Source organism: Brachyistius frenatus, unplaced genomic scaffold, assembly GCF_029030835.1.
Source record: "Brachyistius frenatus isolate BFR_SWC_R1_liver_20210118 unplaced genomic scaffold, ASM2903083v1 Contig_52, whole genome shotgun sequence".
In the NCBI taxonomy this organism is placed as follows: Eukaryota; Metazoa; Chordata; class Actinopteri; family Embiotocidae; genus Brachyistius; species Brachyistius frenatus.
The window spans coordinates 703,581-847,759 of record NW_027210651.1 but is presented as its reverse complement, the minus strand read 5'-3'; the positions used below and the strand labels follow the sequence as shown (position 1 = coordinate 847,759).

General features: G+C 39.8%; 5 protein-coding genes across 5 annotated transcripts in view; 4 read left to right on the top strand and 1 right to left on the bottom strand.

Moving 5' to 3' along the window:
- The window catches only part of meltf (melanotransferrin), a 14,992-nt gene extending 6,756 nt beyond the window's left edge, over window positions 1-8,236 (top strand). The window contains exons 6-16 of the mRNA XM_069704754.1: window positions 686-753; window positions 890-1,074; window positions 1,536-1,701; window positions 1,943-2,094; window positions 3,131-3,227; window positions 3,334-3,528; window positions 3,789-3,942; window positions 4,768-4,835; window positions 4,929-5,116; window positions 5,897-6,089; window positions 6,225-8,236. Of these exons, the coding sequence (XP_069560855.1) occupies window positions 686-753; window positions 890-1,074; window positions 1,536-1,701; window positions 1,943-2,094; window positions 3,131-3,227; window positions 3,334-3,528; window positions 3,789-3,942; window positions 4,768-4,835; window positions 4,929-5,116; window positions 5,897-6,089; window positions 6,225-6,292 (1,534 nt within the window). The 3' untranslated portion in view covers window positions 6,293-8,236. The remainder of the gene's footprint in view (window positions 1-685; window positions 754-889; window positions 1,075-1,535; window positions 1,702-1,942; window positions 2,095-3,130; window positions 3,228-3,333; window positions 3,529-3,788; window positions 3,943-4,767; window positions 4,836-4,928; window positions 5,117-5,896; window positions 6,090-6,224) is intronic.
- A 640-nt stretch (window positions 8,237-8,876) lies between these two features.
- LOC138624552 (protein NCBP2AS2-like) lies at window positions 8,877-10,154 on the bottom strand. The gene is made up of 2 exons (XM_069704857.1): window positions 10,071-10,154; window positions 8,877-9,913 (listed from the first exon to the last, which is right to left on the bottom strand). Exons 1-2 carry the CDS (start codon window positions 10,110-10,112, stop codon window positions 9,581-9,583), a joined length of 375 nt encoding a protein of 124 aa, XP_069560958.1. The 5' UTR covers window positions 10,113-10,154; the 3' UTR covers window positions 8,877-9,580.
- Window positions 10,155-10,919: 765 nt separating this feature from the next.
- Window positions 10,920-13,153, top strand: fkbp2 (FKBP prolyl isomerase 2). The gene is made up of 2 exons (XM_069704727.1): window positions 10,920-11,538; window positions 12,702-13,153. Exon 1 carries the CDS (start codon window positions 11,077-11,079, stop codon window positions 11,494-11,496), a length of 420 nt encoding a protein of 139 aa, XP_069560828.1. The 5' UTR covers window positions 10,920-11,076; the 3' UTR covers window positions 11,497-11,538; window positions 12,702-13,153.
- Window positions 13,154-13,966: 813 nt separating this feature from the next.
- On the top strand, window positions 13,967-18,322 carry ncbp2 (nuclear cap binding protein subunit 2). The gene is made up of 5 exons (XM_069704759.1): window positions 13,967-14,105; window positions 14,264-14,350; window positions 15,094-15,188; window positions 15,296-15,434; window positions 17,863-18,322. The coding sequence occupies exons 1-5, from the start codon at window positions 14,031-14,033 to the stop codon at window positions 17,959-17,961; spliced, it is 495 nt and encodes a 164-aa protein (XP_069560860.1). The 5' UTR covers window positions 13,967-14,030; the 3' UTR covers window positions 17,962-18,322.
- Window positions 18,323-36,376: 18,054 nt separating this feature from the next.
- Window positions 36,377-133,690, top strand: LOC138624494 (contactin-associated protein-like 4). Its single transcript, XM_069704745.1, has 24 exons — window positions 36,377-36,713; window positions 51,511-51,621; window positions 68,625-68,818; window positions 73,719-73,866; window positions 76,023-76,226; window positions 83,764-83,939; window positions 84,854-85,000; window positions 87,577-87,844; window positions 88,645-88,794; window positions 92,402-92,573; window positions 99,903-100,009; window positions 103,696-103,815; window positions 103,958-104,158; window positions 105,248-105,410; window positions 108,023-108,150; window positions 108,794-108,964; window positions 113,799-114,017; window positions 118,372-118,611; window positions 122,051-122,275; window positions 123,862-123,995; window positions 125,108-125,195; window positions 130,302-130,517; window positions 131,865-131,936; window positions 132,773-133,690. Exons 1-24 carry the CDS (start codon window positions 36,629-36,631, stop codon window positions 132,967-132,969), a joined length of 3,936 nt encoding a protein of 1,311 aa, XP_069560846.1. The 5' UTR covers window positions 36,377-36,628; the 3' UTR covers window positions 132,970-133,690.
- The last annotated feature ends 10,489 nt before the right edge of the window (window positions 133,691-144,179 follow it).

Sequence of the window (144,179 nt, the reverse complement as noted above, 5' to 3'; positions counted from 1 at the left end):
AACATGGTCAGGATTAGTAAGCAGAACTACCCGATTCGTGTCAGCAAAAGAAGGTCAGCAAATAGTTTAAACAAATCCATGTTCCTTTTTTGTGGTCTCGAACCCTTTTTTTCATTTCATCAAATTAATCTTTCACATAACTTTTGTCATTGAAACACTGTCCTCTGGTGGACTGGAGAGTGTATTACATGCTATGGCTTGATACAAGGATGGCTAAACTAAGCTGTGTTACTGCAGGTGGTAGCTTTATACATATTTCTATAGACAGTGGTGTTGAAGTACTAATCTTACTTTCTCTCTTTTATTATTCTGATACGAAATGCAAGAGTTAACAAGTGAAACGCATGTACACAGAGCTGCAAAAATAGTCTCACGTTTCTGAATGTTCGGACGAACAGTGGAAACTTCTTAGCTGATAAAACAGAAAATAAAGAAAGAGACACAATGATTTGTGTCTTTTGTGTTGATATTATCGACATTAGATTTATGAAAAGAAAAAAAAAAAACCACATGAGGGGCCACTGCCAGAGAGAGAGAGGCACGGGTCAGCTTAAATCAGCTGGTGTTAGCAACATCTTAAAAGAAAAATCTGAGGAACAAAAACCCTTTAGCTGGCGTGAAATTCTGCAAATATCTTTCCTTTTTAAATCTCACCATGTCCTGTTTTTGTGTTTGCTTTCTGTAGGTGTTTGGTTGAAGATGCAGGAGAGGTGGCCTTCATCAAACACACAACCGTGGGGGACAACTCTGATGGTAACGTCTTAGTTAAGGATAGACAGAAATGAGTTGGTCATTACAGCAACTAGTGAACCGTTCAGCCACGTTGTAGTCGCCCTTTAGCTTGTCTGCGTATCTGTTGTTGTTGTCTGACCAGTTATTTCTTTACCAGGAAGTGGCCCAGATTGGGCACAACCTCTGCACTCAGCGGATTATCAGCTGTTGTGTCGTGATGGCACCAGAGCGCCTGTCTCTGACTGGAAAAGATGCCACCTGGTCCGCGTCCCATCTCGTGGCATCGTGATCAGCAGTGACGTCACTCCCTCGGTGGTGTTTAACCTGCTGAAGGACGGTCTGGTAAGTTTAAACACGCTCTACGTAGGAACACCGACAGACAGGAGCACAGGGGAGATGCAATAATTGTTTACATATAGAAGAGAAAAAAAAAATCACAGCACATGTTCAAATGATTTTCTTTAAAGGATTCATCGTGTTGCAGTCCATTGTTTACATGAAAAGTAACACAAAATTGTTGTGTGAATGACAAAGAAGAGCTCATAAGAGAAGCTAAATCTACTTTTTCACCTCCACGTATGCATCTGATTGCCGTGGGAAGTGGGCTTGAAAGATGCAAAAACACGTGACTCATCATCCTACCCCGTTATCAAGCTGTTGAGTTGAGCTTCAGGTGCAAAAATACCTAAGACACCGCGATGCGCTCAGAGATTTAACCACTTTACCTTCTAGGTGTGGTCATTTATTCCCACTGTGAGATTCTATGTCGAGGACAGATTTTAATTGTAACCTTCTGTTTGCAGGAGAGGTCAAGATTCGACATGTTCTCGTCTTCGGCTTACGGAGGAGGAACTGTGCTTTTCTCTGAGTCGGCCACCATGTTTCAGGGGGTCGAGACAGAAGACTCCAAGAAGTGGATGGGTGAAATCTATTATAACGCTCTGAGAGCCATGGACTGTAACCCTGAAGGTGAAGCATGTCGCCTATGTACCGCTTTTAAAAAAAAATGATCATGACAAAAAAGGGCACTACCAAATTACAATAACAAATTATTTTCTGAATATTAGACTATTTTTGTTTGGAGCAATCATGGCTTTCTTAGCTTCTGTATGAAATGAATTCATGCATCTCTATTCCTGACAGTCTGGTGTACCTGTCAACCCATTCATTTGGTCTTCACCACCCACCCGTCTGTCTGTTTATATAATAGATATCCCACGCGTCTTCCGGTGGTGTGTGTTGTCCAGCAGCGAGCAGCAGAAGTGCGCTGACATGGGCGTGGCCTTTAAAAATAAAGGTCTGACTCCGATCATCAACTGTGTCTACGGGGACTCAGTGACCGACTGCATGAACAGAATCAAGGTAACAGATGTTTGTTGCCGCGGTTCAGCTGCAGCGGTATTCGCTCACTTCAAATTAAAACACAAGTGGAAATGCCACAGAAAATGTTCCGTCTGCCGTTCTTCTCGTCCAACATAAACATTTTGAATACTGATTGTTTCAGTTTGTGTTATTATAGATTCCAAGACAGGTACTAAACTGGATTTATTTACAGTCTTTGAAACGGTGTTAACTCAGATGATCACATTCAGTTGTAAATTATTTTTTTTTAAAAAGCAACTTAAAAATATTCAGCAGAGAAATGACAAAATATGCAAGTCACACCTGATTACTTTGATTTTAAGTCTCGTATTAGTTATTGTAAAGCAATTGATAAATATTTTTAATGAGACCATATCCATGCTGGCAGGGTATATACTTAGGCATCGTAGTACTTTCAGCTATATGCTAACAAAACTATACCAACACGGTTCAACATTTTGTTTTAGCTTTGTAGCATACTAACACTTGCTAATTAACATTAAGGCTAATGGAAAAGTCACAAACCAAAATGTTGGACAGATTAATATTCAAACTTTATAATAGCACCAAACTAATTACTCTGAAGGGGATTGTAAAAGTGTGCTCAGAATTTCATTATGATTAACTGTCAATCTGCCGGTGAGGGAGAAGTCAAGTAGGATTAATCCTCTTGGGACAATGAATATGTGCTCTGAAGTTCATTGCAGGTTGTGCTGTAGTTGTTGAGATATTTAGACCAAACAATCGCAGACTTTGCCATCCACATACACAAGAATCTGTCTGTATCTTCACTGTCGTTACTTCCTGTGACAGTTGCGTAATGTAAAGTGGCGTTACAGATAGTTGAGGGGACATAATGAGTTGTTTAGAACTCGAAACACAAAGTTTAAGACTTGGACTTCATGACGAGTACTCCTGAAAATGATTTCCCCCCCTTGTGACAAACACATCTTTTGCAAATGAACCAAATTGTTCCTTTTTTTTTCTGGCAGTTCTGGCATCTTGACCTCAGTTCTTCCTTTAAATGTTTGTGTAGAACAACGAGGCCGACGCCATCACTCTGGACGGAGGTTACATCTACACAGCGGGCAAAGACTACGGCTTGGTCCCTGCGGCTGCCGAGAGCTACACAGGTAAACACACAAACAAAGATACGGTCATGCATTCTGGTTTCCAAGACGACAAGCTCTCACACAGATGTGATTTTTGTTGTTGTTGTTGTTGTTGTTTTCTCTCCAGATGACCGCGATGGCTCCACGTACTACGCGGTTGCAGTGGTGAAAAAGAGTAGCCTCGACATTCGTAACCTTGACGACCTGCGTGGCCGTCGCTCCTGTCACACCGGATACGGTCGCACGGCTGGCTGGAACATTCCCGTTTCAACGCTGATGGAGAAAGGCCTGATCAACCTTCAGCGCTGTGAGATACCCCAGGGTCAGTATGAGTGCGTGTTCGTGTTGGGCGTGTGAGCTGGTCTGTTGAACTCCCTCTTTTTGTAGAAATCCACCGGACAAATACTCAAAACTGTGAGCATTTCTAGGAACCGCACATTTTCATTTAGTGAGTTTGTACAATCTACAAAAATTGCAGAACATGTACAACGTCTCTTCAAAATGTTTGTTTTGTATGACTGCTGGTTCTCTAACTGTTGTTGTTTATGTGTATTGTTTTTTGTTTATTTTTATGATGCGTAGCGGTGGGCGGGTTCTTCAAGCAGAGCTGTGTACCAGGTGCCAATCAGCCCGGTTTCCCCAGCAACCTGTGTGGTCTGTGTGTGGGAGACAGCTCAGGACAGAACAAATGCGAGAAGGGCAAAGACTTGTACGATGGGTACAACGGTGCCTTCAGGTACTGAAAACATCCCGAACCCCTGCACGTCATCAGGGTGGCATGTTTTACTGGAGTTGTGAACTGAGAGAAGCTAGTTGTTGTTGTTTTTTTTTAAACAGTGCGCACAGTAATACTTAAAGCCAATGTGAAAATATAGTGATGATGTGAGAGGCATCGCTTGCAGTGATGAACCTACAGAGAATTATCTCCTCAATGCCATCAGCTTTACGTATCTGTATAACGCGTCGGCTGGCCCTTAACTTTGCTGCTTTGGTTCACACTCGCTGCTCTCATAATGTTTCCAGTCGCTGCAGGCAGCTGTTTTCAACCTCTTTACGCTTCCATTCACAGCTGGCAGACACGGTCAGATACAAGCTGGTGAACATAGTGGAGCATTTTGCACCTAAAGACCCAGGGGTTGGTAGAGATCACAAACAGAGCGGGAAAAAAAGAGTGAATGTGTTGTACTTATTCACCAGGTGCTGCAATTCATGGCCAGAAAAGCCTTTTTTCTAATAGTTCATGTCTGTAAAAATGTTAACCAGACACTTCCACTAGGATACTTACATAACAATTTTTTTTTTTTTTTGGTATAATGTACTTTCAATCCACAAAGGTTTTATATTTGAAAAAACTGAGCCAAGAAAACCTATTTTTATTTGCCTAAAGAAACACTAATATAATTGTGCAGTCAACTGCACAATGTGGAAATGAATCCAGAAGCGAAGATGCTCTTTTTTGCTCACGCAATCGACATGTAAAGTCAGTGAGTGGCCACCATCTTTGAATCTGCTATCCAGTTTGTATAGTAGTTTAAATGGGTCTGTGTATCTGTTTATTCAGGTGTTTGGCAGAGGGAAAAGGAGATGTGGCTTTTGTCAAGCACTCTACTGTCTTCCAAAACACCGATCGTGAGTAACTCAATGGTGCAAAATGTTCTCCTCTTTAACAGCTCATCATTTTTAAGGGAGTAAGTAACGACCTCTCTTTGTGTGTTCAATCAGGTCATTTGTCTGATTCCTGGGCTCAAGATCTCCGGTCTACAAATTTCCAGCTGCTCTGTTCTCAGGGAACTAAAGCCGAAGTCTCACAGTACAAATACTGTAACCTGGCCAGAGTCCCTTCCCACGCTGTGATGGTACGACCCGACACCAACATCCACGCTGTGTATGGACTTCTGGACCGCGCACAGGTAACAGTGTTCGTGTGTATGAACTGTATAGTAATTCTAAACAGTGAGAGATTTGGGATTCTTGGTGATGCATTCAAGAACCCTCTGACATCTCAGAATTCATATTCGGCTGCCAAAAAGCATCTCAGGGATTGTTGAACAATCAAATCCAAAAGACATGATGAGAACGTGTTCTTTGGAGTGGTGGGTCTAATTCTTTATTGTATTATATAATTGATTAAAATATATATATATATATATACTTTCTTGTACTGTCTTTTAGAAAGCATGTGCTTTCTGTTTTGGAGAAAATTCCAGAACAAAGCAGATATAAAGCAAACCTACAGCATTTCCGTCTATGTGAAATTGAATGCAGTTTACAACGGATCATATGATATGTCCTCCCATAAAAATATATGTATCACTTAAACAAGCATATGGAAGACATATAACAGGAAGAGTATAATATATAAACATATAAATATATGATAGTTTCTTATGTTAGCAAAATTGCTGTCTCGGGACCATGTATCACTGAACGCACTATCAATGAGTTTTTGAAGATTACATACCTTTGACCTTTAACCTTTGACCAATAAAAAAGAAAGAAAATAAGGTGGCAAAATGTTCACTGTGATCCATAACAATAGTTTTTTTTTTTTGTTTTTTTTTAAAAGCTAGATTGAATTTTACATGAGTGGGCATTAATGGCTAACTGTAATGTAAGAAATCAGTTTTGTAGCTCATTGTGGGGTGTTTCTTAATTTTTTTGTCCATTTATCTCTCTCTGTCTCTCCGTAGACATATTTTGGCAGTGACACGAGTCCTGAGTTCAGGATGTTTGACTCGATGGGCTACGAAGGCACAGATCTGGTTTTCAAAGACTCCACCGTTCGCCTGGTGGGCGTCGGTGACATGAAGACCTACCAGCAGTGGCTGGGTCAGGGCTACATGGACTCGCTGGTCGACATGGAGTGCAGCTCATCGAGTGCAGGTAAAAAAAAATTTTAAAAAAAAGTATTAACGGTTCTGCCGCGACAAATTTGTATGACATAAAATGGGCACCGTGTCTCAGAGGCCGGTGTCAGAGTGGTTCTCTAATATTTTCTGATTTCACTCTGTATTGCAGTGATGTCGTCTGCCTGGCTGCTGCTGATGGCCCTGTTCAGCTTCATGCTGACCAACCCCTGGATGTAAACACATGACTTCATCTCCTCTCCACTTTTTCTCTAGTTCCTTTCCCTTTTTCTTTTTTGACATTTCCTGCATCCTTCCCCTTTTATCTCTCATATTGCAGACACTCCATGTCTGCCTTTTTTTTTTTCTTCCCCCTCTTTCTTTCAACACTTTTCTAACATGAATGCTCTAAGGTTTGAACCTTCCTGGTTGCTGTCCAATCAAATCGCCCGTCACAACTTCAGCCCAGTCCGGTTTAGCGCTGCTGTTCTGGGAGACATTTCTACCTGATCGTATGATAATTAGAAGACAGCACGTAGGAGCTGCCTTTTGGTTTAAACGGAGCTCGTCTTGAAGCAAATGAGCCACAACGTCTCTCGTCTTTGTGGCGGAGATGTGAGTTAGGAACCGAACGTCTTTCAGCCAGTCGTGAATTAGATGAAGGTGTTGCTGCCACGTTGTTTACTAAAGGTGAGCTGCCATATCAGTGCGTATGCTGTCACCTGTTACATTGCTCTAGTGGGTAGTGCAACCCTGTCTCTTCAAAGTTTGTTTAAAAAAAAAAAAGAAGAAGCAATTGGATTTTAAACCTCATAAGAGTTGTTGAAAATGTTTTAAGTTCTGGTTGAGCAAGTAACAACAAGAGAGAAAATATCATGTTTGTCATTTGTTGTGAACTGAACCGTTTAAAGCCCCAACAACCTGGTTCTTGCTGAAAGAAAACATTTTCCCATGACACCTTTAAAACTGCATTGATTTCGCCAGTTGTAACTGACTCTAAATCGGCTCTCCTGTTTTCAAAGGCTTCATGTGAACGTAGAAGTCGGATTGTTGCTCCGCTCTGTGAATTCAGCTTTTCCTGGCTGTGTTTCTACTATAAGCTATTGCCATATCAGTGAATATGCACTAGTGTTACCTCCACGCGGAGCTGTGCTGGGGATTGTGTGATGATGAGTGACTGAGTGTCCGTCCACGGGCTGTCTGCTTCATGTATTCTCCTCAAACCGAGAAGAACCAATCGGGAGGCTAAATAATCCGATCAGGCCTGCAGCTGCACATTAAACATCTTTTGCTGTGTAGATTTTTTTTTTTTTTAATTATTGTTACTAGTCTGGTGCTTTTGGGTTGGAAATAATTTATCAGCAGATAGTCAACATACTTCCCGGCATTCAGCCATTTTTCACACCGTTTGCATTACTTTATACATTAATGAAGTGAGTGAAACGGACGGTGGTCGGGTTCCATCAGATTTGGGGAGAACGTGAAGAAAACATCCTGTGATTTGTGATGGAGAGTGAATGAGTTTTTTGTTTGTCCGGATGGCTTAGGTCAAAGAGAACTTTGCGTTAACCTAAGAAATAAAACAAGCTTTATTTTGCTGGTGTGATTTCAAATTTTCAATGTAAAAGACAAATGAGTTTTATTTGCAGTTTGTTTGACTTGCATTTAAGAAATTAACAAAATTTGAGTTGAAGGGTTTTGGCTCGATTTCCTGTGCAACAGTATTAAAGGAATAAAGTGAAATTAAAAGACAACAATTATTTATACTTGACTGTTCTGAGCTAAACAAAACAGATCACGTCTTCGAACCCAAACAACTCTCTTCACGAACACCTCTTTCTAGCGCAGACTAACCTTCTTGTCCTATCTGCTGTAGTTCCTGCTGCTCGATGCCGTTTCTCGTTTTAAAATGTTTGATTGGATGTTTATTTTCCTATGTTAAGAGATTTATTTTTATATGAAGTTCAGGTGCCATATCAGTGTATATGTACTGACTCATGCTGTCAGAAACTAATGCCTTCTCTTCCTCCTGATAGAGATTTATTTCGATGTGCAATGCCATAACATGTAACTAATATTTAGTTGCCAGGCCAGTGCGTCTGCATAAGTATTGCTACATACAGCTGCTGACTTCAGCTGTTTTCTGTGCTTTTCAAATGAAATAAAGCTATGCCCTGCAGAACACATCGTGTTTACTGATTCTTAATTATTCAAAGTGTCGTTCATGTTAGTTTTCTGCACGTTTTAAAGTGTTTCTCTTCACGAGGATCTTTGTCGCGTGGCAGTTCTGTAATAGGTCTTTAACTCGAGCTACAACTCCTACGAACACGTCGTCTCCATTTCCAAGCACACTGAATTGCCCCCGTGCACGAAACGTACAACGTGAAATTCCTCGAACAATAACAGCCTAGTCAATTCATCATAAAGTAATTGGGTCAAGCTGTTGTCAAGGCCGCAGCGCACTATTACGCACAGATCCAGGACAAACAGGCCACTCGAGTACAGATGATGCAGGTGTTTGACATTAATACCACTCTTATCGATATACAAATTGGGTGTTAAAAGTCTTCAACATCTCTTATCAACGCCCTGCTGTCGTTGTGAAAGCAAATGTACAAAGAACTCGAAGGCAGTCGTCTGCGGACTTCACCCCGTCTTACTCTGCACTCGGTCCCTGAAGTCAGATTTGCTCTGACACACACAAATGACGTGTTGTTTTTTTTTTTTTATAAAACTAAACTTGAATAAATTGGCTTTCATTTTTTCTGGCAAACACAATAACTCCTTAAAAATCGACACGTTAATTGCAAATCACAAATGCCGCTTTAAATTATAATCTTTATTTACACACTTATTATTCCGGTGAATTCATTGTTTATACAGACCACATCTCTCTCCATAAGTACACTTCTAACCAAGTACGGAGCCCAAAAAGCTCTTTGGCAGGATCAGTGTCATAAGTGGATGATTGCACATCATTGGAGGTAAATGGGGAAAAAAATACAACAGTAGTATTTTGCTTTGTACAGATTCCTGCGAAGTGGTCGCCAATATAAGGCAGATCCAGGAGGCGAGTTCTCCTATTAAAGGCTTTATTATAATAATAACCCTTATTTGCCAGCTTAATTTGAAAAGGTGCACTTAATCTATCCAGAAACCCACCTCTTCAAAAAAAATGATGACAGTTCCAGTTTTTTTTTTCCACAGGAGGTTTTATGATAGATTAAAGACGCATTTCAAAAATGTCCATGTGTTGTCAGAAATGTGTAACTAGGGTTTTTATTTTTAATTTTTAAATGTATTTCTCTGATTACAGGTTTGCAGGTGAGTGTAGACCTCTCTATTAATCATTTAACGACCACCTGCAGCCACTTTGAGGATGACAGTTCACCATCACGCTGCTGCTGTTGTGCATTTACTGGTGCAGATTGTTCACACGTGACTTCCCCTGCAGTTCAAAACAGTCCGGTGAGGCTAAAAAAATAAATTTAAAAAAAAAAACAACCCCACATGTTGTCCATCATCTGTTTACTTCTTGATCTGCCCGGAGCCGTCTTTCCATCCCTCCTTCACCTCGCTCACAAACGCGTCTCGGACTCTCCTGAGGCGGCCGCTCAGCTCGCCCATGTCGCCGGGGACTCCGCCGGCCTCCCGCCGGGCCTGCCGCAGCGTCCGGGACTTCAGGACCCGCTCCGACGCGTCTCGCCCGGCTATCTGAGCCCTGGTGATGGCGTAGGCCGTGATCTGAGCCGCCCTGCGAATGGGTCGGGACTCGGCCAGCTTCTCCACGACGTGCAGTTTGTTGATGAGGGAGAATAACATGCGAGAGAGCATGTTGATCGCTGTCCCGTGTTTCAAGCCCTGAAATGAGACCCAGTGTTCAAGTTAGTTTACCGGAAATAAAAAAAATAAATAAAAAAAATTTAAAAAAAAAAGCTGACTGGCAGCTCTTATAGTGACATGTAAATAATAATAATAATAATATATATATATGTATATATATAAAAAGTTGACTTACTTCAGGAGAACGAAGTGACCGCTGAGTGGCAGCGGATGACATACACGACTGTTGAGGGAGGCTGAAGTTGGTTTCACATTTGTTTCAGGACTCCTTAAAGCTAAATTGGCCCTTGAGCTTCAACCTGGACTGAAAGCTGGGACACTACCATTTGTTTTCCTTTTCACAAAACGGAAAAGTGATGTAAACATAGTTTTTAATCAAGATTAAATATATGTATGTTTGTCACTGTTTTTTTTTTTTTTAATTTGTATTTAAATTAAATCTCCCAAAACCCCTTTTTTTCCCCCTCAAATATTTCCTTTTGAAATGGAGTAAATAGTCTGAAATGAAAAGTGCTACTGAAAACAGCAAGGTAGCCCACTAGTACATTCACAGAAACTTTATTTAAAAAAAAAAGAGAGACCACATATTTATTGTCTACAGTCTGACAATATTTTCATACTGTTCATTAAGTTTATAGAAGAAAAATGTATGCAGTATCTAAGCTGCCCCAGGTAGAGATGGTGTGGTACAATAAATATTTTAATAAACCTGACAAGTCACTCTGATCTGTAGTTCTCCATTTACATTACATTTCATTTCATTTAGCTGACGCTTTTATCCAAAGCGACTTACAATAAGTGCATTTCAACCATGAGGGTACAAAACCCAGAACAACAAGAATCAAGAAAATACAATTTCTTCAAGAAAGCCAAACTACATTACATTTACCCTTTTAAGCGGAGTAACTATAAAAATAAAAAATAGGTTGAGAAATATTAATTTCCACAATCTGCCAAGCAGAAACTACGAATCTGAAACCAACTTCGGGTGTTGTCCGGACGTTATTTCTGGTGACACCATCCTGCGCAACGTATATCCGCTTTCGGAAACACATTTCCTGCACACGCTCTTTATAAATCGCCCTGATTGTTTTTTTTCTTTTGAGTACTGACAGTTGACTTTAGGCCTCCTGCAAACTTCCAACACTTCCGAACCTGGAAACCGAGCAAGGACCGCAGCCATGCGTGTGTTCGTGCTGTTCGCGGTGGCCGCGGTGTCTCTGATCCCGTTGGCGGCGGCGAGCGGAGCCGAGAAGAAGAAGCTGCAGATCGGCATCAAGAAGCGGGTGGACAATTGTCCCGTCAAGTCTCGCAAAGGAGACGTGCTGAGCATGCACTACACGGGCAAGCTGGAGGACGGCACCGAGTTTGACAGCAGCGTCCCCCGCGACAGGCCCTTCACCTTCACCCTGGGCACCGGCCAGGTGATCAAAGGCTGGGACCAGGGCCTGCTGGGCATGTGCGAGGGCGAAAAGAGGAAGCTCGTCATCCCCTCCGAGCTCGGCTACGGAGACCGGGGGGCCCCTCCGAAGATCCCCGGAGGAGCGACGCTCATTTTCGAAGTGGAGCTTCTGACCATCGAGAGGAGATCCGACCTTTGACGACGAGGAGAAGAAGGGGGAAGGAAGGCAGCTTTTGAAAACGTGAGTTGCAGCAAGCATATACAGGCACAAGGCAAAGCAATAATAATAATTAAAAATATAGAGGTAGTAAGGGGGGGGGTTTGCTACCCCCCCCCTTCCTGATTTCTTATTTTTTTGCATGTTTGTCGCACTTAAATGTTTCAGAGCATCAAACAAATTTAAATATTGGTCAAAGATAACAAGTAAACACAAAATGCAGTTTTTAAATGAAGGTTTTTTTTTATTATTAAGGGAGAAAAAGTGTTTGCCCCCCCTCCCCCCCTCCTGTTAAAACATCATTTAACTGATTTTTCCCACCTGAGTTCAATTTCTCGAGCCACACCCAGGCCTGATTACTGCCACACCTGTTCTCAATCAAGAAATCACTTCAATAGGACCTGCCTGACGAAGTGAAGTAGACCAAAAGATCCTCAAAAGCCGGACGTCATGCCGAGATCCAAAGAAATTCAGGAACAAATGAGAAAAGTAATTGAGATCGATCAGTCTGGAAAAGGTTCTAAAGCTTTGGGACTCCAGAGAACCACAGTGAGAACCATTATCCACAAATGGAGAAAACATGGAACAGCGGTGAACCTTCCCAGGAGCGGCAAAAAGAACATTTTAAGGCTCGTCTCGTTTTTGCCAGAAAACATCTTGATGATCCCCGAGACTTTTGGGAAAATAGTCTGTGGACTGATGAGACAAAAGTTGAACTTTTTGGAAGGTGTGTGTCCCGTTACATCTGGCGTAAAAGTAACACCGCATTTCAGAAGAAGAAGAACATCATACCAACAGTAAAATATGGTGGTGGTAGTGTGATGGTCTGGGGCTGTTTTACTGCTTCAGGACCTGGAAGACTTGCTGTGATAAATGGAACCATGAATTCTACCGTTTACCAACAAATCCTGAAGGAGAATGTCCGGCCGTCTGTTCGTGACCTCGAGCTGAAGCCAACTTGGGTTCTGCAGCAGGACGATGATCCAAAACACACCAGCAAGTCCACCTCTGAATGGATGAAGAGAAACAAAATGAAGACTTTGGAGCGGCCTCGTCAAAGTCCTGACCTGAATCCTATTGAGATGCTGTGGCGTGACCTTAAAACCAAACCTTCCTCACACATTACACTGAGATACACGTGTGTTTTTTTTTTTAATGATGTAAATATTGATTTAATTTTCTTTCAGGTTCCAGGAGGTGCTGCAGCGAAAAGTGGAGAACGTTTGACATCTGGCGAAGATCACACTGCAAATCTGAGAGTGGAGTTGGCATCTTCCGGCGGAGCTGCTGTTCTCCTTTTTACTGGCTGTGTTCATTCTGCTCCGATTTATTGGACTGATGTTATTGTGATACAGGATCTGTTTGTACATGTCTGATAAACATAAGGAGAATTGACAGTCTAGCAGTCCAGGGTTTGCCCGGGGGCCGACGATAACGTTGTGTACTGCCATTACGTCTCATTTTTGTTATTGAATTTTCTGTGATTTCTAAGCGGGGGTCATTCCTATCTGTCCGTACTGTTTTTCATCAAATAATTTAGGTTGATAAATGTAGTCTGAAGCGTGGGCAGATTAGAATTCATGATTTTGTTCACTTTTCATATTTGAATTATGATAATAAAATGTGGACTTTATGGAAACCCTTTGAAGTGTTTGTTTTTTCTCTCGCAGTATTTTGCACAAAACGAAGACCATGTGACTGGAACAAAATACTACATTAATTTTCTTTTTTTTTTTAATTGGCAATAAGAATAATAGTTTTTTTTGGGTATCCTGTTTATAAGACCATATATAAAGAGCTATGTTAAAACTATTAAGTATTCTTGGGAGTGTGATTTATGGACTGAAACAGTCTTGAGAATCAGCACAAGATTGTCCTGAAGTTTTATGGCAAATCTTGTGATTTATCTAAATATATATATTTTAATATGATGCATAAATATCTGACAAACATGTAATGAACTATTAAAACACGAGTATAATGCAGTAAAAGTCCGTCAGGAACCAGCGAAGGTGAAACGACAACAGCCAATAGCGTGACACCACATCTCGTTCCGGGGGCTGAAATGATCACGTGACTATGAGAAAAATAAAATAAAAAAAAAAAACATGAATATAATCTTTCAAGCACTGGTGTAAAATAAATCAATATTTCTCTTTGGTTTAAAACTCAAATGCGCTACTTCTGTGTTTATTTCCTTACCGATTGTAACGGATTGCCTTTTTTTTTTTTTTATTACGGATTGAATATAAATAATTTGAAACGGGATCGGTCAAGAATTTCACAATTTGCGTTTCGACTTCCTGTTTTAAAAATAATCAACATCATTCAGATTAACAGTCCGCGTGCGTCACGAGGACCCGACGGGCGCGGTTGCAATTTCAAGTCGTTTCGCACGGAGTCTTTTAAAGGAACGGACGTATTACACCGGAAGCGACGTAATTGTTTTCCCCCCCCCACCTCCTCACAAGCTCGAGTCGATGCGGCGCTTCTTCCCTCGCTGAGAAACCTTCACGATGTCGGCCAAATTAAACGCGTTGACGAGCGACTCTTACATCGACGTGAGTCAATACCGAGACCAACATTTTAAGGTGAGTGAGGAAAAAAATAAAATAAACGTCGAGGACGTCCGGCGGTGTTTAACGCCAACGGCTGGCTGACGGGTCGGCGTCGCTGCTCGCGTTTGTGATGATTTCGATATTTAATCGCTGTAATAAATAATAAATTAATATAATAACGGTGTCATCAGGGGAACCGATACGACCAGGAGAAGCTGCTGAAGCAGAGCAACACGTTGTACGTGGGGAACCTCTCCTTCTACACCACCGAGGAGCAGGTAGGACCCCGAGTCCATCATTCATAATCCCATAATCCATCATTCATAATCCATCATTCATAATCCATCATTCATAATCCATCATTCATAATCCATCATTAATAATCCACATTCATAATCCATCATTCATAATCCATCATTAATAATCCACATTAATAATCCACATTCATAATCCATCATTCATAATCCATCATTCATAATCCATTCATAATCCATCATTCATAATCCATCATTCATAATTCACATTAATAATCCACATTCATAATCCATCATTAATAATCCATCATTCATAATCCACATTCATAATCCATCATTCATAATCCACATTCATAATCCATCATTCATAATCCACATTCATAATCCATCATTCATAATCCATCATTCACAATCCACATTAATAATCCACATTCATAATCCATCATTCATAATCCATCATTAATAATCCACATTCATAATCCACATTCATAATCCATCATTAATAATCCATCATTAATAATCCATCATTAATAATCCATCATTAATAATCCACATTAATAAAGTTTTACATATTTTTTTGATGTGTTTTACCTTTTTTTTTTTTTTTATCATGCATTTAAAGCCGGACACTGATTTTTCTCATGGAATATAATACATAAACATAATTTCTAAAAATGTGTATTCAAATTTCTGAACTGATGTTTCTTATGATATCTTACACAGTTGTTTTAACTATTTTTTTTTTTTTTTTTGTAACTGATGAACAGGTATACGAGCTGTTTGCTAAAAGTGGAGACGTCAAGCGCATCATCATCGGCCTGGACAAAGTCAAGAAGACCGCCTGTGGGTTCTGCTTCGTCGAGTATCCTTCTCCGTACGAGACCAAGTCAATAAGTACAAATAAAAACGGGTAAATGACCTCCGTCGCTGTGACGGCGCGCGCGTTGCACCTTGACTCCTGCTCTGCAGATACTACACGAGGGGAGATGCGGAAAACGCCATGCGCTTCATTAACGGCACGCGGCTGGACGACCGCATCATCAGGACGGACTGGGACGCCGGCTTCAAAGAGGGACGGCAGTACGGCCGCGGCAAGTCCGGAGGACAGGTGAGGGTTACGACCAGCCCGGCTCCGCCCACCTTTTGCTCACCGCTTTCTTGTGTTGTTTTTGTTTGTTTGTTTGTTTGTTTGTTTGTTTGTTTGTTTTTACTGTGATTACAGCCACAAAAAGCCACTCAGCGGTCGAGTGGCTCAGAGTGATGACGTCGAAGCGGTCGTTTCTAAATGTAGTTTCCGCAATGGCGGCGGTGCTCGAGCGAGATGAAGCAAAACAAACAATTAGTAGCAGCTCTCATAAATTTATATTTATTTATATATATATATATATATATATATATATATATATATATATATCCAGGGCATGCAATAATATTTTAGCTTCAATCCTAACTTTGAATTAAGCCACCGCCTTCTTTGCATTTTATTGTGTACATGAAAATGAATTCGCAGATACTTGAGCTTTGCTCGAGATTGGTAACCTGTTCATTTTATATACAGCACAAAAAAAACAACAACAAAAAAAATATATATATATTTATATTTATAGATTTATTTTTTATGTATAAAATTCGGTGAGTTTCGGTTGACAACACGCGTCATGCGGTGGGTAATGACGGTTGCTTAAAGGCTTCTCCGGTAGGTTTGAACTAAACTCGAGGTCCGCGCCCAGCCGGCTGCAAACATGGCCGCGCTGCATCCAGTCTCACACGTTGAATTTCAGCCCGGTACCACCGGGCGCGGTTGCGACACCCCTTCGACAGATTGCGCGTCGGTCGTAGCCCGGCTGCGCTGACGGTCGCTCACAGCTTCAGCTTCCTCCGCTGCGATAACAGTCTCGTAAATCGGCTCGTATTAGCGTTCGCACAGCCGCTCCGACGGGAGGACCGTTTAGCGACAAGTGTCGGCGGTTAACTTACGTTTTTTTTTTTTTTTCTCTCCCCCGCCCCTCCTTCGCTGTGATTGGATAGCTGGTGACAGCGAAGGGGCGCAGCGTTAAATCGCAGAATGTCTGAGCTCAGCGCCTCGTCAAGGTGCCTGGTATTCATTTAAACGATTAAAAAAAAAAAAAAAAAAAAGTCCCGTAATCAGGTAAAAGCTGTTTGGTGCACAAGGACCGCAGGTCGTTGCAACAGTGGCAAAGTATCGGCCGGTTTTCGGCTCATGCTGATTGGTCAAAAAGAACCCGAGGGGTTTACCTGGTAGGCAGGAACGACGGCTAACGATTCCCCGCGGACTCTGGCCAGACATATCTTCACACTGTGAAATTGAGTTTAGTTCGCACCATGTCAGCAGCTGAATTTCAAAAAAATGCTCGCGTGTGCTTTTCAAATCCATATCAGTTCAGTTAAACTCGTAATGAAGCTACATGAATGCGTTTGAAAGTGAAGCTCGAAGCCAGCAGGAGTCTTAAGATCTTCACCAAAATCAGGTTCATTTGTTCTGTGTTGTAGTTTTAACTGTCGACGGTTAAGTTTAGAGCCTCGTACATTAATTGTTGCGTCATCATTAGGTTCAGGGTCTCCTTTCTACCGCCTCTTGTCTTTTCTTCATGGTGAAAAAGTTCAGGGTTTTTCTGCACGGCAGAATTTTGTAAAACAACATTAAACACAGCACTTTGACATTTGAAAAATGACACGTGCTGAAATGGCATTCAAACAAATCAATAAACGACATCACGACATTTTAATACAGCAGTATGATATTTAGAACTTACAAAATACATTATGCACGATTATCCATGGCCTTTGAAAAGACCGCATTGCTGTGGTAACACATTAGAATAATAAAAGTGTATATTATGCTTCTAACAAACACAAGATGCAGAATCAAGTTTAATTTTGTCGATGCTTTCTTGGATTGTAAACATGGAAACGTAGATACTGGACGGAGGGCTGGATCATTGCTTTAAAAAAATAAAATAAAATAAAAAAACACCCTGCGGTCTGTAACATTAGAATAAGAACCCTCCACTAAAATGATGAAAGGTGTGTTAACTCAAGGATATGCTTAATCTGAATTTACGGTGGACATAATAATAAGATCTAAGTGCCAATGTTCCCTTAAGATGCCGGAGCGGTCTGAAGTGCTTCTCCGATGGTCGGACAGCGTCTCTCCCCCTCAGCGGGGAAGTTGCTTGACGCCCTCCCATATATTCATATTCTTGATATAGTCGTACTCTTTAATTTTGTCACCTTGTTTGTCACACAGTTAAAGTTAGTTTTACGATACTCGTACACGACAGCTTATTATCTAAAAATGGATAAGCGGTTGTTCTTTTTGATTTTGATTAGATTTGATTTATGCAGCACCTTTTGTATAAAAGCTGCTACTCAACGTGCTACACAAAAGATCAAATGTAAATAACAGCTAAATGGGTTTTTATTTGTTATTTTTTATTCCCCCTCATGGTGTACATCTGTGTGTAATATTTTGTAATCATCTCCCGGTGCCCTCCGGCTGTGTTTCTGTTGTGCAGGTGAGAGATGAGTACAGGCAGGACTACGACCCAGCCAGAGGCGGCTACGGTAAACTGGCTCAGCAGCATCGACCCACAGAGGCACGCAATAGTTTTTAAAACTGAACCCCACCGCAGCGGTCTGCCTGGACCACACAGAGCCCCACCCTCAGTCCCGGACTGGATTCGTTCTTCGACAATGCCACAACAGATCTTCTGACTTTTATCATGGCCTCCATGACACCCTGCTGTCTGTCTACGTGGTAACGCAGGCCGAACTTACTGTCTAATAACTGCTCACGTTTTCATTGTTCTGTGGATAGAAATATACATTTTCCTTCAGGCTGGAAAGACTCCGATCAAATATTGAAAACGATCTTCTTGAGTTTCCATTTCAGGCTCGAGTTATGTGCTGAAGTAATAGAACTTTGGTTTCCAAATTGTGTTTACTTTTTTTAAATAAAGTGTTTTTTGGACAATTTTACACGTGAAATTTGCTTTACTTAACCACAGAATCGGAAGGTTTTTTTTGGCGATCTACGAACTCGGCAATCAAGAAAGAAAACTGCAGCAATACTTTTTTTTTTTTTTTTTTTTTTTTTTTAATACTGTATATAATGTGTTGCAAGAATAGTGTGTAATATAGGAGCTTAAACCTGCATGAAGAGATTGTTTCCTTTGCCATACGTGGGCAGTGGAAACAAACTGCGAACTCGACACTCTCAGATCTTGGTGTGAATATGTTTACAAATAGTAACACGTCCGACAGATGCCGAGTAAGCACGGACGGATGAAGAGACAACAATCCCCTTGGCACAGATGTGGAGGACTGAGGGGATAAACACTTGATATGATGGGTTCTTTCTTGTGACGTCTTCTAAGTGAATGTTCCGGCTAGTCCTTGAGTTTTTCAGTAGGACTTTCGGTCTCTGTTTGTTGTCGCGAACGAATAAAGTGACAAAAATTCCAAAGCTAAAAACGGTGCCTTCATGCAGAGGCATATGCAGTTATGTTTGTTCCATGATGATAACTGCTTTCTCTGTAAACGGTCATTTTTCCTGTGAAGCCGATGATGCGACCAATAAAGCCAGCTTGGACGCTTGAATTTATTGTCGCTGTAAGGTAAGATCTCCAGAGCTGCCATCGACTGAGGCTGATTGTTTGCTGGTTTTAAACACCTTTTGTAAACTCTACATGTTTGTGTTTAAGGTCAAAGCCCAAGAAGCTGCATGTTAATGCCACAAAAGCTCAGTGAGCCTTCCAAAAGTCGCCCGTGAGCATCTCCGATCGTCAAAAGGTATGTGAAAAAGTGAAAAGCCTCACCGTCACCCTACACCTTAAATATGGAAATCGACGAAACAAACAAAAATCTCTTAATGAAAACAAGAAATAGAAATTGTCAGCTTCCTTTTCTATCACGGTCTCCTCCGGGTAATGTGATCTCCTATAGGTAGATGGAGCTCTTGGTTTTTATCGATATATGCGTTTCCTTTTGGAAGCTTTAGGATCAAGGTTCAGTGAGGTCAACGCTCCTGTTTTTCCTCAGGTGTGGTTTCCTCGCTCTTCACAGCGTTTGCTGTTGATCTTCCTGCTCAGCTGTAAGTCAGTGCTGTGTTCTTACACAATCCCCATTCTGCCTGTAATAAAGAACGAGGTATGTTGGCTGTTTACGAGCCGTGAGCTGGTCTTTTATCTCTAAATGAGACGTGGAAGTGACGTGAGGAGCGAAGCAGAAAAACAGCGAAACTGGCTCGAGTTCAGATGCGTATTGCATTTCGTCCTCGCGACTGTTCCCTGGCATCAGCTGATAAACGGTATTCTTAGTCACATCCTCTGAAGCAGATATTGAAAATGCCACAAGATGGCAGAAGAGGAAATGGAGTTCCTTTGAATAATTGGGCAGAGAGACAGCGGACCACCAGTAAATACCCTGTCCATTAGAGAGCAGCGTTCCCTTTCTGATGACAACAAGGCATCTACGTCCTTTTGAAGCCTTGTTTAAGAGAAAGGAGTCAGCCAGGATTTGAACCAAGTGCTTGAAGCAATTATTCCTTTCAACCAACAAGCCCTCTCAGCTCAGTAGTGATTCCAAACCGGAGGTACTCTGTTCACAATTTCCAAAACACATGAAAAGATTGAAAAGCATCTCAACTAATTAAAACAAATATTTATTTATTTATTTTTTAAAAAAGATGTTTTAATATTGATCGTCAGTACAACAAAGGTTTCCAGCTTCAGGTTTGTAAGCCCTCGGTCCAACAAGTGAGCAGAGAAGTCAAAATAGTTCGCGAAAAGTAAGAGCTGGTTTACACCGCCAGTTAAAGAAGTGAATAAACAGATGAATTGATAGGTGAATAATTTGTGTGAGGTAAGGAATGATTAGTCAAACAAGTTAGTTAAAAGTACGCTATCTGATTAACAAATCAAATAAAAAGCTTAAAACAATAGGGAAACAATTTGCTCAAAGCAAAAAAAATAGACTGTTGAAATGATTAACTGAAACCTAATTACTTAAATATTTGAGCCGGTTACCTTAAATTACCACATAAAAAGTTGAAGTGAAAAAAAAAACTGTTGAAATGATTAAATGTAGGCTAATAGTTAAAGCAATGGATAAACAGCTGGAATTAAAGAGTTGAAATTATTAGTCAAAAGCATTTGAAATAACTACCAATAGTATTGAGGTGAAATGTATATCTAATCAAAATAGATTAACAGTTTGAATAACTAACTAAAAGTGACAGATAGATCAAATCAATAGTTGAAATAATTAGCTAAAATAATGTTGAAACGATGAACGGAAACAGATAAACAGTTGAAATAAGCAGATCAACGTAATGTGTCAACAGTTTGAATAGCTACCGTAGCTCAAAGTAACAGATAGGTGACATAAATAAGCTAAAAGACATCTTTAAGTTATTCATTTAAACGGCTGAAATGTTTTAACTAAACGTTGAGGACAAATGAACGAGTGAAAGGTTGAGCAGCTTCTGGCGCTCCACGTGTCCGTTGTGCTGGTAAAAGGTTGACACAACCAGCCCAAATGTTTAAAACACCTGCACACTCTCAAAATCGATTGAAATGAATGTATTTTAAGCACAAAGAGAGTCCGTGATGACTAAAACGTTAGTGAACCCCTCCTGTCGAGAACATACAGGATGCAGAGATTTAAAGATGAAATCGGACCGCTGCTCGCCTCCGTTGCTCATCTGCATCCTCTAATCTCCGTTTCATTACACTGCAGGTGGGTCTTAAAGTTGAAGGAGTTCTGGTCTCAGCTGCTGACTGGATTGGAGAAGGATTTCATTCTGTCCTCGATCCCATAGAGAGCCTGTTCATGATCCACAAGTGCTCTATGCATTCAAATGATGTGTGTTTGCCTTTCCGTGTGAGCCTGGGGATTTATCCATTTTCCATGCTTCTGCGGTAAAAGAGGTAAAGCTCATTGAGGGGCCAAATGTGCCCCAGATGATACGGCTCTCGCAGATTTACGACATTAAACTGTTATCGGTCAAGTTCAAAAAGTCAAGTTCAAACGGGGTCAAGTGAGAATTAGACGGCACCGAGGCCAGACCCAGAATTAATGAGACATTATGCTAATGAGAGAGCTGTTTGGAAATATGGGAAGAAATACATCAAAATCCCTTGCTTTGTCTCTGAGAAATGCATTACTAAGATGGGCTGTCGTTGGTTGGTTACAGATGAATGCAATTGGATCATGATCCACCATTACAATGTAGAGTAACGCCAGACTTTGGAGTGGGAGATGACGTGGTTATTAATTCGCGATGAAGGGAGCCTGGTGGATAAGAAGACTAACACACCATCGTGAGCTCATGTCAAAACGTTCAGTCTTCTCTCAGTCCTGTGTTTTATCGAAGGAAAATCTTGAGGGTGACAATTCCCCCGGTGCACTTTTTTTTTTGAGGGGGGGGGGGGGGGGTGTAGGAGATCTTGACCCGTACCGAGCCCTGACCTCAGCCCGATCCAACATCTTCGGGATGAACTAGACGGCGGGCTGTGAGCCAATATTTATGCTCCACCTCACTAATGCTCATGAAGATGAAAAAGAGCAAATCCCCAAAGCCACCCGGGGTCCTCAGAGAATGAAGGAGGCTGTTATTTGCTATTTGTAGCATCATATGCCGGCGGTTTTAGGACAGAAGAGCTGGATGTGATGTTAATGTGTCCTCAGGACTGCTTGTCATTGCCTATTTAGTGATTTTTCTTCTTTTGACATTCAATCCTTCAGTTGATAAATCCGTTTTTCCAAATACCACGACACAAAATTAGAGAGGATGCTTTGCTATTCATTCTTTAAAAATATTGCTTCCATTGTTGTGCGCTGTCTTTAGTTATACTTCCCCTCATGAACACCCACCTGCTTGTGTCTTAAGTGTTTCACCCGGGAAGGAGACAATACGGTGATTGTGCGAGACGTTTCCCAGCCAAGTCAGCTAATAAATTAATTCCACAATTAGAAAAGAATATTGAATTCATAATTAGCCATTGGGGGGAGGGGTGGGATATAAATTAGCAGGAAGGAGGGCAGTATTGAAAGCATTTTGCTCAAGTATGTAAATCAGGTGAGAAGTGCTGCAGAGAGAGATGACTGGACTCGGCTTGTAAGTGTGGAATGGCATTTCTACCAGGAAAAGAGAGAAATTAAAGTGTGGAGACATATCCAGGTTGAATCAAATGTAGATTACACTTAAGTTATGAGCTACTCTTAAATGCTTGCCTCACTATTCCACAGTTTAAGGAGAGACATTTAACCTCCTCCACATTGTATTTGCTTCGGGAGAATATCAGCTGCAGGCATACACAGTCCAGCGACTAAACATGCAGATTTCCTGTTATTGAGGGGGATCTCATTACAACCAAAGTAATCCACTGCTCTATGGCTCGTTTGGAAACACATCTGCAGTGAAGAGCTGCAGCGCGCCCATAAAGAAGCTAAATTAGCACATGGTAGCTTGACATTTTTGTGGCCATAGAGGAACTATTTGTGGGAAATGAGGTGCTTTATCAGGTTACATGCTTTACATTCAGCCTGAATGTGAGCATTAGTGTCGGTCGTGGCTCAGACTGAGCAGTGTTGTGTGATAAGGCTGAAGAGGAATCACTGAAAACGATTTGACAGGTAGGTGCTCTGTGTCAAGCCCTAAAAAAGCCTTTTGTCCTTCCACACAGATGCCGTTGTGTAGTGTTTCATCATCTGAGGTTTCATTAAATCTGTTTCATCTGTCATCCGATACAACACGAAGGGGAGACGGAGGGAACATAAAAACACAAGTTTTATGTCACTGAAAATAATGGCAAGACTGATACGTTGACAATGTAAAATCAGAATCAGGGAGGAGAAAAAAAAAAAGAAGAAAAGAGTTATGACCTTTGATATATCTCCCTCAAACAGCGTTGATTCGGTTTTCAGGGGAAATTTGAGACATTTGACCTCTGAATGGTCAAGTGTCCTGCTGCAGTTCCACTTTCAGGTCATATTTATTCTCGCTGTCTCTCAGTAGGCCCGCGTGCTGGATCAGCCCTCCATCTGTCAGCAGGTGATTGACTAAGATGAGATGATGTATCCGCTGTAGCAGACTGATGCTGTGTGGAGAAAATAGCACAGATGGAAGCGTGAGGAGGAAAAGGGAATTCAATTTCTGAGGGGGGAACGTAGCCTCGGGCTGTATTTAATGCGTTAAGAGCAACCAGTTATGTTATTACTGAGAGTTACAGGGAAACAACTTTATAGGAAATTACTAATTTTCAAAAATGTGCACAGTTTATTTGATTTTATAGGTCTAGATCCTCAAACTAATGAAGCAGGCCACATTACAGCACTAGTTTGTCTTTGTAGCCTGCTGCCATTAATTGCTGGGCCTGTCAAGGTTTATGTTGTCACACCTCATATAAGCAATTTACATCAAAATTGGTGGCAGATTCATTTCTTAAAATGTATATAAATGTGTGGAGCCATAGGTCCTTAATATAAGAAGGATGCAGACGGAAGCAGGCTGATCATTTCTGGCCAACAAGCATCTATTTTACCAGATTTTTTTTTAGCAGATTTTATCCGCAGTATAAGAGATGGGAATTTAAATCTAAAATATGATTCAATATTCGTCGGAACTATTCGACGATAATTTGATATTTGAAAATCGGGAGTCATTCCTAATAGCTATTGTGCTAACGTGAGCTGTTTGAAAACCCGAGACACCGACGTTTGCATTTCCATTTAAGAGACTGTGGTGCTACAATGCAATACATTGTTCGATATGGTGTTCTCGAAGTTTCATCCATACTACAAGATATCTCAGCCTCTGCTGGATCAATTCGGAACTAATGTCTTTAAAGCTACGTCTGGGGATTTTGGGCCGTCACTAAAACTCCTACTTAAGTACCGTGGTTATGGTTAATTAGGAGCTACGTGAGAATGAAAAGGAATCTGCAGACGACTTCATGTTCAAAAGGCCCAATAAAGAAGAAAGAAAAAAACCTCGGTTTGAGGCACCTCGGTTTGACTGTTGCTCTGCTCCCCGGAGAAGAAACTATAATGTAGTGCTTGATTGGAACGAACACACCTGGTGATCATTAGTGACAGGCATGAGGTACATCCGGTCTAAAATGGCAACAGACTGCAGAGGTATGACCTTGCAATTGGAAAGACCAGCGTTGACACACTTTACTTTTCCTTCATTTAAAACTGAATTTTGACAGCCGAGTGTAAAATCCCTGAAGCAGAATTGCTTAATACGAACATAATTCACAGTAAAAGAGGTTGTCTGGACAGCAGGTCAGACTCCTCACAAACCTTTTCGACGTCTTGTTCCAGCTGACAGACCCTGTCAGTGATATCTGCTGGCCTGGTGATGCTCACAGCGTGCTACGGCTCAGAGGTCTCGGTGAGAAACGCTGGTCCTAATATCACGCTCCACAACACTCTCAATACGCCGCAGCCATCTGAAGAGCTTCACCCCGTCCTCGGTGCTGAAACAGTGCTGCAATACACGTGTTCCTCGTGCTTACTCACTAAAGATCAGTGTCAGCTCGGTGAAAGCACTTACCGGAGTGAAATTTGAGCACCCTCGTACCTCTGAAGCCTGTGATTTCCGAAGGTACAATTCCAGGTTTTCTGGTGACAGGCTAGCTGTCCAGCTCGAAGCAAAACATTTTCGGCCCCGCGGTCTTTTCTCTGATACCTAAGTGTCTTCAAACATGCTGTTTTAAATGTAATCTATGTGCAGAAACAACTGTCACGCTCGAGCTCCTTTTGCTTGAACCGCGGAGCACCCGGTCCCTTTAGTAATCATGTTAAGGCTAATTGAACACAGCGATAATTACGGGAGAATTTTTCAGTCGGTTTCAATTTTGCACAGTCCATTTCCTGCCTCTGATCGATCCACTTTCTTCCTCCCGGCGGTACCGGCGACTGTCTTTGAAAACCAAAAGCATACAGTAGCTCACGGGTACAAGAAGCAGGTAAATACTGCTCATGACACTCCCCCCATCCCCTTCTTCTCCATCTGAGTAAACACCAGCAAACCATACGATTTTACAGTCAATCTCAAATGGGATTTCTAGGAAAGAAGGTATTGTCAATAACTGGTATTGAAGCCAAAGTGTCAGTGCCCAGAATGATACCCGGCCTTAGGTGTGCGTACAAAAAACAAATTTCCTTCGTGTTCATTATATTGCAGTAGAAGCTTTGGTCATCATGTTCGTAGTTTTTTGACAAGCAACTTGTTGTTGGTGGTAAGATGAAAACACTCCGTTTTTTTTTTTTTTTTTTTTTTTTCAATTTCTCTTGTTTATCCATTGACTAGATCAGATATAATTGGAGCTGTTGGTGGTATGCTGCCTCTCAGCAGGCTGGGGTCCTTCCCGTCGTCCCCTCCGGGTTAGCCGGTGATGTCCAGGCCGAGCTGCAGCTGACAAATGAGCAGAAACCTGCAGAGCCAGTTTCGTCTACAGGTTCATGTCAAACCTTGTCAGACTCCCCCTGCTCAGGATGTAAGACCTATATTTATCCTACCTTGAACCGCTTGACTGGGCATCTGTATTTCTGTCAGCTTGTGTAGGTGTGTTTGTGTGTCCGCCTGAATTATAGAGTTTGTTTTCTTGGCTTCCTTGCTAAATAATTGCTTGCTAAATAGGTAAATTCCTAAATTAAACTCGTGCTTTGAGGAGTGAGAGCCGGCTTCCTATTACAAATTGTACTTCAAGAAACACCACAATATTTTCTGAATTACAATTGTTTGAGTTTAATTGACACCACTTTCATGTCACTAAAATATGAATTTGTCAACAGTAGCTGGTCAGCTTGATTTAGCATAAAGACTGGAAACTTAATCAGGTATCCTGTTTATAAAAATCCCTTTAAAAGTGAAAACCTGTGTTGCTCACGCAATACTTTAACAAGTAAGTGGTCAATTTCTGTACATTTTATGTATGCATCTTTTTTATTCTTTCTCCTTAGGCTTTATGTTTATAAAATGAACTGCTGTACTTCCACGGTTTCTGTTAGTTTCAGACCGATCCAGCGTTCATTTTCCTATCCTGCAGAACACTGTCACTCATAAACATCATGATAACAACAGTTAATTACTGATGTGTGAGAAGTACAATTGCTTCTGTCCATCATGTTCATTCAGACTCTAGTAGAATACAGGTTGGACTATTTGTAGACATCATGCTATGATCCATTTGTATAATTAATGCATACAGTTTAAAAAAAAAAACATATTTTGAGCCAGAGCGAAAACCAGAAATTCACCAGTTACTGTGAAGTCCTGATCATCTTCCTGCAGTTGAATGGATGTTAACCATCTCTGATTACACAGAAACGATCAGCATACAGTGTCAGGCCGACACCTAATACCAACATGAACAGAAATATGTATTCTAATATCACTTTTATAGAGTGTTGTTTTCTTTTCTTTTGTCTGACCTTGCTTTAAAAACCCAGCCTCATAAGTAACACCTTGAGGCTGTGTTTGTTTTCATTACAAGGGTGACTGGGCAGAGACGCGAAGCAGCTCTCAGCCTACTGACAAAACCCTCACAGGGCAGAATATTTGTATAATGGCCCGGTGCCATCTTAAACTTAAATTATTGGACTTCAATAACATAATAATCATTAATGACTGCTTGGCATGAGGTGTGAAAGCGAGCCTTGGTGTTGGACCGGGTAACTGCATATCAGCAGTGTAACTCTTCTTCCACCCGCTGCATATTGGGATAGGCCTTTGGCTCCGTGTGACCCTGAACAAGAGTAAGTAGGTTTGGAAAATGAATGAATAATAAAACTCAGGCTATGTTGAGCTTCTTTCAGGAGCTCACAGCAATGGAGACACGCAGTATTTTTCCAGCCACATGACCTGCCAAAAGAATCCAAACAGATGCTGGGAATATAAAGTTAGAAGAAGAGTGCATTGATCACTTGGCTGGCTCCATTTGGTTTGCAAAATATATAGGAGCATGTGGAAAAAAAAACCCAAAAAATGGGGACACGAGATTGTGGAGTGGCTCAGGGACAGCTGCAAAGCAAAATGATTCATTTAATTTAGCAGCACATTAAAGCATATCAGCAGGAGTAGGTGCATCGGCTTTATCACCTGAAACTGCGAAATCATTTGCTGGAGTACAACATGTACAGGCTGGAGAAATTGAAAAATGTATATTATTTGATGCTATCTTCCTATTAAGATAATTGTTATTTGTACAGGGAAGCTTTCCTGAGCACACGTGCTCTTTTCCAGCAAATGTTACCTACAGTTACACCTGGGAGTAGTCCAGCACAAACACACACTCTCACTGTTTGCCCCCGAGCAAGTCCAATTATGATGACAGGCACGGTCGCCATTATAAGCTTGGATATGAAATTTCATCATCTCATATCAACTGAACTCGACCATAAAGGACACTGAGGGGAAATAACCTCCATTTCCTATCAATATTCAGACGGTGAATCAGCGGACACTTAGCTGGGGAAAATCCTCGAGTTAAATGTTCTGTGTTCAAATGTTCAGCCGTCAATATTCCGTCCTCACAAATTCCATATCAAAGATGTTAAATGTAAATGAGCCATCACGCACTCCCACGTAATGGCGCTGATTAAACTTGATGAAAATGATGTGCATCGGAAAAGAGTCCGACGTATCTGGATCTTCAGACTCAAACCTGCATGAATGTGCAAATAACCGTCACCGACCCCCAAACCACATTCCAATCGGTTAGCAAACTTTACTGCAGAACAAATCGCTTTTTGTTAAAAAAAAATAAATAAATACAACAATTTATCTACAATTCTTTTTTGATTAATTTTAAACAGTCATCTCTCCATTAATTAGGCTAGCTACGTCAGCCATTTGATTTTTTTTTTTATTTTTAGCTATATATCACAGCAGTTTACTTTTATCTTTCTCTGCCATGCAATACTTTTAACTTCTTCGTTTTTTTTCAACTCAAGCAAACTATCCAATTGTTTATAGATTATTTTCTTTTACACCTATTTGACCTTTTATCCATTAAGTTGATACAATTATTTGAACTATGTAAGCCAGCCATTTCTTCACCATTTTTTCTTATAATTTCCAATTCAGTATGCAAACATATAATTGTAATTCTTTTTTCTTTTCTTTTTTATACTGACTGAGTTGCAACCTGTCCTCCTACACCTCAGCAACTCTAGAAGTACCCCCACAATGTATCAGTCACCCTATCTTTGGACAGGATGTTACAAAGCAAGCAAGAAGAAATAGAGAAACCGATGATGAGAGCAGATATAGAAATGAAGAGCTTAATGCCCAGAGGGGAGCTGGCATTACTGGACTCACTGGTCTGAAATGTCATGCCAGCTCTGACTGGATTAGTGCCTGACAAACAAAAGAGAGAAACAACTACTGTGTTGTGATGAAGGAATTTTGCATGTTTGTGTGTGTGTGTGTGTGTGTGTGTGTGGATATGTGTGTGTAACTGTGACTGCATGAGAGAGCCTAAATGTGTGAGCATGCATCTGTTTACATATTAATGGGAGCAAAGATTTCAATATCAAAGTGAAGCGGATGTCTGGATAAATGAGGCAATTATTTTCCCAGATTCCACTGAGATCCATTTGCGTTACGCTAACTCCGGCTAACAACGGGTAAGGTAGGAATGAATACCGACAGTAGATGTTGTCTGACAGTCACTTATTAATGTCCCCGAGATAGATTTAGAGAGGAGGACTAGATTTAAACATGGGCGGGGAACCCAAGTTATATAGTATATTAAGATGGGGATATAAAGATTTCTGTTGGTTTAACACATTGGTTGGTTACAAATTCAAGATGCAGTATTCAATACTTTATCAACTAACAGACTGAATGGCTATAAATAAGATTAAATGGGTCGCTTGTAGTGTGGGACTAATAGTTATCACCAGATTTCTCAGTTGCCCTCAGCTTTATTGAGCATTTTAGTTCCTTTCAGCTTCTTGTTTTAGTTCACTTGCCTTATTGTTTTACTGCTCCCATTTGCTTTTTATCCTGTCGAACACCAAACACCAGACCGACAAAGATAGCTATTTAATGAGTGGAATATTTAGTACGTAAAGAGTCGGAGACCCGAAAAGGGCCAAACAGAGAGTGAAGACTAGACTTTCTTTTGTCAGGTGGACAACAACAAGGGTTATTCATCAATGTGATGTTGTTTTGCTTGTAGCACTGCCCCATATTTTAGCAAAGGGTTAAGAATAAAGACACCAACACCTTTACCTTCTTTTGAACCAGGGATTTTTAAGTCTCTTCTGGATTCACAAATCCATTGTTTTCTATTACGTTTCATACCATTTTAATCTTCTTTGTGTTTGCAGTTCATAGTTTGTATTTGCTCGTTTGATTGCTTTTTGCTTGTTCTTACTGTCTGCCTCCCCGTAGAGCACTTTTGCAACTTTGTGAGGAAAGGTGCTGTATAGAAGTTTTAAATATTAAAATGTAGTAAGAATATCAGCATTATCAGCATCTTCATTTAAGCCTCCTTTGTAAAGTAAGATAAATTGTTCTCCATTTACCAATGGACAACAGAAAATACCTCCTTTGGAAACACAGGTATCCCTTTAACATTTACCAATAGTAGGGGGAAGAATTGTTTTGCAGTCAGCAGCAGCTTTGAGTTTCATCATATCAACTGCTCCCTCTCTACTCTCTTTTTTCACTGAGGCTTATTACAAATCCAGGAAGCCTTCTCTTGCCTTTGCTCGTTGAGGTTTGACTCTCCCTCCAGAACAATCCTGCCTCTGATAGTGTTAGCATGACTAAAACGCCAATCTGCAGCACAGAAACCTGTACAAATGAGTCAGGAAGACAGATTTGATATGAACCGAGAATTACTTACTGTCTCTGCACCTTCAGATTAAGCTGCAGCCCGCTTCCTTCTGTCACCAGGCCCGAGCTCCGCCCTCGGCCTACTGGGAAGGCAGGGACACAAGTCAAGCATGCACACATTAGACGGTTTTAAAGCTGGACTGAATTATTTTCAAATCACTGCCTTCTTCTTTGGTTTTTATTCCTTTCAACCGTGATCTTTTTGGAGATGCCCGTTGAGTTTCCTTTTTAATAAAAAAAAACACATTTGAAATGAAATTCATGCAAAACATACTCATTATGATAAATCTTCAAAGTAACAATAGGTATAACAACTGTAAAATATGTTTGTATTCAGGGTAGAATGGGGGATGCTTTCACGGTAATATTCAAAAGACATCTTTGTGAGCCAGCTGAGATGAGACGATGCATTTTCACAATGTGCGAGAAATTACTTTCCTCACACCTCTGGTGCTGAACACTTTCACATTCTGTGTGATTGTAAGGCAATTCCATCAAATGTCTCAGATATGGCAACAAATAATCAAGAGAACAAATAGCATCAATCCAATTTTCAATTTTGCTTATCACAGGTGGAGGGGTTAGAGATGGCAGCGTTATGTTCTCCTTTTAGGACACGGTGTCCTGTTGAGAGAGGGAGTCTCCCTCTGCATTTTCAAAAGTGGTTTTCTACCCCACAAGTATTTCATAGGGAGAGTAAAGTCCTTGAGGGACCAAAACTGGTAAAACAGACTTAAATCTTTTGAGACTCGTTTTTTTTTTTAATTGTGTTACAAAGTCATTCGTGACTAACTTTAGCATTCTTTAAGTAGTACAGTTAATTACTGACTCGTGTTTTCCAACAGAGCTTGCTGTTGTTATGTCCATGAACATCTTGCCATTATCTTTGTCTAAACCACAACATCCTCCTCTGGTGTCTAAAGCACGGCTGTTGTAAACTTACACTGAGCTACGTTTTAACCAATTACTTCCGAATCTTTTTACCCAACCATTACCCGATAAAATATAACATAAACCAAGATATAATCAGATGTAATCAGGTTATTATACCATGGTGCAACAGTGTTACATAAAAATCACATTTATATTAAACTAATTTGCAACAGTAATGTTTTGAAGGAGACGTCATGAACATAATGAGGTGATATCAGTTATTAAAATGGCAATTGGTCAAATGTTCATTAAAATGCATTTAATTTGTTTCCCACCAAAATATCCAAACTTAAAGTTCTCTACATGGTGACCATTGCATTACGTAACTTTTCTTTTGTATCATTACGCTTAAGCGGTGGCAGCACTCAGTTAAACCTCCAGTGCAGGACTTTAAAGATTTAATTAAATGCGCGCTACATTCAAGCCCTTGCTAAACAAGTTTACGAAAAGCTAATTTAAATTTACCGCCACCAAATACATCAATAAATTTAAACAAAATGATGGTCAGTAAGTTTGGTTGGTTGATGCTATGCACCGATCTCTATAACAATATCATTTATATAATTTTTTTTTTTTAAATAAATTACTGGACATACACCATTTGGTTTGATTTTTTTATATATATATATAAAATCTATAGAATACGCCTACAGTAGATGTGCACATCTTTCTCTTTTTCTGTTTAGAGACAGCAGATGATGCCATTACATAGTCCACTGATTCCTCTGCGCTGACACTTGGTGGGGCACTGAGAGGTAACAGTTGCTGTATGTATGTGTATGTGTGTGTGTGTGCCTGTATGTGTGTAAACCCCTGTCACTCGCACTCAGTCCTCCCTCTGGGTTGATTTTACCTGCTGTTTCTCACTGCAGTTCTTCTTCTCATGTATCACTTCAGAGTCATTGTTCTTCACCGTCCCTCCTTTACTGCATACGAACAGGTGCCTCCTCTCATTCCTGCTGCCAGCTATCATTCCTTACCCTGCATGCTTTGTTGAATATGATCATGCAGCAGCTTCATCAGTGTTGGCAGTACACTGTATCAGTGGGGAAATGAACCGGGCGGCGTGCAGCTCATTCTGGCTTAGCGCTAAGGTCTTGTTAGTGTTCATTTGAGGCGTACAGTAGAGCAAGAGAATGGAGCCATGCAGAGTGAATTTTTGCCAAAATAAGCCTCTTTGCACCTGTATAATCATGAATATGCAAATAATATGTAAATTGTGTTGCTTTGCCCACATTATGCTTATTTCTTAGACTGTGATGGATTCCCTAATGCTTCAAAATGTAAACTCCCCCACGTTACTGCAAAACATGCCCTTTTAAAGAGTTTGGTTGTTCATAATGGTACTGATTTTTCATTGTAAACTTGGGCCTCCTTGTTCAAAACAGTGTCACAGCCATAGACTATATATAAAAGTGGACGTAGCTTCTGTGTCTGAAAAAGGAGGTCAATGCAGAAGTACCTTTTGCTGCAATACCACTGAGTGTCACTAGAGGTTGGCTCCAAAAGCCTCTGGATCCATAGGATCCCATAGAAGTCAATACATTTTTCCACAAGTTACTTGGGTAACGAGTTACACACGTTATTGTGACCACCGGTACGTGCACTTTTGCAATTTCCCCCATGGAGTTGAGCAGAGAGCGCACTCCAAATTTTGTGTACATTTTTGGGGGGATTGAGGTGTCTCGGTTTTGGTAACTGCGCTGCCACATTTTTACGCTAAGTGTCACAGATCTAACATGTGCCCTATGAGAGTACATCAATCAAGCGAGACTTAAAAGAGAAAACCTTCAAGAGAAAGAAAAGGGATTTATTTGACATAACGAAGTTATGTCTTTGGCAATTAGAGCCCACCGTGACAACTTCATTTTAAAGGGGTAGTGATTCCATGACGATTGCGTCGAGACATTGATGGTGGCGGAGAGGTTCAGGGGTGAAGAACGCTGATGAAGATCTTGATTGATGTCATGTGGAGCAGGACTGCTGATGAGCTGAGTAGAAGGACCCATGGACGCTGGTTCTGATGAGCACTGGAGGTGAGTGGGGTGGAGGATGTTTGCATCGATCTGACACTGAAATGACAGCTGACGGAGTCAGTGAAATGACAGGCTCGGATACCAAAGTCGTGGCAGAATTTTTTTTTTTTTTTTTTTTAACTAAGGAAAGAACGCCATCAGTCCTCTGATGTGACGAGTTACGAGCAGGAAAAGAGAGAAAGAGATAGAGAAATGAATAATATTTAATAAGCATGAGACTTTCTGATTTATCCTTTTTTGGATAGAGGGCTTTTTTTTGTTGTTATTTTAATGCTTTAAAAGTGCCCTCAACAGCTTCAATATGTCTGTGTTAGTACAGTTACAATAATGTTGAGCCACTGAGTTGACTGTTATTATGTTGAAATGTATATGTTCCTTAATTGACCAATGCTAACAATAGTTCGTCTCCATAGGCGGAGCCTCCAGTATAAAAGCCAGAGGTAAGTTGCTCAGGTGTTTGTTGTTGGAGTGTTGATCTGTTCAGCTGCAGTTTGTTGGAGACAACTTGTGCTTCGAGGCCCCATAACTACGGGCCTAGAAGTTTTGTGTTTGCTTGGTGACTGAGTTTCATTCCACTCTTTTGACATGTTTTTATATTTGTAATTTTGTTTCCTTGTTTTGATCTTTCTGTGTAGGTTTTCAGCAAGCAACATGTCCCAAAACTTCTAAACTTCTAATATACTGTTTTGTAGCCTGATCTTGTCTGTAAGTTATTGAGTCCACACGGATCAAAGAGAATCTCATTTCAAAAGAAACTTATGGGTACAAGCCAGCCTCTTTGGAGGATTTCCCTTTGAAAAGAAAATGCACTTTTCTTGTAAAGCAGCTGTTGGACAACACACATTTCAAGAGTTTCTTTCTGTCACAATCAGTGTAGATTTGCAGAAAAGCCAAACAAACCCTCTCACCTCATTCTGATCCACGTCATCGGGGATGTGATCTTTTGATTCTTCCATGTGTAAAGAACAAAAATATGCCACATAGGGTGGAAAAATCCATCTCTTTTGTAGTGCGCCCACAGAGACCCTCTTCAAAGAGTGGCAGAAACACATGACCTTGATTAAAAAAACAGCATGCAGTTGAGATTAAAGATCAAAGGTTGCGGGGGTGAACAATAGCAAGGCTAAGCTACTGCTACTGACGACCTTCACGGGGAACAACAGATTGTGGTTCCTACCCAGTTTGAAGGTCAGCGGTATGTTTGACGTGTGTTTGTCTGGAGTTGTTTGTTTTTTTTACATTTGTTTACGATGTATTTGTGTATGAGACATTGATCTCTAACGTGGCCTTGAGAGATAAATGTAGATTTGATTGATTGGTGGACATCCTGTTTTAAAATTCAAGATCTCGCTCAATGAAAACGTGCCAAAAAAAAAAGCACATGCATAATTTTCAGGTGTTTAGGTGGTTTGTGCCAAACAGCCTAATTGGCATTTCACCTCTCTCCAGCACATCGAAATGACTGATGAGCCGTGCCAGACTAGAATATTCATTAATCTTTGACTCTGACTAAATATCCAGACTCACTGAATTTAGGAACAGCTGAGAGGAGACAGTTTCTTCGTTTGCCAAAACGTGTTTTTATTTGGCTCATTTGCAGCGGCGAGGTCTCTGGGGTCAAATCCAGCCTTCATTATTTGATGTCCTTCAATCAGCTTTGTCTTTTCGATACACTATGAATTTCCAATTAAGTTCAACATTTTTGAGGCATAATATGTAAAGCAGCTCATCCCCAGACAACCCAAGGACAACAACCCGATCGCCAAATATTTTATTTGGGTTAATTTCTGCTTTGCTAGTGACTGTGATCTTTCAAGGGAGTCGTGTGCTACTGACCTCCTATCGAGGGGACAATGTATTCAATCAGGTTTTCAATAGAGATTGTGTGCTTGTGAAGATAATTTCTGATCAATTCTAACAAATAAATGTGTGTGTGCTTTGAACATCACTGAATCATTTTACTCACTCACAATGAGTGTGTTCTCTGTGGAGCTTTTAGTTGTTACTACAGTAGATTACATGGCCTTTGAGTAACCTCCCTACATGGATGTAAAAAAAGGTTTTTTTTTACAAGAGTCATCCAATGCAACCATCACCTTTCAAGTTAAGTGCATGAATCAGATGTTGAGGTGAGGACTGTTCCCTTTTCTTTTGTGTGTTTAATGAATCGCATTTAAACGTATTGTATTTGCATGAAAAGAAAAGCATACCGTTTTTCAAAAATGACTCGGCATTATTGTATAGTGTTCTTATTTGATAAAAGCAGTGACGACGTGGTCAATTTAAAACCCCCTCCTCTACAAAAATGTAGTTTGCTCCGTGTAACGTCACCTGGATGTTTGACCTCCGCTGTGCACAATGATGTATGTGCAGACTTTGACACTCGAAGGCCATTAGAAGATACATTCATCTGCAGAAAGGGGGAAAGTTTCTCTTAGATCTCAGTTTAACTCCCGTACGTACGAACATGATTTTGTAAGGTCACAACTGAAGCCTGTCATGTTCCAGTGTGTAACTTTACGTGGAAACTTGGAACCTGTTGTGCAGTGAAGTAGAAGACTTCTTGTGTTTAGCCCAGACAAGACTTTTGCACATTTTTAATAAGGAAAAATGAGTAGATATGTTGTTGATGTTGATCATTTAAAATCATGACTCATTAAATGTTGTTTTCATCTTTCAGATAGACTCTGATCCTCTGCTTGCTTGCATATCTTTTGTATCTACTGATTGATTTCTAAATTGGTCTACCAGGCACAGACCCAGAAGCACTATGGGTTAGCAGCCCTCCCCCACCTCCCCACCCCTTCACACAATGACTGAAAACAGAATCAAGTTGGTCACAAACTGACCCAAAACTACCCAAAATGATGCAGTAGTTGTTGTTTGTCTCAGTCTGGGTGTCTTGCTCATGTGGCCACATTCATTTGCCCATGAGTTTCCCCTCTTTTAACTTCCAGCTTCTTCATTTTGATTGTGACCAATAGCATTGTGTTGCTTTAATAGTTAAAGCTCAAAGCAGCCACATGCACCCACTGTGCTGTAATGAAACTAAACCAGTCCTGGGACTCCCTCCAGGAACTCGGAGCTTCTTTAGGATCTTCGTGAGGGAGGTGGTGCGCTGCGCTCGGACCTGCGACACTCCAGTGAAAAGCCCTTCCTCCCCTTTTATTCGCTCCATTCTTCTCCTCCCATCAGTTGAAGGAGGGCAAGCGGCGTGAGAGCATCCTTCCCCTCCTTCCCACCGGGTACCGGACAGCCTCTATACACTGTGGCAGCAGGGCTACCGCAGCGCAGCGCACCGGAGCGGAGCTGGAGGAGAGCAGAGGAGAGACGCAAACAGGAGGAGAGGAGAAGAGGCGAAGAGGAGGAGGAGGAGGAGGAGGAGGACGGACGGACGGACTGTCTCCCCTCCGACAAACTGGATTATACTCTGCAGCATCCCGTCGCTTCAACATGCCTCTGGGGAGTAAAAGACCGGCTGGGATTACTGCGCTGATTGCCGTGCTGCTGCTCGGCTCCGTTGGGACAGGTGGAGAAGGTGAGAGGCTCCGTGCGCTTCTGGCGCTGCCCGGGAGGGAGGTTGAGTGTGTTGATCTGTTGAAAGGGAACCCCATTGTTTACTACCGCACTCAGATCACTCTGTTGTAAACTAGGGATTTATCATGGGGGTCATATGTTTGCGGACACACAGGCTGCGAGTTTTTTTTTTTTTTTATTCTATTATGATAATTCAGCTAATTAAGAAAAGTTATTTTCCTCTTTATCTTTATACAGTCTTAACGGCACATAGTTACAAACTTCGTTTCATAAAGGTAGAAAAATGCGTTTTAGGAATTATTTATCTAATCAGTTAAATCCATGATTATTTTCTCGATGAATCATCTACAAAATGCCCCAAAAACTGTGATCATAAAAAAGTCATACACAAAAAAAAAGCCCTCAAATGTCCAAAATCTAAAGACATCACGTTATAAAGCAGAGAAATGCAACACTTTCTCGCAGAATAAACTGCAACTTTTTCTCTTTTTTTTTTTGAATGAGTTGTTGTTTCAAGCTTTTGCTCAACCCTAAAAAAAAAAAAAAAACAAATACAAATCTGCATTAATTGTGCTATCTAGTTTGTTGGAGCGTTCCCTTTTCACACTGCTAAACAAACACACAAGGAGGGGAGTCGAGGCTGCAGCTACAAGTCGAATTTGATCTTCGCCGCGACCTGTTTCTCGCGGTTCGGGAAGAAGTAGCTCACGCAGTTTATTCAGCGAATTTAGCGAATTTAACAGTTGACTGGGTCTGATCCGACCACCGCGGGGGCTTGTTGTTGAAAGGAAGCGCACATCCTCTGGAGATTTACGGCTGTCAAGTTTTTTAAGAGATACTGAATCCCACAAGTAGCCTTCTTATTTGAGCTTTTCCAGCATTTGATGTTTTCTCTTGAAGACGGGGAGGGGCGGAGGGGAGGGGGGTGTTGCGGTCTATCCGTGGAGATCTGGGGAAGCTGCACAGGATGCTGCTGCTGCTGCCTCTGTGGCTCCAGCTTTATACTAAGGAAAAGGTTTCAGAATATATCCTAAAAAGTGTGTTCTTGGGTAAGGAGTTGTGCAAAAGCATTGAAAATGTTGCTTATTCAATAGCTGTGAGAGAGAGAGAGAGAGAGAGAGAGAGAGAGAGAGAGAGAACAAATTCTTTTAAGGAGAGTGTTTTCTTTGCAACAAGTGTGATAGATCTCCTTTTCCCTGCTGTTATTGAGTCCCCCAGTGCATACAGCACGAGCTGTTAGTTTCCTCTTGGGAGGTTTTAATGAATAGTTCCAGGAGCTGCACAGTTAAAGTGGCTCAGTAAAATCTCATGGCCCATCCTCTCCGCCATAATTACTGTACTCTATTACATTGACGCTATGAATACAAGCTGTGACATCCCTGTTGACAGATTGACAAAACAAACAAAAAAATCACTAAGCTTGAAGGATTTCAAGCACACGGATCCGAGACATTCAAGTTTTGAATTCGATGGTTGAACGGAGAGATGGATCAGTGTGGAGGGCAGGGAAGAGGGAGCACCAATAGGCGTTGTGGTTTCTCGGCTGTTTTGATTGTTTTGAAAGACAACAGCTTTAAAAAAAAAAAATAAATCATAATAATACAAAAAAAAAAGATGTATTCATATCATTGATGGAAATTGACTCTAATCCAGATGAAATGGGTCCATCGTGTTGGTACCCCTCGGTACATGAAGACCACCAAAAGGCAATCGAAACACCTGCTGTAGCACTCCACTGTGCATCACATTCTTTGCAGTATATTGTACTGTATATTTAGAGTCTTTATCATCTGCTTAACAACCGGTTTCAGCTCAGGAAAGAACTGTCACATCATTCATCATGTTTTGCAGAAGGAGGGCAGGAGGCTCCTCTCATTGTCACACTCATCATCCTCAGTGATAGCTCCTCTGTTCTCTGATAGCTTAAGAGAGCATGAAAGATGTCGAGAGAGAAGGTTCTAGATGCTGTTTAAACATCCAACATTCATTTTAACTACTGTGTTCCAGCCCGGTGTCACGTCAAAGCATGTTCTACACACATCGGTCCAACACCGGGTGATTGGCACGCTCCGCCTCGCCAAGGCGTGAAAAGTAAAACCTGTGTCGAAGAAGCAGGTTGATCGATTGAGAACAAAGAATGTTAAAGTCCAATTAGGTAGCAGGTCGTAGGTGGTTAGACCTGTTTTTGAGTCCATGAGAAAGCAAAAGTCAACATTAATTTCTTTTAGCGCAATTAAATTACCTGCAAATCATTACGTATTTATATATGTGACTTTACTTATCTTAACCCACCCAAACCTGATCTTTTCTGATCTTTTCCTAAACCTAACCTCGTGGTTTTTGGTGCCTAAACCTAAAGCATGTTACTTTTCCTCTGCGAGGCAAACCATGACACTGACACGGTAACCTCTAGGGGACTGACGAGTGTATTACACACTTTTTGGGGTTGTGTATCTCGCTGTCACCCAACCCTCTCATTGACTATCACAACATGCCTAACCCCCAACCCTTACCATAACTTCACCTAAACCTATTTCTAAATCTAAAACCTACACACACTTGTTCTGGTTTCCGCTTCATTTATCTCAGTGAAGAACGTATTTTTACAGAGTGTTTAAAAGCAACAGATTCTGGTGAGAAAGAATCAGACATATCCATCGACTTTTCACACCCAAGTGACAACATAGTAGTGTATTAATCTGAAGGTTCTTTTGTATAATTTTTCTTTTTGATGTTTGGTTAGGCTTAGAAAACATATTTGGGTTTTGGGATAAATTCCCCTCATTGTTAAAAGAAACTAATAGTGACGGTTGTTTGGAGACCTTCGGTGTTGAAGTTATGTGCTCCGTATGCTATCCATTCACTCTGACCTCTTAGTAAATGGTTTTGTTGTACAAAGGCCACAAAAGGAAAGAATTTCTTTACGTGTTGTCCAGCCACATTGAAAATCAAAAGCGTTTTCTTCCTACCACCGTACATTTAGGCAATCATGCTTTGGGGGTAAATGTTGAATTTTCGGTTTTGGAAATTTGCTTTCCAAAACTATTTTACCATTCAACGTCAACATCCAACAACTACTACAGGTGTTACTATTGAGACAAACAAGTCGTCATGACTGAAAGAGGCCACCTGCTGGAAAAATAAGAGTCATTTTAAGCATTTAAATAAATGATCAGCGCTTTCTTTTTTTCTGGCAAGGACATTTATGACATCATCATCGTTCTTTACATCATTATCATCATCACAGTAAACATGATCAACACTAATAACGTCTCTCGCAAACAATCAGGACCTTTTTGCTCCCACATACATCCTCCTTGTTTAATTTTGCAAATATCATTAGTACAACTTCACCACAAGGTGTGTACAGGTAGACACATTTCTTTTGCATTTGGCTAAAACATGAAAAAACAATTTTGTCTTCATTTAGATTTTAGCAGGGGCGTAAGCAGCAGCGTTTCACATCTCTGATTGCTGAGACTGGGCTGGGTAGATGTTAGATTATTTAACTAGACAATGCTGAGGGAGAAACTTTGAGGGTTTGTTATTTTCTCAGTGTGCTGGAAATTTATCTCATCCAGTCCACAGCCAGACGGAGAATAAGTTAGTAAAAAAATATGCTGGGAGAGACGTTGATTTAAATTTGGGTCCTAGCTGCCTGCTTCATATGCGAACAGGCCTGTCTCATCAGGACTTATTACTTTTCAATGAGCTGGTGGTAGAGAACATAAACCTCTGACTTAAATCAATTTGATGTGAAAGTGTGAGATGTTTTCTTGGCAAACCCTCCCTGTCCTTTATGCTTCATGGGATGGTGGAGTCTCGGAGAAACAGAATGAGGGAAGAGCAGAGAGTAGCGGAGGTTAATTTACTGTTATTATTTGTGTCATATTTAGTAGAAGTGGAATCATGAAGAGGCTCTGATTAAGTCAAGGTTACATAAAGGTGGCGGCGGCTGGTTGTGTGAGCCTGGAGCTGCCACTCATGAATCTCGATTTATTAATCCAGGGACAAGTAGTTAAGCGATAAAAGTGACAGAGAACTGCAGTCCATCCATCTGCCTTTGTGACCTGTGGGATTTTGTGTTTGCCCAAGGCCGACTCCCCAGTGGACGCATGCCTCCCAAAAACCGGCCCATTCATCAAATGGCCCTGTCATTATATCAGATGACTTGTTATCGGTCCAAGAATCGGCCACATTCTGCTGAGGTCACTGTTCACTGTCACTGTCTGAAGTGGCAGGAAAGTAAAACTGTAGGCATCAGCTATTAGCAAACACACAGTGTGTGTTAATGTTGAGTGACATGTTAGGGGGTAAATTATGTTCGTGACTGCCTGTGAGAGCTTCAGTATTTTGCTCTACAATTAGTTTGTTTTCGCAGCAGCCAGCCATATCTTCAGGCATATCTGATATTTTATGTTTCCAGTGTGCCTTGACTCAAACTGTAAGTGGGTAGTTCAAAAATATGTTCGGCAAGAAATTTTATAGACGTAGACATAATGCATCTTGTAACTGTAGATACTGCGTGATACAAAACCTAAAAATGAAATAAATCTCAGCACAAGGTCCATTTAGTTACAGTTCAGGAGGTATCAGTCATATCCAAGCGGCAAGCAGCAGTGACGTCACCCGTTGGTTTGTGAACTGCCATCATGAAGCCTCGAGTTCGGATTTTGGACGTTGCCATCTTGTTAGTCCCAAGCGATTTGGAGATCTGAATCAATCTGATTGAAAACCAGAGGACACTACGTCCCGCCCACCGATAGCTGTAACCTCACTGTACCACATTCCTGTCAATCAAATAGACACGCCCCTCCAAAACATGGCTTTTTGAAGTTTATTTTCTTCTTAATGACAAGATTATTTTCAAATTGATGACCAGAACACCAATAAGAAGGAGTGACTGAAATAACTTGTAGAACATTTTTTATTGACTTTGTATTTCATGAGACAAGTTTAATAGGAGTCTATGAAAACAACCTCTAGTGGCACTCGGTGGTATTGCAATTTAAGGCACTTCTGCATCTGCCAAATTTTTCAGACACTGGAGCTACGTCCACTTTTATATACATGCTATGGTCATCACATTATCTTGATCAGCAGATCGACCACAAAGTCTACTTAGTCCCCACTCTGGAGCTTTCGGTTTCATGTATATCACATTAGCATCATGAGTAGATGGACTTGTCATTGAATCGTAGATGTCCACATTTCCATTTCCTCCGAGCAATTTAAATACTCCTCATAGATGTTGACTCCCTTGACAAAATGCTAACTCTGTGTTGATGACTATGTGATGTGGTCAAATACTCCAGAACAGCTACTTAATGGACCATGTGGTGGGATGGACTGTCAGCTGCTGTTTACAAATTTCAAAAATAAACTCTTAACCTTGTTCTCAAAAACGATTATATTTTCTATTACATTACACAATGTCCTGTGTTGACGCTGATCATTTCTGTTCCAGTAAGTTGTAAGTTTTAATATTCAGAAGAATTCTTCTTGACTCTGTCCTTCTTTGAATTTGCTCCCACAGTCCGCCTTATTTTGTTTTTCCTATGTTGAGTTTCAATTTCCATATAAATATTGCCATGACGAAGTGAACCGCATGGTTATGGCTGATAAAACAAGACAAAAGAATGAAAGGACAGAAACCTTTTTCAGTACCAGACACACTGTTTGATTGACAAGCTGTTGCAGATGAGCTCGTGGTTTGCTTAAAAGTTTCAAACCTGCATGAATTCCTTTGTGGCCACTTGAGGGCAGTGCAACAAACTGTACACATCCCTCAAAACGTCCAGTGTTAGATTTAGGCAAATCTATTGGCAGAAATGGAATATAATAAATATATTCAAACTATGTTTTCATAGTTTGTAACCCCTGAATCAGCCCTTAATATCTACGTGGGGAGAGAGTCGTCTTCCATGGTGCTTGACGTCTTGCGCAGCAATGTTTCTACAGTGACCCAGAAGGGACAAACTAAACATTGGGTCTAGTCAAGGCCTGTCCAAGTTTTTCAGAGCTGAAAACAGATACTGCTGGCAGGCTGTAAAACCAAAACAATGAGCTTAAATATGGTCAAATGTTCCATAGAGCGGAAAGGGAACAGCTGATGATAACAGTTTGTGAGTTTGTCACTATGTGCAACACCTTTGAACTAAAGATTTGGGCCATTGCTATTTTGAGAATATTAAATGTTGCAGTCATAAATATAGAAATTAAATAATAATAAAAAATAAAAAAAACTGGTTTTGAAAATCCCATGTAGAGACCAATTTGATCCTCCAGCCTAATTAAATACATCAGATGGCCTAAATGAAACAGGGGGTTCAAGCTGACCCGCTTCCAAACATTTGAAGTAAAGCAGAAAGTGTGTTGAGAGAGAATAAAAAAAGAAGAAGATGACCAAGACCATGAGTTGGTGGAAGGAATCAGAAGCGTACAAAAAAAAGTGGAGGAGTTTGGTTCAGTGGCCTGTGCGGACATTCTTTGGCGATGGCCTCAGTCTTTAAGCCATGCAGTGACACTCCCGACTCCTTCTCTCATTTCACCCATCAGTGGCTTCTCTTTGTGTGTGTGTGTGTGTGTCGTCAGATTCATTCGCCTGACTCCCCTCATCTCACCTTCACACAGCTGTGGTGCACAGCAACACAAGTTTTAGCAATAAGTCCAGTTCTCCTGCATCATAGTCGTACTTTCCTGCCTGCAGCGTGACATTACTGTAACGTGTTTTTTTCAAAACACATGTGTTTTATTTGAAGAAAAAAAAACATACTTGTGAAATTGGTTAATTGTTCCATTTTAAGATACTACAACTGCTCCATTAAAATGATCACAATCAATGAGCAGAACTAAATTTATATGAATTCTATCAGCAGCTTTTTCTAACATTAAACAGCTTGAGGGTGAAACCATTGTGTCTATCTTGGTATATTGACCTCATTTCCATCACTTACTTTTCAGAGTAAACCAATAAGAAATCCAAGTAGTCCATTGCTAACATCTACCAATAGTTATATTTTAATAGAGGTTATGTGCCTGTTATAGACTTTAAGCTGCATTTTACACGTGCTGAAAACCGAAGTCAGTTATTTTTCTGCCAGTTGTTTGGTTTTAGCTATTTCTATTCTCCTGAAGAATAGTTTTAATACTTATATTTTTGGCAAATATGACTTTAAATGTGACTGGTGCCTGGTAATAATGTCTCGTAAACTCGATAGCAATTTCTCAAACATTACAGCAATTAAATGAAAGTGGATATTTTCTTTCATTTTTACCACCCTTCTAAAATATACTTTAAAGTCCAATCGAAATTACATTTAGCCATCCCTTATTGTGGGCAAAAACAAAAAAAACAAAAATGCAAAAACATGAATATTTTTTAAAATGTATTGTTACAGCTTTGTACTATTAAAAACAGAATTGGGGCAAGGGGTTTGGAAAACATTAGGGGAATGTAAAGGGGGAGGTAAAGGCATTATATGATTTCTGATATAACCAGGTTCCCCCCAAGAATCGGGTTACATAAGTGCATGCAAATTCAGTGACTAATCCAAAACAGAGCTTAAAATCCACCACCCTTCAAGTACCACAAGCTTTTGCAGCTTTTGGAATTATCCTCACAGTCCCCTGACTTGAACATCAGTGAGAATCAGTGGGTAAATCTGTGGGAGTATCTTCAAGCTGTGATATCTGCCAAAAGGGGGAATTACTAAATGCCGACTTGGTACGGAGCCAAAAAGTTTACACATGCTAATTTGTTGTCTATTTTTTAAAGTTCATTAGATAAAAAAGTAAGGGGTTGTATTCACATCTTTTCAATTCATAATCAATTTTGTAATTTGTCCAGGGATGTCCAAACAATTGCATATGTGTTGTGTAGTCCTGCAATCCTTGATTAACTCAAAGGGAAATAAGCTTTTCTCTCGATGTCTCAGCATCCTCCCTCATTGTTTCTCCTCTCTCAATCAATTAAGCAGAAAATCAGCATCACATTAGTTTTAAATACAGGTAATTGTTACCTAACTCCTCTTTGACCTTCCCCGTTTACAGTTTAAAGACAGCCTCCATGTTTGCTATCTCAAGGAGTGGAGAGTGTAAAGTGGGAGCTGTCCGGGCGAGAGCCTCTTGAAATAAATTATAACCATTAGGACGCTATAGTGTTCATGTACTGATTCTGTTCTGTCCTCCTCATCTTTATAAGCAGTCACATGTAAGGACACTGGATTTCTGCTCACCTCACTAGTCCTGGATCTTATTTCTGTGCTTTTGGGCATCATCATCATCATCCCAATTTCTTTTCAATTTACTCTGGACAACTATAGAAAGTTTGAGTTATGTTACTGAAACTAACCGAAATGATGGACAAAACTACAAAAAGAAGACCCAGGTTGTAAAAAGAAATGATACATTTTCCTTTGTACAAGAAGCATTCATCACGGCAGATTATTTTTTTTAGGATTTGCGAGGCCTTCAGGGACAGAATAGTTTTTCAATTGCAGTATGTCCTTCACACAAATCAACAATACAACAAAATAGGCATCAGAATACAATATTTCAACACAAAACTTTGAACATAGATTAAATGATGTGCTGTCTAGAATATAAAAAGTATTCGTCCCTCCACATCTGGAATTGTTTTATTGTTTTACAACATTGAATGAAATTAGATTTATTCTGTCTTGATTTTTTTACTGTGATCAACAGCAACTAAAAAAAGACAAATATATCTGCATAATAGGACATGCCCGAATGATCACTGCCAGTTGATTTTAGGGGCCAGATCATTTGTTAAATGGAAAACACCTGTGTGTGGTCAAAGGGTTTCTAATGATACACGTGTATCTGGAAGGTGCAACATCTGATGAGATATAATCCAGCAAAATCTCCACAATGAAGAGGAACAAACAGGTAATTTGAAAAGCACAAAGTTAGTATTACTTTGAGTACAGTTCTTGTTTAGCTGTAACTGCCACTGTAGGTTATGGTGTTACTGCGGTGCTACTTTAGTATGAGGAACGGATGAATGCTCTTCTACCCAGTACCAGCTTACCAGAGATATTGAGTGGTTTAATGCTTCTTGTGTGTGAAGAATACATTGTAATTGAGTGTCCTGTGCTTTATAAGTATCTTTCTGTATTTTATTCAATTGCTAAAATACATCCTCTGTTGTAACCTCAAACATTTTTCAAAACAATTTTTGAAATTGAAGGTAATCACTTAAAAAAAAAAACATCCTTAGTTTTTTAAAAAAATAATAATTTAATAACTTCATCCATCTTGCCCTACAAAATCTGTTCAGTTCAAAGTTTAAATGGTGCACGAATGCTTTTTTTTTGTCCTTAAGGAAAAAGGAAATGCTTTGCATGAATACTTAAAAAAGTATTTTAGAAACTTCTCCACCCACAGAGAGCCAGCCCAAAGTGCTGGAGGCAGAAGGGAAAGTAGAAAGAGCATAATAAGTTGTTAAATGTGTTTGTTATTTTTAAAGACAGCGACTTAATGTCTTCTCAATGAGAATGTCTGTCTACAAAGACAAGCATGCCATTCAGTGTCTTTTTTTTCTTTCTTCCTATTTTGAAATGCAAATATGATCCATTAATGACATTCTCATCACATATTCCACGTCTCCTCCTGGGTCCATTAGCACAAGTGATGTAACCTACAGCAATTTTCGCAAATCTACATAAGACCGACATATTTCAATGCGAATAATCCGGAGTTTTCCTCCTCATTGCAAATGTGTGCATTCATTTTTGTTGTAGTTGCTTGTTTTGGCTCTCAGCATGGGTGATGATGTGATGATATATGAACCTCACACACTCCAGATAAATGTTTTAATTGCTGCTTTGTTGGGGTGCAATTCTCTTTTGATTGTTTAATTCGCTGATTATGCCTGCCCCCCCCGGTGGCCTGGTGTTTTGCTAACATACAGAAAAAAGGGAGGAACAAAGGTTTCTCTCCTTGTTAGCAGTTGGTCCTCCAGCAGAGCTTCTCAGTTAAACTGTCAGGGTTCAGTCTGCAGATACAGGATTCATATCAGTCTCAGCCAAACTGTATTACCAGGCAAACTATTAGTTTGACTTACACAGAAAAGTACACTCACAAAATAGTAATGATGATGGATGACTCGGCAGTACATTTATATTTGACAACTCTTTGAGGGAGAAGTGAGATGAAAAGTCACAAATTGAGAAGCAATCTTTTCCTCTGAAGGATTTTGGGAAACGATTATTTTCAGATCACTTGTTCAATGTCAACATAATCTTTTTTTTTTTTTTTTTTTTTTAAACAGAGAAAACTATAAACTTCTGTGATTTAGAGGTTGTAACGCTCTTTGTAACAAAATCAATCTGTCAGATGGAGAAAAGTTAAGGTCCAAAATTAGTCTTTAGGAAGGCAGTCGGTCCATCCTGTCTGTTTGCCTCAAATGTTTGATGGCTTACCATTATACTTTGTTTAGAAATTTATGTCCCCCCCCCCATTTTTTTAATTTTTTTTTTTTTATTGTAGCCTACTAGCTATTCTCTATCACCACCATTGACTCATTAAGTTCTAACAATTTGGTTTATGCCCAATTCTGTATAAAATACAAGACATTCTCATCAGTCTTAGATATCTTGTTGTTGTGGTATTTAGCAACGACAACAGGCCTAACTGCAAATGTACGAAATAACCTGATATTAGCACTGTGACCATGTAAACCTGCTGTCATTAGTATTTATTGTAGCTCAAAGCACCGCTGTGCTTAAAGACAAACAGACAGAGCTGTGAGACTGTGGACTGGATCTGTAGCAGTTGTGGCAAAATAAATACAATGATTAGCCAGAGGGGGGGTATTACAATTAAGGCCTTTGGCAATGTGTTTGAGAAAGGTTAATTACATTGTTAGCATGACAGAGTTGGGAGTTGTTAGTAGCAGTCAGAATTGATTTGTGCATAATGGTGAAGAAGGATCAATGTGGGAAATCACTAGTGTTATTTTTGTGATAGCAGTGTTGGGTGAGCAAAAATTTGAAAGGAGCTGAAGGATGTAAGAAATGCAGTTTTTATTTTGTCAAAAATATTCAGGAATGAATTATCTATAGTTTATTGCCACAGGCTAAAATTTCTTAGCATTGCAAAGTAACACTAAATGCAAAGTGCAGCTGAGGCCGAAGGGTTTAAGGTTATTTTACTTGCACAAATTACAATTTTGGCCACAAAAGTCAGCTAGATTTACAAAGACCATGATGTCGGCACCAAATTTCAATTCATCCATTTGTTGAGACGTTTCACTCTAAACTACAGATGGCACGAGAGGAAAACGCTTGGGATCACCCAAGTCATTAAGATACATCCTATTGGCACCATGAATGAGAAACAAAATAATTCCAATCCATAAAATAGTTCTTGAGCTATCTAGTGTACGTTTGGACTGAAGTGGTGGACTCTAACATTGCCATCCCAATATCCACTTCCAAGAAGCAGATACACATTTTTTTGTCGAGATTAATACTCAAACCCAACAATTTTGACAATGTTGTTGTGACATGATTGTTGAAACACACTGACACAAATGGTTATGTGTGACAGTGTATGGTCATACATGCGACATGTCACTCAGATATCTCAGTCTGTCTCAACACTGTGCTCTGCATGAGAAAAAAATTAATGTCACTCATTCAGGCAAAGACTCTTCGATACCTGCTATCAGCGCTGCCTCGGAGACTCACCGTAGAGATTATGCACGACTTGTTTTTCATTACAACCACTAAATATGCAAATGGCAAAGCAGAGTATTTTTAAAGTGTGACTTTTAACATTTCTGCCTGCTACTTCTTCCCTGTCAAATCACTCATCCCGTTTCTTTATGTGGGTGCAGCCAGAATCTGTATTTGTAGGCGGATTTACATGACCCTTTGATCATGTCTGCCAGAGTACAGGGTTGAGGATGATGGTGATCTTGATATGAGATTTAAAATCCAAAAACAAATGGTAAACAATGCCTGTATAAAAAAACAAAACAGTCTTTCTTGGTTTATAGTCATTAAAATGAAACCGACAGAAATAAAAGTTGGCAAGGGTATGTTTGCAGGTTCAAGTAGAAAATAGGAGTTAGGGTTTTTATCGTTAAAAAAAATATTTTTGTGTGTGTGTTTCTTCAAAGTTTGAGAAGTTGCTCATAGTGTTGGCAGAGGTTTGTGCTCTTGTGCTCCTTTTAGTTTCCGACACTGTTTCTCCAGTCAAACAGTGTGTAAAGCAGAAAACCCTTTGTCTAGTGGCACCTCTCTGGTAAAGGGTGAGAAGTTTAAGACACCAAGATTATTATTTTCTTATGAAACAAGTATCAAAGGGCCTCATTATCCTGCTTACTGACAGAGATCAGCTGACTTCATCAGCTTCAGTCGGTCCTGTCATACATATACGCATGTAAATACCTCATTGGTCGCTGCTGTTCATTGCAGCGATGCATCAATACCGTTGCCATACAAGTACGAGGAAGTAATGCCTCCTAATGCATGTGAAAACATCTGAAAAGACGGGGAGGACATTCAATTTCTCTTGTTTGACATACCAGTTCATAAACAGGAGCGAGTGGAGGAGGCTTTAGAGCGGTGATAGCGCTCAGTAAGAGGTGATTGTTCAGATTATCCCATACGTTATTGCACACCACACAAAACCACGAGTTCCCTTCAGACTCCCTTCTCTCTGAAGACACAGTAAATGACCTGAGCTTGAATAGAAATGTACAGAGAAACTCTGAAGTGCTTGCATAGAAGAGTGGAGTTAGACTTGGAAGGCTTAGGTGGATATGACAGGCTATTCAAAACTGTCAACAGCCTGTGGTTTATAGTCTCGGGGAATGAAAATCCCTCTGTGCTTGAAATGAAGTACAATAATGTTGACAAAGTAATCTCAGCCGAAGCCTTATTGTGGGGGTAGGGAGACAGGACCGGCCACCTCTGAAGGGATTGAGAATCATTTGAATTGGCTCTCATCTCAGTGGTAGAAATCATTTTTAAAAGAGGCTTTAAATTGCACAATAATCATAGAAACGAGAGAACGATTGTAATTACCTAATAGTCAGGTGTTCAGAGGAAACTGCTTCCCTGTGGATAAATGGCAAATTTAGTCACAGCCTCTGTTTTTACGACTACTTTTTTCAGAAGGAGAATAACAACCCTCTGTTTACTTCTTTCGTTAATGACTCCTCAGCATGGCCGGTACAGACAGATGTTTTCAGCCTGGGTCATCCACTGAACAGTAATCATGTTAAATTTTGTATTTTGGGAGTTTTTTCATTAAGAAAGGGTCCATAAAGAAATAGAATATAGCAACATGAGTTATTGATCTGTTTTTGCATCACAACTTATGTTTGTGTTCGTACATCTTGCAAAAAGCTATACTTGTGTTACAACATAAAGTGGATGAATGCAAGTCTGCACAAATTTTGCAAAACATATTTTCTTCTACATTTCTTCTACTCTCACCCACACAAACACCGAGACAGATTTTTTTAAAACTCAGTTTTCTGTGTATCTGTGTGGACATGTAAAACAGCAATTAGGAAAAGATGACATCACACCTCACCTTCGTACTTGCCCTTTGTAGCTTTGAAGCATGAGCCTGAAACAACTAGTGATTGCTGCACGCCTTCAAAGGGAATTGTAAGCTTGTGAATAGAAAGTGGGGACGTTGTGTGCACAGTAGGCTCGGCGTTCTGCTGGTTAAGCCGTGAGGACTCGACTGCAAAGCAACAGCAACAGGGAAGTTGTCCTAAAGCCACAGAAGCTAACAGTAATGTAATGCAGGAAATTAAAAGGCGTAATGACAGAAGGAGAGGATTAGGCTGTTGGGAACATCAACATCTTCCTACATATTATTAAATAAAAGAAAAAAAATTCCATATGACTAACCTAACAAAACATTTACTTTCATGACCTCTGGCATTTCTGAAAACTTCAAGAAACATGCAGAGAATTGTGAGGTCCAAGGTTATGAATAGCTCAAGAGTGGGAGGGCTTTCAAATGGGCTCTTCTTGGGAACACAGTAAACTATCACTACGTTGGTGTTTCTGCACTACCCCGTTTGAAGACCGCACCAGGCCGATATATAGCAACCGCTTCACATTTGGTTAGCACCAGTAATTACAAGTTAAAGAAGCAGATGTCAAATAATCAGAAATGCAGGACTTGTTGGCAGAATGAATAGTTTCATATAAAAACAAAAAATAAGTGTAACTGAGAAGAATATTGAATTCTGAATCGATGTTCTCAGGTGTTTGATCATGTTTAACATTGCCATACTTGTATCCTTTATTTTGATTTTGATATGTAAGATTTACAAGAAAGTCTCAGAAGCCCTCTTATGTTCATTGTTTGTGCATCAGCATAATGTGAACACGCATCATAGTCACCCGTAATTTAAAATAAGCACTTCAGTCTTTTTACGCAAATGTATCAGTGGTTCTTTTGCAGATACTTACTGTTCACGAGTCACAAATTCAGTTTAAATTTCTACTTGACTCCATTTCTTGTCCTTGACATTCAGAAAGTGCACAAGGCACAAAAAGGTCTCCTCTGACTTTTTTTTTCTCCAAGGAAACTGAGCTGTCTTATTCCTGCAACGGTCGTTTATGACCCATTATCTACCCCAACCTGCGATTACGTCTGCTTTGGGTGTTGGGGAATCCAAGTTTAATCTTTCAATTAGGAGAAAACCACCTTCAGCCTCCATTATTTTTATAGGTTAAATGAAACAATCTATGATTTTAAACACTGATCTCCGTCTTTTCTGCTGTGTGATTAATCAACAGAAGTATGTGACAGCCCGCTGGTGTCCAGTCTGCCACCTTCATCCTTCAGAAGTTCCACGCAGCTCTCCGGCAGCCATGGGCCGGTCTTTGCTAAGGTCAACAGGAGAGAAGGTGAGGAATCATTCATTACTATAGTTCAACTTGAATATCTTACTGCTTGCAGTGATGGGTTGTGACAGATTAACGCCCCGGACATTATCACAAATGATGACTGAGCTGATCCAAGCTGGGGATCTATACACGTTGGCAAACCTGAGTGTTTTAAGTTTGAAAAGTGGGACTTTATTACCCAGAGTTAATCTAACATAGCCGTAAAGTCCTTGGACATAAAGCTGGATGTGTTTTTGGAGCGCTCACTCACTGTAGTTTAAGAGGCAATTTCTTGTTTGACTTGTCACCTTGTGGACATAATCTATTTGGCTGACCACATAGAACACTTTAGTCTGGTAAACTTGACCGTCTTAATCATCTCTATTTGCAGGATTAGATTGTTAGATTATTGCTCCTGTATGTATGCTGTTATGGCGAAAAAATGTCCCCTCGGGGATTAATAAAGTATATACCTACCTACCTACCTAGATCATTGTTTCGTGCTTCATATGTATTTAATGATGTTTGTACTGCATTACACTATCTTGTTAAGAGGTTGCACATAGTTTTGTTTTTTTGACTTTTCCATATTGTCCAGCCAAACACTGCAAACAAAGTCATTCGTCTCCTGCTGTTAGCAGGTTGCCATCATGTTTTCTAGTGTGTGGAATGTATCCATGTATGCACACCCCTGGTTGTAGTAGGCTATATATGGAAGCGCATGGAGGTTTGCTGTTTTATTTGGCTGGATTTGTGTGCTCCATGTATATCATGTCCCCACATTGTATACCACATTTTAACTGGCCTTGCAACCACACATATTTTTTTTTTTTTTTTTTTTCAAAGTTGCATCTTCACCCATGATATTGTCCTGCATTCCTGAAGAGGAACCAGGGAATACATTTAGTTCCTGTATGGTAGTTTCAATGTAAAGGTGTTCCTGCTTCAGAGGTAATATTTTCCAATGATCAAGGAACTGATGGATCTAATGGAGCACATTTTGCGGGGCCGGTTGCTGACTGGTCAAACACAGACTCCGCATCAACTTTGAATCACCGTAGGGAGAAAGTGTGACTCGTAATAATGTCAGAGTGAGAGTGGAACATTTTTTGTTTAGTAATTTCAAAACCTGATGTTTCACAGGAAGGTAAAGCTAAAACAAATCACCATTAAATATGACTTCCCATCGCTGCATATCACCTTTTCCTTCAGTCTCTACATTCAACTCAAACATCAGAGACACACAGCAGCAAACAGTAACACAACATCAGGGTGTCACTGTGTTGTTGTTTCCACTGCTGTGTTGTGTTTGTGTGTTTTAAATCCCTCACTGGTCTAATTTGTCTAATCTTTAGAGTTCTTTTGATGGAGTGGAAATGCAAACAGGAATCATTCTTTAATTCCTGGAACTATTTGGTCAAAAAGGGCTGAATGTAAGAGGTTCCTGTTAGCTCAAGCTGCACGGTTATCACTCTTTTCTACCCTTTTCCCTTGCAGCAATGACCTTTCCATTTTTCAAAGTTGTATTTGAAAGTATGAACAGTGTAGGGGTTTGGCGCACAGGCTATCCATAAAAAAAAAAGTTTTTCCTTTTGCTGCTTTAAACTTTTCGCACTTGGTCAGTTGTTGACATCAACTGTCAAGAATCACCTTCAGGCCAGTGAATTGGTGGGAACAGACCGAGAAAAAGCGATGTCCCTTGACTGAATCTCACTCTTTTTTTCTTTTTTTTTTAACTGAGCTATGTTCTGTTCTGTGGGTGGCAGTGGGGCATTTCCCCTCAGTGCCGCAGAGAGTCTGCATCTCTCTACAGGACGCTGAGCACAAAACATCAAAGGTAGACCTGAGCTGGGTTCTCACAGTCTGAGAAATACTTGCATGGTGGCTGCAGGGACCGAGAGAGGGAGATGGAGACAAAAAGAAAAAGGATCATTAATCATCTATATAATACACGACTCACAATTTTAAATTAGATAGATAGGCAGATAGACACATAGACAGATAGATAGATAGATAGATAGATAGATAGATAGATAGATAGATAGATAGATAGATAGATAGATAGATAGATAGATAGATAGATAGATAGATAGATAGATAGATAGATAGATAGATAGATAGATAGATAGATAGATAGATAGATAGACAGATAGACAGATAGATAGATAGATAGACAGATAGATAGATAGATAGATAGATAGATAGATAGATAGATAGACACATAGGCAGATAGACACATAGGCAGATAGACAGATAGACAGATAGATAGATAGACAGATAGATAGATAGATAGATAGATAGATAGATAGATAGATAGATAGATAGATAGATAGATAGATAGATAGATAGATAGATAGATAGATAGATAGATAGATAGATAGATAGATAGATAGATAGATAGATAGATAGATAGATAGATAGATAGATAGACAGATAGATAGATAGATAGATAGATAGATAGATAGATAGATAGATAGATAGATAGATAGACAGATAGACAGATAGATAGATAGATAGATAGATAGATAGATAGATAGATAGATAGATAGATAGATAGATAGGCAGATAGACACATAGGCAGATAGACAGATAGACAGATAGATAGACAGACAGACAGACAGACAGACAGACAGACAGACAGACAGACAGACAGACAGACAGATAGATAGATAGATAGATAGATAGATAGATAGATAGATAGATAGATAGATAGATAGATAGATAGATAGATAGATAGATAGATAGATAGATAGATAGATAGATAGATAGATAGATAGGCAGATAGACAGATAGATAGAGATAGATAGATAGACAGATAGACAGATAGATAGATAGATAGATAGATAGATAGATAGATAGATAGATAGATAGATAGATAGATAGATAGATAGATAGATAGATAGATAGATAGATAGATAGAAGTGCATTGGATTTATATTATACTAGTACATCAAGAACTCTACAGGGCCACCTCCTCTCAATAAGGTCATAAAACTGAGTTGTGATTCACCAACCACAGTAAAAATTCAAGAGGGAGCGCCGATGCAGGCTTTGTGATGGGCACGTTCGGGAGCTTTTATAAGGCAATGCTTTGCATTTTCTGCATTTACAGAGCTCAGTACCAGAACAGAGACTCATCAGGGAGTCTAGGATTTCTTTGTCTCTTCCTCCCACTAATAGAATCATTTGAGCAACTTAGAGAAATATGAAAGATGAGCCTGCAGAATGTTGTTTTCTGAATAAGTTTAATTGCACAGTTTTGGCAGTAAACACATGGCAGAAATTTATTTGAGAGAGACATTATTGTCCTCATTTCTTGGGTCTGTAGGTGTCACTGAAATATAAAGTCAGTCACTCAGCTGGACCAGTTCCAGCAGCTTACTGGATATAGTATAGCATATGGAGTGTCTTTATTTACAAGTGTGAATCAAAAAGACACTGCTCCTGTTGCATGTGAACAGTGTTGCACACCGTGACAACCAAGTGTCTTTTCTTTGACATTTGTGGAGTTGTGCTACTTGAATTCATCCCCCAGGGTCAGACACGCAACACGAGTTCACCTGTGATGTTCTGAGGTGTCTGACGAAAAAAACGTCTGGAACTGTGGCATGATGGCATTTGGGTTCTCCGACATGACAACATGCCCGCTCATAACACGTAACATACATTTTTTTCCCCCCCGCAACAACACAATGTTCGCTCTCCACCGCCCGACGCATTTGGCTCCCTGCAACTTCTCTCTGTTGCCCACAAATTTGACACAAATTTTGATGTGCATTCTCTTCTCAAAGCTTGAGGTGCTTGGAGAAATCGCTGATGTTGCCAGACCAGCACTCAACATACCTTCGAATACATTATCATAAAGGTTATATCTTATCCCTGCCCCGTGCATGTCACGGTGCCGTGCTCCATTCACACACAGCAAGAACAGTTTTTGAACTCTTTGATCCAGTCTCACAATGTGTGAATTCAGCCAGGCAGGGTTAGGGTAGATATTCTTGAGAGCTATGCTTGGGAACCAGAAGTTATCTGCAATATGTGTCAAATATAGGGAGGAACTACAAAAATAGCATCCTTTTGTTTTCTCAACTTGTGGTTTCTCAGGATTCTGCATCAGCTCCTCTTCGTTTTCACAAGGTGGAGTCATCACTGAATAGGGACAGTGAAAAGTGAAGACCAGTTAAAGCGTACTGTCCATCACAAAGTAGTTTTAATGTCTGTTTAGAGCAAAGGAGCCGATATCAACCTGGGAATCAGAACAGGTTGGTTGTAAGGTTGCAGAGCTCCCACCTGCCTCCTCAGCACTCGCTGCCGCCATTTAGTTTCAGCTTGACTGGTCAGCCCATAAAGGGACTGGCACTGGATGGACTACTCACACATGGTGGCCTGTTAATCCCATTTAGGCATCGAGTGCTGCCTCCACTCCCCGTGTTGTGCCTCACTGTATATATACTTTTTCAACTGGCCGCTGAAGGCGGCCAACAGCAATAGGAGAAGCAAGTGCCATGCACTGGTGCAAAATGGACAATTCATTTGGTTGGGAAATACCCCAGCACAGAGAGCTGCTCCTCCTCTCCACCCAGTTGGAAGTCCAGAAAAGACTGGAGGGAGGCCAGAGACAGGGGCATCGACAGAGCTCAGCACGGACCCTCAAGCAGAAGGCTCTGGTTTAAAGACCAAAGAGCAACAGTTCTCATCATGTCGAGCAAGCTTTTTGCCACCAAAAAGGGAAAGAGGACTGTTTACTGCTCGAGAGCATGGGGACTAGTGGAGCAATATTTTCTCACAACCTCACATTCATTCAAAAACAGCTTCTACGGGTAAAATAACAAGGCTGCTAATATTGATGTGAGGTCAGACTTTATCTGAGTGACCAAGCCAATAAAGCAAATAAATGATTGCACATTAATTTCCCCAGAGTTTATGGTGCAGAAAATAAAAGCAGTGTTGAGGATAAGATTTATAAAAAGTCAGTTAAAAAAATTAATAGGAGCCGTTGGCGGTCAACATTATTTGAAAAAAAAACGGCAAAATTACATTAGCTGAAGTTGCTTCAGTCATAACACTGTGTGGTCCTTGAAAGAAAGTGTTTCCAAGGCAGAATATGGTCTGCGGTGCACATTCCAAATACTAAATAATGAAGTCAGTCATGCCTGGTTTTGAAAGGCACACGGGTTAATACAGTAGCAGCAGGTGCTCTTTCTACAAGCTGGTCAGTGCTGTGATGTTACTGCCGTCGTGAAGTTGACTTTTTCCTCTCTAACTCATAAGGCAGCAGTGGTGGGTCTGAGACCAGAGCTGGGATGTGGGAATAACCAAAATGAAGTGGAAAAAACAGGGCATTGGAAACAGTTATTGTACTGCTCTTGAAAAACTGGCTGTAAGAATTTAGTCTATAACCATCAGCGTCAGTCCAAAAATGTATATTTGTGCTGTTGCTGCTATGGAGCTAAAGAAAAGTCAGGGGTGTTCCCAACAGGGTTCCATATTAATTGGCTGCTTCCTTGTGTTCAAATTTCAGCATACAGCGATACAGAGCTGAAATCTGTATGTGACATAGACAGCTCAGACACAGCTGCTGGTGATCACAATGGAGGCTTCACAGCAATAAATCTGACTTTAAGTAAAGACCCTCTTTAAAAAAAAAAAAAAAAAGGCTTAGGTTGTTTAATTCTCCAGACTGTGTTCCCCAATTTGCAGCTTTTGTTCTCATCCCTCCAAAATCTCACTACTTTTTAATTCTTGCTTCCATCCTCTCCCATTCCTTTCTCTCTCCCTCCTGTATCGCCTTTTAACTTCCTTTTAAACTTTTTCTTTCCTGTGTTTTTCACCCTTTTCGGTCATATCCTGCAATCTACTTGTGACACTTCTTGTAAAGTGTGGTCGGCTGTAATTGTAATTTTAACTCAGCCCCATTTGGACTGCCGAGAAAACATTGAGATAACTTCATTCCATCTTATAGGCAAATGTTAATGACAGCATTTAACATTTATAGGCAAATGTTAATGGCAGTATTTAACATCTAAACTGTTTCTGTTTTGCAGTGGGCCATACTGATAATTGCACATTAGAACCACTGTAATTATGCTGAAATAGGCTGGGAACACTTCATCAATCCCCAGTAATCATTTTCTGGAAATACTAATTTAGATTTGAAAAAGGGGGTATAACATTAGCAGAGGGGCTGTAGGTTGAAATTAACAATGTGGAGAGAGCCATAGAATCGAGTATTGATCTTGGTGTGATGTTTATGTGCCACCTCGGCCTCTCCAGGTGCCCATTTAATGTTTCTCTTAAACACCTTATCTGGTTAAATTCCATCGCTCCTCCACTCGAATCCTCTTAATCTTAGCTAGTCACTCCCTCCATAAATCTAACTATATGGGTAAATATTGCCTGATTGCTTGACAAAATGCATCTAAAAGCCTCTCATCTTCTGTCTGTATTTCTTCTACATCCCTCGCTCAATTGACTGAAAATAGCTGGCGTCGGTAATCCATGACAGCTCATTAAAAGTCACATTTTTATGCTGTGACTACCTTCCAATTTACTGCTGTTAATAAACTATATGTGGTCCATATTTAACTATGTTCAGTCACATTAATGAAATATATGATAATAACACCCCACGTATTCGTAGATGAATAAGCAATGTGATTAGATTAGAAAGCAAGTATCCCCTGATGAAGATCCTGATACAGTTAGTAAAACGGATGTTGCAGATGGTTAACTTCTGAAAAACTTCTGATATGCGCTGTTTTGTGCAACTACTCATTTTCCAGAATCTCTACAATGGATGTGGAAAGTGCAAAGTAGGCGTGACCCATAGAGCCACAGTAGTGAAGCCATGACGCCTTTAGTCTGGTGCCATATTGGTTTTGGGAGCCAGAAGTGTATTTGAAATCTTTTCTCCACCAACTCTTGAGATAAATATGTGAAACTTGTAAATGCTCCAGTAGATTCACCAGTTAGTCTTTCCCTCTGTTTTTCTAACACTGGGTTTTGAGCAGGTTGGGCACGGTGGGGTTTTTGGTGCTTCTTTTTTGCCTGCTGCCAAAAAACAACGCTAACAGAGTATTAAAAAAATAGAAGGTAAAACGTGGCTGTAAAGTTAAATGATGAATTCATATATTCTTTTGACCAACAGGACTTTTTGTGTGTTTTCCAGTTTTGTAGCTAAGTAAGGTGCAGATGTAATGAGGCATCATTCTTACTTTTGCTGTTTAACTTCACTTTTATTTTCTGAGTAAACAGTTGAAACGAGATCGGTTCAGTTGGTTTCACAAGTGGACTATTTTCTTCTTATGTTGTGACTTTTTGCTTCTGTACAACACTGCCATCAGCTTTGTCACACACGTGTTATCTTGATGCCTCTTTAAACTGCAGACTTCATTGATTTGTTCTCTTTTATAAAATCCCTCTTAGTCTGAGTCCCAATACTTATCACTTTGCTTTGAAATTCCCTAAAGCCAGTGTCTCCAGGGGCCAGTCCTAATTTTATTCTGCTGCAGTTGGCCCCTAAAACTGTTTTCATTGTACCTGTTTTTAAAGTCTTCATAGATTTTTCTTCACACATGAACTCCAGTGACCTGTCATGTTAAAAACAACATCTTTAAGGCCTTGTGTATATATATATATCTATATATATATGTAGCTACATATATGTAGCTACATCTCATCTCCTAAGTTGACTCTCACTCAAATCACCTTAAAGAACCTTTCAGATTTCCTCAAACTCACCCAGTCCCCTTTACAAATCTTGACCTGGTCATACTGGTATGTCTCTCTGCCTGGCTGTCTCTGACTTATTGCTTCATTTTGAGATCCTCTGAGTTTGGGAGACTTTTATTTCCCCCGTATCCTTTTTCCCATCCCATCGTTGCCTTCCTGTCCTCTTGAGTGTCTTCACCTTTCGTTCACTTGGCACTGGCTGGAACAACAGTGCACCAATGCTAACCAAACATTACATTTGTGTGCTGCACACATCTGCTCCTCCTAGGGAAGCCATTGCCCTGACAAGCGTTGTGTCACCTTCTATTTCCCACTTGACGCTAACATGGTGGAGATTGCAATTAGAACAGAAAAGATAGAAATAGCCTGCAGTATGTTGTGTTCTTTTACGGTCTTATTAAGAGAGACAAAAGCTGAGGTTAATTCTCCAAGTGGACATGGCTGTGTCTGACACCGGGGGGGGTACTGGTCTATTGTGTGGGTTTACAAAAGCAAACTGATAGCTGGAATGGGCTCTGTGTTCTAGCCTCCATTATTTACAAAACAGACTGGGAGGACAGGACTCTATTGCAGCAGATATTAGCGTGTAAGACCTGGATATGTTTTTGTGTGACCCCCCCCACACACACCTCCTAGGTTCAAACAAAGGATTTAACAAGAGTTTGTATAATTTGGTTCCTGGGAAATGTATGGCCCTCCAATCAAACGCAGTCAACTGTGCAAACAGGAAGTGACTGTTTTAGGAGCCAAAAGCATATAATAAACTGATATGCCTTTGTTCTTGTATATGAATCTTATTTGTTCATAAATGAACACATGGAGAAACTGTTTCAGAGATATTGGTATTCATGCTAAAAGCGAGAGGAAAATATGAAGTTACAGCAACGTGGTTGTTTTGACAAGCATGTTTATTACTCATGTCGGGCTACATGTATGTTTAAAATAGAAGATTTGACAAGATGGCAGATTTTTCTTCCCATTTACATATCAAATATCATGGAGTGACACAGTATGTTGATCCATAAAAGGTTCCAAACTAAAATCTGCTCCACATTTCAGCTGATCCCAGTGGCATGTGGACGTTTCCCAGGTGGTTCCACTCATGCAGATTTTTATTTTGATTTAAAATGAGGCTGGCCACTGAGATGGTGTTCTTATTATGAGTAACTCAAGGACACTTGTAAAACACTTGCAGTTTCTGATGGGCTCAAACTTGCTGCTGTGGGAGCTGAACTTGTTATCTCTGAGTTTCTGTTCCATCTCCCACCCCTGCCGCCATAAAAAAAAGTCATAATCCATCGCTGACACCACACGTCCTTGGCCTGTATCCTAGCAGAGAGCCAGGAGGAAGCCTCCAAAATAACATTCCCTTTGATGCTTTCATGCTAGCCCAAATAAACCCGTGTATGATTAGCAGCAATGACATATTTTACTCATTTGGAGGAATGCACTAATTTTTAAGAGACCTGTTGGAGAACTCGAGCAAATAAAAACACTGCGTCCCTCAGTAGATCAGCACAGGACTTAAAAACATTCTGCTTTTTAACGTCCATATACATGTTAATAATAAAACATTCTGCACTCAATCCTGCAATTTAGACAGATTTATGTTTTAAATCGGATTCTGTTGAGCAACTGTGTACAAATCAGAGCTGTATTGATTTTAGCTGTGCAGTCTCCATCAGATAATCCATACAGATCCTTGAAAACAACAGTATAAAGCTCAAGTTTCTCTTTTCTCTAAGAAATTAACCCAAATTTGTGAACAGTAAATTTTGTATTTGCTTATTTTTGTAATCATATTAAAAAAAATAGTATTGTTACTTTGTAGTTGTTGTAAATTTTTGCATCATAAACTGTAAAATACTGCAAGCTGGTATTGAATTTCTGGTCCTTGGCATACTCCGTCTTGTATACTCGTGTTTTGATTTGAGAATTTACGATTTTGTTGATCGCAGGCTTTTTATTGAGGCAGCGCTGGCAAGTACGGCTATTTGTGTCTGAACATTTGAGGTTTTTTTGTTTTAATCTTTTTGTAAATAAAATAAAGGGTTTGTAGGAAATAGAGATATTTGTCAAAAGGAAGAGTGTTGAAATATTTCCCAAGACACATAAACCCTATTTTAAAGTGGCTATAATTATTATTTTTATATTAACAAGGGATCACATGATTGAATGTAATGTGAAAGAGGTTGCTTGTAGTGACAAACTGCAGCTTCCCTCAGCTCTGCAGAACCTTTCAGTGTCTTATAGATTGTTGTTTTGGGTTTCCACTCTGCAATTTTACTATTCTGGTTCAATCGTCTTGCTCTCATAGAGTAGTTTTAAGATACAGTGGCAAAGCTGTCGTAAAGAGACACATGCTCAGCGTCAAACAACACACGGACAGATTGTGACTAGCTGGTGAACATAATACAGCAATTAAAGCTGTGTGTCTTTACCTCTTGAGGAATATCACACCCCATTACTAATGAAAATGTTTGGCACACTTTTTCTCTGAACAGTCTAACAGTCAGGGTAACTAAGTTGTTCAAAACAATTTGCTAAAATTAACATAATAAGCTCAGTTCAGTGGTTAAAAAGGGGACTGGGGATAGCAACAACAACCTGTGGTTTGCAGATTTAAGAGTTTGATACTTTTCTCAGACGTTAGTGCTGACTGTGACGGCACAGGTGGTAAAGGTAAAATGTTTTTATGTTGAGATGTCAGGCTGGCCCAGTCCGGTCTGCTCCTCTGGTCACCAGCCGTGCACTGAGCTCGATTCAGTGCTGCATCTACTTGGAGAGTAAATTTGCACCTGTTAAGTTACATGTTGCGCACACAAGATGCATAAGTAATAATGTTGGTGTTGTGCCTACAGCTTGTTTCCACTGCTCTTAACAGGTCAAATGTTTGTTGGACCAATTTAAACTGTTTGACACAGCCAAACTTTATTTAAATTATTCACAAATAAGCCTTTGATTTGTCACCTCATATCACCTGGAATCCTAACAAATACCTGCCATACTATTTGTCCTTGAATATCACTTCTCGGTTTGCATCTTGTTCAAGGACACAGAAATAATTTATTCTCAATGTAAAGAGTATTTGTTCACATTTTTCTTCTGGATTCAAGCCACTTTTCTAACTCCACCCCACCGGCCTCGCAAGGTGTTTCCTCGGTTGCCCCCAAAAGTCATGCTCTCCTGATCATTTTAATGTCTTGTGGTAATTTGAATGTCCGGCTCCTGACCTGTCTTTAACCTCAATTACCTTACAGATAGGGGGAAAAGCTTTGGTGTCATTCCAGGCAGTTAGGGAGAGAAAACCAACAGATTTTCTGAATCAGGCCTGGCAGGCATGCAGGACACAAACTATTGGTTTGTTGCTCGTGCTTACATGTTGGTTTTGTTGAATCATTTATTCCGCACAGATTTCCATATGTGCGCTCTCCTCTCATGTTTCATTTAGACTCTTTCTACTTTCTCCTCCAGTTGATGAGCCTCTCTCTTTGTTTCTCCCCATCTCTCTCCCTCTCCTCCTAATTTCTCCTCTGTAGTCCTGTAGATGTCCATTGATCTACCTTTCACTGTCACTCTCTCACTCTCTTTCTCTCCTTTTGTCTGTGTTCGTCGCTTCTTTCCTCTCCAGTCCGGCTGTAATGAATAAAGGTCAGCGTGTCTGCTCTCTCCTGTTGTGCTGTCAGCGTCCATGTCTGTTACTGAGCTACTTATTAGCTGTGGCCTTTAGCTGCTTCCCTAACGAGCAGGAGGCAGAGCAAGAGGAAGGATGACCTCAGACACAGCTAAAGGATTTTAATTCCACACCTATGTGAAATGGGTGTGGGAATGAAATATTTATATTCGGTCTTGAATTTTTGTTGGGCTTATTGTGGAGATTTTTTTTTTTGCATGTTTCAGCACTTTACGTTAAGACAGAAATAAATGATGGCAGTCAAAATCATGATGATATGAAAAATATGAATAGAGTATTTATCATTTTTTTTATAATTCTAGCATTTGTTAAGTTTTGAGCACCTTTTATCTCATATCCTGCCCAAATATCTTTTTTCATCTGGTGTATATGAAATGATCAATATTTCCCAGTTTTGGGCATACATTTTTGCACTCATAAATGCACAATGTGCATGAAAGCTAGTCTGATAAATTACAGCAGGAAATAAACGGTAAAATATTACAGACGTGTCCCTTGAGACAGAAATGCTCATTACACACCAGATAAAGTGTTTTCAATGGAGGAAAAATGAAGTTACATCGCCATTGTTACATAATTACAAGTTTTAATGGTCCATTATACAAAGGATTGGACTCAAAAGTACAACCTGCAGACAAGACATGGAGTTTAAAGTATCCTTGTTGTGTCAGAAAGGCAGGCAAGTCGTCAAAACGGGCAACCATGTCCAATCAGCTAACAGGCAGAAGTCCAGAGAAGCAGACAGGGTTTGAAAATAAAGATTGGAAGGAAAGTAAGCCGTGTGGCTTTGTGTACCTGTAGCTGGAAATGGGCTGTTGTACTTCCAGTATTGTACAGAAGTTAGATTGTTATCACGCTGTAATTCTAAGGAGGTGTCTGCGTGTACCATGATGCACAACTTTTTCACAAGCCACAAACTCTCTTTTAATTTGTGTTGTATAAAGTCATTTCCACAATAATACATAACAATTTGAAAATATCCTAAATTACACAAGTCAGTTTAAAAAAAAAAAAAAAAAAACACACCCACATGATCAACCACCCATACCTGAACCAACCTGCAAACCGTCAACTTTAGCCTGTATCTTTTACAGTGTATAGTGAACGCATCCATAGACTATCACAGGGTAGGAGGTAACATTTTCTTATTTAGCATAAGACAGATACTCGTGCAGACAAAAAGGTTTTGCATGAGTTACCGCAAGTCTGCAGCAAAGTGAGCAGCGTTTCATCTTTGGGGTCTTTGCCCAAATGTTAGCATGTTAGCAGGCTTTTAAATAAACAGATGAATTATTCCAAATTGGGGCTTTTTGTTAGACTGCATTTAGCAAATCAAATAACCTTTCATTATAGATGTGAACGCTGTCATTCTCTCTCTTATTATTGTAAATTCAGTATTAGTGAACCATAAAAGTAACAAAGTAATGTCAAATTTTGAGGCAAACTCATCCATAAAAAGAAATCCATCATCTATTTTCACGACACAAAGAAAAGCCCAGGAGCAACCTGTGACTTTAATAACTTTTTCCAGTTCCTGGTCTTGTGGATACAAAACCCTGCAGTTTCATACTAGGACACTTGATTGAAGTGAGCCATCGTTAAACTTAGATTTACTTGCACTTTTCCTACAAATCAAAACATCTGCTGTGAGAAAAGGTTTATATTCACTGGACCGAGCTGATTGACATTACCGACCATTGCCCAACACTGCTACCTGTCCACCAGCGCATTTTGTTTCACAACCCTAATAGAGTTCACGGTGGGTTGCGTTACAACAGAATTGAATGTAAAGAGGCTTTATGATAGAGGTGGCGAGCAGAGAGTGTGTGTCTACTTTAGCTGTGTGTCTGTGGTATTGATTTGTATTGTCCTTATGTCAGTATGGCATCACCTTGGCAACACAATCTCAAGTGCTCTTCAGACTGGCTGTTTTATCGTGTGTGTGCGTGTGTGTGTGTGTGCGCGCGCTCTGTAGGGGAGAAATCCCTCCATCTGCTGTTCGGGCACCATGGATTTGCTTTTCCCTGACTCAGCACTTTTTATTAAACATGCACACACACACACACACACACACACACACACACACACACACACACACACACACACACACACACACACACACACACACACCCTTCTCAGTATTCAAAGTGTCGTTATCTTGTAGCAGCCTTTTCCATCACCTCCATGTTTCTTCATAATCAGGTTTGGCCAAAGCTCCTCTGGCTCCCTCTCTCTCCCTCTCTCTCTCTCTCTCTCTCTCTCTCTCTTTCTCACACACACACACACACACACACACACACACACACACACACACACACACACACACACACACACACACACACAATGACACACACATGCAAACACACACTCCTTTGAGCAGGGTATGCCAGCAGCATCCAAAGTAGAAATGAAATTGCAACTGGGTGAGTTTTTGGCAACGTTTCTGCAAAGGTTAGCAACCGTATTAAGGCACAACTCTCTGTGTGTCTCTCATTCTCTTCTTTCCTTTGCTTTGCTTTTCTGGCCCTTTTCACTTCTCTGGTCACCTTCTCCAATCCACACATCCTCTGCAACAGGTTTAATTTTCCCGAGTAAAAACCCACACAAACAAAAGCTTTGTCTAATATGACACGAGCTGGAGTTCAGACTGTGTGAATCCCGAGGGTTGTATTCTGGGCGGCTTTCCTTTTTTCTAACCGGACTGCTCATTGAGGTTAATTCAGAACCGAGATCTTACATCGTTCAAACCAAGCTATTTTGTTGTTACTCGCATGGCTTTTTTGCTGAGCCATCGTTTTGAAATACCATGCACATTTATTTAAGTTTTTGCCTGTGCCAAAAGATTAAATTAGAAACTTGAGCTCAGGACATTAACTGGGCACAAGCGAGACAATGTAATACTCCGCTTGTTAGAAAAGAAGGAATCCAGGAGTTCAGCAGTGTTTAATTTGTTTGGTGAGAGAGAAAAAAACACAAGAGTGGAAATCAAGTTTGCCCTCGCTCCCTTTCTCAGTATCTCTACACAAATCACTGCCCACTTTCTCACTATACCATTGATGGACTTTGGTGCATAATCAACACTTTGTTTGCATTGTCTCCAAGTTTTTCTCCTCACTTTCTATTACAGAAGAATATTTTTAGTATAAGACATCAGTGTTTCCTTTAACTGACAGTTTTTTGATACCTGGGGATATCAAAACTTTAAACCAATTTACTTCTTTTTAAAATGATTGGTGAAGTTGGTTACTTTTTTGTATCATTTTAAACAAAATCTGAAACCTTTTAGTTTTAATGTAAGGCTGTTGTTGTTGTTGTTGTTTTTTTTGTATCTTTTATGTCTCTATATATAAACATATTATTTCTATGCAGTGATATAATGCAAAATAAACTATGATCCTTTGAATTTTTTTGAAAGAACCTTTATATAAATGGGAGAAAAAGAGTAAAAGTGTTTTGATGTACAAAGCTGGTACAGACTCAAAGCTGACATTGCTGCCAAAGGTGCATCTAGGTGAATACTTATGCAACAAGTATTCTGCATCATATATTTGTATTTCATTTACATCACTTTGCGGAGATCTGTTTCCCTTTGACATTAATGTGTCAGTGTTGAAAAAGTCACATCAAAGCGACTGTGATTTATTGTTGTCGTATCAAAAAAGTTGAGGCAACATGACGTCAAAAAACAGAAATATTTCCCGCTGGGGATTAAAAAGTTTTAAGGGCACACTTTTGATAAAGAGCTCTGTGTGTTGTCGAAGTACATTTTTGAATTTTACCATCATCCTGCATTCCAATGAGGATTTCTAGATAGGTGTCTTATGGTCCATTAGTGCCGTTTTATTCTTACAATTATTTTTATACATAGTTTATTATATATGAAATACATTGGTATGAAAATTAAACCATTTTCACCTGCGCATAGTTGTGCTTCTTTTTTTCTAATTTGCTGTGTCAGACATCCCACAGTGCCGATGGTAATAACTTTTTAGACTACAATATGAACACACTCTGAGTTAATCTCATACGTCCTAGGATGTCCTCTCCAGCTGCTGCAACAGATGTTGCCAGGACAAAACTGGAACATGTTACCCCTGAAAAACATGATCATGCTTGACAAATCACCGCAGAATAGACAAATGTCTCAGCTCAGTGATTTGTGTCATATTAGTTTGAGAATTTTAAATGATTTTGGAAAACATTCAACTCCCCCTCATAGGGTTGTCACCTTGGTAAGCCCTTAAAAACCTGAACAGATCCATTAAATGGCGAGATACAGCTTCAGTCTTAGTTGGGAGGAATCATAAACTTTCTTTAAATACCATTCTGCTGCTGCATCATCTAATCCATTTTTCTTCGAGGGTTTGTGACCCAAATTTATCCCACTTAGTGTCTGTGATTATCAGGATTTATTATTTGTCATCATGAAACCAGAGGAAGTGTTTGACATATTGCAGGATTTGATGTCTGTGAGTGTGTAAGTGGACTTAAATCAAAACCAGAAAAGGGATATACTACATTCATACTGTAATTTGCAACATTTCAACTTAAAAGCAGGGTTTCCTCTGACCATTAATAACTATAAAAACCGAGCATTAGCTCACATACCTTCCGGTACATTAACCCTTCTCTTTAGCATTCCTGTCATCTGCAAGCCTCCCCCATCAATTTGTGAACATTACTCAGAAATATAAACAAGCAGTTTGCATGCATATCCAAACTGAGATATATTATTGGTCAGTTTAAAAACCAAAACACGAAGTGTCTGCACCAAACTATGAATCCACAGTTTTAAAGTTTAATTTCAAGTAGATTAAAATGTAATGAATCACATTTTAGTCCTATGATTTGTCCCTCGATCTTCACTCTCTTCTGTCAGCTTTGCCAGCCTCCGTATCAGCCTCTTCTCCAACACACACACACACGCACACGCACACGCACACGCACACACGCAGACAGACAGCCCAGTTTCCATCACTTTAGAGGACATTAGATTGACTTCCATTCATTTTCTGGAGACTTCACTGAATGCCGGGCTCAGACTACACAAATTCAACCTGACTTTGACCCAGTTTAGTCATCACCAACAAATTTCCAGTGTCAGGCACGAGTATGAATGTCCAAAATGACAAACGGATCTTGTAGTGTGATGTAACTCAAAAACACCAGTGTGGCATCACACGACACCCTGATGAAAAGCCTAGCATGTCAGAATTAGTTTTAACCTGCCGAGCTTGATGTATCCTACGACGCATTCCTTGACGTTGACCAATAGGATCACAGATAGTGCCCCAGTAGCCATGATTAACAAATTCTTGGCCCTCCTCCCCGCTGACACAGGAACTCAAGCACGAATGTAAATAATAATTGGTCCAGGTCATACTTGTAGTGTTCGTTGTCTCCCGACAAAGACACAGCAATAATTTAAGGCACTTTCATTGCCTAATGTGAGATAGGTACCATCGTGAAAGATAGACACATTGTGTAGTCTGATCCCAGCATGACTAACCATAACTACTTGCCTAAACCTTATCCTAAACTTAAAATAACCGAGCTTCCCATCATTAATACACTCTCTTTGTTTCTGTGTCCTGTGCAGGAGCTGGAGGTTGGTCTCCTCTCGTCTCGGACAGATACCAGTGGTTGGAGGTGGACCTGGGAAGGCGAACCCAAATTACCACTGTTGCCACGCAGGGTCGCTATGGCAGCTCCGACTGGCTGACAGCCTACCTGTTGATGTTCAGCGACACAGGACACAACTGGAGGCAACACCGGCAGGAAGACAGCCTGGGGGTAAGTAAGCTTTAATAATAAACCGAGCACTGGTGGGACAGTGGTGTAAAAAGCTAGAAGACTTCTGTTGGGTCTGCAAAGATGTGAAAAATTAGCTAGAAAAATACAAGAAATACAGTTTATCCAGGTAGAAACTCCTCATCTCACTCCCCATCTAGTGGGACAAGAAGGGCAGTCAAAATCAGTGCAGTCATTAGGATTCCTCCTCTGGGGAGCATGAATGTCTGTGCTAATACATCATATTGATGTAGAGATGTATCACTGGAAAAGCGGATATCTTGACCTATTTGAGGCTCCAGTGGAAAAGTCAGAGAATAGCTAAAGTATGTGGGTTTCATCTTCAAGAGACCATGAGTATTTGTATGAAAATTTCATGAGAATACATCAAATAATTGTTGAAATATTTCACCAAATATATTCACCAAACTCACAGACCAACTGATCAGCCTTGGCTTCACTTAAAAGTAAAAGCAGAAAAATATTTAATGAGTGCAGAGTAATTTCCTTTCAGCATTAAAATAAAATACTTTTTGTATGCACTAGGGAATGATAAAGTACACACAATTTGTAGTTACTGGACTAAAAATGACACCTGTACTGCCGTTTTAGACTAAATATAGCTAAATTTCAGCATCTAAAAGACAGTTTTGTCACGAGTAAAACTCAAACCTCCAGTTCATTGAAGTTAAAATACGTTTAGCTTCGCTGTCGTAGACCTCATTTACACTATCTGTGGGGACTGGTACTGCCTGCAGCGGCAAGCCAGCTCACCAGGAGCCTTTCACTCTTTATTAATAATGAATGGAACAATGAAAGGAACCTGGGCAGGGCGATGTTGACTGCACGGAGCTGCTGTCAAACAGTTTAACCTCTGCTGACAGGAGGCTGGTGCTGTTGTTAGAAAGACAGCCCGCTGCAGAAAAAAGTCCCAGCTTTGATTCCTGCAGCGGCATGGGTGTCCATCACCAGTCCGCAAGCAACTCAATGAATGAACACTTGCTGGCCCCATCAATGTGAGCCAGTGTTGATAAGAGTGTCAGCTCAGTGCCTAAAATGTAAATGCGGAGAGAAAGCGGGCCAAGACGGGCATGTAGTGACTTCAGTACCACAGCACTATGGTTGCTATGGTTGGATCCTCATTTCTCTTTCTCTCCTGAAATCATTATTTTTCAGCATTTTTTTTTTTTTTTTTTTTTTTTTAGCATTGTTCCAGTAAAAAGAGACAATACAAGTCTGCAGAATGACTAATCACCAACAAGCAGCTGTAACTGATGTCAGAATGACAGGAAGCTGACTGAACAACATTAGATATGATTCAAAGGCAGCCAAGCATCTCCTCCCTCCTTTATGGAAGAAAGTGCAGCCCTCTCATTACAGTAGCAGCCCCGAAGAGGAACAATTTAGATTCAGATTTGAATGGATACGACTTTTCTCCCAGTGAAGGATTCTAACTCTCCGAAGCCCTGGGAGTCATCGCTGAAAACGAGAGAACAGGATCTAACTTCTTGCGGCTTAAAAATGTGTTGATTTGACACTCAGCATGAAAGGTGATGAATCCAGATCAGCTTTCAGAGTGTTTTTTAAAGCTCCATATATTAGTCAGGCCAGCTTAGTGTCGCTGTTAAGATGGAAGTTTTACTGCAAAAACAGCTGCATCAGTCACAGCGTCTCACTGACTTCTGTAGCTTAGAGGCGCCAACTTTCTCTCTTTGCTCTCCATTGGTGGAAAATGAAGTACTTGACATACTTGTACGCCTTAATATTGTAGACCGGGATAACAGATTGTACTTTTCACTTCATTACTGTCATTTATATGAGAGCTACAGTCACTAATTGCTTTTCTGATTTAGATTTAGAAAGTCTCATCAGTCTAGCGTCTTTTTGGCCTATTAGTTTTCACCTAAAAGCCATTGGACCTATTGTGTCACATTCATTCAACATCTATACATGAAGTTAGCGTTGTGTACCTCAGGGGTGGATGAGACACAACATGAAAAAGAATCATCTTCCCCAAGTCTAAAGCAGCCACAGAGACAGAGATTTAAAATCGGTTGTGTTTATTTACAATGTGTTTTGAAACCGATGGATCTAAGAATCCACCAAAGAAATCAACTTAGAATATCTCCCCAAACTAAGATGAAGAGGAGAAAACAAGGCGAACAAAACCTGGTAGCCCTACCCTATAACCTCCAGAAGAACTAAAGTCATCTGTATGGCAAAGACTGCAGCAGGTTAACCCTAACAACCCGATGAATGCAAAGTGCATTTAAATTCACTCCTCTTCTTTGCAATTGAGTAGCACAGCGAGTATTAATCACAGAGAGATGCACATATCCTGCATCTCTCTGAGCTTTTCAAAAGTGTTGGTGCCTTGTCGGTATGATGAAGCGTCGCAGAGATAATCAAAGTTGAATTTGTGTTGTTGTTACACCCTGCGTGAAGCGCTGCGTCCATCTCGATAGCCTATACTGTCCTCAAAAAAACAAGATAGAATATTTATGGTTACCCACAACAATTACCAAGATATGAGCTTTTAAGAGAAGGTGGTGAAAATAGCCAAGGATTCAAAGGGTTTAACAAATACATGCTTGTCTGGATAGGAAAGGAGGGAGATGAGTGTCGAACTTGGTTCCTTGTAAAGTGAAGAGAGAACTGAAGACGGCCAGAGGTATAACCGATCTCTTGAATATACTGTATGCTTTCCAGTTTCTTTACATTTCACTGCATTGATGCAGCAATATTGCAGAATCCAAAGTGTCATGCACTTTTCTAAAAAGCTGAAAAAAAGCAAATTGCTATGGTGGAGAAAACACAAAAATAGTGTCCTGACGGAGGAAATGACACAAAAGTCTGCCGCTGTAGTGGAGAAGCTGAAGTTCTTTGCTGATACACTGACAGCCACTCTGAATGTAACACACAATCCTCAGGATCTGACAACTAGAATACAAGGTCATCTCAGCATATGGCAAGGTAGGTAAGCAGTTTTGGAAAAGAACACTGAGAAGCTCAATGCAAAGATAATCGGCATGTAAGGATGCAGATTCATGGATGGTAAGAGGGAGAGGGACAGTCGACTGCAGGTGAACCACTTCTTTCAGACTTACGCATGCAAACAGCTTCAGCTTTGACAGTAGGGCGGTGAACATAAAATATGGGTGATAGCACAAGTACAGTGTTTTTTTTAATTAACCTCTGTGACTGTCCTTGGACTGACTACAGCCAAGCAGCGTCCGATGTACCCGGCCACTCGTTTTAATGTACCATTCAGTAATAAAACAGGAATATAAACAAACAATATTTCCTGAATGAGAAGTCAATCCCTCCCTCTGTAATACAGTCTTGCTGCACTATTACACTTTACAAAGTTGAATTTGAAAAGCTGCTATTTGTCCATAGAGGAAAAGCTATCCAATATCTTGGAAATGTAGAGAAAAAAACAAAATAAGTGAACCAGAATTTTTTATTCCAAAAAAGACCCTTTAATAAAGGATTTGACCCTGAGTTTGTGAACCACTGGGCGACTCTATTGACTGTATATTTAAGTGGACGTGGCTTCTGGATCTTTAAAAATAGGTTTTGCTAACTAAAGTCGCTCCTTCTTATTAATTTTCAGGTGGTTCATTTGAAAATAATCCTGTCAATCCAGTCAAAATTAGCTCCAAAATGTTGTGTTTTTGGGGGAGTGTCTGTTTGATTGACAGGCCTGTGGTGCAGTCAAGTTACGGCTATCGGTGGGCGGGATGTAGGACTGCCGGGTTTCTAATCAGATCCCCCGCTTTTGCACAAACAGTACTTTTACAACTTATACTTAAAGTCAATTTTGTTGCTACTTTGGATGAAGGACTTTTACTTCAAGTATTTTTATATTTCAGTGTTGGTACCAACTGGGCACTCTTTCAGCCACAGTTGCTCTGTGTTTCTTTCTCACATCCTCCCTCTCCTCTTCCTCGCCTCATTCTCCACCCATCGCTCTCTCCTTGACTGAAGGCTTGTCAGAGGCTACTCATATTTCAAAAGACGCTGGGGCGAGTAAATGAGATGCCGCTCTCCTCAGCCTCCTCAGCAGGAAACGGAGCCATTTGTTGAGCTTAACGCTCCGCTGCCCAGCCGACTCAGCCCTTCAAAGCACTGAAGACGGCACTGAGATCACAATTATGCAGTGCCAGGAAAGCCAATTTCACTCACATAGCCACATCAGTATACGCTCGGCAGACTCACACGCACAGGCAATGTCACAAACTCTCGAGTAAGGTCTACAAACACAAGCAAAGAACATGCACAACATATGCATGCACACATAACCGCAAATGAATCTTCTTTTCTTTTTTTTCTTCTCCTTCCTGCAAGCGTTTCTCTGTGTGTGCCTGTCAACCACGGAGCCCCACTGGATTCCCACAGGCAGCTGATTGGGAAAATAGAAGCCATTAGTCTTTTAAGAGAGGCTTGGTACGGAGACAGAATAGGTCCCAGGGTTATTGATCACCGGACAGAGATGGGGGAGAGGGAGCGACATTATCAGCCCGTTAGGATCAATGGCCTCTATAAGCTCAAAGTCTGAAAATGCATAAAGACTGTCTCAGGATCGAGGAGGTTAGGGATACTTTTTCTCCTCACTTGACTATAAATTCCATTGAGAACGAGCGCTGCATCTCTTCAATCTGAAGATATTTCATTTTAGAACATGCTTCTATTTGCATATTGTGATTTTTGTGAAGCCGTCTTAAAGACTGTAGCTCTTAGCCTCCAAGAAAACGTAAAAGTTCAGAGAGCATTTTGAAAAAGAACGTATTCACTTCGTACCCATCTTGTTTATAAGCAAATATAAACGTACGTGTACAGTGAAGAGTAACTGCCTGAATGTAAAAATGACACAAACTAACATGCAGTTCTGCTGTTGCAGGCTTTTCCAGGTAACAGTAATGCTGACTCTGTGGTCCAGTACAAACTGGAGCAGCCGGTGATCGCCCGCTATCTTCGTTTGATCCCACTGGACTGGAACCCCACTGGGAGGATCGGACTCAGACTGGAAATATTTGGCTGTCGATACAGTAAGTCTGCTCTCCCTCAAAACAAAAAAAATCAAACAAACAAGAACATGTCAAATCCAGTTCAACATATGATTTGTGTTTGTAAATACAACAGAAGTTCATTATTTTAGAACATCTAAGCATCCAGTGCCATTGATCAGGTGTCATGATAATGATGTATTAGACTGTACAATAATCATTTTGAGGTGTAATTCTTCTTCCTAAATACACCTGTTCTGTCTTCTATAGTTGCCTTTAAGCTGATTCTTTTATGGATCAATAATGAGAGATAATTTGGAAGTGAATAACAACATTTATTGGCATAATGACAGTTTGAGACAGTTTTAGTTTTGGTAATTAGACTCCAACAATGAGAAGTGACTTCATAGAGCAATGCCCCATGAGATAAGACAGGACCCCGAAGAGTCTCTATGATGGTGTTGGTGGAGGAGAGTTGGCAGATGGAAACTTGTGTTAAGACTCTTTGGACAACCAAAAAGATGAGGCGGTGATGAGGAGGAGTGTTGTACATTAGAGATTCTGAGTGGCAGAATAACAGAGATGAGGGACTGATTGGCTAAAAAAAAAAAAAACCTAGACAGTCTGTTAATAAGATGAGGGGTCAAAACTTCTGAGTGAATATTTTCATTAAAATGTGTATTGTATTACGAGCAACTCATTTTGGCTCCTGGAAGGTCAAGTCTGGTGAATTAAAATTGCATGTATCCTTTTTTTTATGAGGCCTGTTGGAAATATAGTGAATTTTGATTAAAAAAAAAAAAATACAGACTTCTACATGGAACACCTTCAAAATCTCAAATCAGTGTATACTCTACAATATGCAGTATACAGTATATTTCTTTCTTTTCAGTAACATTTAACAAACACACTTTCTGCATTATTACTTAGCTGTCTAGGAAACACTGATTATACTGGTAGAATTTTTTTATTTATCATACACATTCACAAGAATTACAACAACAAAATGTCTGCGGTTGCTGCTCTGTACTTATCAGGAGAAACTTGACTATATGTGGTTTTGCCGAGGTGTTGGAAGTTGAGGAGACAAAGGTTTTAGAGCTCCTTAGAGACCATTAGTTCGGAGCAGAGAAAATCAATACTCTTCAAACAATAAAAAATAATGAAATGCAATATAAAATATTGGCTGTTGTTTGTGAGATGTACAGTGACCCCATTGTTTCATTATAGAGTGCAAAAGGAATGGAAACAATAGAAACTTAAAATGAGAAATGCTTCATCAATAAAATGCAAACAATTCAAGCATTTGAAGCGACAGCAGGAAACTTTGCATCTATATAAATGTCAGGACTGTTCCTGTTGTGTTGTACTTTACTTTAATATTGCTTTCTTTATTCACTCAGCTTGGATGTTTTTGTGTTATAAGAGGGTTTGAAGTTTTTCACTTTAAACTCTTTAACCCTGCTGGTCAGTCTATAAAAGAGATTTCATGTTCCTAGATACTCTGTCAAATGACGCTTTTTCACCGTGTGGTATAACTTCACTCAAATAGATTTTCATACCAGGAAATCTTCTAAAGTTTGTTTTCAGATGGCAGGTGTAGCTGGTCATTATAGTGACACCATGACATAATCAACCCTCGCTGGATCCTTTCGTTGAAAACCAAACAGAGGAACATCTGCATGTCTTTAACTGACCAGGGTATACTTTTGCAGGTTACTGTTAATCGAGTAGTCCAGTGAACAATATATAATTGCGGGCGCTATGGTAGATTTGCTTGTAGGTGTGTGAAGGATGTCTAGTGTCGCCAACAGACAATGCAGTGATGCTTCTAGGGGCGATTATCTCTGACCGATCAGTGGTCTGCAGAGGTTTCATCATGTAGCACATCAGACTAGAAAGGGTTCATTTTTACAACTTTAAAGGAGCAACTTGACACTAAATCAAAGGGGAAAACTAGATGTTAGGAGGTTAAATCTACTTGCAAAACAAGATAATGGCAGCGACAAACCCAAATTTGGTTGTTACTGCCTAGAAATATGTTTTCCTACCAATCAGTGGCATTAGTAAACTGCATGCAGTACATTTGTGTTAAGCAACATGGCTGTTCTTTGTCAGCAAGAGTAAAAAAAAAATGAGATTCTAAGAATAAAGTTTATAGAATAAAGCTCTCCCTCCTTCTTTTTCTTGTTGTCTAGCTTCTGATGTGGCGAGCTTTGATGGCAGCAGCAGCCTGATCTACAGACTGAGTGTACGGCCCAGCTGGGCGGCGATGGAGACCATCTCTCTGAAGTTTAAAACCCTGAAGAATTCTGGGACGCTGCTGCATGCAGAGGGACAGAGAGATCACAGCCTCAATCTGGTGTTGGAGAAAGGAAAGCTGCTGCTGTATCACCAACAAGGTAGGATAACGACATCCCAGTTGTACGGTTGGGAATTAATATAAGGGTGGTATACTGGCTTTCATGGATAACACAAGTCCATAATTGCTGGATTACCTAATATTTTGTTGTTTGCGCGGACGATTATCACGGAAAACAATTCCCTCAATAACAATGATAAACTGATGATTAAGTCAGGCTGCAGCAAAAGGGCTATGGAGCTGAGGCTTGTATGACCTCAGACAAGGAAGGAAAACACACTCAAGTCAGAATGAATAATCGTGACAAGAGTCAGGCATCAGAAGAAGAAACTGTCTCTGAGATGTCACATTGGTGGACTTGTGCCAACAAAGATCGTTTGAAAAGAATTCTGTTCGTCCTCACTCCATTTTCTTCTGAAATCCACCTGTCAAAAATTAAATCATGAATAAATATCAGATCTGTCTGGTTTTGGTGAGATTAATTGAGTTAAAAATACTATTTAGATGGATCTTCATTCATTGGTTCTGCACGATATCTGATGATATGGTCAGATTTTGGTCATTTGGGTGAAAATTATGACTCCTCAAGGATCTAAAAAGTTTTAATTTGTTAGAAAGTAATTTGGATTTCTGCTCATTTACTTGAAGTTATGCTGTTTTTCGTTCTTGACACCCTTATTAATCAGGGACTGTTTTACCCCTCACATCGGTGTTTTGGCACCATTTTTGACAATAACTGAACGCATTAAGTTTTTAGGAGGGCAGAAAAGAGTAGTAGTCACCTTCCAGAGGACAGGGATTGAAAACATCTGCTGTAAGATGGCTGAAACTTCAGATATTAAGATTTAATCAAGTATTTTGGAAGTTCTTCTGAACAACTTTGCTGGCAAACTCTGCAGCTCTTTTTATCTGTTCATTCATTGTTTATGGCTCTCAGTAAATGTCAGCTAAACGCCTAAAATGTACAGTGTAATTATGCATTCACTCAGGCTCCAGAGCGTCACCGTTCCCCGTCTTTATATATGGAATTTAATATCTACCACATTTTGTCCTCATAATGAAATACAGCGAGCTTCAAGTCGGTCTCCATCCATCTGCTTGTTTGCTTGCATGTTTGTCAGATATGATTTTGTAAGATACCACTGATCCAATTTGGAGGAAACTCAGGAGAATTATGCTTCTTCACACATATGCCAATTAGCTCGCCACAGTTGTCTCAAGCAACGTTTCAAACAAAACTTGATCAGATTTTAAAGAAATTCTGGGACTTGGTACGTTTCATAATGGCAGAGAGGAAGTTACAGGTTAATCGTACATTGTTGATTGACGATGGGGGAGGAGGAGAGAGAATTATTTTTTGAGAAAGACACGATTACTATTTGCCTTGTTATGTTGTTTTGTTTTTCTCAGACTTTTTCCTAACTTTCCTTCGATCTAATGAGGCTCTCTCTTTCTCACAGTTTCTCTCTCAGCTTACTATCCGCTCTCAGATTCTCTCTCATTTAATCTATGATGGATGCTAGCAACACGTGTCAAGCTGGAACTCTGAGGAGCACAGTGGGCTTGATCAGCATAACATGATCCATGGCCTCTGCCTGCCCAGACCGAGGCACCGTGGAGTTTATGGGAGGAAATATGTGTATGTGTTGGCGTAAACGAGGTTAAACCTGAGGTGTTGTCAGACTGCCAGGCCGTCGTATTATCACCATATGGCAAACCTCTTACGAACCAAGCCATCTGGCTGATGTAGTACTCCACCGCTCTGCTCACCAGCCATTCCTTCATTTCAGTTACAACAGAAGGCTTTCCTGTTCATTTAAAACAGTTACTTCCTGAGAATAAATCACTTTTCCACTGATAAAAATGATTTTCTAGTCCCAAATGAAGCTATAATTTATACATAAAACTGTGGATAGTTCGTCATGAAATGGAGTTGAAGCTAAATTTTGTTTCGTGATGCAGGATTATGTGGTAATGGTAGTGGAGCAACAATTCTGCATAAAGTTAAACTACCTTTGATGTAGAAAGACACAATAGCAAAAAAGACTAAATATTCTCTTATGTTAACTTTTTTTTTTTTCCAGGGGCACGCTAAAGAGCTATTTGTAAAACGTAATGGAAGTACATGAACATTGATGGTTGCAGGAAAAGTGAGCAGGACATGGTACCCGGACTACCTGGTCTCAAACACTGGTCTGTTGGCTGGTGTTGCTCCAGCCAAGCACCCACATCTCCCTCCCCACTCAGACGCTCACCCTTTTGACTTCATCACATGACCTTCCTTCTTTGACTTTGGTCGCACATGCGTGTACTTTTCACGCCTAGGCGAGGCAAAGCGTGACAGTGACACGGTATCCTCGTGTGGACTGATGAGTGTGTTACGTGCTTTTGCGTGATACCGGACTGACTCAGATGAAGCTGCCGTAGGTTATCTGCTTTTTGCACGAGTAAAGGGAGGGTTAAAAGACAGATGAGGTTAAATCAGGGTTAAAGAATGGTGTCACGTCTCAGAAGTTCAAGTAGATGTGTGATGCCACAACCTGATATTCAGTGTTATGAGGCCTCGAGTTTAAATTTTGGCACAGGCCTGTCAATCAAACAGACACACATCCCAAAAACACGGCTTTTTGAAGCTTATTTTCGAATTAATGACAGGATTATTTTCAGAAGGATGGCCAGAAAACCAATAAGGAGCAACTTTAGCTAGCAAGACCGAGATAACTCGTCGTGAAATTTCATTGACTGAGAATTTTCTGAGACTAGTTGAATGGGAGCCTATGGAGCCGGAGACTTTTTTTTGGCGCTTCGAGTGGCACTAGGTGGTATTGCAGCTTAAGGCACTTTCACATCAGCTTCATTTTTCAGACCCGAAAACAACGTCCACTTATATATACAGTCTATGGCTGGACTAGCCACTTGTTAAAGAACCTGCATTATTCACTATAATTCTACCATGAAAGCAGTTGAGGACACTGCTGAAATGTTGATCCATTTATATAACCATAATAGCATTGTCAAATGTTGGGAATTTAGCATTGGAGTGTCAGGGATCCTTTGCATAATGTTGTCAGACAATTATGTTAAGTCTGAGACTGTCAGTGGCAAAACAAAGTGCTTTAAGTGGAGGTACATCGAGGGAGCGTAATTACCCCAAAGTGCAGCCTGTTTCGGCTGAAGCACTCTTCACTCAATACTGGACCAATGTCAAAAATTCTTGCTCTCGTTAGTCACTTAGACCCAAAGTGATGGGAAAATACAGTCCAGGAAAAATGATGAAGTTTCCCTCTCGTGTTTTTGAGCGGGCATCTTTCATTTAATACATACATTATTACACACATATACAAATACCAAAAATCCCAGAATCCCACATGTAATTTTTCCTTGGAAAATGAATATTTTTATGACCTTCTGAATTTGTTGTTTTCAGCTGCGGTTTATTCTGCTCGCCGCTTCTTTCCATCCCTCACACTTGTCTTGTCCTCCCTCTGTCACTCCCTTTCTACATTCTCATAATAAAAACTGAAGATTGTCCAATTCCCTCTGGCTGAGAAGGGGTGGAAGATTCTCATCTCCCTGGTGGTAACGGTTGAGTATCTGTCGGATGCAGAGAGGTGTCATCTGCAAAAGCCATCAGTCTGACATCAGCTCCCTGAGTGACGCCTGTCACATTTCCCTGCTCGACTCGAGCCGACAGTCAACAAAGTGCTGAAAGAACTCCGGGTCGCCGAGAACAAAAATAAACACAGGTTGTTGTTGAGGCAGAGCAGAGATTAGATTGAGCCATGATAATCCGTCAATACGACCAATACTGGTGGTGGTGGTGGTGGGGTGGTGGTGGTGGTGCATGCTTCTTTCTCTTGTTCTCTTTGTTCCCCTGTCTGCCTTCCCCTCACCCTTTCTTTTTTCCTCTCTATCCATTGTTATATCACAGCCTTTCTCAAATGACGCCCCAATTCTGCACCTGCTCGATTTTTTTTGCTTTCCAGAGGTGATTATTTGCCTTTTTCAGTTGCATGCTCTTTGTCTTTCTCTTTCACAAAACTCCCTCCCTCCCTCTGACTCTCCCAGGAGTTTGCAGTCTGCAGACAGTGTAATTTAGATCAATAGCTTGAGCAGCACCTTAAACCCCAGCATGCTCCTCCACAGTCAGCTGTGAGAGGAGAGGAGAGGAGAGGAGAGGAGAGGAGAGGAGAGGAGAGGAGAGGAGAGGAGAGGAGAGGAGAGGAGAGGAGAGGAGAGGAGAGAGAGGAGAGGAGAGGAGAGGAGAGGAGAGGAGAGGAGAGGAGAGGAGAGGAGAGAGGAGAGGAGAGGAGAGGAGAGGAGAGGAGCTCAAACTTAACAGAGCAAAGATAATACCTGAAGGTTTAGGTGTAATATCTCGAGAGAAGAGTGTAGGAGATTCTCCGAGGCTCTTCATACTTATCTCTCCCATTTGGCAACCTGATCCTGTTGGTCCCGGTCCTCTCTTTAAGAGTGATGCATGTCACTTCATGGGGAAAACAAGCTGGCTGAGAAACAGTGGAGCTAAATATGGCTAACAATTGTTAACACTGAGCTTCAGAGACACAAACAGAAGGATTCAGCCAAAGCAGATGTGTTTTTGTTAGTCCGTGATTAGCAGCCATTACCATAAATTAGTAGCTGAATGAAACCAGAAAGACAGACGTTACAGACGGACCGCTACACGGTGACCAATGAGTTAGACAGACAAACAAACAAATACAAGCAGTGGGGATGCTAGACCCTCTCTGTGTGCCTGTGGCTGTCCAAGCAGTTGGAATAAATTGACTGGCTCATTAAGATTTATGTCCACTATCCAAAACCATCTCATTTCCTCCATGCTTTACATTTATCAAAATGTCAGTTTGCTATAATGTAGCCTGCTGCTTCATAATTCAGTTCAATTCTGAACTGTCACCAGGAGGGTGTAATACACAAGAGTAAATGCAGTGAGGGCTACTGTGTCCTGCCTCAGTGCCTTCTGGACATATGGTGTTAAGTATTGCTGACTAAATTAGGATGTCGTCAGAGAAGCATGCAGGCCAAGATGCATGTTAAGTGAGAGATTTTCTTTTCACTGGATTCTCAATATTAAGGGCATGCTGTGGTTGCTATCCAGGCATGCTTTTTTATGCCATAAAACCCTGAATATTTCACATTCATCAACAAAACATCACCCCAATCAGGATTCTTTACTCATCGCGCAGAGCGACAAAAGCTAGATCTTTCCCCAGGCATCTGAACAGTGCTGTTGAAATGAAATGAATCTCCCTGGACAAAGTGGGCCAGTTGGCAGAGAAAACAGAAGACTATAAACTGTGGTGATTACTGTTGCATTTGCTTACTGTATTCCACTTTATCTGCAGTGATTTACAGTGAGCCCCCAGGACTTTCTGTTGTAAACATCCTCATAACAGTTTCAGAGGAGCCTGAAACTGCAAAGATAGCCACAATACTCTGACTGCACTGCACTCTCCTGCTGTCTAATAGGCTCCTAACTGCTGATTCGTTATGTGCAGCAACAATACAGTATGCAAGCCACACACATTGACAGTTTTTAAAATGCAAAATATACATGGCTGACCACTCTGTGTCCTCTGGATACAATGGGAACGTGAGGTAGAGACTTGAAAGTAGAAAGTAGAGAGGTGATAGAAAACAAAAGGAGATAGAAATGATGACAAGCAACACCCGTCTCATAATCAGGGACATTGTGAATATACATAGCCATCCTAATAAACCTCTAGGTCATTTGTGCATTGATGAATTTCACCCAAACTTGGTAGATTACCAGATGACTTATTTTGTTATTGTAACAACCTGTTACAATGACAAAATGCCACTTAATGGGAAAAAAAGTATAATTTTACACTGAAAACTCCAGTTTACACTATTAAAAAGTTACTGCTTTACGCTCTTGATTCAAACTAAACACTTCCCATTAAATTAAAAGCCCTGTCGCATTTCTGTAGAAAGACATTTTCCATTTCTTAAGAGGGCTTTTATTTTGAAACATTTGCAGGTTTGTGGTGAAAAGTTGGCGCAACATGTCATATCCGCTGTATGTATTATTCCCTTTACTCTGTTATGCGTTGGAAACATGGTTTTGATTCAACCTCCATGACTTAAATAGAAGAGGGTCAGAGAAAGATATAACAAACAGCAGTGACATCCCCCCCCATGAATATCTTGCTGTTTTTCAAGTGTGTTTCATGGTAATGGCGTCAAACATCTTCCTTTGGCTGAAACTGTGAATTAGTTTGGAGAAAACATTACTTTTGCAGTCAAGATGTATTTCAAATATTGGCACCACGTGATACTAAAACCATGAAACAATTATAACGGCGCATCTCCTGATAAGACCTGTCAATGTCGTCCTTCATAAACAGATTTAGAGCTTGAGCGAAGAGCCATAATGGAATGGCAGACAGAATATGATTAGGTGATATTGCCTCAGGGAGCTGTCTGGAGCGGGAGACTCCTGCAAAGCTGAAACTAGTGTTCAGCGTAGACCCTTCAGGTAAAAGACATGAACGTTCAATATTAGTCCATTCAGTCGGGATAAATCAAGAAGTTATTGCAATGTGACACAGCTGTGTTTCTTCGAGTTTGACCAAAAAAAAAAGACTAGCTGGGGTGCTCCCAGGTGCTTTCTCACAAGTTCCTCATAAGCATGCAAGCAAGCAGAAGAGGCATGAGGGAAATTAAGAGCGACTGAGAGTAAGAGAGAGAGAGAGAGAGAGAGAGAGAGGGCGTTGCATGAATGGAAGTTAAGTGTTTCTATTATTGTTTGCCCTTACACTTCTAGTATTGATTTCTCCCTCTCTAGTTTCCCTTATTCAAGCTGTAACCAAATATGTCAGCACATTAATTGTCTTAATCGTCAAAGAAGAAGTTAGACCGTTTGGGAATCTAGTTGTGTGTCTACCTGTCTGTCTGTCTGTCTGAAAACCTCCCTTAATAATTAATGAGGGTGTATCTTCGGGTGTAGCTCGTTCTGTCAGCAGAACCTCTTTTCTCTCCCAAGACGTTCGGGAATGCAGAGATGGATCAATCAATTTAGACCCGCTGGTGTTGGGTCTGTCATTAATTAAGTCCTGCTATGATTTTGCAGCATCACAATTTATCGTGCTCTATCCTCCTCTCCTTCAGCATACAGATCTGTGCTCTCTAACGAGAGAGTGTGCGACCTTAGCGACCTTCTCCCCCTGTTTGAAACGAAGATGAAAATGTTCCAGTGAAGTGACAGCGTTTCTGCGACTCTTTGTTTTCATATATCAAAGACAAATCTTCTTTAAGGTTTTTCTTTCTTCCAGACACAAAGGATATTGACTGGTTTCTTCAAGAACGCTTGTCCTTGTTAAAAAATATTTGATGCAGGAGGACACACAGGATGCTGACCATGAACTGTTGTTTTTAAGGTGATACACCTAAAAAAAAAAAAAAAGCAAAGATCCTCAGCAGGAAGTGCACCTAAAAGGATTTCTATCAAATGCAGCATCGTGCCAACATGACAACCTTCTCCTCCTTCTCCCTCCTCCTTCCTCCTCCTCCCTCCTCCTCCCTCTGTGTTGCAGGTGTGAGTTCATCCTCTGGTGGCCAGCTTCTTGTTTCTCTGGGTAGTCTGCTCGACGACCAGCACTGGCACCTTGTGAAGGTGGAGCGGCTCAACACTCACCTCAATCTCACCGTGGATAAAAACACGCAGCAGGTTCACGTCCCAGCTGAGCTCAGCCACTGGCACGCTCACACGGTGAGACCAAAAACACACACATTCAAAATATTTTAAGCATCAAACACCCTGAGGATGTATTTGCAGTTTCGTCTTTTGCAGAATATATTATGGAAGTCACACTGGACTCCAATATTAGTTAGTTTTAAACAACTCCCGCAGCACAATCTGCTTGTTCAATAGTATGAATTTGACTTACTCTTTAAATAAAGTAGTAGTCCATAGTAGTTCTCCCTGTAACTGAAAAAGCAGGAGGTGGGGAGTCTCTGTGCCAACCAACTCATGCACCGACCAACAAGTTTGAAAGGGTAATGCACAGGGACAGAACATTTAGCTGTTGCAAAATTCAACTGGAGAGCCCACCGAGTCTATGGATGAATAGGGTGTTTTTATGGACGTTTTCATATTTTTTTCCCCTGGGAAAATCTCTATGAATGACAATAATACAAACATTTTACAGCAAATCTTCCAGAAGGAGGCTGTAATTCTTATAGTTATTTATTAGGCATTTTTGGACCACAGTTCTAAGAACAGCAGGAGGGAGTTCCCCTTTTTTTGTCTTCACTGTTGAGGATTTTTCATCTAAAGTGTGATTATCCGACATTAGTCAGACACTAGTTCCTGCAAATGTTTCAAAATAAAAGCCTTTTATGAGGGGTTTCGTTCTAATAAAACGCTAGGGGGATTTTTTTTTTTTTTTTTTTTTAGATTGTAAAAATACAGGAAGTGTTGCGTTTTTATTAATGTGTAATGCAGTAACTGACAGGGCAAATACTAGCAGATCGTAATGAGGCTTCAAGTGTATTTCGTTCATATTGGCGGTGTGAATGCAAATAGCAAAAAAACCTTAGAACCTATTTTGTTCTGGGGGAAACTCTCTGGTGGCAAGTTCCTCTCAAGAAAATCCTTTGTGTGCGTGTTGATTTCTTGTGCAGCTGAGTCTGGCAGCCGTCCAGAGTCACGGACTGCAGAAACCCATCCTGCCCAACAAGAACTTTCATGGCTGTCTGGAAAACCTGCTGTACAGGGACCTCAGTCTGATAGACCTGGCTAAACAGAAGAGCCCCCAGGTCACTATGGTGGTAAGTTATTGTGTTTCAGCAGTTTTTAAAAGCTTAATTATGGTAATCTGCCATTCAGAGTTCTTCAGAAGGACAAATCGGTGACTGTGGGGATATGTTATTTTGGAGAGGTCGAGCTACGGAGTAGCAGTGGGGGGGTGGGAGTGACATACCAGGAGGCCATGAACTCAAGAAGTGATAGTGCTGTACATTTTTGCTTTATATCAAAGCAATACCTACTCAGGACCTCTTGGTACAGCATTTGCAAGCTATGAATAGTCAAACTCAAGATGTTCTCTTCTACAATTGTTTAATTTGAATTACCTTTTAATAACCCTCATGGTTGAAATGCACTAATTGTAAATCGCTTTTGATAAAAGTGTCAGCTAAATGAAATGTAATGTAATAGTTTTTAGTCATGAGGACATACTGTATTTCCTAAATTTACTATTATTATAATGAACTGAATTATTTTAATGGGAAAAAGTAAAAGTTTAAAAAAAAAAAGGTAAAAGGTTAATAAATAAAATGTGATTTTTTTTTTTTTTTCCCCTTGTCTGATAATCTTCTTGCAACCACACAGATTTGTCTGTCTGTGACCACTCATACACTCACAGCTCCAGGTTGGAAATCTCTGCCACAGACAGTGTTTTGTTGCTATTCAGCACAGCGCCTCCAGTCTTTCATTAGCACAAAGCCTTCCTGGTTGAATCTGTTGAAAGGATCTGATCCTTTCTTTGATGAAAAGCCAAAGATACAAGACGGTGGGCATGAAAGAAAAAAAAAATCAAATCCAACGACGCCTTCAGGAATAAAACATCTATTTAGTAAACATAATCCCTTGATGGAAAGGTGTACTTACACATTCACCTTTGTGGAAACTCTGTTTATACATTCAGCAGCTTGAATTAATTCACATTTAGATTTTGGATCAATATTGGATCAATTGAGCAACTGTGGCATTTTTTCTTTTTTTTATCCTGATTACAAAAAAAAGTATTCTGAGCATTGTAGAATTTCCCTCTGTGACTTGTGGGAAATGTAGTATTGAACGCTATCTGACATCAGAAACTGACTAGAAAAATGGGTTTCTCAGAAAAAGATGATGTTTTTGTGTTGACCGTGAATCTTCATTATTACATTACAGTTTGGTCTCTTTACACACTGTCTTGTCACTCTAAACTATGTATGGTGAGATAACACAAATGAATGTAGCTGTGCTGTTTACAAGAGCACAATATATCTCCTATTATTACATCTCTAGTGAATCGTTTAAGAGCAATTGCAACAACTGAACAAATGTCTGGATGCTCAAAGTCTTTTCTCTACTTTCTGACTTCATACCATTCGACTTGGAAACAAAACACACATGCCACCTCTGTGTATAAATGCCTGGGGATGAATGGCTTCAAGGTTATTTCAGGTTTTGACTGCAACAAGGACGCATAGCTACTTTTTCTATCTAACACTGCCATGTTGAGAAACAAGTTGATCACTTCAGACTTTATGCGCACTTCCTTCTTCTCTTTTTTTTTCCTTTTCTACATCAGTGTCATTGTTATGCTAATGGTCACTGTCATGATTATTATTGTCATCATCATTATTTTCATCACCTTCATCATCATCCTCTTTATTTTAACACCCGTCATCATCAGCAGCATCATTAGCATCATCCTCATCATCATAATCACCTTCATTACCATCACCAATGTCATCACGTCTACATTTTGGAGTTACAATGCCCAAAGCAAAAGAGCGACATCAGGAAAGTGGACAAGTAGAAAGAAAGAAAGAAAGAACGAGAGAAGTTTGGTATGAAATAGAATGTATGGTAGTAATAATATCATATCACATATTCACTGTTAAATATCTTTATTTTCCTCCACAGGCAGCACTGTTAGTTGTTATAATTGCTTTATGGAAATTTTAGACGTGCTAGTTTTAATGCTTTGCGTTATTTTATGTTTTTTCTTTCTATTTCCTGAGGCAATGCAGTGTTTAGGAGATGTGACGCCAACAGTAAAAGTGGGTGCAAAAGCTCTGTGACCCTGAGGGTTCAGGTTTTCAATAGAAGCTTGCAGCATTTTAGCTGTCCAGCTGATATCAGTATGGTAATACAGGTGTCCTTTTTCAGAGAGCTGCTGATGAGACCTCTGACATCAAGTCAAACTGAGTCAGCCTCTGCAATTGATGAATATTCATGTTTTATTATCTGTTTCATAATAATCTCCCTCTCTCTCCCACTCTCCCTCTCTCTCTCTCCCTCTCTCTCTCTCTCTCTCTCTCTCTCTCTCTCTCTCTCTCTCTCTCCTCTCTCTCTCTCTCTCTCTCTCTCTCTCTCTCTCTCTCTCTCTCTCTCTCTCTCTCTCTCTCTCTCTCTCTCTCCCTCTCTCTCTCTCTCTCTCTCTCTCTCTCTCTCTCTCTCTCCCTCTCTCCCTCTCTCTCTCTCTCTCTCTCTCTCCCTTCTCCCCTCTCTCTCTCTCTCTCTCTCTCTCTCTCTCTCTCTCTCTCTCTCTCTCTCTCTCTCTCTCTCTCTCTCTCTCTCTCCCTCTCTCTCTCTCTCTCTCTCCCTCCTCTTTTTTTTTTTTTTTTTTCAGGGCAATGTGACCTTTTCATGTGCTGAGCCAGTTTCAGTCTCTGTAACATTCACCAACCCCCACAGCTTCCTCCAGTTGCCCGGACTGACATCGTGGTCATCTGGGGTTGTTTCTGTAACACTGCAATTCAGGACATGGAACAAGGCGGGGCTGCTGTTGACCTTTGACCTCCTGCAGCAAGACAGCACCATGTTCCTGTACCTGAGTGAGGCCAGGCTTCGTCTACAGATCAGTAAAGCAGGCAGGGTCTCTCTGGAGCTGAGCACAGGTAGGTCCAGACATGATCTTTCATGGCCACACATCTGGATCTTCACCTCTGGATCTACTCTCCTACTTGTTCAGCTCTGCCCACATATGTCAGGTTTACACCACAGATGTAAAAAAAAAAAAAAAAAAAAATCTAACGAAAAACGAATTTGTTGTATCAAAGTGGAAAAAAAGGACAGCCATTAACTATTGGTTCAACTGACAGGTGGAATAGATTAACTGGATTTATGGTCTGTCTGAACTGAATATCTAATAGCTTCAGAAATGCTCCTCCTCCCACCACATTGTTCCCACATCACAAAGAGTGTGTATGTGTCGCCCATTGTCTGACTTTCCAAAACCAACGATCCAACATTCACACTCACTTCATGTTGTGATTAGAAGGTTGTGTGGAGAAAAGAGGAGCAGGGTATTGTAATTCTCTTTCTTGTTTTAAGAGACATCTGTCTACACAGACCTGGTAATCACTTTATGCTTGTAAAAGCATATTCTTTAGCTTCAAATATGTTCTCCTTTGTTAGTGTAACATCTGGGTGACCTCACAGAAGTACTCTACATGAACACATCGTGTGTACACACTGATAAAGGACTGAGGCTGAAATGCTGACGTGCTTCTTTAGAGTCCAGATCTAAACTCTTAACACCATAAGGATCCACAAGGGTGTTTTCATTGACTCAAATTTGCTGTAGAACTCAGAAAATTAAGAAAATAAAACTGATCTGATGTCACATCAAGATTTAAAGTCAGCCATACCGTGTGATTTATTTTGTGTGTGTTTGTGTGTGTCTGCGTCCTCTCAGGCTCAGGTCTGAACGATGGTCAGTGGCACTCTGTGGAGCTGAACTTCAGACAAGATCATCTGAGCATCACAGTGGACAAAGATGAAGGAGCCACCGCTCAGACCAGCATCCCACTTCCTCTGACCTCAGATTCTCAACTCTTCTTTGGTGGTAAAAAGACATTATTATATGTATGACCTGCATCATGTATGTTGTTTTTATACTATGTCATATATGTTTTTTTACACATGTACATTGAAACAGTCCTTTAGTGAATTTCTAAAAGCTTCCTTATGCAAAATATTATAGATTTTACGTAAACATTTAAGTATTTTGCTGTGAAAGATGGCAAAACTGCTGACATAGACATTTGGGGCTATTTAAAATTCATGCAGGTACTCTGGTGATAATTATCATCTACAGATCTCCTTTGGAGGTTTAGTATCACCCAGAGAGGGATGAAGTCATAAAGCTGCTTAGTCTCTCCCTCCTCTTCTTTCTGCTGGCTGCTCTTCTTCTTCTCCTCCTCCCTCTTTCATGTCATCGTTGCCCTCTCCCTTCTCTCTTGCCTCTTTCCCTGTTTTCTTTCTCCTCATCCTTACTTAATGCATTACCCTCTCTCTCCTAATCAACATCCCTTTTATCTTTTTTTTGAGGCCTCTTCTCTTTTATTTTCCCCCTCCCGTCTCTGCCGTTTGAATCCTTTCTCCCTCTAATTCATGCTCTTGTACACACATGCAAATCGAAACAAACTGCATGCTGTGTATATATATATGCAGTACATTAAACTACTGCAGCCGTCACATTGTCAATTAATGTGCATGTAGCATTGAACAGTGCCTTTTCTAATCGCATTGAAGCTCACTGGTAACATTGTATTTTAACTCACCACATTTATCATTGATAAAGAGTTGTTTAATTATATAAACAACCAATCACTACAATATAATTTTTAAGAAGCTGTAATTTCATGTTCAGTATAACTGAGAATAACTAATAAAAATACTACTACTAATAATAACAACTGTAAAAAGACATGTTGTATTTTTACATGTTGTACTCTACACCGATCAGCCACAACATTAAAACCACTGACAGCTCAGGCATTAAGTATAATACAACAGCTCAGTCATAAATCCTCCCTTCATATTTATTACAATGTTCAGCTGTTAATCAGTCTGATTGAGAGGTGTTGGTTTATTTGAATGATCATTTTGCAAACTAGTTTTTAGTGCTGTGGAAATGTAGTGGGTTAGTTAAGAGGTGTTCCTAATATTTTGACAACTCACTTCATTTAAATGGGATGGATAAAGTATGAGGAAAAACCTCTTAATAGAATACAGTGCAGCTCAACCGCACCAAAAATTGCAGTCTCCAAAATTACCATATACATATATCAACAATTCTTAATCAGACTCAATAACAACTAAACATTGTAATGCTTATGAAGGGAAGATGTATTATTATGTTATACGTTATGCCTTATTTAACATTATGGCTGATCGGTATATTTGTATTGCATTATCTGCTTTTATGGCTGCACACAAGTGTTTACAATTTAATTAACATTAAAAAAAAAAAACCACTTCTATCTGCTTACGTTACTAATACATGTTTGTATACTCCTTATGAATGCTAAACAGGGAAATATAGTTCTAGTACACCTAACACACAAAACAGTCTTGATATGATGAAAAAAAAAAAAAGATTGTTTGACTGCTGTGGTGGTCACAGTGGTTTTTAACCTCGAAAGTAGAATAATTAGAGTTAAAACTCATCATTGCATCATTGAGACTGCCATAAGGAAAACAGCTCCTACAAAATATTCTCCTGCGCTTCTTAAATTCGAAGTGACAACGAGCAGTGACTCATTGCTTTCCCCCCCCCCCCCACCTCCCTCCGTTTGGATGTGTCGAACTGTGCGCCTGACAGGCGGACAGTAATTAGAGCAACAGCGAGCCCGGAGCAGAAGTGTTGTATTTGGCCCCCAGAATGCCACCATTCAGGATCAACCTCCTGTGTGAATCACTGATGGATAAAATATGGAGCTCATTCACAGCATTTGGCAATGATTGGTTTTATCTGACAGCCACCTCAGATCTGCCTGTGCTGAGGGTAGATGAGGATAAACACAAAGAATGGAAAATTCTCATCACATGGGCCAAGATAACAGAGCGGTGAACAAAAACATTCTGAGGGTAACCAGCTACTAAGGAGATGGTGTTCAGCCATGATTATATGATGAGCTACTTTCTTGAATTGAATGTGGACTCTGCTGGGAGAAAAGGGTTTGCTGGTCAGCCACTATTTCGTACATGGTGACATTTAAGGACCCCAAAGGAAAAAGAAAACACAGCAACTTGACCTTTCCTTTAGCGGAACCAGCAGGTCCAAAATGCTCACTGACTCTGTGAATATCTCAACATCTAGCAGTTGGATTGGAACAAAATTTGGCACAAACATTCATGATTTGCAGAGGATGAATCCTAATGATTTTGGTGCTCCCATGACTTTTTGTCTAGTCCCAGCAGGAGTCTGACATTTTAGGCTTTGAGCGAATTGCCTCGACAACAATTATATGGCTTTCCTTTCAATTTTAAACGGTTTTGTCCGATTTTTTTAAAATTAACTTTGATAATCTCGACTTTATAACTAGATGTATAATCAGGTCAAATTTATTTCCAACACTTTTGTTTATTACCAAATATCTGAAAAATCTGAGAAATTCCCATCAGCCTCCAGATAACGTTATGTAGCAAATGTTAGCTGCATTGCCATGCTCAAGTGATAAAATGTTAAAGCATATGCCTGCTAAACATCTGTATGTTAGTATTGTCATTGAGAGCATGTTGCTATGCTAGCAGTTGCATTTGTCTCAAAGCACCACTCATCCTGAGGGCAGCTTGCAGAGCCACTTGCATTGCTGTAGACTCTTGGTCCTTTATCTTTGGAGAGGAACTGCATAATGCTGCAGGTGCAGCCTGCAGGGACACGATAAACCTACAACTCTACAGAGGCATTCAGTTTAAAATGACAAGAGTAGGCTGTTTAACTATAAGCTGTTTCTTGCTTCCAGTTTCAGTTACAGTGTCTGTGTCATATCGTTCTGTGTCACAAGAGACTTTGTTTGCATTAGTTGTCAACTTGTGTCTAAAATAATAAGTGTTGTTCACAGCTTGGGAGGATTTCACACTGGAATTCAACAGCACACCACAGTGTCACAGAGAGTGTTAGTCCCCTATAGTAGTCCTCTCTCACTGTGAGGTTTAAACCTAAACTCCATCACCCCCCACATGAAGATGGTGATGATGTTAGATCTACTGACTCTACCAACCTTCTGGTTTCACCTAACATGTCTTTTATTATGAAAGGTGCAACCATGGTTAGTGTATCACTGTTTCTGATGCTCCACTGTTTATTTTAAACCAGACAGGTTTCTTGATACAAATTTAGTCTGAAGAAAATATTCTATTTTCTTGAATGTATTGTTTACATTGTGGTTTCTCTCAGTTGAGAGCGTATGACGTGCTCTGGGTCTTAAAAAAAGCTTTTTATGCTTCCACTATTATTGAAAACATGATTAACTTGTCATGGAGACACATTTAGAGGTTGTTGTTTTTTTTGGGGGGGGGATCTGCTTTTTCTTGGTTATCTCTTATTTGTGAGAACTAATTAAAGTTAATTTAATGTTTATGAATGATCCTACCAAATAAACAGCATATAGATGAACAAAAAGTCAAACCACTGTTTAAGTATTGTCGTGTGTTTCTGTCTTCAGGTTGTCCCACTCAGAAGAGCAGTCAAGAGTGCAGCAACCCCTTCAAAGTGTTTCAGGGATGTATGCGACTCTTGACTCTGGATGACCAACGTGTTGACCTGATCAAAGTGCAGCAAAGGATGCTGGGAGACTACAGCCACTTGCAGATTGATATGTGTGGCATTATCGACAGGTGTGTCTCTAATCTGAATTCTTTTCTCAATTGTTGTTGTGAATGTGATGCATGAATCTTCCTTTTCTCAAAGTATTTATTCATCAACTATCATGAAGTCTCTGTATTTTGAAAGAGACACCACTGAGGAGTGGTATTTTTCAATGAGCATTTTTGCTTGTGGTTCAGTGTGATACAACATTTGAAAATCATTTTATTTTATATCAATTAGTCTCGCTTCCTATTTTCAACATGGTCTGTAGAGTTATTTGTTGCTGTTTAGGCTGATAGACCCTGGAGACTGTGCATAAAGAGACTTTTGTTGTCTGTAGTTATCACTGCATGACTCAGAAAACAACACACATGACTGGAAAAATAATTAATGATTTAACATAGCAGTTAAACTAAAGGAGTTTGGTAATGACTGGGGAGTAAAGTTGCTCTATAGGGAGGCTCAGGAAACAGAAAAGCTGCTTCTGGGTACTGAACTGTAACCCAGAAAACAAGTGAAATCAGTGGTTTCACTTGGCTGGATCTTCCTAGAGATTATTATTTCCTGGGTGACCTGTTGCTGACCTCGGAGAGCAACACAGCAGCATGTGGTTTTGGCTGTCGTGTTTCAGAAGCAACTGCATTTGGAGGCATATTTCAGTTTTTTGTCAACCCATTCATCTGTTACATTTGCTTTATTAAAGGTGTGTTGTGTAATTTTTACAGCATACAAATTCACATCGATTAAGTACGGACAGGTACATAGAAATAAAATACAATGAATACAAAATACTACATATACTAGCTGTCAAACAATGCAATAAAGGAATGCAGGGACAATTATTATATGAAACTACAGTATACCATCATTCTGACAACCTACTGACTGAGGATTTTTATTCAAGGGAAGGTTCAGGATGCGGATAGCTTAAATTTGTTATAACACACCCTTCTTCTTTCACACGCAGTTATGTAAGTAAATGTAAATGTAAATCTGAACCATCTCTCAGGGGTGGCAAAATCACTTGTTTATAACATGGTATGAAAAAAATCATGCTGAAAGAAAATCCATCCCTGCAGCACAAGAGCCAGCCTTTGAAATTATATTGATAAAAAAGCACTGGTAGCCATTTATTAATCCGAAACTTCCTTTCTTAGCCACTTAACACACTGGCTGCACCGAACTGGATTCCTGAGGAGAGACTAAAAGGCTTAGTGAGTGTAAGTGGATTAATTAGCACAGACAGGCCAATTGATAGAATTTCACCTCCCCGTTTAGGTGATGATCAAATTCAAAAATGGCAACTATGTTTTTACCACATTATGTAGGCTTACAGAGTGTCACAACTGGGCGTAGCTAACCGTTTAAATTCTGCATTCATATATTGACCATCGAATGTTATATAACGTGTTGAGTTATAGGCACAATACAAAAACTGCACCACTTCATGACATGTACCAAATGTAATATCTTGGCAAATTCTTCATGATTGATTCAAATACTTTAAAATACAAATGTATTAACTGATAACGTTTCGATCTTTCTTGAGTCTTTGTCAGATCAGAATGTTTTAAGTAAATGGAAGGAAAACACCCTGGTTGGTTTTGACAGGGTCATTAAACTTGTGTGGTTTGGAGAAAGTATGCAGGCGTTTACCTTTTTATTTTGTGCCATCTTCCAATACTCTTTTACCTACCTGATGAGTGTACAATTTCTCTCCCTTAACACGTAAACTGATCAAAATAATAAAAAAAAAAAAAAATTCAGACAGCGATAATTGTTGAACATTCTGGGAAATACACCGTTTTTATTTTTGGGAGAGTCAAATGAGAAGACTGATATCACTCTCATATCCATTATTAATGAAGCTAGGATTAGTTTAGCTCAGCATAACGAGTGGGGGAAACAGCTTTCTTGGCTCTTTGCAAAGATAACAAAATCCCCCTTACAGCACCTCGAAAGCTTACCAATTAACACTTTATATCTTGTTTGTTTAATCTGTACAAAAAGCAAATAGCAAAACAAAAACAATGTTTTGTTTTTTTAGGGTGTTGCTGTTTCTTGATCAGGGTCAGTGACTTCTTTAAGTCTTGTCATCACTGTAAGGTTGCCAGGTTGAAGTAAACAAACAAACTACAAAGTGTCTTCTGACCATGTAGCAAACATTCAAACCTGCTCTGGCCATATTCAAAAGTAAGAGATAAAGTCTGCCATAAACCACAATAAAGCATAAAAAACAAGGGTGCACACTTGGTTCTACATGCTAAAAGTAACAAAAGAAGTTTTTTTTAAAGAATGGAAAAACAAAACAAACCAAAAGAGAAGTTACTTTACGAAATGTCATTTTTGGAAAATTTCAAACAATTGTTAAAACGCAGTCCTGAAATCTGACATGGGAGAAGTGTGTGTGGGAGAGGGTGATTCAGACAAGCACTTTGTTGAGGCACACTTAAATCCTCAGGACACAAATGCTTTCCAAGGCTACTGTATGAAGTTTGTGAACTCAGCACCGCTACCACCCCCGACCTCTCTGCTCAGTGTATGTGAGCGTGTGTTCTGAAAGGAGATAGATGAAGCTGTCAGAAAGCAGTAATTCTGACCTCTTTGCTTCTGTCACGTACGTGACAACTTAATAATAGGCCTTGTCAAAGCACACACACACACACACACACACACACACACACACACACACACACACACACACACACACACACACACACACACACACACACACACACACACACACACACACACACACACACACACACACACACACACACACACACACACACACATTCAAATGTAAAAAGAAACACGGGTCACCAGGAGGTCCACTCTTCTGTCTGTGTATCGGCCTGTCAGACTTTGTGACACGCGTGTTGTTCAGGGTAACCAGGGACTCACAAACATATATCTTACCCTTTCCTGTCCACTGTCATTCCTAAACTCTCTCCTGTGTGTGTGTGTGTGTGTGTGTGTGTGTGTGTGTGTGTGTGTGTGTGTGTGTGTGTGTGTGTGTGTGTGTGTGTGTGTGTGTGTGTGTGTGTGTGTGTGTGTGTGTGTGAGAGAGAGAGAGATGCAGCAGCATGTCAGGGAGCAGGTGCAGAGCACACTGAAAGGATAAAAAAAAAAATACCCTCTTTTTCCCTCTCTCTCTCGCTCATGCTGTACAGCAGACCCACTTATTTTAAGTCTTTGTGGGACATCCCGGTCCTGCTGGCCAGTAATAGTGTGCAGATCGGGGCAGTTTCTGTGCTGTGTTGGTTTAGCCAGAGGCAGTAGTAGAAACCAGGGAGATTGGATGCAAGCCCTCTGATCCAAGCTACGTTAAAGGACACTGTCACACCACACTGGGAAGTTTTAGATAAACTACAAAGTCTCTTCTCTCAGTTAATCCAGGAGTCCTGTGATGTTACACGGCAAACTGATGGTGAAGCTCGGAGCCCTCTGGAGATTTACGGAGGACAAAGTGTTTGCAAAACTCAGACATTTTTGCCCTGGAAAGAGTTTGTGTAGATTTAGTGATTGGGACTGCGGCACAGTTCACCATCTGACCCAGGCTTGTGTTTGTGAATCTGTGTCTGTGTTCCCGTTTGAAGCTGCGTGTGCCGGCGGCAAACTGGATGTTGAAACAATGACAGAAAACGTCTCTGGCGCTGCTGGAAAGAGTGGCCTACTGTGGCTTCAGATGGTTCTCGCCAAGAAAAGTTCAGTTTGCCCAACTTCAGTGGAAAGAAAAGCAAAATGTCGAAAATAAACGCAATGTGGTTGCGTGTTTAGACATTTAACTACCTTCTCTCCTGCTCTCCTCTTACGAATGAGAGTGAATAAACAAAACATGTTGCCGGGCTACTCGTTCTGAAGCCTAGGACAATATACAGTGTGATCATATAAATAATAGTAATAATGCAATACATAATAATATTTGTTTGTCTAAAGTAGCTAACAGCACGGGGTAAATGTGTGTATGTGTGTGAGCATGTGCATGCATAGGGCGTTCGGGACGAGGGGAGGGGCCGAAGAGAATACTTGCACAGGGGTCAATCACAATGATGTTACACTGCTGATGCTGCAGTATCATTTTTAAGTCCACAGTGTGCACACATCTGTCCATCCCTCTGGACTCACCGTCCCCCGAACCTCATTTCCACTGTTTCCTTGTTCAAATACAGCTGAAATACAAATAATGTTTCCATCGCTGCTGCTGTGTTCATCTATCCCTCCCTCCATCCTCCTCGTTACCATCTTCTCTGCTTCTCTCTCCCACCATCCATGCTTCCATCCTGTTGGATACCTGTAGCTTTGCATGAGGAAGACTCTGCGTGTGTGTGTGTGTGTGTGTGTGTGTGTGTGTGTGTGTGTGTGTGTGTGTGTGTGTGTGTGTGTGTGTGTGTGTGCTGTTACACCTCTACCTTTGTGAGTACCCGTGTGTTTTTGACCTTGACCGTGAGGACGTGTTTAAAAAATGTGTTTAAAGATATTTTGATGGCTGTGGTTAGGGTCGAAGGCGATGGACTGTGTTATGCCACTGTGGGTATTCATGAGAATGCAAGTACATGTGTGTGTTGATAGCCCCTGACTAAAATTGATTTGGGGTGAAATGTTGTTGTGGTGCCAGTTTTCCCACCTGAGAGTAAACAAATACAAAACAAACTCACTGTAATTTCACAGCTACACAAAATGTGTTCTCAATAGGTTTATTTCCTGTTTCTGTATATGCAAACATCAGTATATCTCTGAATAAAAAAATAATGCACTGAAGAATGCATATGAATCTGTTGCTTGCGCTGTGCCTGACATTAACACTTACTGCACATGCCCACATTCACCATACAGAACAGTAAAATCCTTGTTATCAATACCAAAGACAACGGCAATCAATCAATCCTTGCTCGGCCACCGGTGCGTTTGTTTACAGCTTTTAATGGACTGAGAAAAGCAGCAGGGTTTGTATCTGCACTGGAGAGAGGAGCTGGTACTCACAGTGACGGATGTGTGAGGTTTAAAGAGCTTTTTTTTTTTTTCCTGCTGGAGAAGTGACGTTTTCCTTATACTGTATGTGGTCTGGAGATCTGGGTGAGGTTTGACTCCACATCATCCTCATGGCCCTCGGTGGGAGGCGGCATTTAGCTGCACTGACAGCTTGTCAAAACATGCTGAATTTTCCTCAGCGTGGAATACACTCTGCTTCTGTGTGATCGTGGAGAAGATTTTTTTGATTCACATCGAGCTCTCTGTTGCACATGGAGCACACCGTCCAGGTTAGGGTTTCTTCTGTGAACCCCCAAGTTGCCTTGTTGATGTTTACGGATAACCACTAGTGAGTGGTCACCTGTGGATTTTGTCACGCGGACGTTTCCCTATAAGTTTTGTTCATCACTGCAAACGTTTTAGTTGCAGATTTATACCCCAGAAGTATTGACTATATATAAAAGTGGATGTAGCTTCCGAGTCTGAAAAATGAGGCCGATGCGAAAGTGCCTTAAATTGCAATACCACTGAGTGCCACTAGGTGTTGGCTCCCAAAAGCCTCCAACTCCACAGACTACCATTCAACTTGTCTCATGAAATACAAAGTCAATACATTTTTTCCACAAGAAATGTTTATACTGTTAGCTAAAGTCGCTCCTTTTTTTTTTTTTATTAGTTTTCTGGCTGTAAATCTGAAAATAATGTGTCATTGATTAGAAAATAGATCTCAGAGAGCCTTGATTTTTTGGGGGGGGCGTGTCTGTTTGATTGACATGCCTGTGGTCCAGTCAGGTCATGGCTATCGGTGGGCGGGAACCAGTATCTTTTGGTTTCAAATCAGATCAATAATAATCCACTGTTCGTTCCCCCCCAGCTCATCCAAATATGGTCCCAACTAGCAAGATGGTGCTCACAAACCAGTGGGTTAGGGTTACGTCACTGTTTGTTGTCACTCGTCCAAAATATTTAACTGACTGAGCATCGAAACAAGACAGCCGAGCTCACACACTCCCCTGAGAGGCACGGAGGTGGACACTATGTAGTTAATTCTGTCCTGTTTAGTGCGGTGAGTTGAAGAATGACAGGAAATAAACTTGAACCCCAGCTTTTTCTGAGCAACGTTATTATGGAAAACAAAACATGAACCGTAATTCGATGAACAGATGTTTGTCATTAGCGAACAGACTGTGTTGCATGGACCAGTGTTTCCCAAAGTTATTGAATCACAGTTTCTGCCTTTACTTTTTTTCATTTATTTTTTAATCCTGTTGACTTTATGTAGAAATGGTTAAAAGTTGACCTTAAAACTGCCTGATTGAAAATGTTGGAGTTGTGCATTAATGCACAATTGGACAGACAGGGGGAAAAGATACATCCCTCATTCGTCAAAAACATTGTGCAGTGTAGTTCCTGTGTCTCTTGTGAGTCAAGTCCATAGACTGCAAATGCAAATTAGCCTATTAGTGCTGAACTACAGTTTATTTAACTGCACTTGGTCCCAGCTAAATATGCACCAAACTACTGTTTTTCAGTAGACTATTAAATGTTATACACTGCCAACAGAAAATGACCTTTTCTTGCATCTAATAGCAACACCACAATCAAGGTAATTTTATTCTTATTTTGGGGGAAATATCATATACTGCACTGGCTAAAAAGCAAAGCTTTGCATGCTGTGTTGGGGTTTTGAAAGCAGTGACAAGGAATAAAGCAGAGGATAACAATAACATGATCAGCTTTAGCCAAGGAAACTCAAAATATTACACAAGAAATCAAACAAAACAACAACAAAAAATCATGTTAGAATGATACATAATATATAACCTCAAAGGATTGACTGCCGAAGCCCCTCCAAAAAAAGAGAAAAGAAAACATCGACTAAAAATCCAGATATCTTGGATTTCCCTTCTTAGCTTCACATTTTTTGAAAACATAAATAAAATGGTCAGAATGTGTTTATACATTAGGATGTGCTGAGAAGGAGGATCTTTGCGCCACCTCTGCAGATTATGAAGAGATGTGGTGCTATGGTTGAAAAAACTTTGAGAGACATGTTGGATGGTAGTTCAGGAGTTTTGTCTCTGGATGATGCAATATTAGTAAGGAGCACTAACAAAGGGATGTTTCAAACCTTCTACCTCTCAGAACATCCACCTGTGCTCCACTTGACATTAAAATAAAGACTTCTGAAATATTGTTTTAAAGACTGAAATGTTTTTGTTTTTTGAAAGGCTGCTTTTATTCAGGTCCCTCCAACACACCTCCTCATCTGGAGGTTCCTTTTCTTATTGACATCCTTGAGAAACTTTTTGGCAAACTTTTAACAAACAATAACCTCCCCTCTCTGTCTGTGTTTGTATGTTTGTCTACGTCTTTCTGTCTCCCAGGTGTTCTCCCAGTCACTGCGAACATGGAGGTAGATGCATGCAGTCGTGGAGCACCTTCCACTGTAACTGCTCCAACAGCGGCTACAGAGGAGCCACGTGCCACAGCTGTAAGTAACCAGCCACAGGGCATCTGCAGCTCTTTAAAATGTCCGAAGCATAAAATGTAATCAGGGAAAAAGTAGGATGAGGTATCAGTATTTTTTTTCTGGCTTTAATTTCTTTGATCATTAGATTTCCTTGAAATTAAAGTCCTGTGAATGTACCCAGTAGGCACTGAAATCCTGCTCACATTAGATGGCATTAACTTAAAGTCGTACTAATAGATTGCTTTGGCCGCTTGGGGGAAGCACAGCAAACTTAGGAAGTAATAGATATAATATATTATCGCCTTATGAAGTGGTTAATGGCAAATGTATTCACAGAGGGTTGTTTGCTTACGCATTCAACAGACATTTGGAGTTGAGTTTCTGTGTCCCCTTGATTCTTTGGGTCTGATATTTATTAAAAAATGTTGTTCTGTTTTGGTGCATTATTCACCACCTTATCAAAAGTAATGTCTTTGTGATGTTTATTGCATAGCTGGTCGTGGGCAGTGAGATTTTACAACTTTTCTTCTTAAAACAGTGGCCTGCTGTGAGTGAACACACTGAGAGTCATAAGACTGAACCTAAACAGAAATGTTGCAGGTTGTAAAATCCAAAAAAATCAGCTGAAGGGTGATAAAATGCACTGTAGCGCTGAGGGGACCTGAAGAACTTTCACATTACAGTCAGTTGGTATAAACCCATATAAACGTATTAAATAGTGCATCTTAAGAGTAGTTATAATGTAAGGCAAGAAAATTTGAAATTTCCTGAGCTATTTTCTTTTTTTAAGAATTTAAAATAAATAACAGCAATTTCTGTTTTATTATCTGATTTTAAATTGTTTTATTTTGCAAAAACAGCTTCCTTAACATGTTTTATTATATGCTTATAGTAGTTGAATGCTAAAAGAAAAAGGTCAGCAATTGGATCAAAAACCTTTGAACAACTATTCTTTGATATGAAAATGATTCAATAAAAATCTGAAACTAAAACTTCACGAGCCCATGTCACAATAAATATCCAGAAACATATGAAATATTAAAATGTGACAGTGGTATTATGGATGTGTTGGAAGAATCAGAATTGCATTTTATTTCCTGTCAGGAAATAAAGTTAGTATTCCAGACGTGTTTGTATTGGACTTGCGCTAATAACGTAGAGGCTGCATGTCCCCCAACAGTTAATTTCCTTCTGTCTTTTTTTCTTATAGCATTGTTTCAGAACTTTAATTAGCTGTGTTCAATCGGGAATAGACCAAACAGATTGGTGGTACTTCATTATGCTGAGTAAATTAGAGTTCCATTTAATTTGAAAGACTTAAATGGTCTTATTTATTTTGCATTCGGACACCTGCAGATGAACCACTGCTCTTTGGTCTTCTTATTTTGTTTGCTCATTTATAAATAGGCTGTGCATATATATTAATGAGATATGTGTGCACAGCCTGTAAAGCGACATGACAGCGAGACGATGGGGCAAAGGTGTATACTGAAATCAAACACGCTTAAACTGTGTCACAGAAGAAAGAGGCACTTCAAAACATCTTAGAAAACAATGTATTTTCTCTGAATTAAAGCAGATGTAACCAGTATCATGTAATTTCTGATCTTTGGCAACAGAAATGCACAAAGTAAAAATGTGCCTAAACTGGTTGTGATATCACTTTTTACCCGAACAATCCACTGCAGTCGATACACAAATACACAAAAGAATGATCAAAGCAACTCTGAATAGTTAACTTATGCATTTCCCCCCCAAATGCATCAGATACTTTAGAATTAAGCTAAACAGGCTTTTAGTAGAAAGTGAGCTTAAAATAAACGGTGATGGGTATTTACTGAAAGTTACACATTACCTGCAGGCCTGTGGAGACATGTGGAGAATTTTGCCCCAAATTTGATGTGCTGCTTCTCAACAGAAATAGCCTGGTTGGTAATACATAATGCAGAAAATAAAGTGTCACTTTATCCACTGAGGGAAAGCTGAAGAAAGAACAAAGGGATGGCATCCTGCTGCAGATGAAAGCCACAATTTGTTCCCACTTCTTACTTCAAAGAGCGCACATCAAGGACAGCATCAACACTTGGCTGTGAACTTCTTCCCTTTTTCTACTTTCTTAATATTTTGATTTTAAAAATCTGAGATTTACAGGTGCTAAAAATTATAATGTTTATAATGCCAAGAACTGAAGCGATTTCTAGATTACACTCGTGTTACGCTGTTCGTTGACCCATCTCATTTACATTATTTTAATGTTACAGAGAGCTTGAAGTTTCTAGTTGATGATTCATGCTAGTTACAAGGTCAAACAATCAGCCTTAACTCATATTATTTAGTGTAATTCAACCCATAGTGTGTGTTAGCAGAAAAAAAAACCTGACAGACATGACAAAGAGAGAAGTATGAAGATTTAGAAAGATGAAACCCAGAGAGAGCTAATGACTGGAAGAAAGGGAGAGAGATGAAAAGGGAGAGTCAGGCTGGGAGAGGGAGGTGGAAAACCATGTCAGAAAAGGGGAGTGAGTCCTAAGGCATGCTGTTCTTTTCAGATAAATGGATTTCAACTTAGAGACTTGCCTACAGTATTTTAGGTTAGTCAAATTAGAAATTAAAGAGATGGTGGCTTTGATTGTACTGCCAAGCATTGATTGAATCTTTCTACATCCTGGTGGTGTGATCAACTCTGAGCACTCACTCACACACACACACACGCACGCACGCACGCACGCACACACACACACACACACACACACACACACACACTCTGCTCATCTCTGTGTTTGATTGTTATATCTTTCTTCTGATGCTCTTAGATGGACTCCTGTGACTCCCTGTAATTTTTGGAGGTGTATGTAGTCTACAGAGCAAATATTATATAACAGGAGACCTTTATATAACTGGTTTTCACCTTTTTTTTTGTTCTTCAGTTGCCAGTTTTATTGTTACATAATGTTTTTAATTGATCAATGCCTTTTTTAAATGATCCATCTGTTTGACGTTCACTCTTCTTGCCTAGTTTGTGTGATATATCTAATTTTGCTGCAGCTAAAAGTTTATCTGTGCCATTTAAAAAAAAAAAATACTAATGCAGTAAGGGTTAATCAATGTCTTCTTTAGGCTGTGGGACAGTTCACAATCAAGGCATTTGTAACATTACTTTTAAATGCTTATAAAATCCCAGCTCTGATTCTTTACATATATATAATTTGCCTAAGATTACAAACTAAATACATGTAGTGCGTGATGGGCATACAAAGCACAGGACTGTCGTACTGAGCTCTTATTAGTGCAGGATATTGAATTACAAAAGCAGATGCTGGAGGAAAAGTGATTTGTTAATTTTGTGAGTTGCCATTAACTCATATTGTTTCTTCTTTATTTTTGATAGAAAAATATACCATATCGGGTGGCATTAAGTTTCTTACAAAATGTGTTTCACGTTACAAATTGAAATCATTTAGGTGCCAATTTTAGAGAGCAGAGAAAGTGTTGTATCAATTTAATCAAATTTGACTTTATCATTTCTGTTTGTTTTTTTTAAGTTTAACCACATCTTTGAGTGCTCTTTGTCAGGATGCATGTTACTAGTAATGTAGACGAAAGTGCAGTGGTCCCAAACTTTTACACAGTATTCTGCACAATAAATATAAAAATTGATTGAAGATGTCATAATAGTTGATAATATGGTATTATGTGTTCCTCCTCAGCAACATATGAGCAGTCGTGTGAGGCGTACAAACACAAAGGGAACACATCAGGACATTATTACATAGACGTGGATGGCAGCGGACCAATCAAACCTCAGCTCATTTATTGTAATATGACAGGTAAGGTACGCACAGGCACATATACTTTATTTAATTCCATATAATCATGTCTTTTTATTATTTAAATGACTCTCCAGCACCCCTCCGCTAACAATTTTATGTGCCCCTCACCCTCCACCCCCTCTCCCCTCCACTCCACCAGAGGACCAGACATGGATGGTGATCCAGCACAATAACACAGAGCTGACCAGACTTCAGCCATCACCTGAGAGAAACCAACATTTTGTCTACTTTGACTACTTGTCTGAAGAGGCGCAGTTAGCAGCCATCATCGGCCAATCAGAGCACTGTGAGCAGGAGCTGTCCTACCACTGCAGGAAGTCCCGCCTTCTCAACACACTGGGTAAGGTTTTCAACGTTTTATTTTTAAGCCTGAGATGAGATGTTATCGAGGAAAGTAAGATATTCAAGGTTGATTACTATTGTTAAGCAGTGTGAGTTTGTTTGTGGAGGAGAAAGTGCAGTAAAATGTCATGGAAGCAGGAAACTTCTTTGCAAAGCAGGCTTTGCTGCATCTGAGAGATCTATATCTGGAACCAGAGCGCAGTGGTGTGAATTGCTGATTTAGTTAATTTAGTAACTAATTAAAAGATCAATTGCATTTCTGTTGTGCATTTTCTCCCTCTCATTTTGCTGCAGCTAAAAGCTTATCTGTGCCAGAACCTAATTTACCAAGTATATCATCTGCTGCTTTTGTTTCTGGGACCTTTTTGTGTATTTCTTTCTTTAAATAAGGACTTCACATTAAATACATTGGACTGGGTTCAAAGGAGGCACCAACAAGCTGCATTTTGCCACAAGCTACAAAAACCATCTGCTTGCCTTTTCTTAGAAGTCACCCATCTTGTTTTTTTTAACCTGTGAACCAGCACTATGTACATTAAAAAAGTCTAATTATCAGGATGCTTGTGAAGAAGAGGAAAGTCTTGAGGGATTAGCGGCTCGTTGTCTGACCAGTTTTATCAGCGAAACAGCAGTAATAGAAAAAGCTGAGCACCAAGATGGGTGTTAGGTTTTGTTGGAATCCTAAAGAGATGTGTGTACTTAGGCAGACAGATGGAAGAAGAATAGAAGTGAGGAAGGATAACGATCTCTATTTCACAGTTGATATTCAAGTCAAGTGCAAACATACATCTTCAAAATCTGTGTGGATGAAAACATAGAAGAGTGACAATTCTCTGTTGGAGACGTTTCCTGCTGAGCTGTCAGTTACTGTATCTTCACAGGACTTATGGGCTAACCTCTGTTTTAAAATTGATGTGAAATCCATCTTTGTGTTGCAGTAGAAAGGTTTGCTGCAGAGAAAAAAGAAAAGATTGGTGTTTAATGGTGCGCGCATTTGTGTGTGTGTGTGTGTGTGTGTGTGTGTGTGTGTGTGTGTGTGTGTGTGTGTGTGTGTGTGTGTGTGTGTGTGTGTGTGTGTGTGTTTCAGAGGGTGCGCCGTTCAGCTGGTGGGTGGGAGGTCTGGGTCCAGGTCAGGTCCAGACATACTGGGGCGGAGCTCTGCCTGGCAGCCAGCAGTGTGCCTGCGGTCTCCAGGACAACTGTGTGGATACAAGTCACTACTGCAACTGTGACGCTGACTTCGACCGATGGTACTATACTTTATTTTGCAAGTGTGTCCTTCAATAGCCAATAAATAAAGGCCCTTTTAAAGGAGGAATTAAAACATAAAGAGGAAGTATGAGTTAATCCAGTATCATCTGTAAGACGTGACATTTCTGCTTCATTAAAGTGACAAAATATGACGACAGATAACCCAGTAATATTGAAAAAACACATTTTATTGTATCAGAAGTTGCTGTCATTAGATAAATTGTCATTTGACATGGACAAAGTTTTCAGTGTTTCCAAATTCATAAACAATTTTGAGAACAACACAGATTGCAAATTTAAGCTGATGATAAATTGTTTTGTTTTTGTGACTAGGTTTTTTTTGGAAAGCAGCATTTTTCCTTTCAAATTCACAATGGCACCTCTCCAGGAGCCAATTCACCTAAATGACAAAAAATTACTATTTTCTGAAAAACCTCTATCTATCCATCCAGCTGCTCCAGTTTTCCTGTCAGAACAATTGCTTCTCGTTTGGCAGTGGTGCTAAATTACGGCTTTCTGATTGGCTGCGGTTTGTGATCAATAACGAGACCTAATTAAAGTTTGAATGTCAATTTTCTAACTGTAAGTAACTCATTTCTTTTCACATGGCCTTTTTCGTGCCTCACTAAACTAATACTAATGACATTCCAGCTGCCCAGTTGGTTATTTGGCATCAATAATATGTTTCTTTAATGATTTCACAGAATTATGATCAACATCAACATTAAGGAAAGACAATTTGACTTTATTTTAATTGGTTGGGGTCAGAAATGTGAATGCTAACGGATAATGGTGAGAGGGGCTCCTCTAACAAAGGTTGAGAACCGCTGATCTAAACACTTTTTACTTTACTGTTTTACATACACACATATATATATATATATAGATATTGAGATTCAAAAGGTCAGTTTCTAAGAATATTTTCATAATTCATGATAAGGAGTGCTGATAAACTGCAAGAAATCAGAGAAAGCAGTTTATGTGTAAAATATCACAACTATTTCCTATGTTAGGATACTTCGTAGTGCATCATCATCACAACTGGTAATTATATAGAAAACTTTGAACAACTTATTTATTATGGTAAGGGTGGCATCTTGTATCTATAAACAAGCCACTGCCAGCCAATCAGAAAGGAGACGTTTTCTGAGCCATGGTGTAATAATGAAGTGTCTTAATATAAAGAAATGGAATTTAAGAGCTCTGAGTCAGCTTTGCTCATCATATGTTTGTTTCACTAGAGTATTAACTGGTAATAGCATGAAGAAAATGTATTGTTTCTATGGTTACCTGCACTTTAATATACATGCACCAGTGATTTATGACGATATATTATAGAAGGAATTACTGTATACAGTCTTAGCTTTTCCAGCAGCACAGCTCCTAGAGACAGATATGACAGCTTGTGGGCCAATCCTCCACTTTGGTCCATGAATCCTGCAGACTTCCAGATTCCTAAGTGCTTGTTCTTCCGCCTTCAAATAAGGACTTCATACACAGCAAATCATGTGTACAATGGTAAAGGTTCAAAAGACGCTACTGATTTCATTTGAGATAAAACTGTTTAAACTGCATTTGCATCACAGTACATTATTAAAATTTCATTATTGCAGCTTTAATTTCTAAAAAGCCGTTCATTTGTTCGGACCAGCTTTGAAATGTTTCACAGAGGGAGAAATGTAAGAGACTTTGGAGATTTATTTTGAAAAGGCATCTATTGTTTCTGAGATTCTTCAATGAAATGATTCAATCTTTCAGTTGTTTACCATCACATCCAGCCACACTAGACTGAAGCCAGCCATAAGACATGAGGGGCAAATCTCGTGACATTTAAACATTTCCTTTTGTAGGTTTTATCCAATCTTACATTTAAATCATTTCATCCATCCTGTTAGCCAGTCTATATTTAGGTCACCTTCCCCAACCCTGTGACCAATTCTGCACCCTTATTCTAACCAATCCTGCTCCTGTCTGCATAGCCAAAGGTCCTTCTTTCTATTGTCTCTCAGACCAAATCTGTGCGACTGAATCCAGCTCTATTTTTATAGGCTTTCTCCTGCCATCAATATCTCATCAGATTCACCGGTACTGTGTGTGCCTACAGTCTTAGATTTTTTTTTTTTTACTACATTTCGCAGCAAAAAAGCAGACTGCAGGAATTTTGAAGGACCTCAGAGCCGAGTGTGTGCGGCATGTTGAATCAGCCTACGTTCGTTCAGAAAAACGGTTCCACAAAACATTGTTTCAGACATGTCGTGTCAGCTGAAATGCTTTCGCTCCATGTGCACGTCTACCAATAAACCTCAGAGAACAAGTGAGTGCAGTCGAGAGATGGAGCGTTGCTAATTTAAATGCAGTTTGTCCCACTTTTTCAAACGCAGTGTAGTTTGAGTTCAGGTGTGCAAGTTTTACACGGTCTCTGTTTGCATGATCAGTCATTTTCCTCATGATGTCTTCTTCACTTCCTCCACCTTCTTTCTCCTTATTGAACTCCTCTCATTTTTCTCTTTTACTCAAATTCCTTCTTGTTGTTCTCCTCTTCCTCTTCCTCTTCCTCTTCCTCTTCCTCCTCCTCTTTCCCCATCTCCTCTTCATCCACCTCGTCCCTCAGGACCGATGACTCAGGCCTGCTCACACACAAGGAGAACCTCCCCGTCAGGTCTCTGGTGCTGGGTGACATCCAGCGGCCGGGGTCAGAAGCTGCCTACAGGGTAGGACCCATCCGTTGTCATGGAGACAGTAAGTCCATTTCATTTGGCTTTGGACACATGATGACACTCCTGTTTTTCTCCACATTTATTATATATTTTATTATTATGCATAATGAGGAAGTTTTGAAGGGATATGATGTAAGGAATAGTTTTTTTTAACCACACAGTGGACTTAATTAAAGGAATCCCGGTATCCAATCTCCTCCTTGCCATTTAACTTGGTAATGGAAAATAGGCTGCAGCGAATTCCACTGGCTAATTAGTACATCCATAGCTAGAATATGGCTCTGTTTATGCTCTTTAATAACCACTCTTAATGTAAAGATATATAATGAACTTATGTAAGTGATATATTTCATTGTATTCTAATTGCTTCTATTTTCAGCATTCGGTTTTAACAAGTAAATAAATAAATGTCTTGCATGATAAATCAACATAAATGAGATAGCATAGCTGGAGTTCTGCCTTTGTTCCTAGCTAATTAGCTGAACAGTTGGCTCATTTGTTTACTACACGATTTTCATTATACAGCCATCATAATGAGTTTTCTTTTAATAAGCTTTGTTCCAGAGTGATATATCGAGTTTCCGAAAAATGAAGTTTTACATCAATTTTTCATTATAAAACAAACAAAAAAAGGCATTTAAAAAGTGAGTTTCTCTTTCCTTCAGAGAACTTCTGGAACGCCGCCTTCTTTGACAAGGAGACGTCCTACCTTCACTTCCCCACGTTTCATGGAGAGCTGAATGCAGACATCTCCTTCCTGTTTAAAACGACGTCCTCGTCTGGGGTCTTCCTGGAAAATCTGGGCATCAAAGACTTCATCAGGATTGAACTCAGCTGTAAGTGAGAACTTAATGTTCTGCATCATTATTATATGATTGTTTTCTTGATTTATTCTCTAATGGGGACACTGTAACAATATTATTATAATATTATTACTTCACTTGGATGCTTGAGCTTCACTGTACAGAATGATGTATGTGCTGAATTTCTACGATTTAAAAGAAGTTGAAAATGTTCATGTTTGAGCAAATCTGAGTTCAAGAGCCAGTCATGTGCCAGTAAGCAACTTACACAAGTGAAGGTGGAAATTTGAAGCCTCAGCCAAAACTGAGATTTTTTTTTTCTTTTGGAAAGAATCTAATTATCGGGGGTTTCTACCAGAGAAACTTTCTCAGGGGACCAGGTACCTTTTTATGGAATTACGCCAGTGCTTCGACTGGAAAATACTGGAACAGATATTATAGTCCCTGTTTTTTTTTTTTTTTTAAAGGTTCAGAGACTTTAGGGTTTATACCTTGCAGGGCAGACCCCCACTGGTTAGTCTTACTGATGCCAGTATTGATATTTGGACGAGGGTCAGGCATATTTCCTTTTTGATTAAGATTAGAAACAAGGAATAGAAAAAAAAGCAAAACAAAGAGTGTGAACAAAAGAAGCATATGTGATGTTTGAACACATTAAAGAGTCAATGAGAGAAAGCAGAAGTACAAGGAACAAAGGAGAGAAATAAAACCTAATTCTCTGAGTGTTTCGCAGTAGTTGGGTTCCAAACCAGAAATAAATAACTATCAGACACATTTTTCAAACACAGATTGTACTGCAGATACTATGAAATCTGCTCTGTATTTCTCCTTTTCATTCATTAATTGCATCTAACTTGTTTATCAAATGTACGGTTGCATTTAGTTGCTAGTTCAGTTCCTGAGAGTAGTTCTTGGAGCTTGGTGGTGGAATCTTTAATGTTCTTGTCTATCAAAAACAAACAAAAATCGTGTCGGTGGCTGGATGAAAACAACAAATGTTGACTTTGACACAAGAAACCATTGTTCAGTCTCTGTTTTATACTAACAGTTTTATACCTAGCAATGTGGGTATTGTTTTAATCACGATGACAAAGCCTTTTCAACTAAAGCCAATATTCTAGTTACTTTAACCCTATTATCTTAAATCAAAGTAAGTTTTGTGATTTAACTGTCAGTTTTAGATTTTATATTAGAAACAGATTCAGATGATACTATGACATCAAGTTTGCCAATCAGTGGACTCAGATCAGAAAATGTTCCTGTATGTCAGTGTGTATGTCAGCACAATAACAAACTACAGATGTTGTTTTATTTTTTAATTTGGAGGACTCACTAGGTGGTTTTTCACAGAAAGTTTTATGTTTGTGTAGCGTGATCTCAATGTAATATCAAACTTTCGCACTGTCTATCGCTTTCTCTCTCTCTCACACACACACACACACACACACACACACACACACACACACACACACACACACACACACACACACACACACACACACACACACACACACACACACACACACACACACACACACACACACACACACACACACACAGCAGGACAAATGGCATCCCTCCTCCATGGGGATGCCCCGTCATTGTTACAGCAGAGCAGGTCTCTTATCGCACCGCACCACTATTACTGCTGTTATTATGACAGCTGGAGTTCAGATGACTCTGTATCATCATTACTGCGTCTAACATGACTGCAGCTGGCCAGCAGCGGTTTCTAAATTAAGTTAGGCCTCTGTTTCTGCTTCTCCCTCCACTGGCTGCATTGTCCATGAGGGATGATGTTTTGTTCAAACACAGATGTCACCACTCTGTTAACTTCACCCCTTAAATGTGGAGCGTAGGCGTGCTGGTAGTGTTATGATGGATGGATGGTCGCCATGTGGCCTTCAGCTCACCTCTCCTTATTATAGGTTAAGTTTTGGGCCTATTAGCGCTGTGTAAATGCTGCGAAGATTAATGACTACAGCATGCTAACCTAGATTATCTTATAATCAGCACATACTTACTGTGCCTGTCTTAACAAGAAATGGCAGCGATTTGGATTTGTGTCCTAAAAAAAAAAAAAAAAAAAAAAAATCCTTGAATGTTGTCTTTCTGTGTGATATAACAAGAATATGGAGAACGTACCAAAATATTGGGCTATTATTACTGCAGGTAAAATGACAGGTGAAAGTCCACAGCTGGGTTATTGGCTCTTTGAAGGTACACTCACACACAGCGGTGCTCTGAGTCAAATGCTCGGTCAGCATGGTAGCATTACCACAATCCCAATAATAAACATAATAATAATAAACTTTATTTAGACAGACGCTTTTCTTAACAAAGTTACAAAGTGCTTTACAGCAAAAAAGAGGGATAATAACAGCAGATAAAACAAAAACACAGCTACAGGAAAAATATAATATGGCAACAGTGGGATTGTAATACACAGCAGCATATTAAATATTCATAACTGCTTTGCTATGATGTTTTAAGAAAGAATCTTTAGTTCCACAGCAAAGGCGCAGTTTTCTCTGGTCACAAGACAAGGAATAAGCAGAAGTATCCCCCTCCACCTATCAGAGGGAATTGCATCCTTATTGATAATTTGGGGCAAGGCCATGATCAGAACTGTGCAGTCAATACTGAGGACTACTGGCAGCCATTGTTTGTTGGCCGGGACAGGAGTAATATGTTAATATCTCGGTGCCAGTTAAAAATCCAGGCAGCAGGGCAGAGCAGGCCACATGACTGCACCGTCCACGGTTGGATTGCATCACCCCGTGTTTCCCGTCTGCCTTTTTAATGTTGACTGTAGCTCGATAGACGCAAACCAGGCACACAAAAACATGAAGCAGCAGTTCGAATAGCTGATGCCAGCATACGGTGCATTCCTGGAGTGCAAGCTGGAAAAAAATGTCTGACCATTTAAATCAGGAAGGTCCACTATTGCCATCACTAGAAAGCTAATCAACTTGTGATTGCTTAATTCTTCCATTTGGATATACAGACAGATTACACAGTGAGGCTGAAAAGCTATCATTGAATCTGAAAATGATCATTATGTGTGTTTTTATATGTTTCAACTGATACTGAGATTTGTTTTTTGTGTTTACAGTTCAGAACTGAAGAGGCTGTTGACATGTTTGATACGAACCAACTGTGTGATCTCACAATGCTTCAGAGACTCGGTTTTAGTAGCACTAGCACACAAACAAACACACACACACACACACACACACACACACACACACACACACACACACACACACACACACACACACACACACACACACACACACACACACACACACACACACACACACACACAGAGACAAACAGATGTGTCTCTGTGGCTGCAGTGTTTCTCTCCTGCCCTGGGCTGGTCTCTAAATCATCTCAGATCTGTGTCCAGCTGTCTGTCCATCCTGCCAACAGATGGACGGGTGGGAGGAAGTCACTTCACTTTCCTGCCAACACGTGATGATGGAGGAACATGGCCTTCTAATGGGTTTATTGAAAGATGGCACAGTCTGGAGCCAGACTGGGGAAAAAAATGTTTTCCTATTTCCCTAAAAAAAAAAAAAAGTCTAGTACATTTTAACAGCTAAAATAAACAATATTGTTAGCCCCAAAAAAAAAAAAAGAGAAGAGATTTCTTGTGAGAAAAAAACCCTCATAGTTTCCTGTGTAGGAATATTACACATTCTATATGTCTATCTGCTGAGATAACTACAGATGGAGGCATTTATGTTTTTGGGTGATTCACCTGTCCAAATGTATTCTCGTGACCACGATACCTCAAGGACGCCTTGATGAAATTCCTTCAGATTTGGCACTAACGTTCATTTGGTACAAATGATGAACTAATTATATTTTGGGGTCAAAGTTGTAATAACTTTACGTCGATTCATTCTCATGAATGCGATATCTTAGGAACGCCTTCAGGGATTCTTTTCAAATTTGGCACAAACATTCATTGGAAATCAATGAACTATCTGTTCCATTCGTCTTTCCCATTCTGCTGGATGAGGTATCTCAGGAATGCCTTGAGAAAATGTCTTCAAATTTGACACAGATATTCTCTCGGATTTAAGGATGAACTGATTAGGTTTTGGGGGTCAAAGGTCAAGGTTAGTGACAGCATTTAAATAGCATTTATTTATAGACATGTAAATAGATTTTTCTAGCGATGGCAATATTACACCACTTTGAATGCTGGTTTAATTTGACCTCGTCTGGACTACTGTAATGTACTTTATTCTGCTATGAACATGAGCTTCCTTCACCTGCCCCAGGTGTTGCTGCTTTTTTGGCATTTTTATTGTGTGGTGTGCTCTGCAATTATTCGGCGTATTTTAATTATGAGCCTGGATGTCCATTACATTCAGTATAAATTCTACTGATCACTAATGAAGTATTACATGCCTTGCTCATCACTGGACAGATTTCACACGCATCACTTAGAATTTCAAACAAATTAAGAAACGGCTTAATCTGACCTTTTTTGCTTACATTTAATGATAAATGTCCTTTTTGTCATCCATAAATACATGTTAAGTTAAATAAAACTTGCTTGACATACTATAGCTTTAAGAGTGTATACATTATACTGGCATTAATGGGTTGTTAAAAGTCTGCCTCTGTGAGTGCAAAGATGGAGCTTTGGAAGTGAAATTAAGCATTTATGGCTTTTTACAGTGTCATGGGAGTTGTGTTAATCAACCAGTTAGGAACAAGTCAAACTCACTCCTGCTGATGTGACATCCATCATCCATCCAAATATCCATCCAATATCTGTGCGTATAACTATAATTGTATGCGTTTCATTTCATCTGACGTAACTTCTGACTAATAATCTCCTCTCCAGCCTCTACGGCGGTGGTCTTCTCTTTTGACGTGGGGAACGGACCGCTGGAGGTGCGAGTGGAGACGAGCCTCCCGCTGAACGACAACCGGTGGCACAGCGTGCGAGCCGAGCGCAACGTGAAGGAGGCTTCGCTGCGTGTCGACAACCTCCCTGCTGCCACACAGGAAGCTCCAGCTGACGGGCTCATTCACCTGCAGCTCAACAGCCAGTTATTCATAGGTGAGCAGCAAGAGTGGGAATTATTGTTTCCATATGTCTTCAGGCACATGAGGAATATTTAAAGTGAGAACATTTTAAAGGTTACATTTTAGGGTTAAAGGCGTCAAGGTGAGTTTAACGTTATTGAGATTAATCTAAAGCGTTATGGTGCTGAAAAATTAACCTCATTAGCAGCTGAGTGTGAGTGATGATTGCTGCCACGTCTTATCTGCTCTTGTCTCTGACTCAAACACTTACAAACGAACATGCCTACTCATTAAAACAATTTTTTAAAATTAAATTCAGTAAACACTTTTTGCCCAGTTTTCTGTGCATTTCTCATTAGATAGCACTGAGAGATAAACATTTTGCTGCCGAACCAAACAAGTCCCACGGGCGGCTGTTGGAGTTTAGCCAGCGGTACCAAGCAGCTGCATACTGTATGTCTGATTACAGTAAACTTCATCCTCGGAGTCCTTTATAACCCAGTTGGCTTGAGGTGCTTAGAAAGTGGGTGAGTTGTGTTAACAAGTGCTGCAGAGAGATAAAAAAAAAAAATCTGCTGTACTTTATAAAAGCAGATGCTGAGTTGTTGCATTTTAAACACTGAATACCTTTGACAAGTAACTGGGAAGTGTGTGTATGGGTGTGTGGCCTATAAAATTGTACCTTAATCTTAACAAAGCCATTTTTTTTGGCAATTGTACACTTTCTGCTGTGATCAAAATTACAAAGAAACTGACATAGGTGATGGTCACCAAAGGCAGAATTGTTTTTCAAATTTAACCATACAATGTTTGGCTCCAATTCTGACAAGCAGTTGACGACTGTGCTATTTTATCTCATGACACACTGACTCCTGTACCTTTTGAATGAAAGAATAAGGCTGCTATTATTCTGTCATTCTTTTATCAGGAGCAGATACTATTAAATACCTGTCTGTGACTCCCAACCACAAGTCTTTTTGTTCTGACTGAAGATGCTAAATCTTTCAGTCCAGATCACAAACACGTGGTTTTATTCAAAACCAAATTAAAAATGTTCCAATGTATTTATGTACTGTAGTTTTTAGCAAACATTATTCAAACTGGAGGTAACTAGTGACTATTTTCACTGACAGACAAGCACACATCTGGACCTCCTTTGAGTTTTACACAAAAAGACGGAGGTGTATGTGTGGCTGACTCAAAACAAAACTACACCACCGGTGTTCGTGGTAATGAAGGAACATGTTGCTGAGTGTAACAGTGTGGATAACTGATGTGTTTAAAACAGAATTTGAACAACAACTGAGATAAATAAGATATGTTAGGTCTCTTACATGGGTATGTTACTAGGATAAAGTCATTGTTTTTTCATGATATTACCAACTGTATCGAGTGAAGAACCAAACCTGACTGAATGACCGGCGGCGGCAACACTTTTTCTTTGTTTGAGAAGTTACTGTAGACATTTTGAACATGAACTTGACATTTCAAGCTGAGCATTTTGATACTAAAACTAAATATTTGTGAACTGACGTCCGTCACAAACTTCTCCACTGTTCTCTATTCCACTCTAAGTTCACATCGTCTTCCACAGACTTTTAGAAGTTTCATGCTGATCTGTCTTAACTGTTTTTGAGGGGATGAAAATCCATCTTGTTTTCCATTAGGGTTTTATCCTTCTGCAAATATGGTGGACATTTGTTCATTTGTAAACATCCATTTTAAAAGGATCATCTACCAACAAATTATAAATCTGGAGAGATGGAGGTGAGAATTGACTGTCTGGCTGTGCTAAGATAATAATCCTTTCTGAACAGCGAGAAAGAAGTGACCATGAGTCGTTCTCCTTATATGGGCACGACTGTCCTGCTTGGTGTTTACCAGCAGTAGAAGGGGATTCATATGTTTGAATGAAAATGTGATTATAGGGATTACGAAAGAGGCTGTTTTTTGGAGAGGGTGTTTGTGTTTGAGAAAGTTTTGATTTACAGCACAACATCATTATTTCGGTATCTCTTCTTTCTTCCTGTGGCGTTATTGTTAATTCATAATGTTAGCAGCACAACCTCTGTGAAATCATAACTCACAATACTGCAAAGACATCTATATTGCTATGAATGGTGTGTCCTATTTGTAATATATACAATTTCCAGTGCACAATTTAAGATTGGATATTCCATAGTTTGAATTAATAAGCCGTAACATTGCCTCGGGGGAATTGATATGACACAAAGTTACTCTGGTCGATTTAATTTATTGCAATGGGAAACAATACATTTTTTATCCACACTGAAACACACATCCTCGTACAAACTTTAGTCACCAGTTGTTGCACTGTTTTAGTGTCTGTGTTGGCTGAAGTGAACAGAAATGTGTGTTGATGTGTGTTACTTTGTGTTGTATTAGAAATTATATGGTCAGGAGAAGTCTGCAGATTTGAGTATCAGATCAGTCATGTGGGAGAGGTTGGACTGCAGCAGCTCATCAGTCCTGTGTATCACTGCATCCTTTCCAACTTTCTTTTCATCGAAACTAACATTTAGTGTATAACTCTGTAATACATTTCTGCGCAAATGCGTTTCCTTTTTGGGGGGTATGATATGAGCATGAGAGGCATAGAGTGTATATAAAAGTAGACGTAGCTCCCACATCTGAAAAATGAAGCTAATGCGGAAGTGCATTAAGCTGCAATACCACCGAGGGCCACTAGGGGTTGGCTCCAAAAAGCCTCCGGCCCCATAGACTCCCATTCAACTTCTCTCATGAAATTCAAACTTAATAAAATGTCTCCACAAGTTATTTCAGTGATAGCTAAAGTCGCTCCTTCTTATTACTTTTCTGGCAGTCCATCTAAAATTAGTCTCGTCATCAATTAGAAAATAAGCCTCAAAAAGCCGTGTTTTTAGGATTGTGTCTGTTTGATTGACAGGCCTGTGGTGCAGTTGGTGGTCGTAGTATCACCGGGTTTCCTATCAGATCGATTCAGATCCCCCTGCTCTGCACCATCGAGACAAAGAGTAGCATCTTTCCATTTCTCATGCTGTTGTCATCAGGCATCACTGTGATTGGCACAGTTGTTTCAGTGCAGTGACAAAGAGTGAATTTATTATTTAGCGTACCCTTCGATTTATATTCCACTTCAACTTCAACTCTTTTGCACTTTGCCTTCAGCACTTACATGAATCAAAAAAATCTGGTGCACATGACTGCCAAGACCTACCACTTTGCGATTGTTGTTTCACTTGCACGGTTACATCAGGGCTCTGGATTATTTTGTGTTCTAACATCATGAAAAATGTATGTAACCACTTAAATGGCTTAAATTCTCGCTGTCATGCTGAGTTTTTCTTTTGACTCCCGCAGGACGTCTTTCTCTGTCAGTTCCTGTCCTTTGTTTCTTTCCGTTGGTCAGAAGTGGCGTCACTCAGAAGGCTGTTGTTGGTCTTTTATACAACATTCACTTAGGATTTAATCCTTTTCTAGCTGTTATACGTTCTTTTTATAATCGTTTAATTCAAGCCTTTTCTGTCTAAATCATCATTAAATAGAAGTTCCCCTTGCTTGCATTTCATTCTGCGCAGTGGAACTTATCTTTACTGAGTCCTTTAGAATGCTTAATTAAATTTCCCACCCCGCGTGCTCTTAATGTGTTTTCCATGTTTTATAACTCTCGCTGCAGAAGAGAGCTAGAGTCTCACAGAGGTTAGTGATTTTGTGGAATGAAAAGCTGCTCTGGCTGAACATTTGAAGCAGCTCCAAACTCAAACTGCTAGAGTAATATTCTGCCAATTCCAATCTGCGAAAACAATAACAACTGTCATGCATGGATATAAAATAAGATGTCACCAGCTTGGAACTCCAGAGGACATTTAATTTTGCCAAGTCTGAACTCTGTGAGGTTGCTATATTAGACTGTTAATTGTCAGGTGAGAGGAGAAAGGGTTTCTTCCTCTCGCCTGTTAGCAGAAAAGAATGAATATCAGACATCAGATGGTTCATCAGCCTAGCAGTTAGCCAATAAACAGATAAACCAGTGCTAGGGGGGGAGAGGGGTGGAGAGGTCAGTGTCTGTGCCCTGCAGAGCAGACATTACCTTGTTGTGCTGCAGTGGCAACATGTGGCTGTCAATCACGATGTAGTGCAGAGAAGACAGAAAAATTTATAGATTTATGTCACGCTGGGACAGAATGAGAGGGGGAGAGTTGCCATCACTGTTAAATTGACAGGGTTTGTGCCCAAATAGATGATTTTTATTTGGTGGACAAAATAGTTTTGTAACTGGGCTGTAAATGGGCTCTAAATGGCCTTGACTATTTGGTGTCAGTCACATCTGTCAACAATAAAAAGGAGGACAGGCCTATCAAGTGTAATTTATTCTTTATTGGCAGGAGGCACAGCATCCAGACAGAAAGGTTTTCTGGGCTGCATCCGCTCTCTGCAGCTGAACGGCGTCACTCTGGACCTGGAGGAGAGGGCGAAGATCACCCCCGGGGTCCGACCCGGATGCCCAGGCCACTGCAGCAGCTACGGCATGCTCTGCCAGAATCAGGGTCACTGTGTGGAAAAGGACAACGGTTTCTCCTGCGACTGTGGTCAGTCTGCCTTCACTGGAGCCTTCTGTCATAAAGGTACAGACACCGGAAATACGCAGAGCCAAATTGATTTATTGATGCTCTGTGCCTTAACATGGCAACAAATGATTTTGATATCAGTGGACAACTTTTCCTTACTCCATTTTTTAATGATTCAACTAGTCAATGATTTAAGTATCAAGGGATTTTTAGAACCAAAAGAAACATGAACTTTAATCATAGATAAAAAAAATTATATTATTTCAAATCTGTAAACTTCTGTCCACCACAAATCTCAAGGTCCAACAGCCTCCAGACAGATTGACTAATACTGTATTTGACAGATCAAACTGTGGCAGTAAAAGCCTCGAGGGAAACATGGTCTGATATCATTTTGAAATTTAAAAGAAATCGCTTCAAGTCAGCTCCTTCACTGTTTTGGTCCCCACAGCTTCGACATTTATATTTTCTTCTGCATAAGAGATGATAGCGTATATATCTTACTCTGCCTTCCTTAGACACAGACCTGTAATGATACTCATGCTGAATTATTCCAATAATGTTCTGGATATACTGTATCATGCCAACTTGGTATCAAGGCAAAGCGTGAAATAGACACACCAGTCCATTTCAGGAGAACGTGACATAACCACGCTTGGACTGGGCTAAAATTACACATTTTGTAAATGTGAAACTTACACATGGAAATGTCATGTGACGCATGGTCATGTGACCAGGATTCCCGCAACAGAGGTTTTAAGACAAATTACAAATAAATGATTAAACATCCTGTATAATACTCCTTTGATATTAAAAAGGGACCTGGTTGTAACTGTAACATTCATCTTTAAAAAATTAAACCAAATATATTGAAACACTTGTGAAGTAAATCATGGTGCTTTTATCTTTCTCAATATAAAATTCCTACCTTACTCACTTACAAGTTTATATCTTCCTTGTTTCTTTATCATATGTTTTTACGCCTACGCCGGCTTATTTTCACTTCTCAAAACTTACTTTATTACTCTAATGTGGTACCACTATAATATTGGTGTTTATTTGAACAGCAGCTTATTTCCATTGCTCTTTATTGCATTTTATTTTGACAGCTCAGTGTGTGCATCCCATACAGAGGCTCTCCAAATAAAGAGGAAGAGCTCTGTTTGCCAATTTGAGGTGGCAGTCGCAGTCAGTGACATTTTTTCAACCTCTCAGACGAATAACGCCTACATCCCATCTGCTGTTGTGAAAGTGTATGTGAAGGTCTTAGCACGGAAATGTCTCATTACTACACACATTTAGCCATTTTTAGAACTGGATTTTATAGTATGTAAAGAAGGTAATAGCCTTATCATTTGTTACTTACTGTTTCTCACGGCTCCTACAGTATGCCCTTTACAGTAACGGTGCAGTTTTACCATTTTTTTTTTTTTTTAGGTCCTTGAGTTCAGACCTCTGTAACCATTGATTTTACTGGCTGGAACAATAACTGCTTCAAACTGATTTTATCGACTGTAGTTAGCTCAAGCTTGTTTGTTTTAAGATGAAAGCCTTGAGGCTGAAGCTGCATATTTAGGGATAAAAGTTAGTGTTCCTCCCCAGCTGATGATCAATTTAGTAGATGTAGAAATGAAGAAGCAGAATTGTTGTTTTGCTTCTAGTTTTAAGCGTAGTTAGAAGGAAATGTAAAATCAGACCGTTATTGCTTACAGAGCTTTGATTTACGCTTTAGTGTTTGTATTTTCACGTGAAATGTTTCGCCTTTAATGTCACATCAGAAAAGATCAGGACCAAGATTGTAACACTATTCAGAGTGATGAGTTTGAGTCTAACATTCGGTATGGCAGGACAGAACCGTTTACCTACAAGTCTATTCAAGACAAATCACATGTTGTAAATGAGCCCCACATAATAATGTAATATAAAATTTCTCTGGTCTGGGAAACAATCCAGAACTGTAAATAGAAATGTCGTTAGTGCATTTTATGTCTGAACAGACGAACGCACTGTTTCATCCGTTTGTAACACGTTTGTGGTTTTGCAGAGGGTAAGAAAAGCTTTGCAGTTCTGAGTCTATTAGCAGACTATAGTTGGTAGCAACTCAATGTTTTGTACCTCATCCAACCTCTTTAGATTGATCTCACTCGTTCAGGCCAATAACTCACATAAAAGCTACAAGAGGACTAGAAATGCAATCAGTTTTGATTCACTTGTTTGGTTCATGTGAGCCCAAAGACATTGAGATCTATCGTACCCCGGTGCTTCAGTGAAGAGGGGAGAGAGCAAAGATCAGCACAGTCGGTTACCAGACATTAGACTTACCCTCACTGTCTGTTTTCTTCACTGTCTGCACAGCTCGGGCCTCTTGACACTCGTTTTGAGTGGGTCATAATGAAACCAGTCTGTGGGTTGAGCAATGGAATTATCCTATAAGGACTCTTCTAGCCCACCGTGTCTCTGTGCTCACTATGGGGTGCTTCAAGGGCTCGTTGGACGGAGCGTTTAAAGTCAAGATCATGTTAAACTCAATCAGTGCTGTCAAAATATATTATCCAAAAAGTTTAAGTAGTTAATTTGCCAAATAACCCACAAAGTAACAAGATGGATCATCTAAAACATATTTTTGACAATTTTTGTTTTACGCTAATGATCATAATTCCTTTGTCTTTGTTTTAGTGCTTTGAATGTGCTTGAAATATGAAAGAATATATTTCCAACTGGGGCACTATTAACAAATTATTTAGGTCTGCCAGATTAGTTTGTTGTTCTATTAAAAAAAAAAAAAAAAAAAAAAAAATGGGTCTTGATTGGTGAGGCATTTTGACAAGACAAAATCAAGGGACCTGGGACCACAGAAAAAAGGCTTGTTCACTGGTCCAGTCTTCTAAAAAGAAATACATGTATTTGTTACAGCATAAAATATGTTTTTAGAGAAACACGATGCCACCGTTTATTTATTCAACCAAATGAGAAAATGGTATTACTGAACTGTAAAACAAACACAGACAGCATATTTCATTGATTTATCTTCTATATCTCCGCATATCAACTAAACAATGATCAGACATGTCTATCCTTATTTTAGTCACAACTTTTACTTTAGTCTTGGGAGAAAACATGCACAAATATTAAAGTAAAAAGTAACTCACAGCATGGAGCAAGGTATGTTGACTTCATTAAGATTTAATCAAAGCCACAATATGTCCCCAAGTCTTAACCAAAGTGCTTCTGCCACCTAATCCTAATTATGTGAGACTCAGCATGCACACCGTGGTCTGTGGGTTCACAGTACTGTGCTTTGAACACCCACCATCCACCTGAACCACCTCAACTTTCATATGTTAGAAAATATTGTATCGTAGCACCATCTTCACTGGATGTTATGTTTACTCTCAAAACAGAATTGGCAAAGCAAATTAGAAATGTCTAAACTTATTTCGTACAAAAATGAGTCAGCTCCACCACTGACACCCCACACTAACTTTTTAACTCCCAGAGGTTTCAGCCAGCTTTAAGTCGACAACATCCATCACCTACATCCTCAAGGAGCCCTATGAACAGAGCAGGAACAGCAGCGGCTTGCCTTCATCAATCTACTCGGATATCACACTGAGAGGAGAGAACATCTCCCTGAGCTTCAGGACGAGTCAGAGTCCCGCTCTGCTGCTCTACATCAGCTCTTTCTACAGAGAATACCTGGTCCTGCTCATTAACAAACACGGTGAGGACACTCAAATGGCCTTTTTGTCTTTTTGTTTTGTTTCAGACAAGATTACTTAATTTGAATTCTGTAACCCTTTCTCCCCATGTAATTACTTTAGTTCAGCCTCTCCTCTCCCTGTGTTTTTTTTCCTCCCTCTGGATTCAGCCTGTCATTTTCTGCCACCTCTTTTTCCACACAGACAGTTTAACAGTGTCAGGTTCAAAGAAAACATTTGGTGCAGTTACTATGAAATGATAATTCTGCTTTCAGCGGGGATCCTCCTTTCATTGTTCTCAATGTGGTTATATATTGTATTCAAATTTTGATCGCTCACATCACTGTGCAGCTTTTCAGCTTCAGTGAGGGAACACTTCCAGTATTCTTTGCATAGGATTAAAGGATTTTCCATTATCTACTGTCAATAACTTGTGGAGTAGAGTTCAGGTGTTGGAGATTTTATTTTGCAGGGAAACAATATTTGCCCTCAGAGAGCGAAAAAAATTCCAAAACCTCCGATTAACATGTTTGGCTCTATGTACCAACCTGTTAAAAATACACTGTTTATATCACCGTTATGAAAACATTCAGCTTTTTTAATAACCGATGAGAAAGCAGACATATTGCAGATTTTGAATAGCTGATCAAGCCATCATCACATATCTACACTATTGTTGAATTAACCAATAAATCCCAGACAGCGGTATCACTTGACAGACAGACAGACTTTACTATCCAAGTCTCTCACTGAGAGCATGAAACACCCCGTGCCCTCTCGAAGACTGTTTTTATGAAGATGTGGCCTTATGATAACAGAACTGCTCCCTATTAGTGTGCATTGAAAACAAAAAAGTGAGTCTTAATTAAAAAATATGATAAGAAATAATCTTTCCTAAAAATCCAAACACATAATGCCCTTTCGTTTCTGTTTCTCTGTGAAGCCTGCAGACATCTCCGAACATTCAAGTTATCTCAGTGCCGTGAAATTTAAGTGCAACAATGTAAAAATTTGGTAAATTAATTTTATATCATGGAGTGTCATTCTCAGAAATAAATTATTAATCCTCACAGTATTAAATGATTTGTAGATTCTGAATTCAGCAGCTGGTATCTTGGAACAGTCAGATATGTGATATGAATTTTTTTTTTCTTGGAAGGAGTGAATACTTATCAGTAAAATGGCTTAAATTATACACCAAACACCAGTTTAATTTAACCTTGGCTCCAACTCCAGACGTTTTTGTACCAAGCATCAACATTTGTAAATTTTAGCACTTTAATATCTTTCATTATTCACGGAAGGGGCTTTCATTTGCCCTTTGTGGTCGTCAATAATATTTTTTAAATCTGAATCTTCATAGCAGTTGCTGAAATTTTCTTCAAGCAAAAAAGAAATATCATGATCATAGCTTATGCAGTAGTTAGTTTAACCTCCATCTATAAGTCAAATCTCCCACACCACTCTGGTCTGCATTAATCTGATGAACCATTAACATAACTAAAATAACAAAACAACTATCAACACGTAGCAAAGAAAAAATTAACTGTTTAAGTCTGTGTTTGCATCATCGAGTACAATTGCACTGCTTTGTTTTGTGTTCGTAAAGATGAGCTGGAACTGAGGTACAAGTCACACAGCAGCAGGGATGTCGAGCTGTTGAGTAGCCGAGTTGTGAACCCTGCTGATGGGCGTCTGCACACGGTGACCATTAGGCGACTGGCTGACACTGTCTCTGTGCAGGTAAACACACCGAACGGATTTCATTTTTCACCTCACTGTCACACGGATCGGGGCTGTTTTTAGACCCAGGCGAGCTCGGTTGTCGCCACTAGCAGGAAAGATGGCAAAGAGGAGGGCATTTATTATTTTTTCTTAACATTCGATCTACCTTTAACTATCTGTCGCGCTAAGATCCATACTGTGCATTATATTGTTAGATAAACCCAGTTCTCACACTGTGCTGAAAGGAGTCAGACTGTAAGCAGGGAAACATTTGTAGGCAGTCGTTGAAATTGTCCGCAGGCGCTTATTTTGTGGCCCAGCGGTTTATTCTCCTGCTACAATTGAATCATGTATACAGATGTATGCATATCCAGCTTACCTATGTTACATGCAATCATATCATAATGTGATCCAATGTGGGATGTAATGGATGTTACAGTATGTGCACAGTTGGGTCCCAAACTCGTGTCAACAGAAGGTAAAATAATAATTCACAGGAATGAGATCAGACAGACTTTTATATATCAATACCTCCAGTAATTATCTGAACCACAAAATACAGAAACAGCATCGAGTAGTTTTAAAAAAGCATCAGAGAGCAATCATGAAAATGATGATATTACAGAAGAATCTTATTTTGAAAAGATCATTTCCCCCATAGGCACCATGTTGCTTCGGGGAACAAAAATGTCCAGAAAGGGCCCTGACCATGAGGATGCTTTTGAAAACCTGGTAAAATAACATTTTATAGATGGTACATTTCCTCTCTGTTTTCAAGCTACTTTCTGTTGCACAGCTTTCTGTAGTTCCACTTAATTTCAGCTTGATCAACATTAGCAAATGTCTTATTGATAAATGACACTAAAGCCCAACTTTATGCTTTTCTGTGTCCCACAAAGACTCAGGTCTATGGGTTCAAGCTTTGGGGTTGAATCTCATTTGAATATGCAGATGAGACTTGAGGTTGTGCATCTGGCTAAGTTTACATGGCCAGTTTGCGCGCCTCTCTGCAGCCATTTGTCGGAGTTTCTTCACGTAACAGTGCTCGTTTAAAAAGTTAACATTGAGAACTTTGTCCTTGACGGTTTGTTGTTGTTATCAAGGTTTGCTTAACATATATAATCTTTCAGATTGACCAGAATGCCAGAGAGGACTTCAACTTGACATCAGATGTCGAATTCAACAGCATCAAATCTCTCATTCTGGGAAGAGTGCAGGGTAAGTGAGGCTCTCCTCGAGCAGACTCCAGCACTTAGACAGACTCATTTGAATAACAGCACTGAGACGTTTGGCCTCATGCGACAAAACACTGTTCTGCAGCCTTCTGCTGTTTTCTATTCATCGAGTTGTGTGAACCGGAGGGGAAGCTGCAGCCTGGGCAACAGCTGTGATGCTTTTTAAAAAAATCAACTTGACATCCATATTCAAATGGTCACAAAGAGAGCACTTTCATGCAAGCGATGCAAAACGAGAACAACCTTAGAAATGATTAAGGTGAAGCCATCCACTTAATTCACTCGTTCCGTGGGATTAGCTGCATTTTAGATCCATATGGGTGGGTAAAATGTTTGTGTAAATGGCGCCGTTTCCACTAATGCAGGAGTCCAGACAATACAGTACATGTTTGTGCACTTTTTTTCTGTGTCATCAAAGCGGTGAGTAATACAGTCTTTATATCTGTCTGACTGAACGAGGCTTCAGACAGCTGTAATGGTAATAACTTCAGAAAAGGTCCTTCACTTTGTATGGTAATGAGGAGACATTGAAAAGAACAAATTACTTTGAAGATTGGAGTCAGCACCCTGCGATTCAGCATAACAACCAATAAGTCTCGCCTGCTGTGGGTGGGGTCAAACTAAATCAGGAAGTCAGACAGTACAGTTCACCCCCTCTCTGCAAGGCAGGATATTGTACTTCGGCATCACTCCTGTTGTCCTCTTCAGAACTGATCTGTCTGACATGGCATTTCTTTAAAAAAAAAAAAAACACTAATATTTATTTTTACACAGCATCATCTGTGACACATTGAGAAAAAAGCTGTCGCTATAAACATGCTGAAAGAAATTCTCAATTAAAAGCGGTTAGAAATGCGCAAGAACTGTGGATTTGTTAATAAATCTCAGCTTTTTATAAAAACATGTGCATTAGGGTTACTTTATCATTGATTGACACTGGCCCTAAAGTTGGATTTATACTTAACACAAGGGGTCAATGGCAATCTCAGATGCCTGCACTGTAATTTTTAATTTATAGTTCAGTGTCAGATTTTACCCATTTCAAAACAAACTAACAGTTAAATCCAGGTAATGTCTATTTAGCCTTGTTTAATTATTAAATATACTCGAAAAATATCATTCGTTTATTGTAAAAGAGAAGCAGATGCCACCATACAGTGGTTAGCTTGAAGATGAGAAAGCTGTGTTTGGTTTGTTTTAAAAGAAGCGTAAAAGACACCAAAAAGAAATAAAAACTAGCACAAAAATCACAACATATTTTGTCATCTATGAGTATTGGCTATTGTCATGCATTTGTCCATGCACCCATTCAGGAGCAGCAACCGATCCTAACCAATATTGCTCTGGAAGAAAAGTACATGGTTGTCCATAGCAGGGACAACTAGCTGCTAATGGAAGCTAAAATCCACTTAAAAATAAATAAATAATAATAAATAAATAAGTAAAGTATTTTTGTGTTAAACATGTCTTGTTTAGCTCAAGTAAAATGCAATGAACTGGAACCTTCCCAGAATCAGTGAGAAGTCAAATTAATATGCAGAAATTGGCTCCAAACTGTAATTTAGCAAATATTTTGAAAATCCCAATTACTAGGAGGATGAGCAGTTTGGAAACCGCACTCACTAATATATTCTAGTCTTGAAACCTCTGGACTTTAAACAGAAAGTTCTGACCATGAAAAAAGAAATAGGCATCACGCTCAACTCCAACCAGCACACAGTTCACATGTAAGGAACTGGTATAAATTGATGCTGTTGCTGTTTTTAGATTCACCTGCCTCGTTTTTTTTCTTCCCACCATAGACCCAGATCATGTTAGTGTGTGACCCACATGCCCCCCTGCTAAGCCAGAGGACTCAGACAGTCATATCAGTATCAGAGGAGCTGCAAGATAGTTGATATACTGTCACTCCCTGCCAGCCCTGTCATCCATCAGCCGAACTAATGGACCAGGAAAGAACGGAGAGACTGAGATGCTCACAGGGAGAGATAGGGAAGGTGATAGGGAGGAAGGGTGATGGGAGACGGGCCTAAAAAGGTGGACAGTATTCTTTCAGCTTAGGACTCCAAGGCCACGCTGTCACTGTTGGGGTTTGGCACAAACATCCAAATCCTTCTTTGTGAAGTCCTGAAGCAACAACATCCAGCAAAAGGAGCAATTTACAAAATGCACAGGAGTTGTTGTTGAAAGAAAAAAAATTCTCATCCCACAATCTCTTCATTTTAGTTGTTCAGGTGCAAATTTTTCTGCTTCGACTATATTTTTGTATATTCTTTTAATCAGAAAATCCAAAAGAGCAGTGTGTTAGATTTTGTGGTGTGTAGTGGTCGGGTTTTAGATTACAACTCACCAAATACCGCTCATCTCAACCTCCCCTTCCGAGATTGAATCTATGGCGGCCGTGAAGCTCACAACAAACAAAAGTCTCTGGAACACACTGCCTGCCCGGTGTGTGCGTTACCTCCTTCCACTGAATCAATTAGTTTCTTTTTGATAATGGCCATCAGTATAGTATTTTTGAGGTCCGACAAGTGAATAGTTGTAACAACCCTCGTTCATGGCGAGACACATAGAGGCATTCACACCAAGACAGAGGAGTGATACAGGGAGGGAGGGAGGGAGAGAGAGCACCGGGAAAACCCCTCCCTTCACCTGGTAGAGTGTCACAATGATATAATTAGAGCCCACACTGGGCTGGTTTTTTTTAAATGATTATACAGTACAAATGTGATCACTGATCTTTTTCGTGTATATCTTAGTTATTTTATAAATGGCGCAGCGCACATGCGACGTGCGTGAGACGCAGGTGAGTAGATATGAAGGCCTCACTCTATGGTAATGAAAATAACAGTATATAGTTTCACGTGTACTGAAAACATGATTATGAACATTAGATTCCTTTTCTGCCAATATAACCTCCTAAATCCAACACTTTTAACCTTTAACATGCAGTAGTTGCATAAACTTGTGTGCATGTGTGCTGGGTAAAGAAAATGTGTTTTCAGAACCAAACGCTCGGACCTGCATGTGCTTTAGCCTTTATTACAAAAGTGCAATGATGAAAGGCCGAGACGGAGACAGAGTGTGTTTTTGTAAACAACGAAGAAAGGCTATGAAATATTAATGCAGATAATCTACCACTACAGCTGTTACTTTAGTTTTTCTCTGATCTTGGAGACTAGTCCATTGATCAGCATGTGTCATGAAATATATAAATCAAAGTCGAATAATTCCCGGCTGCTCCGAGGGATAACATTCAATTTAAAGCTGATCAAACATGCAGATAATAAACTGCCCTCTCCAGCCAGGCCACACTGCAGTGTCCCCTCTATGTGGTGAAAAGTTGTCTCTCTCTGGTAATAACTTAGATGAAATGATGTGCTGCGTAATCAAATTGCACCGCAGGAATAATTGTGCTTCATAGTGACATTTATAGCTGCTTAAGATTTTATTTAGCACCTGCTGTCACAAATAGCGACACTGTGAGTATATTAGCCACAAGTAAGACTAGCTGGGAGTTTCTTACGGAGGTATGCACACACAAAGTGAGTAATTCCAAGAAGTCACTGCAGATATATTGCTCGCAACACGCATATGCATCAGATGCATATTAAAAAGCTTTTAACTCTTTATTTCAGTGCAAGCGTTAGAACCGGGAAGCCAACAGTAAATTTGTTCTTTATTACTTGACCATCATGGGTCCATATCTGTCGAAAACTAAACTCCACAGAACTTTGCTGTGGGTATGAACCCCAGATTATCAGTTTCAGAGTTTTTTAATTACCCTTTTGAACTCACAAGACTTTAAGGCTAGAACCTCCAGTTGCGTCCAAGCAATATTATGTAAAAGGCAGATTGCCAAGAAAGTCCAAGGTGAATAAATCCTTTTAATTTTAATGACCCAATTCACCTCCCTTTAGCACCATTATTACTGGTAGGACAGTGCATATTAGTCTCCATTTCAGGGTTCTTTAAATTTATCGGCTACCAGGTTTATTATTGCTGAATGTGGCATTTTTACAATCAAAAGGAAGCCTCTATTTCAAATAAACTGGCCAACGCTTTCCCGTTATTTTCATTGTATTGCATTTTTATTGTAACACTAGTATTCAAAGCCAACTGGTTGATTGACAGAAAATGAATTACCATTTCAAAAACTGATTAAGTAATTTTCTTTTAATGAAAAATGCTAAGATTTTCTGATTCCAGCTTCTTAAATGTGAATATTTTGTGGTTGATTTTGTCCTCCATGATAATAAACTGATGATCTTTTGGTTTTGAATTGTTGGTCAGGACAAAACAAGACATTTTAAGCTGCACCTTGGGCTTTGGAAAACACTGTTATATATAGGTATATATATATATATATATTTGCCTTTATTTGCAGCCCCAATCATTAAAGCATGCTCCCACAAACAGTCCCATGTCATTTTTAAACCCTGTTTTCAGTCTAAATGCAACATAATAAGAAGCAGTAAACAGTCTATGGTTAGATCAGCCACTCTCCTCAGAAATGTTATATTCATATTGATAATGCAGGACATGCCCCTTATATGTAGCATGACAGAACAAAGTGTTTGGACATGAATCGTCCACCATCAAAGTCCATCTCAGGCCAACAATTTACGTTTTGTACATGTTTACTGTATATATGTAATCTTTTTTTTTTCTTTTCTTTTTTTTTTTAACCTTAAACAAGTGTTGCATTTATCAAACTTTCCTTTGTCTAAACCATATTGCAATTGGCATGCATGAATACTGTAGGAATAATTGTTTCAAAGCTTTTAACATTCAAAAACTGTGTATGAACATCATGTGTGTTTTTTCATTATCATCTGCTATCAGGGTTGTATTTGAATAGGGAGCATTTTCAACAAGTTCATCCTACTTTGTTTAAAAATGGATATTAAAATTACACTGATTAAGCCACGGATAGAGGCACTTATCATCGCAACAGTAGTCACATCAAGATAAACGTAACACGTATCACTGCTGTATTTTTAATGGCTAATTGGATTGCACTGATAGCAAATCTGTCCCCTCACTCTGTCTCTCTGTCTTTGTGTTTTCCCTCTCTGTCTGTGTTCAGAGTCTGATGGTTTGGATGCAGAGCTGGCCGGGTTGGCCTCTCTTGGGTTCACTGGTTGCCTGTCAGGTGTTCGTTTTAACTCCATCAGTCCTCTGAAAGCTGCTCTGCTCCATCCTGACAGCCCAGTTTTTGTCACCGGCCCATTGGTACAATCAAGCTGTGGTTCCTCCTCGCCAGCAAATCCCTACGCAGCAGAAACCACACACACCTTATCAGGTACAAGGAGCAGACTCTGCCCTTATATCTTATACTATATACGCATCATATATTATTGGCTAGCCACCCCACTCTCTACCGGTGGGATAATCTGTCTGGTACGCCTTAATATTATTCTTATGGCTGTTCATTAGACCCTCTTATGGGCTCATTAACCATCCTCCCCGGTAAGCAGACAGAGTGATGGCACAGCGACAGATGAGAATAGTCAGACATCTGTAGTGAAGTCATTTAATGCTGTGCTGAGACTTTCTACAAGCTCTGCAGTGACTGATGGTTTACACACCACTATCTATCTCTATGCTCTTTTACTTATTCTTTCTACTTCTCTTGCTCTATTTTTTTGCCTCAGCACAGGTCAAAGACTTTATGTTTTGGGGTTTTCTATCCATCTTTTTTCTCGCAACCACGATATCTCAAAAAGCCTACGGAATTTTTTTTTTTAACTTGGCACAAAAATTCACTTGGTCCCCAAAAATGAACTGAATAGATTTTGGGAGGCAAAGGTCGAAGTCACTGTGATCTCAATTTGACCCAGTCTCATTGAAATTTAATCTCAGGATTGCCTCAAGGGAATTTCTTCAAATTTGGCACCAACGTTCACTCGGCTTCGTGAAGGAACTGATTGGAGTTTGGTGGTCATAGGGTCAAAGTTCAAGGCCACTGTGACCGCACATCCCTCTCATCCAGCGGTCCCATTCTCGTGAATGTGATATCTCAGAAACGCCTTGAAGGAATTTTCTTTTGATACAAACACTCACTTCAACCTAAGGATACACTAATACAAAAATTTAGGTCGAAGGTCAAAGTCAGCCCTACCTCACTTTCACCAAAGCTCGTGAACACAATATGCCACGAATGCCTGCAGGAAATTTCTAATAATTTGGCACTTGGACTCAAAAATGACTTATTACATTTTGGTGGTCAAAGGTCAAGGTCACTGTGACCTAACATCCTTCTGATTCTTGTGAACGCCATATCTAAGGAATGCCTTGAGCGTCCTTCTTTGGCACAAATGTTCACTTCTACTCAAGGATGAACTGAAGAGATTTTAATGGTGTCCTGGGCGTCCATCGAGATAGAAACTGTAGTGATGGTATAGATCGTACCCTTCCTCGATCAGCTTAACTGACTAAAGATGTGAACACGTTAAGAATTCTTTCAAAATCTTCATTATATACTGTATGCTGTGTCAATTTGGACAGATAAAATCTACAACCTGGTAATCGGTGACATAAAAGTTTGAGGTGGTAATTCTACTTATAAAATATTATTCTGTCTATAAAATTCCTTTCTCATTTTTACTCTCTTTCAACTTCACTCTTTCTTCTTTGTCACTGTACGCAGACCAACCTGGTTCTGTGGATCCAGGTCAACCTCTTGTCAACACCATCAGGAGTGACTCAGCTCTAATTGGAGGTAATGCTACCTACCTCTAGCCTGGCTTCATCCACCTCTTGCTCAAAGATTTAGTCTTCTCTTTGATTTTGGTCTGGAAACCCTGTTCACATGAAGGTTGTTGGTTAAGTGCAATGACGTAGAATTCCACCCCATGTTTCTAATGTAGTTCCAACAATAGGGATGGTGGTATATGAACAGCAATGCTAGAAAACAGACAAAGTGAAGCTGGAGCAAGAACAATGCCTAAAATCAAATGCTCATTTACCAACATGTCACTGCACTCTGCTGACATTGGGGGATGGTGTCTGTTGTTTACGCCTTGGTAAATTGCGGTGTACAACATACGGCACGTGGTGGACAATGCCGATTGGATAAAGGCTGCTCCAATATTTAGGAAATTATTCAGAGTTCTACACCCGTTAGGATGCAACAACTAAAAACAACCTCCATTGGAGCGTGTCCAGACCCAGATGTTCACGAAGGGAAATTGGGTCTGGTAATGCCACTCTAATCCATCTCAGCAGGAATAGTTTAGTACATTTGACAGATCGCTGCTCTGTGACCCTCCCAGTTTGAAATGTATGTCATGCACATGGGTACCCTAGAAACCTGATGACATGTTAGGGAAAAGAACATTTTCCAAATCTTCCAGGGGAGACCAGGTTTCTTCCTTTAGAAGTGTTGGTGGGAATATTTTAGAACTTTGTACAGAACGATGGTTGCCTCTTTGTTCTAGCTTTATACAGCCAAGAGAGTGGAATCACATGAAAGATTATAAATGTGAGCCAACTTGTGAAACAATCATTTTAAGAATTGGTTCCAAAGTTGTTGTTTTTTTATTTTGTGGTTTCTAGGGGTGATCGCCGTGGTGATTTTTGTCAGCGTGGCTGCACTGGCGGTTATGGCCAGATTCATATGCAGCAGGAAAGGGACGTACCGGAATCAAGAAGTAAAAACAGCACAGCCCGAGGACGTCCATGAATTCCCGTTCAGCAGCCAGGCGGACTCATCGAGGGCTCCCAGTGAAAACCAAAAAGAGTATTTTATTTAGCAGGAGCCCTGACAGCACAGAGCGCCATGCCCTGCCATGCGCTCAGTCCTTTATAAGAAAACCCAGAGCCCCTCAACCACTGGAACAAGTGGGTGAGCAAGACATGAAGAAACAGGACTACTGATGATTTTATCTTTTTTTGTATATATTGTACAATTTGATAAAACAAAAATAATAATCTGGCACATGTGTTGGACCCTAAAAATGAAGCTGCTGGTGCTGTCATTTTTGAGGATGTAAATATTTCAAAATGTACATTAACTGGTGATTTGTGTGCTTATAACTATATTTCTCTGCCATTCTGAAATGTTAAAAATAATTTATTAAAAAAGTATAAATGGAGAATAGATGTGATGATCAAAAAATAACAGCTTTGTTCAAGTTAAGACTTTGGGTCTTTATTTCTAAAAAGCACTTTTCTACAATGATGATGAACCTTCTGTGAAATTTGAAATGTCAGAGCCATATGGTATGTTTTAAAACACGGGAAGACAGACTTAACTGACTGGAGCCAAACCACAGTCCTAGAATCAAACAAAATTCATCTGTTATAACTGAACAGAATTTCAACACCTGCTGTATATATGAAAACTAAAATTAAAAGTCACTCTTAAACTTTATGTCCACACTTTGTCATTGAATTAGTCAGAGAGCTTGTATGCTTCTCACTGTTCTTTTTTTTTTTTTTTATCATGACCAAAATAAAAGCTTTACAATGAGATCAAGATTTTTTTAAATACTTTTACTTCCTGCATGTACAACCTGCAGTGAGCCAGGATGGACCAATAACACGCCAACTGTCACCTTTCTTGCTCTGCAGACATTTAATCTAATTGAGCAGTTTTTGTTCTTTCTTGTTTATTTTTCTCAAATGCTCCGTCATTTCAGCCCGTTCCCGTGTCCACACAATTCGAAGGAGGAGGTCGGATAAATCTGTATTATAAAGGGTGACAAATCCACGGGGGGAAAAAGGTTCTGGGCGATGTCATGGATTAAACACAGAACTTTCACCGAGAAGGCATGTGTTTTAACATTAAGGCAAAAGAAAGCTGCTTCCAGCACTGTGAGTTCCCACAGTACAAAACAGGATGCCAGAGTGAATGCGCACAGTTTGATAAAAAACAGTCATACGTGACTCACACACACACACACACACACACACACACACACACACACACACACACACACACACACACACACACACACACACACACACACACACACACACACTTGAAGATGCTAAGGTGTCATGGAAAGGCTGGCAAATTTTTTGTTCTTTTTGACATAGCATGTGCTCTGAAGCCTCGCAAATGAAGAGCACACAGCTCTCTCTCTCTCTCTCTCTGTGTGTGTGTGTGTGTGTGTGTGTGTGTGTGTGTGTGTGTGTGGCCTGAAGCCCAAACACAAAACACCTGTGCTAATTACCTCCCTGCCTGGCACTGTTCCCAGAACCACTCCCACTATATCACCTCTCCTAAAACTGACACTCTAACCAAGCACTGCTAACACACTTATATATGTAATGTACTTATTTTAACTCAAACCATGGTCTTTTCCTAAACCTAACCGAGCCATTTTCGCACCTAAACCAAACACCCCTTTTACATTTATCGCCAGCAGACTTTGACAAAATGGCAATATTTGACACTCTGGGATTAAAATGGGTTATTTTCATGTAAACAAATGCCTCCTTTCAACTCTTTAGCACAGTATGCCCATAGATGGTTAATGGAAGCGTATATCATTGTATCATCTTCTAAACATCTACCGATTAAACATTACATTACATTTATCTTTTCTTGGATGGTTAACATTAGAAAACAGAGAATACCACAAACCAAAACTAAACACACAAATTAAGATAAATGACACCACAGCAACGTACACACTGTTGGAATGACAGAAAAGTCATAAAACTGTTTTCCTTTTTTAAACAGATGAGTTTAAAATTTTATCAAATGCTTATTTAAAAAAAAGAAAATATCTTGATATAAGGCCAACTTTGCAGTCAAAAATATAGATTCCATGGCTAAAATAATTCATTTTGCCGGATCTAAGAATGTAGCTTATGAGTTTTCTATTCAGATTTGTATATAGTTTTATCCTCTTATATAATCAAACCCTAACCCTAAAAATAGGGACATCTGAAGCATTTTTAACCCCCAACCCTAATCCTAACCATCAGAGTTATGTTTTAGCCTAAAAAGGAGGACCTAAACACATGAGACAGATGGTCAAACAAGCATCACCTTTACTTGCAAATGGAAGGTTAATTACCAAATCGAAGACTCAAGCAACAAATACTAGAAACGGGCTAAAAATTAGCCATGAAGAAAACTAGTGAAAACCAAAACAGCTGGAAAGCTTTGAACTCACTGTAATAAACAATCTGGCAATTGATTTAAAAGTAAAACAGAAAACCCAACAAAATAAAAGGCAGAACCACGAGACAATGTCTAATATGTGAGCCTAACCTTAATTCAGACACGATCACTGGCATTGGTTCAAACATCTGAGTGGAAAGTCTTCTGAGGGTCTTATTCTCTGGTGGTTGAAGAGGTTAAAGAGTAATGAATTTCCTCCTGGGTCCAATTGGGGAAATAACATGATATGAGCTGTACAATGCCCCCTTTTAAATCACCATTTAAAAGGGGGCATTGCACAGTGAGATCCTGTCTGGGTGCTTCCGTATATAATCTCTCGGGTCAAATTGAAGAGCTCCTCAGCTTTTTATCGTCAGTCGTTTGCCGGTGAAACCCATCATTACAGAAGGGGTTGCCCTTGTTATTAACAAAGCATCTCATTACCAGACATGCAGCTTAGGTTTTCTTAATGTGCCTAGATGTTGCTTTTTAAACCTAAATGTTGCAACAACTTAAAATAGGTTATTATACATTTCCATTTGCCTTCATGTTGGATTTACCCATAATCACCACTGATGGCCTTAAAGTACACTTTCATGGATTGCTAGAAAAAAATTCAAATCCTGTTGCAGCATGAGAAGAAAAAAAGAAAAAAAGTCATTACTGTGGCAGAAAATGTGGTGGAAAAACAGTGTTTAGAGGCAGCTGAGGTCTTTTGTTTCCCTGTTAAATGAAGCTGAAACCCAGCAACACTTTCCCTCTCTAGAGCAAATTAAATCAACATAAATTTACATCACAGATTGGTATTCCTCCTAAACTTTTGGGGAGGATTTTTTTTTTTTTTTCATGCACTACATGACATTATTGATGGGTATTAATATGCTTCTGTCTGCAGAGTGGAGATAAAGAAGGCTGACTAAATGACCGTAACTGAAACATCAAGGAGATGGAAATGTCAAAGTAATATCTTACGACGAGCAAATCCCCCTCCCTGCCCCCTCTCCCACACATCCAAAAGCTGGAGGTTCAAGAGAAATGTTAGAAACAGTCTGACACAGGAAATGAATGCAGATTTCATGATGTCGTTTGTAGCAATAAAGTAAAACACAGAGGTAAAGAGTCCATTCACATTATAATTGAAACAAGTGACTGAATCACTCCCCTTTAGATGAGAAATGTATCTCATCTAAGCCTGTTCAAAAATACAACAACAAAAAGAAAATGATCACATCACCACCAAAACTTTAGAACGATAATTTAATAAGTAAAATAACTTCTAAACAGAAGCAAAGCTACTGCAGTATAGTGTTCAATCCTAGGCAGGACCACTTTTAATGAAGGTATAAACAAACACGACTAAAATACAATCAAATCATTACACACGTTGGAAAACCTTGCCAGGAAACCAGACTATTTGCCCCAAACAGTGTGAATTGTTTACAACTCTATATACATATATAATGTTAAAAGAGCTGAAAACAACCTGCAACTCCAGGAGGATTGACTAATTGGCTGTTAAGGAAAGAAAGCATTTCAGGTGTGAGCAGCTCCGCAAAGATGCACAATATTAAAACTACATCTGGGAGTACTCAGATCAATGTCCCTCTATTAACAAGTGCATTTAGTAACATGGGTTTAACTATATACCTTAAAGACCATTTATGTTGTTAGATAACTTTGTCAAAGTTCACTGTTAAGTTCACTAATTGGATTCAAACAGGGTCCAAAGTTTCCTTGAATAAGAATAACTCAATATCACAAACGGATGTAAGACTTTATTTATAATTCAGCTGATTTCGAACATGTTCAATCTGTTTACATGGCACAAGAAGTGAAAGTTCACTTTTTTTTTTTTTTTAAGGAGGGAAAAACTGGATGCAGTCAGAACTGGTGAAAAGCAATTAACAGCCCTGCACTCTCACACAGGTGTTTTCACTGATTAAACTTGTGTTCAAGGCTGCAGTTGGCTGCAGTTGATGAGAGTCCTGGCGACAAAGAGCGAACACCTGCGGGCAAAGCTTTGAAAGGTCAGCTGTTCTGTCACCAGCAGCCTCGGCTGAACATTCTGTTTGTGAGATCAGCCGCTGTTGATGCAGTTCTTTCGCATTTAGTTGCAGTTTAACTGACATTGGGTCTCCCTCCACCTGCTGTTTATGTGCATTTTAAATGTGCATATAAAAAAAGGCAGAGTGGAAAAAATTAAATATCGAAATAGTGCGAAAAGCTTTTACGCTTGGGGGATGTGGGGAAGTTCGTGTATCAGTGAAAGAAAAAAAAACAAATGAGACAAAGTGCAGACAAATATGCTATAAAACTATGAACTCATCCTGATGAAAATCTGAGGCTCGAATTGTTCTGGTGTCAGTGACATTCAGTCGGTGGCATTTTTCCAGTTAATAGTTTTGATTCTATGCACTGGTCACCAAGACATGCAGGAACATCTTTTTATTTTGTATTAATAAAAATAAAATGGAACAAAGTGCTGTGGAAAATGATGTAGAGAATGATGTACATGAAGGCACGGCTCCACCTAAGAGACAAAGCCATCAGATTGAAATTAATGAAAAAACTAATATAAATAACGTACTTCTTGTTTGTTTTGGATTCTTTTGTCAAACCTTTTGGTTGTTCTGTGACACGGGCATGAAAAATAAGCACCACCACCTTATTTTCAGTCATTTTCTTTGCCTGTTTTCTTGAAATACACTTTAAACCCGTTACATTTGGTAGGAAATCAAACAAATATTGACATTTATTATCTTCTCCACTCCGGTGGGACAATTTCATACTCATACTGTACAGCTGGTCTATTGCAGTTTGATATTGTGATATTCCTGCAATATCTTTGTTTTAACTCCTCTCCTTATATTATCTCAGCTATTTTTTTTATTTTTTTTTACAATTGCTTCCATCAAATGTTCTCAGCATGTATGGGAAGTGAACTGGGTAAAATGATGATATATCCTGTGTTCAAATTGGGTCGTATTTACCGTGTACACGAGAAGAGTCCACATGAACGTCCCCCCGTGGTGTTAATAACATCAGAACTCAAAATATTCTATAAACCTCGAATTCACAAGTTGTGATTTGTATGCTGACATTTATGGAAATAGCAGAGGCCCTGGAAGTTAATTTTTCATTGAATTTTAAACTAATTAGTTTGCTTAATTGTTAGAAACTGTGGTTTTCAGAGGCCAGCCATGTTGCCGTTGTCTAGCAACAGTGTTTTTAGGACTTAACCACTTGAACGCCAAGCATACGGTGCACACGACTTCCCATATAGTAAACAGGAGTTCCATTTGAACACAGAAAACATAGCAGCCAAAGCAAACAATCCCCTGACCTCAATTAAAAGACAAGATAGACACATCTGCAATACCATGTATATTAAATGACAACACCCTTTTATAAATGAGGTTGCAGCTGACCGACGATTTGAAACAAGTCCAGAGCGAACTCATACTGCCAGCTACAATCATTACCGAATAGCCAGCCTTGGACTAACTATGCACTGGACCAACAAATTCCCCTCCAAATCTGGCCAAACTCTCGCACTTATTCAAAGAGGAAAAACGTGTCATGGTGTCTTCAGACCAAACACGAAGCAAATTATTCCCACCCAGCCATTACATGCAACTGCATGAATGTCCACAAATTACCACGAATTGCTGCTTATATGTAACGTACCTTGATCCGACTGTTCCTGAGAAGACACAAACGAGATTTGATATATTGCATCAATAGATGTCACAAAGCATATTTTATATATTTATTAACATAAAATATTAAACATAACTGAACAGGCCACTGCCTCCTGCTGGTTTTGTAAACTGTCTTTCTCTCGTTTCAGTTAATCACTCAACATCTGAAGCATCTCTTAAAAAAGCAGAAATTCCTGTAAAACGTAGATGTAGTGTTTTAGCCTTTTTTCTCATTGCCTGTATGAGGTTAATAGAGCATTCAACTTTGAACACAAACAGACTGAAAGTGGAAATGTGGCGCAGAGAAAGATGACATTTAATTATCCTAAAATGAAATCACGAGGACTGCAGGTCTGATGGTGTCCATTGTCCAAGAAATAAGGGAAAAAAATGTATTAACTTTAGTGATACAGTATTCCTCATATGTCCCCCAGGTACTTAAAATCCTTTTCAGTGGGTCATTGAACTCATGGCATTATCATACTAAATTAAGTAGACATATTAGGCGTTTCCAGAGCTTTTAATGCCACCACTGTTTCGACAAGTCTAACCTTAGCTTTTCAAACACAGTTACTGAGGAGGGCATTTTTCACACGGCAACACTGAAATGGGATCTGTGACTGCGAGAGACGGTGCGTGGGATGAATAATTAGAACCCTTCAGAAATGAGAGGACAGGGTTGGCCTTAACAGGTATGATGGATCTGAAGATGAGAGGCAAGATTATCTCGATTTCACTTGTGTCCCGTAGAGTTGTACTTTGTACAAATGTTACGTTCATATTTTGGTGGATTTGATCATTTGTTAGTAGAAATAATTAAAAGGATCACTGCTGTCAGACAAGCAGGGAGAGGTTAACGACTAATCAGCCACTGATGCAACTCACCTGGGAGAGCGACACCAGCTGGGTTGAGTTGGATGAATACAAGGGTGATTTGTTTGACTTGTTGGCTTTGGCCTGTGTAATTTGAATCTTTGCCTTCCATGTTTTGCACCCATAATAATTCAACCTTCTATATGTAAATCAAGAAAAGTCATCAAGTGTCAAAGACGAACTTAAGGTTTGGTGGGTGTTTTGCAAAAAATAAGTGTCAAACGTGTTACACAGGCCGGGGAAACTAAACAGACATGACATATACAAGAATATCTCTAATCAATATACATCCCCTGGCTTGTACTTCAGCAGCTGCATCAGTTTCTGCTTCTGCAGTCTTGTCATCTCTCTGTCTTGTTCATACAGCCACTGTTACAGGATTGGCATCATTCTCTTTTTTTTTTTAAGTAGATTTTTATAGCAAACACACATTTGAAACTCATTTCTGATAAATATGTTAACATACTTTGTTTGCTTTACTCGTTGTGATAACTGCCCAGCATGCTGTCATCCATTTGTATTTAGCAGGAGGGAAATTACAGCAGTCTAACTTTGATTACAAGCACAGAAAGTCACTTTTGACCAAATCAAGTGGCACTCAAAAGTGATGTCACCCATTTGGTTTGTGAACAACCGTTATGAAGCCTCGAGTTCAGATATTGGTAGTTACCTTCTTGCTAGTTCGGAGCAGTTTTGGGCCATAAGTGACCATCTTTTGGTGGACTAAGGAGGAGCGAGAGGTGGATCTGACTTCATGATTGGAAACTGAACAACACTAGGTCCCTGCCCGCCGATAGCAGAAACCTGTCACTCAAAACAGACATTAATGATGGGATTATTTTCAGATGGACTGCCAGAAAACAAATAAGAAGGAGTGACTTTAGTTAACAACACCATGATAACTTGTGGGGAAAATGTACTAACTTTCAATTTTATGAGACTAAGTTGAATAGGAGACCAAGTTGAATAGGAGACCAAGTTGAATAGGAGTCTCACAAGCGGGAGGCTTTTTCGAGCCAACCCGTAGCGGCACTTGGTGATATTGCAGTTTAAGGCACTTCCGCATTGGCTGCATCCACTTTCATAAAAAGTCTATGGACCACAACCATCAGTGATTCTGGTCAGTGGTGCAGGACTACCTCAACCAAGCAGCAAACCTCCAAGGCTGAAAAATGCATAATGCCATAAACTGCAGTTCCTCAATTGGCCACTCGAGGCTAGCTTCAAAAGCGAGTCAATCCTAATAGATCCCCATATTAAAATGCTCAACTTTACCATTAAAGCTTAAAGTTATGTATAATCAAGGGCAGGGCTGCCTTCAGGTTTCAGCAACCTGGCGTCATTTACCTCACCTCGGCCTCCTTGTCTAATTTTTAATTAGGCTTCCCACAATAGTTTAGCGTTTTGCTGTTTAACAAACCATACACTCACGCAATGGACACTAATTTCAGAAGAGTAGGAAACCTGTTGAAATAAGAGTTCAGATTCACACCACTGTTCCCCATCATCTCAATAGGAGCAGCTCTCTCTTTGGACTTAATGAGGTGATAGAATGCTGTGATCAGATAATCTCCAGTATTTTATTCGCCCAGTGGGAGTAATTCAAACCTCTAATCAGCAGCTCCCTCACAGTGAACAGAAAAAGCAAAATCTCCAGTGGAAGATTCTTGCAACCTGGGAATGTCTTTACAGAGACATGAGGCCTGTTCTGTGAAGCGGGATGTGCGGTTATCGAGATAACGTCAGATAGCTAGCAAATGGTGCAGAGCCTACCTGGTCCAGAGCAGGTTATGTTCGTGATAACAAATCAAAACGTACAACGTACGTGGCAGGATGAGGCTAAAAATGTTATAGACGCCAAGAGAACACATTTAAGAATAAATTAATTCAATGGAATACACACCTAATTATAGTAAGATCTTCCCGTGCACTCGTGATGGCAAGGTGATATGACAAACCTCTCAACTTGGGCTATACACATTCACAGCGTCATCAAGTTTTGCCAATATATATATATATATATATTTTCTAAGTTTATAGTTTTCTCCTTGTTTGTAAAATATGCCGCTCTGTTGCCAGTACACTTGTCTATGATTGTGATTGGTCAGATGACGCAAACACCTCCCCTTTTATATGAAAGCGCTCAGAGCTAGATTGGGAAACTCTGGGTTGACAAGTTGATAACCAGCTGCGCGTGACCGCTTAGCGCAATGTCGTTTGTTAGGTTTTGTCCAACCAGATAACAGATATATATACCGGGTATGCTCGACCTGCTTTGTAATACAGACCTCGGAAGCTGAATTTAAGGAAGTTTGGTTTTCTTTTTTATCTTCATCTTCTTTACCATCTTTGTCATTGTCTTCTGACAGCCTTCGACTGAACTGTAAAAAAGGACTGGTACTGTGTAAATTAAAAATGTATTACAAACGTCCCACTTTTGTAAAGTTATTGAACATTTTTCATTGTTTTCCTAGAAGAAGAAACTACTCTATTGTAAGTTAAGTGCTTATAACAGATTTTCTGAGCCTACTGTTACGAGACTCTCTGGGACTGTTCATTTTGATGATCCATCTGCAAATTAAACCCCTCTCCATTTTTGGATGAGTTTTGTGTCTCGGATGCAGCCTTTTCTCTTTTTTTCTTTTTTGCCTTCAATGTTTTTTTTTTTCCATTTCATAACTTTAACAGGACACTGCAAAGCATCCTTGAAGTCCAAGGGGTTTTACTTTTCAATCCACATGCATGTCACAGATAATTTTACAATCCCTCAGAGATTCTACCCCAACTATAATCATTTTTTTTTTTATCAGTATCACTGCATGCTCACATGATTCAAAATTACCTAAACATTCAGATTTCTGCTCATCCCTCATGTAACATGTGGCTAAAGGCATTGCACGGCCCACTGGAATGATAATTGAATTTAACACGCTGCTCACTCGAGGTTGGTGTCAAGTGTTACGCTTAAACGTGGTCTCACCTGAATGAAGATACTTGATTAATGCTTCTTGGTTCAGATGAAACGGCAGCAATCAGTGGTAAGAGAAGAGGCGGGTGGAGAGCACGCCGACTCTCTCCTGCTGCACTGTGGAGGTGGGCTGGATAATTACCAGCAACCTTCTCCTTGATTAGTGATCTGATGAGACTGCAGCACTACAGACATAAACCACATCACCACCCGCCTGATTATAAACGACATCACAGACCTCTGTTGTCAGTTTGTATCCATCATAATTGTTCTAGAAAATTTATCTGGAACAGCGACTTGGCTTTTATGGTGGCAAAACACTGTCAAGTTTAAAAACACAATTAAGCAAGCGGATCTAACATGAATAGCAAACAAAGGAAGCTGGAGTGCAGAGTTTTTCTCTGTTGTCTTTGGTGGTATTTCAGTGGGTTGTTAAGGTCTTACATTGGTGGAACCAGACACACAGGTGATACCTGTGACATCTTTGTGCATACCAATGTTTCTTTTACTGCTTTTTCAGTCTAAAGCTGGTGGCCTCCTAGTATTGTCTTGTCAACAAATCCCATAAAACCAACAATGAATTGCTCCCAATGACAAGTGTTATGTGTTCATTAAGGCCTGATGTACAGTAGCTTTGTCCTCTGGGCAATAGCCCTCTATTGTTGTCCCAACTCTATGAAAACACAAACAGAGGACATTCACCAGGGAGACTGGTGTTAGAGTCCGTGAGAAAGCAAAACTCAACCTCGACTTCTTTTAAGTAACATAAGTAAGTTACTTGTAGAACATGTGTATAGTAGCTCATACAAGGTTACATAAAATGACTGAGTTATCATGATTTTGTCGTTGTTCGTCCCTCTGTACGTGCATCTGTCCATCCATCCTGTTTTTTTTAATGAGATATCTCAAGAACGCCTTGATGGAATTTATTAGAATGCAGCGCGAACATTCACTTGGACTCAAGGATGCACTGATAACACTTTAGTGATCAAGGTCACTGTGACCTCATGTCTATCCCATTGTTGCAAAGTTTATGCCGTAACTCACGAACAGAAGGGAAGATAGTTACCATATATTTCACATTTGTTCAGATACTAAATTGGTTAAGGTAACCTTGGTTGTCCACCTTGACACTGTGGTGATTGTATAGATCTTCTGCGCTAACCCATTTTCACTTTTTATGTTAAAGTCCCATTTTTTAGCACTTACTGGCTTTTTCCAATTGCCAAAGAGTCACAATTCAGCACAGACAAGAATTATCAACACAGCATTAAAGTTAAAATAAAAGTAAAGTTTTCATTTTTT

What these genes read in the sequence shown, in the direction of transcription:
- LOC138624552 (XM_069704857.1), bottom strand. Translation starts at nt 10,112, where the DNA reads ATGTCATCCGCTGCCACTCAGCGGTCACTTCGTTCTCCTGAA. An exon ending in GGTCACTTCGTTCTCCTGAA is followed by an intron (nt 9,914 to 10,070) that starts GTAAGTCAACTT and finishes GTCTCATTTCAG; the next exon opens with GGCTTGAAACACGGGACAGC.
- fkbp2 (XM_069704727.1), top strand. Translation starts at nt 11,077, where the DNA reads ATGCGTGTGTTCGTGCTGTTCGCGGTGGCCGCGGTGTCTCTGATCCCG.
- ncbp2 (XM_069704759.1), top strand. Translation starts at nt 14,031, where the DNA reads ATGTCGGCCAAATTAAACGCGTTGACGAGCGACTCTTACATCGACGTG. An exon ending in ACCGAGACCAACATTTTAAG is followed by an intron (nt 14,106 to 14,263) that starts GTGAGTGAGGAA and finishes CGGTGTCATCAG; the next exon opens with GGGAACCGATACGACCAGGA. An exon ending in GCGGCAAGTCCGGAGGACAG is followed by an intron (nt 15,435 to 17,862) that starts GTGAGGGTTACG and finishes TCTGTTGTGCAG; the next exon opens with GTGAGAGATGAGTACAGGCA.
- LOC138624494 (XM_069704745.1), top strand. Translation starts at nt 36,629, where the DNA reads ATGCCTCTGGGGAGTAAAAGACCGGCTGGGATTACTGCGCTGATTGCC. An exon ending in CGTTGGGACAGGTGGAGAAG is followed by an intron (nt 36,714 to 51,510) that starts GTGAGAGGCTCC and finishes ATTAATCAACAG; the next exon opens with AAGTATGTGACAGCCCGCTG. An exon ending in GACGCTGACTTCGACCGATG is followed by an intron (nt 105,411 to 108,022) that starts GTACTATACTTT and finishes CTCGTCCCTCAG; the next exon opens with GACCGATGACTCAGGCCTGC.